The sequence below is a fragment of the Pseudochaenichthys georgianus genome, chromosome 4, assembly GCF_902827115.2.
Source record: "Pseudochaenichthys georgianus chromosome 4, fPseGeo1.2, whole genome shotgun sequence".
NCBI classification, from domain to species: Eukaryota; Metazoa; Chordata; class Actinopteri; order Perciformes; family Channichthyidae; genus Pseudochaenichthys; species Pseudochaenichthys georgianus.
This window is the reverse complement of record NC_047506.1, coordinates 20,176,715-20,298,626: the sequence shown is the minus strand read 5'-3', so window position 1 is coordinate 20,298,626 and position 121,912 is coordinate 20,176,715. Positions and strand designations below refer to the sequence as shown.

The 121,912-nt window shown below is 41.2% G+C and overlaps 7 protein-coding genes across 9 annotated transcripts; 3 read left to right on the top strand and 4 right to left on the bottom strand.

The window, feature by feature from the left end:
* Positions 1-3,466: 3,466 nt before the first annotated feature.
* Positions 3,467-12,440, bottom strand: ushbp1 (Usher syndrome 1C binding protein 1). Of its 2 annotated transcripts, none has more exons than XM_034080904.2 (14): positions 12,043-12,440; positions 10,928-11,151; positions 10,555-10,691; positions 9,445-9,608; positions 9,074-9,229; positions 8,672-8,904; positions 8,011-8,151; positions 7,784-7,872; positions 7,528-7,633; positions 7,032-7,266; positions 6,588-6,749; positions 5,801-5,898; positions 5,093-5,215; positions 3,467-4,670 (listed from the first exon to the last, which is right to left on the bottom strand). In XM_034080904.2, the coding sequence occupies exons 1-14, from the start codon at positions 12,046-12,048 to the stop codon at positions 4,505-4,507; spliced, it is 2,040 nt and encodes a 679-aa protein (XP_033936795.1). In that variant the 5' UTR covers positions 12,049-12,440; the 3' UTR covers positions 3,467-4,504. The 2 variants fall into 2 exon arrangements, with proteins under 2 accessions (XP_033936795.1, XP_033936796.1); XM_034080905.2 differs by having other exon boundaries at positions 8,672-8,901.
* A 139-nt stretch (positions 12,441-12,579) lies between these two features.
* On the top strand, positions 12,580-21,224 carry babam1 (BRISC and BRCA1 A complex member 1). 2 transcript variants are annotated; one of them, XM_034080906.2, is made up of 9 exons: positions 12,580-12,721; positions 14,571-15,022; positions 18,121-18,179; positions 18,267-18,387; positions 18,485-18,563; positions 18,686-18,710; positions 18,816-18,945; positions 19,098-19,184; positions 19,984-21,224. In XM_034080906.2, exons 2-9 carry the CDS (start codon positions 14,585-14,587, stop codon positions 20,182-20,184), a joined length of 1,140 nt encoding a protein of 379 aa, XP_033936797.1. In that variant the 5' UTR covers positions 12,580-12,721; positions 14,571-14,584; the 3' UTR covers positions 20,185-21,224. The 2 variants fall into 2 exon arrangements, with proteins under 2 accessions (XP_033936797.1, XP_033936798.1); XM_034080907.2 differs by lacking the exon at positions 12,580-12,721 and adding an exon at positions 12,771-12,912.
* A 1,472-nt stretch (positions 21,225-22,696) lies between these two features.
* On the top strand, positions 22,697-30,161 carry plvapb (plasmalemma vesicle associated protein b). Its single transcript, XM_034081707.1, has 8 exons — positions 22,697-23,211; positions 23,586-23,762; positions 24,191-24,284; positions 24,770-24,971; positions 25,058-25,277; positions 28,279-28,428; positions 28,598-28,726; positions 29,814-30,161. The coding sequence occupies exons 1-8, from the start codon at positions 23,008-23,010 to the stop codon at positions 29,820-29,822; spliced, it is 1,185 nt and encodes a 394-aa protein (XP_033937598.1). The 5' UTR covers positions 22,697-23,007; the 3' UTR covers positions 29,823-30,161.
* Positions 30,162-43,646: 13,485 nt separating this feature from the next.
* LOC117445898 (uncharacterized) lies at positions 43,647-47,571 on the bottom strand. Its single transcript, XM_034081835.2, has 2 exons — positions 47,138-47,571; positions 43,647-47,012 (listed from the first exon to the last, which is right to left on the bottom strand). Exon 2 carries the CDS (start codon positions 46,723-46,725, stop codon positions 45,328-45,330), a length of 1,398 nt encoding a protein of 465 aa, XP_033937726.1. The 5' UTR covers positions 46,726-47,012; positions 47,138-47,571; the 3' UTR covers positions 43,647-45,327.
* Positions 47,572-48,583: 1,012 nt separating this feature from the next.
* Positions 48,584-70,184, bottom strand: gtpbp3 (GTP binding protein 3, mitochondrial). The gene is made up of 11 exons (XM_034080473.2): positions 69,884-70,184; positions 69,036-69,307; positions 68,401-68,487; positions 67,542-67,624; positions 66,848-66,967; positions 60,268-60,340; positions 59,195-59,338; positions 57,960-58,125; positions 56,564-56,694; positions 56,084-56,270; positions 48,584-51,831 (listed from the first exon to the last, which is right to left on the bottom strand). The coding sequence occupies exons 1-11, from the start codon at positions 69,940-69,942 to the stop codon at positions 51,600-51,602; spliced, it is 1,554 nt and encodes a 517-aa protein (XP_033936364.1). The 5' UTR covers positions 69,943-70,184; the 3' UTR covers positions 48,584-51,599.
* A 6,794-nt stretch (positions 70,185-76,978) lies between these two features.
* On the top strand, positions 76,979-117,596 carry ano8b (anoctamin 8b). Its single transcript, XM_034080637.2, is given in 21 exon segments — positions 76,979-77,381; positions 95,940-96,050; positions 97,583-97,715; positions 100,651-100,789; positions 101,075-101,171; positions 101,406-101,522; positions 101,690-101,817; positions 101,899-102,060; positions 102,156-102,308; positions 102,515-102,641; positions 102,770-102,825; positions 102,945-103,019; positions 103,195-103,329; positions 109,959-110,206; positions 110,572-110,662; positions 110,664-110,732; positions 110,854-111,240; positions 111,933-112,124; positions 112,435-112,566; positions 113,337-113,447; positions 113,898-117,596. Coding segments are annotated over 21 exon segments (3,561 nt in total). The 5' UTR covers positions 76,979-77,206; the 3' UTR covers positions 114,621-117,596.
* Positions 117,597-117,751: 155 nt separating this feature from the next.
* dda1 (DET1 and DDB1 associated 1) lies at positions 117,752-121,284 on the bottom strand. Its single transcript, XM_034080638.2, has 5 exons — positions 120,917-121,284; positions 120,259-120,339; positions 120,010-120,061; positions 119,755-119,816; positions 117,752-119,565 (listed from the first exon to the last, which is right to left on the bottom strand). Exons 1-5 carry the CDS (start codon positions 120,923-120,925, stop codon positions 119,461-119,463), a joined length of 309 nt encoding a protein of 102 aa, XP_033936529.1. The 5' UTR covers positions 120,926-121,284; the 3' UTR covers positions 117,752-119,460.
* Between the last annotated feature and the right edge of the window lie 628 nt (positions 121,285-121,912).

The window sequence follows — 121,912 nt, the reverse complement described above, 5'->3', positions numbered from 1 at the left end:
CATGCAATAGATGCTGTGTGTAAATTGAAAAGATAATACATTTGCAACATAGGTAGTCCAAATGTTTGGAAATGCATGTGTGTATAATAGGAAGATGAATCCATGAGGATATCCATCCAGGACTTATGATCCAGGACCACAACCACGACTCAAGATCCAGGGCACAGGACCGCAGGATCATCCATGACTCCGGATCCCAGCGTATATAGACACCAAAAAGAAAGAAATGTGAGGAAGCTGGGTTAATCGGAACATGAGTGTACACGGGTATAGACAGAGAGAAGGAAGAAGTAAGATGTCCCCCGACAAACTAAGCCTATATCAGCAAAACTAGGGGCTGAATCTAATCAGCCCTAACTATAAGCTTTATCAAAAAGGAAGGTCTTAAGCACACTCTTAAAAACGGATAGGGTGTCTGCCGCCCGAACACAAACTGGAAGCTGATTCCACAAATGTGGAGCTTGATAAGAAAAGGCTCTGGCTCCCATTGTACTTTTAGAGATTCTAGGAACAACCAACAACCCTGCATTCTTGGAACGCAATGCCCTAATAGGACAGTAGGGTATAATGAGTTCTTTAAGGTAAGATGGCGCCTGCCCATTAAGGGCTTTGTAGGCGAGAAGAAGAATTTTAAATTCTATCCTGTGTTCTATAGGGAGCCAGTGTAAGGGTGCCAGAACAGGAGTAATGTGGTCCCTTTTCCTAACTCTGGTTAGTACACGAGCCGCAGCATTTTGAATCCGCTGAAGCGACTTGACTGACTTCTTGGTACTCCCTGATAATAAGGAGTTACAATAATCCAGCCTTGAAGTAACAAATGCATGGACTAGTTTCTCTGCATCGTTTTGAGGCAAGATATGCCTGATTTTTGCAATATTACGTAGATGGAAGTAGGCGGTCCTTGAAATTGATTTTATGTGGGTGTTAAAGGATAAATCCTGATCAAATATAACACCAAGATTCCTTACAGTCTCACTGGAGGCCAAATTAATGCCATCCATAGTTAGTATATCTTTAGATAATTTGTTTCGTAGATTCTTCGGGCCAAGTACAATAACTTCAGATTTGGTCGTGTTTAACATCAAAAAATGTAAGGTCATCCACGTTTTTAAGTCCTTAAGGCAGTCTTGAATTTTATTTAGATGATTATTTTCATCAGGCTTGATTGATAAATATAGTTGAGTATCATCCGCAAAACAATGAAAGTTTACAGAATGATTCCTTATAATATTGCCTAACGGAAGCATATATAATGTGAACAAAATAGGTCCGAGCACTGAGCCCTGTGGCACTCCATGGCTAACTTTGGTTTGCGTGGAAGATTCATCGTTAACACGTACAAACTGAGAGCGTTCAGATAGATAGGACCTAAACCAGCCTAAAGCAGTTCCCTTTATGCCAACTAAGTGCTCTAGTCTTTGCAATAGGATATCATGGTCGATAGTATCAAATGCAGCACTGAGATCGAGCAAAACAAGAATAGAGACAAGTCCCTTGTCTGAGGCTATTAGAATATCATTTGTGACTTTAACCAGAGCTGTCTCTGTGCTATGATGTGTTCTAAAGCCAGACTGAACATCTTCAAATAAATCATTGTTTTTTAAGTAATCACACAGCTGTTTTGCGACTGCTTTCTCAAGAATTTTTGAGAGGAACGGGAGGTTAGAAATAGGTCTATAGTTGGTTAAAACCTCTGGATCGAGGTTGTGCTTTTTAAGAAGAGGTTTTATCACTGCTACTTTGAATGATTGTGGAACATAGCCTGATAATAAAGACATATTCATACTATTTAATAAAGAAGTGCTAATTAATGGAAAAACTTCCTTCAACAGCTTAGTTGGAATTGGGTCTAACATACACGTTGATGGTTTAGAAGAGAGAATCATTGAATGTAATTGTTCAAGGTTAATGGCTGAAAAGCATTCTAGTTTACTATCTAGTGTAATATTAGAACTTACGTTTCCGGGAGCTGTTGATAACACTATACTGGTCAAAGGCAAGAGGTCATTAATTTTGTTTCTAAGAGTAACAATTTTATCGTTAAAAAAGCACATAAAATCATTACTACTGAGTGCTATGGGAATAGAAGGCTCAATCGAGCTGTGGCTCTCTGTCAGCCTGGCTACAGTGCTGAAAATAAATCTTGCATTATTCTTATTCTCATCTATTAATGAAGAGTAGTAGGCTGCTCTCGCTTTACGCAGTGCTTTCTTATATTCATTGAGAGTAATATGCCAAATTAAACGAGATTCTTCAAGTTTAGTGGAACGCCATATCCTTTCAAGTTGTCTCGACTTTTGCTTTACTTTGCGGGTTTCGGCATTATGCCATGGAGCTAATCTATGTTGTTTTATTTTCTTCTTTTTCAAAGGAGCAACAGAGTCTAATTTTATTTGCAGCGCATCTATAGCACTATCAACAACATGATCAATTTGGGGTGGTGTACATTTTGTATAAGTTTCCTCCCCTACATGCAGACATGCTATCGAGTTACGTATTGGTGGAATCTCTTCCTTAAATGTGGCTATAGCACTAACAGATAGGTTTCTGCTGCAAGAGCTTTTGACTAATGCTTTGTAGTCTAGTAACAGTACTTCAAAAGTTACTAAGAAATGGTCGGATAAAGCAGGATTATGCGGTTCGACTAATAGTTGCTCAATTTCAATACCATAAGTCAGAACAAGGTCGAGAGTGTGAATATAGCAGTGGGTTGGTTTATTTACACTCTGACAGAAACCAACAGAATCTAATATAGAGTTAAATGCAACAGTAAGGCTATTTTTATCATCGTCAACATGAATATTAAAGTCACCTACGATAATTACTTTATCTGTTTTAAGAACCAAAGTTGATAAAAACTCAGAGAATTCTGATAAGAATTCTGAATAAGGACCTGGTGCACGGTACACTGTAACAAATAAGATTGGCTGCAAAGTTTTCCAGGTTGGATGCGTAAGACTAAAACGAGACTTTCAAAGGAGGTATAATTTAATTTTGGTTTAGTATTGATAAGTACACTTGAGTCAAAGATTGCTGCAACTCCACCTCCTCGGCCCGTGCCTCGGGCAATATGAGTATTGATATGGCTGGGTGGAGTGGCCTCATTTATGCTGACATATTCTTCATGTCTCAACCAAGTTTCAGTGAGACAGCATATATCAATATTATAATCTGATATTAAATCATTTACCAATATTGCTTTAGATGCTAGAGATCTTATGTTTAAGAGACCACATTTAATATTCCTGTTTTGTTGCACTGTAGTAGTTGTTACATTACTACAGTGCAACATTACGTTACTTTTATTAGGTTATTATGTATGATACCTCTATTAGGTTTTACCTTAAATTGTCCTTGGGCAGACACACACACCGTTAATATGGAAATTACCGTCCTGTTTAACTTGTGAAGATTGGAAACAATTCAAATGAAATGCACGAAGCCAAACCAAGTCTTAGAACTTTTTTTTAATACTTACAAAATCAGATCTTGAAACAATAACATTGACAGTAGCACATTTACAACACAATATGGGCCAAAAAGTGATCAAGTATATTAGTGCTCTTAAAGTTGATGCGACAATAAGGTGGGAACACACTTGTTTGAACATCACTTATTTGCAACGCATTAAGGCGGGCTTAATAACCAGCCTAGCGGCTAATTTTAACAGGGAACGACGTTATGGCACCATTAAGCTTTGTTCAGACACTTTTAAAAAGGGTTTTTGCATTACTTTCCTTTTTCTTTTTTTAAGTACTACTCAAGCACTACAATTAAAGCACATTTTGAATTCTAGATTATATTTATGGACCAGAAGAGTGTATGTGGGATGGACCCAAAAAAAAGTGCTCCTGTTATTTGTAATGAAGAAACAAGGAAAAAAATGTCAACAAGAATATGTTGGTGTTGACAGAAACTAAAAGTATTTGCATGGCTTCTATAAATAAGTATAAAAATAAGCTTTGAGTGTAATTTGTTTCAGAGAAGTGGAAATAGTGAAAGGCAGAGAGAGCAAGATGGCGAGAACTAAGTGCTAAGAAGACAAATGGGCTGGCCGTACATTTTGTGTGCACATCAGCCATTGTCCTGGCCCCCATCCCCCTTCTCTGAGCTTTGTGACAGCACGGCCAGCCGAGAGTTGCTTTATACAGTCGGCTTGTACGGGAAAAAGGACATGTGCGCTCTCGAGGTCAGTCCCGAGGCCCTCAGAGGGTTCAGTCCTTGAATCAGCCTCACACATTCATGACTGCATGACAGCTGTTTCTCTGAAATAAGGAATGTGTCTTGTGATGTGTGAGTCCTGTTAGATGAGTTAAGCTTTGGATTCCGATGCAGTTTATTGGTGACTCTCGTAAGGGTTGAAACGGCAGAACTGACCATGTGCTCCATGTTCTACTGCCCTACATACCATATATATATATCTGTATCAAATGGAATATACTTTAACAATTATAAAAATACATATAATTGGCTTGAATTTAGCAGGGCATTATATACTGAGGAATCATAAAACAGTTTCTTCCCTTCTCCACTCAGGGGCCTCCCCAGCTGCTGTCGCAGCTCCACTCTGATGGTGGTGACTCTCCGTCATGGCCGCCACTTTCTGCTCCAGCCTCCACACCTGCTCCCGGTACTTCCTGCGAATCTGCCGGTACGAACTCAACGCTTTGCTGGAATGGAAGTTACACATGCAGAATTGGTTATTTTAGATTGTATTATACAAAAATAAAATAGCGAAGCAAACCTGAATACTTATAAAGACCTTCCCCTGTTTATAAGTGTTTTTTCCCTAAACTAAATGTAGAAACAACATAATGTAGAACATACAAATCCTAGCTTTCCACCCAAGTTTTGTACTTGTGTACAACTTGATCAAATGATGCTATGAAAACCCAACAAGAACAATTGGATCAGAATAAAACAACATACAAATCCTGTAACGTCTTACTCATAGATTGTAAAAATGGGTCTTACTTGCTAATTTCCCTCACCGACCATCCGTATCATAGCCATTCAATACGTTTTTTTAAATTTCTTTGAGCTTCTTCTTGAAAACATGCATGCTATTAAACACTTTTCCTGTGATGCCTACCTGTGAGCTTGTGTAAGTCGAGCAGTCTGCTCTCCGCTGTCTCTCCTGCGCGACGTGCTGTCTGACAGAGCAGAGTTTAGAGAGTCTTGGACTAAAGCCAGTCTCTTCTTCAGGGCTTGTTCCCTGAAAACAAAAGTAAGATCAGGTCAAATAAAAGGAAAACATAATACCTGCCTGTTCATTTCACTTAAAGTACCTTAGTGTACAGAAACCAAATCATGTTAAGAATCATGAATGTCTTGTCTTTATGGGTCTGTGACTCATTAAATCACAAGAGAGAATGTGTGATTGGATGTGTGATGCAAACAGCAGAGCTTTGTTAAGAAGTATTCAGTACTCGAGGTCAGAAGAGAAAAGGATGCTCTCTGAAGCCCCTGATGGAGAGAACAAGAAGCCCATTAAATCAACGTCTGCATTTCTGCTCGTAGTGTTCCTAAGCAACAGATAAAACCAAGCAACAGATGTCTGAATGATTCATTTTCTACACCAACTTCCCTCCTCAGGTACATTTCCTTGACAAATGAATACATCGATGAATACCAAGATGTAAACACATTACATTTAATAATTTACCAGGTTTTCTTTTTGAGACACTTTAAAAGAGAGAAAACAAATCTTGCATTTGCTATCACTGATAAGTATGTTTTTTCATACTTACAGTGTTATTGCCTTAAACATTGGACTGCAGAGAAATGTCACATGTCTCACCTTTGCAGGACGGCCTGCAGCTCTTTCAGAATGGGTCTGGTTCGAGGATCAGCGATTTCCACATCACTTCCTAGGTGAGCTGTGTTTTCACAGAGCCTCTGAAACATAACATTTAAATATCATTATTTTTGAAAGCTCAAAACCAAATTAAATGATGTATTAATGGGGTCTATGATATGTTACTAAAGGGTTTATTTGACATCCCGTCCATCTTGCAACCCTTAATATTTATTTTTCTTTGTAGGGATCTCTAGGTTTCAACAGAATAATATTTACAATGCTGCAATCAGAAGCCATTGTTATTATGGTTCAAAAATGTCAAGGATATAAGATCAGTTATTGAGTCTGACAAAGTGCATCTAGAAAAAACAATGTTATTTTAAACCATAAATTAAATATTGAGGAAGAAAAAGAACAGTTTTGGAGGCAATGTTAACCTTTGAGTCAAATCCTGTTGTTTCTGATGCCCTATGTCTGCAGTAATTGACAGAAAGGAGAAATCTAAAGTAGCTTTTCAGCTCTTTCTCATCCAACAATGAGAAATGCTATGAATCATTGCTGCAGCACCAGGACAGCCCTGCAGAAGACCTTGTGGAACCAAAATATCCCTCCTGGCCTGAAGGGATTCTGCTTTGGTAGATGTTTGATTTCCCATGTGGGACACCCAGATTTGAATCGGGTCTGCCACAGTAGACCAGCGTCCTGCTCCCTCTTGCTCGTTTCACCTTGACTTTGTATTATTTGAATAAAAAAAAATCTCTGGTGCTGCTGTAGGAGTGTGTCCCACCTGTTGCTCGGTCTTACGATGCTCCACCGCCTCCTCTCTGAGGCTCTCTGGGACGAAAGCTCCAGCTGCTTCCTGGGCCTTCTGGGCCATTAAACCCCACTCCAGACACCGTAACTCTTTCTCCTTCAGGCGGATTAGAGCGCGTAGATCTGACATCTCCTCCTGAAGCAGTTAAACCATAGTATACAAAGAGTTGAACACAGATACAGAATAAGAAAAGCTGTGTGTCTAGTAGTGGCAGATGCACAAGAAGTAAATATTTTATCCACTCCCTTTCTGAGGTTGTTGTGTATACATTTTGCCAGCTGGGGTGATGTTGTATGTGCCTTAGCAATTAGAATATCAGGACGCCAACTCTTTTATCTCAAGATCTCTTTGCATGGAAGGTTTGGCTGTTTTTCATAATTTGTAGGTCTATCATAAATGAAGACACACATCTCTTACCCTGACAGAGATGAGTTCATAGAAGATGGAAGGTTTCTCTTTCTTGGTATCAGGAGTTTTGACAATATCTTGAGTCACTTGTCCTCCTCTCGGTCCAGCTTGTTGACCAGATTCATGGCTCATTTTGCTCTCGACTCCTGGGCTTGGCTTAGGTAGACAAATGGAAGCCCGATCCTTTTTTAGGCGCTCGATTTGCTGACGGAGAACAGTTTCTCGTACCCCCAAATCAGGGGTCCTGTGGGGTTACATATAGTCAGTGACTGAAAATGTGATATTGGAAAGTTCTTTATTAATGTGTCATCTGATTAAGACATACTAGATAGCTACTGAATCATTTAGTTAATAGCATGTACATCTTTAGTTGTGAGATATAATGATATATGCAATATTCTTCTTTTTGCAATTTCCATTTGTCAATGATGACAAAACATGTTTTGCTTTCTACCCATTCCTAATTTTGAGCTTCGATCCACAAAGAGATCTTTAAAAACGTCACCTCTGCCCTGTAGTTCTCTGTGTTTCTGTTTCCTCTGGGACTCCTGCTGTCGAGAAGGAGGTGGACAGCTCCTCAGTGTCGGGCTGCTGCCTGTCCCTGACCGCCTCTGATGAGATAAAAAAAACTGTGAGCACGACTGTGTGTGTGTGTGTGTGTGTGTGTGTGTGTGCGTGTAAATGACACGCATACCTACTGTGTATATAAGTGAATGTGTGCCCTGAGTTGTAAGTACTATTAAAACACAGTATTCAAACACCTGCTGGGTCTGTCTGCTGAGGAATGCTTTGCTGCTTCTTGGCGTCATAAAGTGACAGGAGCTCGCTGTAGGCCTCCTCACACTCCTCACTGTCAATCACAAAAACAAATACGACCTTTACAACATAAGAACCTAGTTTACTGTCAGATAGCTGACCTGTGCACATTTATTTGAATGTCCTTGAATGTCCTTGGCACTTGTGAGTCAGGTTTGCTTTATGTGTGTACCAGTATCTGAGAGCCATCTGCAGGGCAGAGCAGTCCGCCTCCAGTCTGTTTAGTTTCATACTGATCTGCTCCGACTCTCCCTTCCTTCGCTCCAGAGCTGCACTCAGTAGCTCATTTCTGGCCCTCAGCCTCTCAATGCACCTGTAATGAGGAGAGGATGAGGTTAAAAAGCAATAAAACAGCACACACTGTTTCCGTCGAGGAAGAAACTGTTTTACTGCATTTGTTGAGTTACTTAACCCACAATGTGTGCATCAATTACTCTGTGGACGGAACATCAAAGTGTTGATGAATTGAAATAAATTGGATATTGCATATTCGCTGAACCATACTATTTTAAATATTTTCTTATATACAGTCTTAAGGTTTCGAGAAACGTTGTTCCTCGGGTGAGAACTGTTTTATGTTGAAATAGTTTACATATTAAGGTTCAAGCTAAAATGCATGTGTTTGGGAAGAAGTGAGCATACAGTATGAGGGACTTGGATTATACCACCCAAGTTGTAAACAGATGTTTTGATATCGGACAGTTCCGCTGTTGTTAAAAGCTGTCCCAATTTACTTCAATTCATTTAGAATTTCCATATGTCCTTGAAACACCTCACTCAGTAGTTATACGTGTTGACTATGGCTGATGTTTGTTACTTTGACTGATTCTCACCTGTTCAGTCGCTCCGTCTCAGACTCCTGGCTTACAGGGCTTGGACAAGGACTGCATGAGTTCACAGAGCCCGCTGGAGAACCCCCCCCACTCCCAGACAGAGGCGTCCCAGCTCTGGATGTCCGTCTGTGGAGTAACGGTGAACCAGGGAAGGGAGGAGAGGCCCAGTCTGGACTGAGAGTTCCTGCTGGGGGCCGATAGGGAGGAGAGCCGCAGCCTGACCTCCAGGCCTTCTGGAGACCAACCAGCAAGAGAACAGGTGCTACATTTATTTTATTTTTTTAACTCAAATAGTTTTGAACAAACAGGTTTGCATTTACATACCAACACTTCTTGAATTGGTTTATGTTTTTGGCATTTTATGTTTCTCTTTAAGCTCTTTATCAGACAAAACCTGTGTACCTTGTTCTTCTCCTCCTCCACCTGGCTGATGCTGCTGTGAGCCCTCTCCAGCTCCTCCTGACTCTTCTCCAGATCCAGGATGTCCTCCTGATACTGGTCCTTTGGCAGGCCTGGTGGGCATGAGATCCCAAACTCTAGTTCCATCTCCTCCAACATCTGCAAGGAGTGAGAAAAAGTGGTTGATAGTAGTCTAAAGATAGCCTGAACAAAGACAGATCTTTCTGCTGAATTAATCCTTTGATACTGAATTCCAAAAATCTCTTCATGACAAGTTGATTTTGGACAAATGTGTCACATTTCACCCTATATTTGCACATTTAATAATGAACATTTAAATGCAGAATCATGGGAGTTTGTCACAGTTTTGATACCTGTGTGGACCTAGCCCAGCTCTCCTGGGCGGCTCTCAGATGCTCCCTTTGCTTGTTCTGGTCAGCAGTGGTGATGGGGGCCGCCCAGGACCTCTTACAGCTGATGGAGTCCTCCAATGACGTTAAAACCTCCTCCAGTTTAGTCCACACTACACCACCGCCTCCTAGTGGATGCAAAGTATAGGTACAATTAATCATGTTAGTAAAAGTGAAAGTAGCTTGATTATTTTGATAAGAAAAAGGTTATCTAATCTAAATACTTTTGGATCACTTTGTAATTATATATGTTATACAAATATTGAAAACTTTGATTTCACTTTACACCAAAAAAAGCAGACGTAAACATTTAAGTTTATTTAATATTTTGTTCCTTCTATTTAAAGGTGGGGTAGGTACGTTTCAGAAACCGGCTCGAGATACACTTTTTGTTATATTCCATGGAATGCTCTTAACATCCCGATAGCAATGAATATCTTAAGTGCTTTGACAAAAAATCCATACAAAAATGTCATCTGTGGAACCTGTAATACTGTAAAAAGTACAACCAATCCGTTTTGCCGGGCCGGCTAAAAGGATTGGTTGTACTTTTTACAGTACAACCAATCCGTTTAGCCGGCCCGGCAAAACGGATTGGATTGCCGCCCTGTCTGTCAGCCTTCCATCTCGTGCACGCACAAATGTATCTCGTGCCCTCATTGGGCGTGCTGTAATTGGGCGTGTATTGCGCGTGCATGTGTGTTGGAGGAGGTGCTCTGTAAGGAAGTCTGAAGGAAGGGGCGGATTCTTTTCGGCTGTGTACTTTCAAATGTTAGTGCACTCGAGCCGGTTTCTGAAACGTACCTACCCCACCTTTAATAAAACAAAACATTTAAATGCTTTCTATATTGAGCATTTGAGTCAACTCAAATCTCCCCATAGAAAAAAGCACCGGCGCAAACCATATACAGTACACAACATGTGTGATGCATTTATTATGAGTATATACAAAAATATATAAAATTGCCGTATCTTAGATGTACTCAAAAAAGTAATCAAGTAATCCTTGCCAATTCAACACAGATTCCTATTGCCTGAATAAACCCAGAGTTATGTTCGCTGTGTCGATGCTACCTCGGTCGGTCCGTGGAGGTTTGGATGTGGAAGCAGAGGTGATGTTCCTCTCTGGGAAGCCTCTGGACAGCCTGTGGGACAGGAGGTCTGGAACCAGAGGCCTCGAGGGTCCTGGTGGTCTCAGGTCTCCTGGCTCACTGAAGAATACCATCAGCATTAACATTTCTACTAACAAATACCCTTGTGTTTATTTTTGAGACAATCGAGCAGACCAATATATTAGTTATTGATGGGAAAATATGTAAAGACAAACATGGCTCCAACAAAACATTTATTGGGAGTGAAACCAAATCCATTTACTCAGATCAATGTTGTGGCTTTCATACGTGACAAGCCTTCAGAAATTGCATATGTAATTACTCTCTTCACTGACCTTGGTGCCTTTAATGACCCCATCTTCTTGTTCAGTTCTGCAATGATGCTGAGCAGCGTGCCGACTTCTGCCTCACACTGAGCCAATTCAGCTGGGGAAGGGTCTAGGTTTGCTGTGGGGTCAGAGCCCTCAGGGTCAAAGGTCGCATGTTGGTTCAGGGTCAACACCTCCCTGTCACACACTGACCCAGCATCCAGGCTGTAACATCGACGCAGGCAGGAATCCTGCAGACACATGAAGTGGTATTTGGATATAAAATAAAACAACCTTATTTAAGGCATTCATTTAGCTTTTTACTGCAGCAAATGGCTTCCTTTTCCCCTGCAGTTGTACAGTAATGTGTCCCAATATAAAACACATAAAGTGTTTGTTCTTGCTGCAGGTTGACAATCATCATGTGTTATGCTATTGAACAAGAGATTGTTGCTGAACTGTATAGTGGCTATTGTTTCGAGCAGCGGAAAAGGAGGAAACTAAAACATCCTGAGATCAAACTTCCTGTCTAGAAAATATGTGTAGACCAAACCATATTTAGTTTTGCACAAAGAATGTTGGCTAAACTAATCTGCTTTAAAGTATATATGATGCCTATACATCTGTCAACATGGTAAACTTTGTAACACTTGTGTTTTGATTGTGTGCATTTTAACACATATTGTGCAAGTGGTTGTTGGCAACATACTTTAAATTCCTTATCCAGCCAGTAATACATCCACTATACCCACCGCTTCCTATTCACAGTCACAGGAAGGATATCCAAGGATGCACTGGGCAAACAGCAAAGAGGCACCTCAAATAGGCGTCCAGAGAAACACTCACATTTACAATTCAGAGGCTAAAATTCACAATGTAATGTATATGATAAATTGATGCCATGCAGCAATACTATATATACTGCTCCATGAACACAATAGTAGATGGTTAATGCAAACTCCTGCAATTCTGTCTAATTATTCAATTTTGGAGATCTTGTTTAAAGACAAAGTGCACCATCTTAGCAAACCATTTCACAGAAGACAGCTCTGAGGTTCTCTACATCCAATTGTCAAACTAAAAATTCAAAAACCTTTTATCATTAGTGACCTATTTTTCAGAGAAATGTAATCATAAATTACCTCCATTGTGGTAAGCCTGATGTCTGCGGCAGGGATTTTGTTCCTGATGAATTTGTTCACAGCCTGTGTGTTTATTTTCCAGTAGTTAGTTAGTCACTGCTGCAGTCTGCCCTCCGAGTGTCTGCCTAACAGCGTTTAGTGTGATGAATGAAGTAAGTGGAAAACACTCAGAAAAACATCCCCACCCATTCCCCGTCACTTTGTGTCCTTTCCTGTTTTGTCCACGTTTAGCTTCAATACTTCTTTTATAGTCACCAGTGAGTAAACTCTGATACATGCTGTAACTGTTCTGCAAAATGGAGTATGTACTATGATGTTGTGCAATTCGAAAAATGCATGAAGTTATGATCAATTTCGACCATGACACAAACTTAAGTGCACTTAAGACACATTTTGTCTTTTTTTGTTACATTTTATTACTGCTGAAATCGGGGTTTTACGACTTAAATTACCACTATATTGAAAAGGAAAAGAGGAAGATAAGTAGGAAGAAAGCGATAACCTTCACATTAAACTCCATTACCCATTATTCAGTGCTACTTCGCAGTTCCGGATTTGGTCATTTCCGGTAAGGAAGTAGTCCGATCAAAACAAATGTTAGCTCGGCGTTGAAATATTGTACAACTTTCAATGACTTTCACTCTATTTGAATCCTGAACGTTTCACAGTTACCTATCACGTAAGTCTCTCGGAACATCTTAACATGTAGCATTTGATTTGTCTCGACTCGTAATTCTCCTGAAGCTAATGCTAACAGCTCACATTGCTCTGTCACCACACATCACCTGTGTTAGCTTGAATGGACTCACTCTCTCTGGACGCATTCATTGATGCATTTCTAAATAATCTTTCCATCATCTACAGCTAAAAGTATGTATTATTCCGGTTAGCTACACGTTGCACCTTTCGTTCATACCACCAGACTCACAATACTGGCGTGATTTTGAGAGAAGATAGACGACTATAAAGTTATTATTGACAGTGGGGGAAAGTCTCCGATTCATCCAGCTTCCCTTTACCCAGTGTACGACCTGTGTTAAACTTTATACATAGCTCTTGTTTTCATCCTTTAGCATTTAAAGACATTTATAGATTGGACTTTCGATATTGGTAATATATATATATATATATATATATATATATATATTAGGAAGTAGGCATAAGGTGGACCGTGCATTTGAATCGTATCTGTGGATGACAACAATTAACACACATTTTTGGATAATTCTCTTGGTAAATAGTTGCGAATATCATCTTTACATTGTACTGTGAACTTTCGCACACTCTTTGGACTATATTTGAACTGTTTCTGCCTAAAAAAACACATCTTTCTATTTTCTAAGTAGATGTGTTTTACATATTTATTGTAATATTGTAATATATTGACATTTTATTTATGTTTCTTGACTGATGCATTCCCTGTTGATAGTCAAAATAATTTTAATTGGTGCAACAACTAACATAACAATCATACATTAAAACTCCTACCTAAGAACACATGACAATGTTAAAGCATACAGACATGAACACAACACAGTCCAGTGTTGAATCAATCAATCAATCAATCAATCAATCAATCAATGTTTATTTATATAGCCCAATATCACAAATGTTACATTTGTCTCAGTGGTCTTCACAGTGTGTACAGAATATCAGTATGACAATACGACACCCTCTGTCCTTAGACCCTCACATCGTACAAGGAAAAACTTCCAAAGAAAACCCACAGTTTAAAGGGAAAAATGGGAGAAACCTCAGGGAGAGCAACAGAGGAGGGATCCCTCTCCCAGGACGGACAGACGTGCAATAGATGCCGTGTGTAAATTGAAAAGATAATACATTTGCAACATAGGTAGTCCAAATGTTTGGAAATGCATGTGTGTATAATAGGAAGATGAATCCACGAGGATATCCATCCAGGACCACAGCCACGACTCAAGATCCAGAGCTCGCGATCCAGGACACAGGACCGCAGGATCATCCATGACTCCGGATCCCAGCGTATATAGACACCAAAAAGAAAGACATCTGGGGAAGCTGGGTTAATCGGAACATGAGTGTACACGGGTATAGACAGAGAGAAGGAAGAAGTAAGATGACCCCCGACAAACTAAGCCTATATCAGCAAAACTAGGGGCTGAATCTAATCAGCCCTAACTATAAGCTTTATCAAAAAGGAAGGTGTGTGTGTGTGTGTGTGTGTGTGTGTGTGTGTGTGTGTGTGTGTGTGTGTGTGTGTGTGTGTGTGTGTGTGTGTGTGTGTGTGTGTGTGTGTGTGTGTGTGTGTGTGTGTGTGTGTGTGTGTGTGTGTGTGTGTGTGTGTGTGTGTGTGTGTGTGTGTGTGTGTGTGTGTGTGTGTGTGTGTGTGTGTGTGTGTGTGTGTGTGTGTGTGTGTGTGTGTGTGTGTGTGTGTGTGTGTGTGTGTGTGTGTGTGTGTGTGTGACATTTCATATTAGGTGAGATAACAGGTTCTTGTCATGACTGATCAAACCTGCCAACTAATCAAAGTCATTATTTGCATTCCTTAGCAACCTGAGTATCTATGGAGACACCAGAGCCGGGTCCAGCCGATGGAGAGGAGCACGTGGTGGAGCTTCGCCCTCGGACACGCTCCAACCCTGAAGGTGCTGAGGACCGTCGCAGCAGCACGGGCAGCCTGGGGGGGAACAGTAACCCCAACATACCTCAGCCCGCTGTGGGGAGTCGTGTTGAGGGTGAGGGAGAGGCTTCCACCAGCGACAGCCCCCCAAGCTCCACAACCACCACCGTGTCAGCCGCTGTAGCTCAGACAGCAGCTCCTGTTGTAGTTTCAGCAGCAGCAGCCGCAGCGGCTGGTGTCATAGTCCCTCTGTCCACAGCTGCTGTGGCACCCAAAGAGAGGCCGAAGCCCACCCAGCAGCCGCCCACACTGACCACCCCCATCCCTCCCCCAGCAGAGTACCAGCTCAGAGTCCCCCGTGTCAACTGTCCAGAGAAAGTGGTAGGCCTTCATCACAGTTTTACCTTACATTAAGATTTTAAAGTAGGGGTTTATGAGGTACTCATCCATCAATTGGCTGTTTATTGGCAATCATTTGGCAATATCTATTGTGCTATGCTCTATTTGTAAAGCCACCACACTCAAAATGTGTAATTTTACCTTGCAGAACAAGGTCTGCTGCTTTACCACTGATTCGCTCGGATAGCTGTTTTTTGTTATTGTGTGACTTTAGTGGATCTGACCTAACGATAGAAGAAGAAGAAGAACCAGAAGAAGAACCAGAAGAAGCAGAACCAGAAGAAGCAGAACCAGAAGAAGCAGAACCAGAAGCAGAACCAGAAGCAGAACCAGAAGAAGCAGAACCTTTATTTAGCCAGGAAAATCAATTGAGAACAAATTCTTATTTTCAATGATGACCTGACAGGAGGCAAAAGGCTTCCTGAGGGGTTGGGAGGAAGAAAGTAAAAAGACAGACTCCGGGCACTACAGAACCCAGGAGATGACACAGAGCAGAGATGACAGGCATAGCAGTTAAACATATAACATATCTAAAACAATACTGCTGTGGTTCAATCAGTCATTAAAATAAGCAGGATGCTTGTAGCTGACCGGGTGTTGTGCGTCGAGGGTGGGCGGAGTTGCAGTAATTGTGTGAGGTAGAAGGGGGTGAGGCCTAGGAGTGTTTTGCAATCAAACATCAGCCAGTGGATGTTACACCTGGTCTCAAGAGAGGGCCAGTTAGCCAGAGAGTACAGGTCACAGTGGTGTGTCCTGTAGGGGACATTGGTGGCGAAGCAGATGGCGGAGTGATACAGAACGTCCAAATGATCGAGAGCTCCTTTACACGCCGAGCAGTAGATGGTATCGCCGTAGTCGCACAGAGGAAGGACAGTCATCTGGACCAGAGAGAGTTTAACAGATGAAGTGAATGAGGAGCGATTCCTATATAGAAAGCTGAGTCTAGCTGCCCCAGAAGCAGTTGGTGATCTACAGTGTCTAAGGCTTTGGCAAGATCGATGAAAATGGCAGCACAGTATTGTCTGGAGTCAAGGGCATTGATGATATCATTTAGGACTTTGAGAGTCACCGTCTCACACCCATGTCCTGCACGGAACCAAGACTGCATGTCAGATAGTATGTTGTAAGTCTTCAGAAACCATGTTAGCTGTTTGCAAACTAACTTGTCTAACACTTTCGCTATACAGGGTAGAATGGATATTGGACGATAGCAGTTGGGGTCAGCATGGTTTCCCCCTTTAAACAAAGGTTGCACTGAGGCTGCCTTCCAGGCAGAAGGTAGCACTGCTGTCTATATGGACAGATGACAAAGGTGGGAGATAGTTTCTGCAATAATTGGGGCTGCAACTTTAAAAAAGAAGGGGTCTAGCCCATCAAGACCTGCATGTTTGTTGGGGTCAAGTTTACCAAGGACCTCCAGCACATCGTTCTCACTAACTTCCTGCAGGCAGAAGCTGTGACATGGGGCTGCGCTAGAGGGGCTCGGTGGCGGACTGTTGGTGGGGGGCTTAGGAGGCGCTATAGCGTCAAATAGGTTCCCACATTTAACAAAGTGCTGGTTAAAGAGCTCTGCTATGCGTTCATTACCGGTGACTACTGTGTCCTCAATAACGAGGGAGTTAGGGGGATGAGAGGATGGGGGTTTATTCTCCATCTCTTTCACTGTTTTCCAGAATGTCCTTGGATTGGATCCACAGAGGTTGAATTGATTATGGAAGTAACCAACCTTGGCTTTGCGGATAGCCTTTATAGACTTATTTCTGATTTTCCTGAATGATAGCCAATCGTCGTGGGATTTTGAGTGACGAGCCCTGCGCCAGGTGGAGGTCTTGAGGTGAAGCAGTTCAGCTAAATCTCGGTTCAACCATCGGTTTTTTATCCTCATTTTCTTTATGGGAGCGTGTTTATTAATTACCATACCAAAGGAGTCATACAAGAAGGACCATGCAGCATCGATGTCAGGGATCAAGCTAATTCTGTCCCACTTGATAGCAGCCAGGTCGTAGAGGATGGCTTGTTCGTCGAAATGTTTCAGTATTCGTCTGTGAGTGGTAAGGAGTGGCTGTTTAATTGTGCCGCCATTACGAATACAGCCAATAAGACAGTGGTCACAGAGATCGCTACAGAAGACGCCAGTTTTGTACCCGTCAGGGTTATTTGTGAGAATGACATCAAGGAGGGTGGCTTTTTATGGATTTTTTGGTGTCATACCGTGTGGGAGTAAGGATAATCTGCGAGAGATTAAGAGAGTCCCATTGTTTTTGGACCTGCGCAGGAGGGTTGAGTATGTCCCAGTTTAGATCCCCCAGAAGCACAAACTCAGAATGAGTGTGGGGTGCCAGGAGGGTGCTGAGAGCAGGTAGGGTACATGCTGGGGCAGAGGGTGGGCGATAGCAGCCAGCGACTGTCAGTGTAGAGCTATTTGCTAGTTTAATGTTTACGATAAGTAGGTCAAATTGTTTGGGGACAGATTTACTAGTGGCGATAGAACACTGGAGGTGTTCCTTTGTGAATATAACTACTCCACCTGCGTTAGATGATCTATCCTGCCTAAACACATTATAACCAGCGATGCCGATGTCAGAGTCTGGGATATTCTTCTTCAGCCAAGACTCAGTGATGACAAGTACCTCCGGATTTGAGCTGTGAACGAGTACTTTTATCTGGTACATTTTTGGCAGTAAGCTTCTAGCATTTACATGTAGAAAAACACCAACTACTGATGATAGATCAGCAACTCTCGTGTTCTTACTGTTTTTGTCTAAGAAGTCTGGTGGCTTTGGAGGGAGCATAGATAGCGGCTTCAGTTCTCCGTCAGGCACGTGGTGAAAGTGAAGAAAATGATCAAATTTGTTAAAGGTGAGCCTTTTTTTTAAGGCTCAAATACATGTTGAGGCTTTACCTGTCCACAGCAGTACATTCTTCAACTTCTGTGCAGGTACTCCTGTCTCTCTGTCTGAAACTAAGTACGAAAAGTAATACGCTGGCTATGGATAAGTACCTCTTACAACCCCACTGAGAACACCTCCAAATGATCCATCTGAGTCCTGTACTATCTGCTGTTGTCTTCCTCATGGCAGATCATCTGCTTAGACCTTTCGGAAGAGATGGCTTTGTCAAAGTTGGAGTCTTTTAATGGGTAATCTAAAGCAAGATAAACATTTATTCTTCAGAGCTTATTTTTCATTTGTCATCACCCCCTAATGTGACTTCCTTTCCCTTTTAGGTCTAAAATAAATGCCCTGAACACATCCCAGAAGATGATAGAGATGTTTGTCAGAACTAAACACAAGATTGACAAACGCCATGAGTTTGCTCTGGTAGTGGTCAATGATGACGCTCTGTGGGTGAGTTCTGGTTTTAATCTGCTTCAAATATAACACACAGTTCTCTGGAACATTGTCTTCTGTTTTCTGATGTGATGTACTTGTGTATGTGCTTCAGCTGTCGGGCTTCACCTCGGACCCCAGAGAGCTGTGCAGCTGTCTGTACGACCTTGACACCAATGTGTGCGAGACCTTCAGTATCCTTTTATTCAAAACTCAATTCAAACTCTTAAACAATTCAAATAAATGTGAAACTATAACGCAATAGCATTTCAAATAGATTCCAGTTCTTAATTGTAACCTTAACTGTCCTCTGTAGACCTTGAGGATCTTCTTAATGTAATGTAAGTTCTTTCTGACTATAAACCTTTTTGGTTTCCTTCAAAATAAATTAAACGTTACATAGAAGTGTTAACTGAGGTTCATTTCTTCTTCCGTTGTCCTTTTAGACGTCAGAAGATCGAGTTGCCGTCGATGGACAATGTTCAGACCGTCCCTCCGCCGTACGTGGTGCGGACTGTGCTCATCTACAGTCGCCATGCAGGACAGCTGCAGTTCAACCCATCGGAGGCGGTAAATGTGAGTATGACACTCTTTGAGATATCCGGACTGAATTTGAGTAACATTGTTGCTTTTATAGTGAATCTGACAATATCTTCTGTCTCTGGTTTTCTTGATGGTTGCATTTATTTGACATTTAAAGCCTTGCTTGTTCTTGTGTCCTACCACAGAAAATGCTGCAGTCTCCATATTTTTTCTTTGATGTGGTTTACCTCCACAACGGGGTGGACGAGCAGGGGGATGAGACCAGCTGGAGGGTGAGTGAAGAAACGGATGAAAAGACAATTATCCATTTAGATTTAAACCAGAACATAAGTCGTAGTTTGGCTCAGGTTTGTTTGTCAAGGTCATTTTACTTTTTACAGCCAAATATCACAAATCGCAAAGAGTGGTACTCTTTGTCTTTAACATTATCTTAAAAGTAATTTTATGTTTTTTTTGCAATATTAAACATTAACCCACAATGCACTGACTGGACTTTTCTGGGGAACACAAAACCGGTTGAGTGCAAACTTAAAAATAGATCATTACATTACATTACATTGTATTTAGCTGACGCTTTTATCCAAAGCGACTTACAATAAGTACATTCGACCAGGAAGACACAACCTTGAAGAAAACAGAATCATATAAGTACATCAGTTTTAGCTACAATAACTACAGAACAATTATACAGAGTAGAATAACTGAAATAGAGAAGTCTAATTAAACAAGAATAGTACTTACAGTGGTTGCTGCGTCAATAGGTATTGTCGCCACCGGGTCAAAATGCACACTGATCTTCAAAATGTGTAAATAAACAAAAAGGTCAAAGAGTAAAGTAAAAAAAATCCCACCATGACCCATTCAGGGACTCCGTTCATTCCTGTTTTGTTTTTTAAATGAATTCATTCAGGTACTTCTTTCCATCTTACTCAGTCTGAACAGTGTTGAGCGGTCAGAGCCCTCCTTAGACAAACCTAAATATGGCAGATTTTCACTTGATGATGTAATTGGGATATTTCCCTTATGTGCTGCATTTCAACGGTGTGTTATTTTTTCAATTTTTGTCTCCAGGACAACTACACCTCTTTCTGCAACCTGGACTCAAAGGGAATGTGCTATCGCTTCGAGGTTTCCCTGACTGGACCAGCCATCGAGCTGCACAACTGCATGGCCAAACTCCTGGCCCACCCTCTACAAAGACCTTTTCAGAGCCACGCTTCTTACAGCCTGCTGGAGGGGGAAGACCCCCAGGACATTGAGGCAACGGTCTAAAACAGGACACACTAACGCCCTGTTTCTCATGCACACACTGTAGTTGATAACAATTGGGTATATTTTCTTTAAGTCCAATCATTACTGAGGTAACTTCATTAGCTGCTGTAGAAAAATGATTTGTAAGAATATTTGGGAAGCCAGGTGAATTTCTAGAGAAACAAGAGGGTGTCAGCAGTTACTGGAAACACAATCATTGTGTTTCCATTGACAAATTAATGAGTCATTAGTTGTTTTAAGCTGGCGAAGTAACAACATCATCATCCGGTTGTTAGCTGTTGAAGTGCTGGAGGTCTCCTAGGTGACAGGATGAAATACATGTCAGAGAGTCCAGGAGCAGGACACAAGTAGAAGGACAAAAAATAATTTAAAATGAAGATGGTTTAATCATCAGGCTTTGTTAAACTCCCGCCCTTACCATTTGTTTTTTCTTTTTAGTCTCAGACCACACTGATCTGTCTGTAAGTCTTAAAGAGTGAAATCAGTGCGAGCCTGTGACAGTTCTTCATAGCTGGACCTTTGGGACGAACTGTAACATGATGTACTGTATCACAGAGGTCACAACTTCTGTAACATTGCCTTCCCTTTTTGTTTATTTACACGTTTTGAAGCTTGTCTTAATGTATTTTCTATTTTATACAGGGTTGTTTTTAATCTTTAGTTGTTTTGTCACTCTTGTATGTCACAAAGAAAATGAGTGAATGTACAGTAATGTTCAAGCAGCTCCTCTGACAGTTATCTCTTTAGCATTGATGGACTGATTAAGAAAAGGCCCCCCATACTGCGCGTCTAGCTGCACTTGAGAACACATTGTACATACATTTTTGAAGCCCTTTATGGATATTAAAAGAAGGCATAGTGAATCACAAGTCTCATCTTCATGTGCTTTCTGTGTTTCTGTCAGGAGATGGCAGCAAAGTCCCTCCAGAAATCTTGACAAATTCAAAGACCTTCTTCAAAAAGCTGCTAAGGTTCTTGAGGGTAGAGAATAGTATTATCATTTTCACAAGTGTCAGTTTTGATAAATCTTCCTGCTTTAATCAGTGTTTTTCCAGCTTTTTTGATTCATTTGTCTGTGTATAACCTCCAGACATCTCACTGTCAAGCTTCATCATCAGTGTCTAATTTCTGTTTCATGGACCTGTATTCATGATTAAGCAGTTTTTGTAGATTATGTTAAAAAAACACTATCTGTTATCAACCTATGGCACTTGTATCACTTCAATAGAAGATATATATTTTCCTGTCACCCTAAATGTGTCCAGTCAGTTATCTTAAGAGGTGTTTTCATCTCAGTCTTCAACCGTTTGGTTTCCTGTTTTTGTTCAGAAGGTGATCCAAGGCCTGACTCCTGATAGTCACTCATTTTCTGTCACTCTAACATACCTTCATAAATTAGTTATTTTCCGGTGAGGACAGGTTGTCAGGGAGACAATGGGGAGCAGGAAAACCCCGGGCTCAGAGGACCTTTCCCCTTTCACACACTTCCCCAGAAGAGTTGGCTGTTCCTCACGTCATCACTGCTGAAAACAGCGTGGGGGGGGGGGATCTAGTGCGTCTGGGCTCCAGGGAGAATTTGTTATTCCCTCATCCCTGAAGAATGACAGGTCCCTATTGTTTTCATTCTTTCACTCCTTCAATGCTATGACTCCTTTCCGTACCTGGAACAGGATATGGTGGATTTTTTTGGTTGGTTATGTTCTGCTTTTACTCCTTACATGGCTTACATTGTTTATCCACCATCAGGGGAAAAATAATTGGGCTTTCTGTAGCGATATTTAAATATTGTGCAGACAGTGGTGGAAAATTACTGCATTTACTCAAGTTACTAACTACATTTCAGGGGGTAATATTGGACTTTTTACTTCACTACAATTATTTGACAGCTAAAGTCACTTCTTAGGTGGAGATTTTACATATAAAACATGATTATCTAAATAAATACAATGTACGGTCAGTAATAAGTAAGTTAAATAAGCTCTTTCTTGACTATAATAAAAATAGCTTTGGTTACCTTAAGCACTTTCTACACTAAAAGAACATTTTGCTGAGGGTGAAAGGTAACAACATGTTGCAATGCAGGACTATTATTTACAGTGGATAATTTTTACAATGTGATACAATTACTTTTACTTAAGTAAAGGATCTGAATAACTTTTACATTTGTTATGTCCATATTAGGACAACAATAACATGATGCAAAGTTAACACATATTTGGTTACTGGATGTAAATCCTTTCCTAACTTTTAAGTTAAAAAGGGACAAAAGATAGTCCTCACACTTTCAAATGTTCAGATATTATTGAGAAATCTATCAAACTTTTTGTGCAAAGATTATTTCTACACACATGTGTAGAGGGGATTTTTTAAATGTATTAATTCTTCCTGTCACATTAATTCCCTGTTGTCTCAACGACCCGGACGTGTGATAATTCTGGCAGCGGTGTAGCTGGAGGTTGCTACTGCGACAGAGGGAGGGGAGGGGGGGGAGGATGGGTCAGGATGGACTGGAAGTGTGTCTCCAGCAGCATTTATAAACATGGCCCCTTTACACACCTAGTGGTCATTGTTTACATCCATCAATACATGCCATTTCTGCATGTACGTTTCTGTACCCTGGCAGTGTGACAGAGCTATAGAAGACGGACCGTCATCCCACATCTGGCTTTCCTTCCAGTTCTGCTCCACAGAGTCTACTTGATGCCGCAGCACCTGATCTGCAAAGATCACATCTGAACGGAAACCTTGTGGATTTTTTGGCAAAAAATAGTTCCTATTTAGATCTTTCTAGAACCAGCTGCCACCATTTCTCCTCCAGCCGCCATGTACAGCTCCAACTACTCCCGGGCCAAGTTTGGCCTGGAGGCAAGGGAGCCCCTGCACAAACACAAAGGAAAGAGCTGCGGCTACTACATGAGGATCGTCTTCTTCTTCTCCTCTCTGATCCAGTCCCTCATCATCGTCAGCCTGGTGCTCTTCCTCATCTATGGACAGCCAGAGAAGTCAGCCGAGGAGAAGAGAGTTGAGGTCGGTGATTTCTTCTTGTATATTCACCTCAATTTATTTTGTCAGCTATTAATCATCTAATTTAAAACATTACAATACAATTATTAGATTTTAATAATATTTTTGACAAACAACTCTTAAATGTATTTTCAAGTTAAGTAACAATGATCAAAATAGTAGGAATAACTAAAAGAGACCTGATGAGGTTTGAAAAATCTGATTAAATCATTTCTGCAGAAGATTTTGATCAAACTGTTAGTGTTTAAGCAGGCAGCTTGAATCATCACTTTCAATGTTTCTGACATTACAATACTTATTATGTTTATAAATATAATATGTTCAGGGCTGTAAATACAGTCATGATGATGCTGAGTGGTCTGATTGGTATTCTGAAGGACCTGGAGGTGAACTTCAACAGGCTGAGTGAGAACAACATCCAGCTGAGGAAGGAGAAGGGCGAGCTGGGAGCTCAGCTGGGAGCTCGCACTGGAGAGAAAGCTGCTCTGGAGACAGAGCTGGCCAAGCTGAAGACTGACACAAACAAGACAGAGTTTATCCTAAAAGATAAATTAGTAAGTACATGACTTGATTGGTGTAATGCTAAGAGAAGCAGGTCGTTTTGTGCAGCTGTTAAAATTGTTTTCACACATTTTAATCATCTTCAAAATAATTCTCCGAACAGATGAAGCTTAAAATAAAGTTACAATGTACAAATTATACAATATAATAATTTATTTTGGCAGTTTCCAGTTATCCTTTTGTTGACATGTGTTGGTGAAAGTATTCAGACCCTTTTTATTAGGAAAGATTACTAATATCAATCTGTATAAATACTTAATTTGATGTAAATGTTATGCATTGAATGTCATTTGAGTAAAAGTCTTTAAATATAAAATTGGACATGTTACTTAAAATATAAAAAGTAAAAGTTCTCAATGCAAAAATTTTTATATACAATATTATTCCTGCTGTAAATACATATATTTATTTGTATGTATAGGCTACCTGTGAGAGAACGAGTGCATCGACAATCACAAGCATTATGTCACGTCGTATCACCCCTCCGATCCAGACCCCTCCTGTCACTAACAGCGGTATGTAATATATGTACTTCTTCATTTTAATATTTATACTTTGAATATATGTACAATAAAATAAAAGTCTATGTGGTTAATATTAGGCCCGATGGTTGGACGTTTTTTTGTGATATGTTAAATAAGTTAAACATTAAAATAAACAAATAATGGTACCACTTCCTTATACATTATATGTAATGGCTTGAATAATGGTTTCTCTGGCTTCTAGGGTTAGGAAACATCTCACTGGCGCATTATTACTTATTAACATTTATGGCAGTAGAATTGGTGGTTTATTATAAATTATAGCCTCATTCTTATAGACTCAAACAATGTCTCACATCCTGGCAACCCAAACGTTTGTCTTAATTATATCTAATAACTGATCGAAAGAAAATTATTATAAGTAACTTAATATTATCATAAGTAAAACGGTCAATGTTGCTAAAAGTATTTTTTTTAAGCTTTCTTGTGATAATACTGTTTTCCACTGAATCCTCCAGGTGAAATGAAGACTCTTCAGACCCTGAACGCCCAGCAGAAAGCCATGATCAACCTGATTGTGGCGAACTTCACCCAGACGGTGCAGTACCTGAGCCTGGAGAGAGACAACGCCCTCAAAGACAGAGACATTCACCACCAGGACGTCATCGCCCTGCGCAGGGAGAACACCATGCTGAACGAGCAGCTCACTACCTACACCAGGTACTGTCTACCCCCCATCTGCCCTGTGTGTATCTAAAACAATTAAGAATAAACATGATCAAGTTTGGATCTCTTTTTTTAACTAGGAAATGCAAGGAGGACTTTGCCCACTCTTTAGACGGGATCAAAAAGGTGACCAGCGATTTCCTGACCAAGATCAACAACCTGTTTCCCCACCAGCTGACCTTTCACCTCACCTGCGACAGCCAGCAGGAGCAGATGGAGAAGATCAGGAACAAATGCACTAACCTGTCCAAAGATGTGGAGAATAAGTTCCAGCTGTATTTGGACAATGTGGGCAGCAAGGTTAGTGCAACTGCAACACTTTATAATTCTGTAAGGTGTGATGGCTTGATGCCTAAAATGACAGATGGGTGTGCCCTTCTTGGTGTATGCTTAAATTCACAGCCTCGAGACGAGAAGTAAAGCAGAGAGTAAAGCACTTATAGGAACTTAGAGGCGTCATAGTGATTCAAGAGGTAGAAGAGAAGAAAAAGTCATGCTTCACAAACTCCTATTTCATTTTCGGACTTTCCTAAATTGCCCTTTTTGCTGCTATTCTGTCCTGGCAAAGTTATTTTAATTAAAGCGTCTGATCAGTTTACAGTGAAAATCTTTCAAACCACTGGTCTAATCTTAACAATTAATTGTATGTAAGCTTATCCTTTGTTTTTTTATGTGAGATCTTAAGATAAAAAAAATGAACCGGTAATGAGCTGGAGTAAAAAGTAGAAGAATGAAGTATCATGAAATGGTTCTACAAAAAACATGTCCCTTGAAATTGTAGTCAGTTGTTAGAGGTTGTTCTCACTTCTTGCCAACCTTTCTTTAATCTTTGCCTAAACTGTGATGGAATATTCCAAACAACAAATTGAAAAGGAAACCAGGTTCTCTGGGGAGGAAGTCTCTCCGCTGTGTCATTCGTGATAAATCTACAGCTAAAGAGACACACGTCCTCCGAGGCCAACTCAGGGTCAAAGCCGAGGTGAAAAGAGTGTCTCTGCTGATACAGCAGCACAGTGTGGGACAACTAAATCAGAGCCTCAGCAAATACCTGTTTCCAGGGGTTAAGTTGGGATTTGATATCTGGGGGGGCTCTGTGTGGAGATGCGAGAGGGGGATGGAGGTCGAGGATCTCATTATTTGACCTTAAGGGATATACACTGTGGCCCTAAAGCAACTGCTCCATTATCTGTATCAAATGCACACATTGATGCCACCAAATGTCACAATAAAAATAGAAAGTACTACAAATAAACTGGAATTCATTTACATCTTAAATTATTAATTTATATACACAAAAAAAGGTTTACAAATATCCAACCATCACATTTCTTTTTTATATCAACACTGCTCTGCACACTTGCTAAAGAACATTTGTCTGGAAATCTCAATTCATTTGTAGGGCTACGTGAGTATGGCCAAAAGTATGGGAGTAAATCTCACTGTAAACTATTTAATCATCACCAAATTCTGTGTTATTATGCAGACATACATTTAGCATGGTGTAGAGGGCCGGTTTTTGGCAGTCCTAGCCGGTCGCCTAGGGCGCCAGATCTGGGGGGGCTCTGCGCTGGCAGCTCTGGGAGGGAAAAAAACATTTTTGACCGTTGGGGCTCATCCTAATTTTCAGCCTTGATGTAACAACATTCATAATTAAGTAAATGTAACAGCCTTTTCACCCCGGTTACACGTTTCATTTGCCCTGTACGATGGGCGCTGTAAGTGATGAAAGTGGGGGGTGTTGGCTTATCAGGCGTCCGCAGCTCACAGCCAAAGTGGGCGTGGGATTGAGCAAGAGAGATAAATGCAATGTATGTAAACAAATATTTCCAAGGCACTCCTTTATAATTATTGGGATAAACAGGTTTGAAATCATTTCAATGTATACTATAGGACAGTAAACCAAAAATATTGTTTAAAACTTGAGCGATAAAACATTTGCATAAATAAATGTTAATAAAATTAACTAATGTTAATAAGATATAAATGAACAACAAAACAAAAAAAAGTTACATTTATTTGTTATTGGCTATGGTAGGTTATTGGTTATGTTCACATACATATTTGGTTATTAAAATGTAAACCGATCTTTTTCATATGGGTGTTTAGAGTTGTACCCCCTAGATCTAGTCTCTAGTAATGTGTGCTTAAAGTGCACCAGATTGAAGCATTTTACTTTACATTTTCAAACATTTCTTGGGCATACCCCCGGACCCCCCTAGAGGATGTGACGTCCACACCCCAATTAAAACATGTTCATACAATACTGAATACATTTGAAGTCTTTTTGATGTATATAACCAACATGTCAATAAGTTTCTGTTTTTGTAGTGTATTGGTCTTTTGTAGAGATTTTTCATTTATTTTTTATATAATCTATTATGTATTCCTTGGATACAGCTAAAATCTCGCCTAGGCAGCAAATTGGTTAGAACCGGTCCTGATGGTGTAGGAAACACAAACACACACACACACACACACACACACACACACACACACACACACACACACACACACACACACACACACACACACACACACACACACACACACACACACACACACACACACACACACACACACCGCTGCAGACTCTCTGCACACACACACACCCCGCTGCAGACTCTGCACGAAGGAGCCGCGGTGCTGCAGCTCCTGATAGGAGCAGAGATACACGTTCACTAAGCGGAAAAACTATATCCTGTCACAGAGATCTGCTATTTTAAAGTAAAGTCAACACATCAACCCTAAATAAAGTCTATATTAAGAACGAGAGATGTTTTAACATATGGCTTAAACAAATGACAAATGAGCAAGGGTGATGGCGTCACAGCATCGAACTATGTGCTGGGGCTGAACCCCCGAACAGCCCCGGCCCAATTTAACCCCTGCCTGTTTCATTCTGTAGCAGTTCCTTAATGTGCTGTCTCCATCTTTGTCATAAATCTGGGGGTAATTGTGTTTTTGGAACCTTTTCATTACTTTTTTTCTCCATGTTAACCCAATTCTGAGCCAATGTTATTCTAGTCATGGTTGTGTTTTTTGGGATGAGAGAAGACGCTACATCTCACAGCATTTGGCTACATTTATGGCACATTTTTATTTCCTATTTTTATATAAATATTTACTTTATTTTATGGTTGTGCAAGTTTCACTAAACTATGTGCTGTGTCTCTCAGGGAGATTTTGTTCATACTCCATTGTACATAATGGAAAACAAATTATGTACTGTAAAGGTATCATCTGGAAATCAGATGAACATATTTAACGTTTTATTAAAAGTACAATTATTTTCTTCTTCCAGGTGGCTGAGATCCAAGCCTTTTCCAGTCGTCTGGAGGTGCAAAACTCACATGCGAGCTCTGAACTGAAGCAGTGTGAACACACTCGCAAAGAGGCGGCCGCGGAGTCAGCCAATCAGCTGCAGCTCAAACAGAAGACTCACGATACCCAGGTACATTATATATCTGTGGTTAGGAATGTGTGTATGCATGTGTGGGTGGAAACAAGGCACATCCCCGGAACAAGCTGTTTCACTCTGTACCTGGATATAAAAGTGGGACTGCCATCTTAATGTAAGATCATTATATAATATGTTATTTAAATATGCATTTTTCTTTAAGGTGGAGAAGTTACTGATTGAGCAGAACCAGCTGAGGGATCAGAAGAAGCTGCTGGAAGACACTTTGGCCCTGAGAGACAGAGAGCTTCAGAACCTCCAGCGAACGATCTCTGCTCAGCCCAATACCAAGGTAAAGCAAAAACAGAGGACAAGACATTTTGTTCTCTCCAAACACATGTCAGGAAAAGGCAGCTGTGAGGCAATGATTTAGAACCCTCATTCAGTCAGCACAGATTGTTGTGATTATGTAATGCATTAACTTAAGCTAGTTCAAAAGAAGCCGTGTTGTATTTGGTGTTCTGAGTGTATGGAACCCTCTGTTTTCGAATAATAATATTCACTCCACCTATTACTTGGACAGCCGTGCAGAGGTAAGATCATGTGTGAGAACTGAGCAGAAAAGAAGAATTTAAGGGCGGCAGGAAGGATGGACAGGCAAGATAACAAAGGGAAACTATTTTCAAGAAGTCATAAGTTCACAAAATGGCCCATTTTCTTTACGAGTGTGAGTAGTATTTATCCATGCACAGTCAGTAAAAGCTGCACAGATATAAAACAGTGTGTAATGTTAAACTATACTGAGATCATTTTTCATTTGTTTTTCAGGCTGTTGTCCCCAAAGCTTCCATTGGAGCATTTGCTGGCATCAGCAAACCCCCAACTGTAAACTTTATATTAAAATAAATACCATCATTAGATTACTTTAATAACAGTAATTACTTTACAGTTAGTGTTATCATATTTTGTGTTTTAGTTGACTATACAGATCATGTGATAACATTTAAGCATAATAATAATTGGATAGTTTACAGTTTGATGTGAGGGTGGCGGTAGATGAAAAGTGAAAGTAATTGTGAATATAATTAATCCTTAATTACAGTTGAAGATAATCAAATTCAGTAGTTTTAGTCCTGTATGGTCTACGAACATTTCAATTTAGTGGGAATCCGTGTAGTATTTATTTGGATAATTCGGTCTGAATCCAATTGTTGGATGACAAAAGAAGTTATGATCCCTGCTGCTATGTGGCAAATGTTGCTAATAGCATCAAATAGACAAACTTCAGCTGTAGTTATCATAGCTTGCACCTTATATTATGTGTTTCTAGATATTTTATAAAGTATTACTGCAAACATCTCTGCATCAACATTTATTTATTTTTCAAAAATCCCCTGCTGCTATTGATATTTCATTCTAATCAATATTTTGTCTTACAGGGGAAATGAACTTGCAGACTGAAGAAACATTTGTCAACATTTTGCCTTTAAATCTTCAAAAGATTACATGTATATTTTCTGTATACAACAAACATTAATTTGTACATAATAAAGAGTCCATATTAATGACTTGCTGTTGTTGGACTGTGCATGCTTTGTTTAGCTCTACTTGGATTATAATATGAATTTGTGTTTAAGTTTAAACATTGGTTGAAATGCCTTGGTACCAACCAAGGTAAATGTAAAAATGTCAATTACACTGGTGTAAATATTCGTCTGGTTATGTTTGTTGTACTGTAAATCTTTTGTTTGGAAATAAAATGAAGCAGAAACTGACTCACTCCTGAACTGTATTGTCCTCAGTGTTGTTCGTCTCTATACGTCATTATGTTATTAAAAGCAAAGACTCAGGCAGGACTTTGGCCGGCAACTGCTCACTGTCTGCAATAAACAGAATAGTCCTAAAATAGCATCCACTAGCACAGCATTTAATGTTTGAATTTCTTCCGCAGACCGGACGACAATACATACAGAGACAAAGTCATAAATACATCATCACATCAGGGACTCGCGAGCAGTCGTAAAGATGTAGGGGCCAGAAATCGGAAGGAAGAGATTTAGCATGAATAGGTTAGTTAGTTTTCAACTTCTTACTCAGTAAAATTGAGTAATAAATGAATTAATAGCAATTTTACAAGGAATTTAATGAGTTCACTACAGTAGATGTTATAGGAACTGTTCTAAAGCTTTACTACTTCCTTTTCCTTTCATAAGAACGATGAGCCGTGTGACTCCCTGCTGTTTCTGCATCCGTTTCCCCTCCTCAATCCTCCCTATGAACGATTGGCTTACCTGCTGAAACCCAGAGCAACAGTTACATTTTGTCATCATGTCAAATTCTATACGTTCTTTGATTACTTTTTTTCTTTTTCTATATTTTATGAATATGAAACGTCTAGACTAATTGACCCAGTGCCTACAAATCTAAGTAGATTGTTAAAACTACACTTGACATGTAGGGAACACATCTTTGAATGTTCCTTCTTTTTTGAATTACAAAATTATATAAATACTCATATTCAGCTCTGTTCTTATTGAAAGTCAATCATTTATTTTCAATAATTGTCCAACTCAAAGCTGGATGATTAGGACAAACCTATTTTAATAGCATTTCAGAGGTTTTGTTATTTAATAGGAATATATTGTTGAAAATGTATATATTTTCCATTGAAAAGGCAAATCTTTTCACGTTTTCAAAATAGCTTTCATGTCATGTGAACAAGTGACTCCAAATAAATGCATCACATCGCTGGACGGGTTAGACACACCATTTTAATTTAATTTGGTTCTTTTTTTTCTTCATTTTGAACAAATATTTTACACACTATGAAATGTGATGCAGAAACAGCAGGGAGTCACACGGGTTTAAACCAAGCGGCAAACTCTGGGGAACAGCCGGGAAGCCAATACGGAAGTGCCACACACTGCAGTTCATACATGGGCCGCTAGGGACTGGCTGCAGAAAGGAGCAATTTCCATAGACCCCCATGTTAAAATGCCCAACTTTACAGCAGAAAAAAACATGTTTCTATCCCTGGCTCCATACATTTTTATTATCGATATAGTTAGATTCCACCTTTATGATTATGGATCTGTGAGTGAATTGTTTTCTAACACAACCCTTTTATTTATATTAGGTCTTAAAGTGTTTGCATGAATTAGGGCGTGGTCACGTTGATGGACACGTACATGCCTCACTGTCAGCTAACAGCAACTTGTCCACTCTGCTAGGCTACAACGTTAGTTAGTCGTAGTTACTGTACTTGACCCTTTAGCTTTAGCCGTGTTCGTGGTGATATACTAGACAATTAAGATGTCGTGCTGTGCGCTTGAATGTACTAACAGAACTTCCAAGAAGTCTACTCTCAGCTTTTTTCGGTGAGTAAAATGATAATATTATACATGTTAACCCCGTTAGCAGGTGTTTGTGTGCTTGTTAGCTTAGCTTGGTATGTAGCTTATTAGCCAGCTAAGGACGTAACCCTTTATACATGTGTATATATATATATATATATATACAGTTTAGTTTATGATTCAGCCTTGGGTAAGACTTTTATAGTCTATGGCTATGACGCCCATAATGCTAAATGGGAGCAAATGTTAAAAGGGGACCCAATTATCCCAGTGGTGGCCGCCGGAGTCCGCCGCCGAAGCTAACCGGAGCCGTAGCTAGCCCTTTGCGGATCAAGGAATGCAGCGAAACGCGGACTTGGTTCGCCTGCAGCCCGCTATAGTATTAGCCAGCGCCAGAGCCATAGAGAGATAAGAGTTACGACACTCTTTGATGTCGCCGCCAGCCGGTCACGTGGTTTATGTATGCCGGGATAGTTCAAAACGCACTTCCGTGGCAATGCTTCTCTATGGCAAAAACAGCACAAACATGGTCAAAATAGTCATAGATTAAACCAACGCTGTTATTTTTTAAAGATTGCTTTCATATTTACATGATGTGGTTACACTTTGTATGGATTGGCACTATTTACAAGTTTCGTTATTTAACGATATTTTGAGGGGAAAGTGTGGCAGCACAAGCAGGCTATGTTGCTGTTGCTGTCACTGTCACGTCAGTCACGTCCGTAGTATAGTTGCGCTGCGCTGTCATGTTCTTATATGGGACAGACAGACAGCAGCGATTGCGTTATTGAATGGTAAATATATATATATTAAAAAAACACACACACCCAAGTACTTTTTCAGCTGTAATTGCATTATTGCATACCTTTTATTGACAGTTTTGCATTTGGAGAGGCAGGGTGACAACGGAAAGCTTGGTAGCCTATTACTTATTAAGAACAGTGTATGGAAAAAGTGATGTGTGTTAGAACAAAACAAAGTCAAATGAATGAGAATGAGAACAAAGAGGGTTAGGGTTCAACAGAAAAAGATTAATTCAGCCAAAAAACACAATTTTGATTAATCTAAAGTGTAAAACAATCTTCAACACAGACCAAATGAGTGCCCTTGGACAACAAAATATATGGTGGGGCAAAGAAACGATAAATTAAATTGAGAGAGTGGGAGACTGAAAATGATTACTATGATAAATATTCAAACTATTTACAAAACTATTTACAGAAGCTCCTGTTGAACCATGGTTCAACAGAGCAACAAAAACAGGTTTGTCAACAATAACAATTAAAATGACGAGGCCACTTTGCCAGGGGGAGGTGATCCAGCGACGAGACAATAAAGCAATTCATATTAAGTTCTGTTGAGACACCACAGGATATAAAAGCTTCCAAGCGATGACCTCTCCTCACCTTTCACCTGTATTTCCTCAGGAGACTCAGGTCCTTCAACATCTGCAGCACAATAAGCACCCACCCACAATTGTTGTTCGCACAAGCATAATTGTGTGAACAACAATTGTGGGTGGGGGCATTTTACAAATATTTACAAACAACTATTTACAAAAAAGCAACTATTTACAAAAAAGCAATACAGAACTCTAGTCTAGGGAATCCAGGGGCCTAATCATTTTGAAAAAAACAAGAAGGTTCCTTTGTGAAAGGGACATCCTCTTCATCTGTTTCCTGGGCCCTAAAAAGCAGAGCAAGAATAGGAACAGTGGTGAATAATGGGAGAGAATACAGTTGGGAGCAGACTGAACAGAGGACATAGCAATATTCATGTTAAAATGTTTGCACAATAAATATTATGGCACTTTCGTTTATATTGCATTTTAATAGATCAGTTGTCATACATACTGTAGCATTTGGGTGCTCTAATCGATCCGAGAAGGGGTTCCGGATGTATGGCTTCCCTAAGGACGTAGAGCGAAGGAAGAGATGGATGGCAATGGTCAACAGACAAAACCTGTGTCTGAAAGAGGACAACAACAGCAGAAAACTCTGTCATGTAAGTAATGTTCACAGAGGTGACATGACTTATTAACATTTTAAAGGGCATCATATTTCCAAGTGTAGAGAATTATGACTCTTCAATGACATTTGAAGTGTGCAGGGGAAACTGATCAAACCTACCTACCCACAGGTACACTTTGAAGACGACCAATATATTGGCAACAAATCAGGAGGAAATTTGAGGTTGAGGCCAGATGCTGTTCCAACAGTATTTATACATCGGCCTAAACCGAAAAGGAGAAAATTCACGTCAAGGAGTATGCCTCCAGCTGTCAGGAATAATGACCACACCTATTACTGCACATCAAACATTGGTATGATATATGAAGCTAACAATGTTTCCCATGTTATATAATTCAAGGATAGACTACACTCCTAATGCAACTTTCAGATTATACAGCTTCAAAGCTACCAGGGTTCAGGGATTCTCTGAAGACTCATATACCACATGTACATAATCTACAGATTTCTTCATACTGTAACATTGCCAATAGGCGAACTTAGATGAATGTCACTATACTGTAGGAGTATAGTGTACCCTTAAATGACAATAGGTGCACATGTAAAGGCAGCATACACCCCGGGCGCCGTTCAAAATGGCAGCACACTGCTCCTAACACTAGGATGGGTCAAATGCAGAGAAATAATTTCCCCACGAGGGATTAATAAAAGTCCATCTTACACATATAACAGCAATTGCCTTGTTATTGTTACAGAGATTCAGGGAGATATTGAGGTGGAGTTCCAAGGGAATGAAAGGGACATCACAGACAGAGAGAGTGAGACAGATGTCAGCAGACTGCCAGGGGCCAGTATGTCAGGGGCCGACAATCAAGAGGCCACCTTACCAGAGATCAGTGTGCCAGGAACCAGTCAGTCAGGGGTCAGCTATGAAGAGGCCAGTTTGCCAGGGTCAGGTGCTCCAGGGACCAGACTGCCAAGGGCCAGTTGTGTACCGGGCTCACGTGGAGGATCTAATGAGGCAACTGAGAAGGGAGAGATTACTAAGAAAGAGAGCCGAGAGGGCTCTGGTAAACCAGAAGAGGATTCATTCGGCATTAAAAAAAAAACACAATTTGATTAATCTAAAATTTCAAAAAATCTTCAACACAGACCAAATTAGAGCACTTGGGCAATCAAAAAAAGGTGGGATACGGTGGGGGAAAGACACCGTGAAAAAAGCAATACAACTAAGGTTCTGTTGTGGCACTACAGGATATAAATGAGAGAGCTGGTCTGCTGGTATTAAAATAATTTAAAAGGGGTGCACTTTACCATCCATCAGATGAGGTTTTCACCCTTGTTCAGAACGTGGAGCAGCTGTTCCGTGTGAGGATGAGCGATTCCCTCATGGAGTCCTCAAATGCAGTGTCACAGCTGGAACAAGAAGCCATGTTGCTGGACAGCAACCTTCCCTCATGCCATGACCTGAAGAAAAAAAATCCTCTCAACATACATCAGGCTGAGGTTAAGGATTGCATCACCTGCACCGAAGGTCATAACATCTAGGCCACTGCCAAACACCTTACTCGTTGCCATCGATGTACTTGGCATCTCCATTCCCGGTCCTCCGTCAGCAGCCTCCAGCAGCAGCCCCCTCCTTCAGCAGCAGCAACAGCCATATGAGGCTGACATATGAGGCTGAATTAAAAAAAAGTGCTAATTTTTTTTTTTTTTAAAGTGTTTATTTTGTTTAAAAATAAACATTTTGGATGCATGACCATGTTTTAGGCTCATCCTTCATTCACTGCTGTAGAGTAGCCTATTCAGTAGGCTATTATATTTTCAAGACTGAATAATACCTTTGAAGAACAATCATTAAATTAGTGTGTATATTACAATACAAAGGAATCTATCCTAGCATGCCATCAAGCATTAAAAAGTAGCGCTAGGCTAGTTGTACAGTACAGATAAGTTAACACGGAACAGTACAAAAAAAAAACTAAGTACAGTCAACATGTCACATAATGAAATGTTAGTATATCCCAAAATGCAATGAAATATTTATCACAAACGCCACGGATGGCTGACACGGTCAAGTTCAGCAGATAAAAACCAAAATAACAATAAAAACACATAATCAATCTAAATCCTGCTTGTTAGTTACCCAGCATCATTGATATATAAGCTGCTAGCATTCATTACTGAAATCTTACCTTCAAATCAAAAAGCTGACGAAGTCGCGCTAGCTAACTAGCAGGCAATGCTAGCAAAATTGGTTGTAATAACCAAGATAAAATATAGATAATTACGCTATGCATATACAAATGAAGACCAGTATAAGCATCATAAAGGGCCTCTGATACAATATAGACAGTTGACAATTCAAAAGAGTTCGATATTTCAGCAACTTACCTCTGGAACTAATCGACGCGCCGTAATGTGAATGAGGTCCAACGCCCCAAATGACAATATTTTGAACTATTTCGATGTCCATACCCCGGAAGTAGGCGCCGCCATTTTTTACAACGGAGGTCTGTGGGAGTGTCGTAACTCTTAGTATCTCTAGGGCTCTGGCCAGCGCCATATAGATAGAAGAGTTACGACAACGGAGGTCCAAAAACGGTTATCGTCACGTGGTTCATGTAGACGAGGATCGTTCCCCGGAAGTTCATGGCGGGCAATGTGAATGCATTGATAACAGGAGATAGAACTACGATTTTTGGTAATTATTAGTGAATAAAGGTTTTGATTTGCAATATTTATACAACAAATCGATATGTGTATGTATTTACATCAATATGTTTTAAAAAATAAAATCGAATTTGCTAATATTAAGTGATAATATTAGGATTAGTGTGAACAACTAGTTTACATGTTAGGCTAACAGTGCCTTGGTTAAAGAGCCTGTTGCTGTTTATGTATAGCTTTGAATTCTTTAAAACCAATATTATCTTCTTAAACTTGTATGGTAGTCAGGAGCATCACTTTCTAATGTTTATTGATACATTTAGAGGGAGGGGACCTAAAGTAATGCTTTAAAATTCAGATTGGATTCATTTCTACCATTTTCTTAAATTCATGGTAGTTTCAGTAATCCCCTGGTAATTGAGGACACAAGTTATCTAAATGACTAATGTCATCTTTATGGCTTTCAGAAAGGACAGGAGACCGACAGGTGACTATCAAAGGACTAGCAGCAGCAGCAGCACTAGCAGCATATGATGATGATGATGATGATGATGATGATGATGATGATGATGATGATGATGATGATGATGATGTTAAATGTGTTGCTTTAGGAACATCCATTGCAAATACATGGAATTCAATAAACATTGAATAGCATATCATGCAGTTTGTCGGTGCCTTTTCCTCCGTGTTGTCCTGGTTTTCTGTGCTGCCTCCTAGTCGCCACCATGGTTTGCTGTGCTGCCTGGGGATGCTCCAATCGCTCCGAGAAAGGAGTACGAATGTACGGCTTCCACACTGACACAGAGCGGAGGAAGCAGGAGCAATTTCACGACCAACAGCAACAAAATATGTGATGTAATTATATACAAACACTGCATTTGCACTTTTTCACAAAACAAAAAACCACACCATTGGGAAAGCTTAATGTTTTGTTTAATACAAAAAAACAGGGAAAGGCTTGAAAAACACTGAGAGTTGAGACTCGGGGTGCAGGGTGAGAGTCTCAGTGCAGGTATTCAGGCTCCATTGAATCCCCCTCTGGTTCTTGTGCTGAAAGAGGGAGTAACAGGCAGGAGAAAGGATTATACACACCTATATAGCACACCTATTGGATGGGAAATTGCCTTGGGGAGATAAGGTGTTTACTTATATAAAACAGTAATATTAAACTTACCTTGTGTTTTCACTCTCACTTAAGTCCCTCTCCCTTTGCCATCGATCCAAAATCAGCTGAGCTGCAACATTATACAGACAGGTAATAATCAACAGAATCACAAGGACACAATATGGCTCTGCTAAAAACACTCACTCTTACACGCACCAAAGTTATATTTATCTAATATTTAACTCCCTCCACCCCCGCATACAATCCCGTTTAGAAGCCCCTCTTCTCTAATTCAACATGTTGGACGAAATGACATTAAGAGAACGGAATGTACAATTAAAAGGCTGTTCAACGTGTGTTGCTAACTTGCTTCGGTATGCTAGCTTAATCTGTTATCTGTAAACGTTCCCTAAATCTACTAATTTAGGGATAATCCACTGACATCCTTTAATACACATGTTCATTTGAATCAGATGTAATGATAATATCCGCAATATAAATCTTTAAACTTCTTCTTACCTTTAAAAGTCCGTCACGAACGGTGTATTATGCTGCAACTCTACAGCTCTGCTAGCCTTGGCGCTAACTTCCGGGGAACGATTGAGAGGCTCCACGATCCGCCATTGCTGTAAAAAAGTGGTCCATTGGAGTGAACGGAGATGTCGTAACTCTTCTATTAAATGGCTCTGGTATTAGCTAAATAAATGATGTTGAACAAGGCTTATTAAGCTGAACATCGCCACAATTGTTCTGCTATGTATCGGTACTTATTTTATTTTCTTAACGTGTGAATGACAAGCATTAAGAATAACAACAAATAGCTATTTATCTTGCATATTATCTCGTTTGATTATGAATGTAACGCTTATATAGTGGAACTACACTGTTTTATCAAAACCAAAGTGCCACGCAGTAACTTGGTAGGCCCATGCATGTATTTCAGCAGGAAATGTGCAACCTAGATTACATTTACCAACACAGACTATATAGAAATATTTGTAAAAGTTGTTCATGCGTTATTAAGTGAATATGGCATTAACCCTCCTGTTGTCTTTGGGTCGGTTTTCATGTATTTTTGAATAAAGGTTTCCTTTCGGTGATCCAGACAGGCTGGACCAGTGGGTGCTGAACATCCAGAGGAATAAATGGACCCCCAACGTTTCTTCTCGCCTGTGCAGTGAACACTTTGAGAGTCATCCCTTCAGCACGGACTCATGGGTACAGATCCTTTTTTTTTTAAATAACTTGGTTCCATTTGTGAGTGTAAATTGTTGTTACTAATTAAATACATGTTATACATCATACAATGCTAAATAATTGTTATGGTACAGCTTGCACATCAGTGATGAGTAATGTTCTTTTGATTAAAAGCTAAATTAAGATTTTGCCAGTTAAGTAAAGAAACATAGAAATCGATTTTTTTGCAAACCATCACATTTCTCTTCAATTTATGCAAAGACTCTTTATCATAGATAGAGAATTGCCATTTCCCCCCACATACTCTATGTTAAAAACAGATGAATTATATTACCTTTTTTTTTACATTATTTTAATAGCAACATTCATTCATCTGTTGTCATCTTATAACTTATTTATCTTAACAGCCATCACTGTAAAAAAAAAATGATTTAATTTAATTTTACTATACAATATTTATCTTTACATTCTGTTCTTGCATATGTCTTATTATATTTACGTGTATATAGATTTCTGCCTGCACTAATTTATTATTCTTAATTTAATTTTGAATTTCTTTTATTGTTTTATGTCTTATATAACTATGTTGCATTGTTGGAGGAGCTCGGGACAGATGATTTGCATTGCCATTCCTACACTGTAGCCTATGTGCTATGACATAAATCCTTTGAATCTGAATCTTGGAAACACGTAATTGTTGAATAGATTAACTGCATAGTTAACATGTTGGCCCTCTATTGTCTTTTATAATGCATTCTTACATTTAAAACAACATTATTCAAAAGAAAGTTGAATATCTACAGACCTCAAAAAGTTATTTTATGTGTTTTTGTTTATTATTTTTATTAGGGAAGGAGATGCCTGAAAAACACTGCAGTGCCCACCATTTTCTATTTCACCAAAGAACAACAGCCTAGAAGGAAAAGCAGGTGAGTAGCAATGACGAGGTAAGTGACACTCCTAGTTCGACTGTTAACAGCAATGAGGAGGTTGCAGATGTCGACCATGGTAGTGGTGAAAACAGTCTTGCTGCTGATCAGAGCAATATCATTATGATACAAGGCACACCTGAAGAAGCCTTTGTTGTTCCACATGTGGAGCGTAATGACATTTCAACAGTCAATGCTTGTGAGGAGGATGTTGGTTTGGGTAGCAGCAGCCAACAAACAAAACAAATTGGAAAACAGACAGACTCCGCCTCTGTTCACTCTTACACTTTGGCTTTAAACCAAGACGGGTCATACTGAATAGTTTGTGCACACATTTCTAACATGTGATCTTTCTTTCATGTAGGACGCTTGAGGGAAGTTGCAACGCCTCGGCCAATTTGATGTCTTCTCCACGTGAAAGACATTGAAGGCATAATTTATAACTTGAGACAATTTTCCAAAAGTTATGACTTGTATTGGCTTAGATAGTAATGGATTACATCTAACACGAATCAAGATCGTATAGAAAAAAATGAAAGTGTAATCCTTAGTTACATAGGAAAAGATGTAATCGGATTAGTTTTACTTTTTTTAATAATAGGGAAACTCAGGATTACAATCTTATTCAAAACCTAAAAAGAGCATATATATGTAAAATGATCAAATGGTATCTCTTCTCTGGAAGCGGTACTGTTCTGTAGGCTAATACTAATACTAATTGTGAATCTATACACCTACTGCCTGAATCTGCTTTATGGTATTATATTATACATTTTAAGTAAAAAAATCATATTAATAGTTCTTCTCTCCTGTGTTTATTTGCATTGCATTTGATATTGAGGTAATCCAAAACAAAAATAAAGTTATCACGTTACATTACTTTTATATCTTGATACTCACATTAAGTTACTGGTTGTGTTTTTGGCAAGTAGCCCTCCCAACCCTGTACATAAGTTATATCATTTTAATTACTGATACAGTTGTTGCACATCTTTAATTTATTTTCTAGTGTACTTAAGTCATACAATGATTCGAAACCTTTACTTTTCATAAAATGCAAGATGTAACTTTCAATGTGAAATAGATCTGATTAAATAAAGAGTAAAAGCACAATCTTAAATGTTGACAGTTATCATTTTCCTATGCTTATTGTTAATGTAGTGGTGTTATAAACAAAATGTTATCCTAAAGGAAATTAAGATGTTTTTTATTTGTTGACAAAAGATTTAAAGTTGATGCTCACATGTGGGAACATTTATGGAGAAAAATGTTTCTATTGTAAAACAAATATTTATCTGCATACTGAACAATTTAGAAACTCTCTAAAAGGTATCTTCTGTGACGTTACGACCCTGTAGGGATTGTGGGTATTGCACTTCATAATTACATTCTATGGTATGCTTATGACATTCATGCCAAAATACATGGGATTAGGGGAGACCTTCCTGTTGTTTGCATTGTCATTGATAAATGACGGCGTAGTATTCATTGTCAAGATTTTGTGTTTTTAAACTTGGGACTCTTTTCAGAGGTTGTGAATACATTGACAAAAAAAAAAGATTTATACATTTTAAATAACAGAATCTATAACTTTCATGAAGCGATTCATTTGCCATTGTTATATTTAAAAATCGTTATTTAATTTTGTTACTCAAGGTATTTCATAATACCCTGCTGTTCTCTTTCTGGCAAGCTTAAATCGCTCAGTGAGACTGACTGCGCTGATGGATGAGAGTGTTACAGGTGAGTCAGTCTGCCTCTTGTTCTCAGGAAATCCTTTGTTTAACAAGTGTTTTGCCATGTATAGACCTGAACACACAGGCACAGTGACTCTACGTCAAATGGGTCCAGGGTGGACCTGACTGTACACGACATTGCTACGTCAACCTCACTTATCAGGACAGCCATTAATCATAACTACAGGAAGCTGACAGACAGAAAGCTTACAATACCGCTGCTGAGTGGGCTGTGAACCAGGTCATGACATAAACATTTCCACAATAAGAAAAGAGTGGAATAAGTCATTAGCGTCAATACAAATGTTGTCCAATTATTTAACTCACTTCAGTTGCATTATATAATTAACCAATTTACACTGTCATTTTTTACTTTTGCCTGTGGTCTGTCTATTCACCATTGGTCTAGACCTGAAATATCCCAACAACTATTACAAGGAATTCTATGTAATGGTGGTTTTAAGTTAAAGGTTTTAACAACTAATGCATGAAATTTGTTACAAACATGAACCCTAATCACTCTTCTGATTTCTCCTTTAGCGCCATTCCAACCCAGTCTCACGGCATTTCGTGTTCAGCAACACGATTTTTAATCTATTGATTCGTGTTCACCAACACGATTTGCCCCTTTTTTTCGTGTTGCACAGCACGATTTTAAAAGCAATGCATTTCTACTGCCAGCAGCACGTGTCACTACCCGATCCGTCCCCCTGCCCGATCGGTACTGCGCATGTGCGAGGTGGTCCGGAAGTCCGGACGGCAACCCAAGATGGACACTTGACACAGTGGCTTTTAGCAAAGCTCAAAAAGAAAAACCGAGAGAGATGAGTTATTGTTATTACAACGTGACTTCACTATTATTTAACAACTCTTTTTATTGGGTTCTTTTATTTTGGGTTAAGTACATTGTCAGAATAAGTGAGAAGTTAATGTAACTTCTGTTAGACAGCTATCATACTGAATACATATTTACTGTGAATGTATGGAAAAATGTATGGCATATGGCTATCTAACAGAAGTTAAATTCATTTCTCACTTATTCTGACAATGTACTTAACCCTAAATAAAAGAACCCCATAAAAAGAGTTGTTAAATAATAGTGAAGTCACGTTGTAATAACAATAACTCATCTTTCTCGAGTTTTCTTTTTGAGCTTTGCTAAAAGCCACTGTGTCAAGTGTCCATCTTGTGTTGCCGTCCGGAGTTGTCCAATATGGCGGACCACCTCGCACATGCGCAGTACCGATCGGGCAGGGGGACGGATCGGGTAGTGACAGCACGTCTTTTTCTCCGGTCGGGTCGTGGGAGACCAGAAGCTGTGTGGTTCATAAAAACATGTTCTTACTCAATATCTAGCCACAATTATTGCTTTTATTTTAAATCGTATAATTTCGGACTTTTGTTGCCGTCTGTGAGGAAAATAAATGGGGCTCAGACAATAAATGGGGCTCAGAGCCTCAGAATATGGAAATCTGTATTTTTAAATATTTTTTTCCTTCTAATTCGTTATTCTTTTCAAAATAACACCGTGTTATTTACTCACCAATAACACACAATTATCCTTGCTTTTATTTATTGGTTTAATTCCATAATCTCGGGCTTTTTTGGTGTCCGTCAGGAACTGAATTTCAAAATAAAAATAACCGGAAACAGACGTAGGCCTATAAGGGACATTTCGAGCATCATTGCGATTGTCAAGATTTCTGAATTTAGGATGGCCGAAGACACTACACTACCCATAATCCCCAGCTATCGTTTAGGACTACAGTCCCCGTAAGGTTACGCAGAGTGTCAAACAGCTGTGTGAAATGGAACGAAACCACGCCAGACTATCCAAAACTGGCATCGAACACCCCCCCAGAACTACACATGCTGGCTATTGTGTTTCGCAAAATATTCTATGGTACGTCTCTACTGAACGTTTTCCCCACAATTAGAAGTTGCCAGTATTAAACACATTGGTGTTATCAAATGTAAAACATATAATTAATAAATGGGTGAAAATCGCTTGTGTCCATAATGCGCAGCATTAATATATACCCACATGACAGCTCATTGTTACTTTGTAATTCTACTCCACGACAATTCAGAGGTTAACCTGGTATTTTTACTCCACTGCATTTATTTGAGTTACTTTGCAGATTCTGATTAATTATGTGAAATATAAACAACCCTTAAATCAGACTTTAGTTACACGTGACCTGAGTAAAATTCAGGTAAGGTGATTGTCAAGTGCCAACAATCAGGAGAGATATTTGATAGTTGGTGAAGAAACACACTCCTCAATGTCAGTCTTGGTACTTTAATGACAAAGATGACGACACCCTGAAACAGAGCAATGCCGCAGGATAAGCTGACAAAGTATTACATACATGCATGTCATGACCAATACACATATTCAATTACATATATTAAAGACACACTAAACAGCAAAATGGTAAATGATGGTAAATGAACTGTACTTATATAGCGCTTTATCCAGTCTTTACGACCCCTCAAAGCACTTTACATTAGTGCTGGGGGGAAACGATTATTTCGAAAACGATTAATCGGGCGATTATTTGATCGATTAGTCGACTAATCTAACGATTATTTTTCTGTTGTTCAATTCATAAAAAACGTAATGTAAAAAAAAAAAATTCACGATACTGTGTCTCAGGGGATCTTAATATTTAAGAACCTATTAATGTGTTATACCAGATTAACGGAAATAATCTCAGCTAACTGACGATACAAACGATGTTTACCAAAACAAAACACAAGTCTCATAAGAAGCATCTAAATGACCCATGAGCGAAAAATGCTAACGGGCATTGGCACAGAACTCAAGATAAAAGTACCCTTATTACTCATCGTAGCTGCACATACAAGATATCCGATTAAAGCTGAGACTCCACAGATTATGTAGGTATATAGTATCATCACTGAGTGATCCGGACTCACGACAGGGGAAGCAAATACAGTCATCACAACACGTACCTTTACAGAACTTTTAGGGAGATCGTCTCACCACCGTAGCTGTCAATCTGATCAAAAGACGTGTTCAATGGCATTAAAATGAGAAAAAACGCGGCTGAATCAGTTAATCCATAGGTTTTTAACGTCTATGTATAAAAAAATGATTGAATTTATAATCCATAATTCCATTTTTATGTAAAAATCGGAGAGCAAATGCTAGCTGCTAATGGTAGCCACCACAGCTAGCTGCCGCTTTAAATGTTCCAACATAGCCGTTGTGCTTGTGTGATATGCCAACTCCATTTGGCAAAGACTGCAAATGACAATATCTTTGCGTTTTGGACTAACTTTAAAATATTCCCATGCTTTTGAAGACCTAGGGCGAGATGTTTTCGTTTGAGGGCTTCGTAAGGCAATCCTGTGAGGAGGAGGTGGTAGCCGTTTCAGTCTCCATTGTGTTTGAAGTGCGATTGCGAACTACTTGTTGCTTTGGGTGACCATCGTGTGTGTAGCGACGCGTCGACGCGGAAATATGTCGTCGACGATATTTTGAAGTCGACGTCGAGGCGTCGCTATAGCACTACTTTACATACTACATGTCATTCACCCATTCACACCCATTCATACAGAGCAGTACCACTTGCTCTAGGACCTAACATTCACACACATTCACACACCGTTGGCCATGCCATCGGGAGCAACTCAAGTTTAAGTATCTTGCCCAAGGATACATCGACATGTTGACTGCATGGGCTGGGATCGAACCCACAACCTTCTGGTTGAAAGACGACCGCACTCCCTCGCAGCCACAGTCGCCCTGTGGAAACAGTCTTACATGAGTGAGTGGATGAACGTCTCAACTCGAGGCGGAGTGAATGAACAACATGTGAACTAAAATGGCCGCTAGGCACTACCGGGTCAAAGCACGGCATATCCGGGAAGTGACAGCAGTGACGCTGCCCTCTAGTGGCCGGCGATAAACACTTCATCCCCCCCAGACCGGAAAACTATGGGACGAAATAGGTTAACGGTCTAAATCCAGCTGCCGGACTCGGGCTCGTAACGTGCAGGCGGCCTCCTCACGCGGCCTGGCCGAGTAGGCTGGGGCAGCATCGGCGGCGACTGTGGCACCGGTGCACCCAGGAAGGCACCCGTAGGAACGGTGAGGTCAGAGGACGCCTCACCAGCAGGTGCCGGTGGGGAAGCGCCCATAGCCGAGTCGCAGGGTCCAACAGCCGGCCGCTGAGCGATCCCCTGGGGCGTCGCCCAGCCCGGGTGGATAGGTGGGGGCTGATGGTCCAGAGCAGCGGGCGGCGGCAAGGGCGCAGCCGGCTGCTCACGGGCACAGGTTGTGGCCGGCGTATAGGCACGGAGGAAGCGCCGGTTGCGCAGTGTCAAACGTCCCGAACCGTCAACCCTGATCCGATACTGGTCGTGGCCCGGCGACTCCACCACGATCCCTGACCTGTCCCATTTATGGGGGCCTTGCTGGTTCTGGAGGAATACCCTTTCGCCGAGTGCCAATGGGCGGAGCGGTCTTGAGTGAGTCCCCAGGGACTCGGTGGTACGGGACATACGGGTCCGAAGGGCATCCTCCTTCGCCACCCATGCCTCGCGCCATAGCAGGCGGATGTGCGGGTTCGAGAACTTCTCGAGGCGGTTCACGAAGGAGAGCGAGCCACGAAGGGGGCGGCCGAAGATGATCTGCGCTGGCGAGAGGTTGCAGTCGGGGTCAGGCATGTTTCGCAGCTGCAGCATAGCACGCAGGAAGCGGTCCTGATCAAGGCCGCCCGACGGGCCGGTGTTGGACATCAGGAGGCGCTTAGCGGTCTTAACTGCAACTTCTGCCCTCCCATTCGACTGCGGGAAGCTAACGGACGACACACGGTGTTTGACGTGCCATAAGCAGAGGAAGTCCTCAGTGTGGCTCGTCTTGAATTCCGGACCACCATTGCTCGAGAGCTCCTCCGGTACGCCGAAGGTGGCGAAGAATGAACGGAGGTGTTGGACCAGGCCAGCTGAGCCCACCAGGGCAGTACCCGCCGTAGAGCTCAGGACCTCTACCCAGCCCGAGAGACGGTCCCCGACAACTAGGTAGTGGCGGCCCCCATAGTCGAAGAAGTCAGCAAACACCGCCTCAAATGGCGTGGACGGGGGTGAGGACGGCAGGGGGGGTGTAGCCGCCTGTGACGGAGCATTGCGGTTGCAGTCTGCACATCCGTCCCTGGTGTCCTGAATGTCCCCGGACATCCCGGGCCAGTAAACTATGGCTCGGGCATGCTGAGGTTCCCTGGTGGGCGGCATGGAGATGCTGAAGGACTCTCCCACGGAGGGATGGGGGGACCACGATGCGGTCCCGATAGAGCAGGACGCCGTCCTGTGTGTAGATGGACTCACAGACCGATGACAGACTCGCCAGGGCAGGGTCATTTACGTCAATCCCACCCTCCTGCTCGATGAGTTGGAGGAGGTGGCCGAGGCATCCGTCAGCCGCTGTCTGGGGCCTGGGCTGGCGCTGCCATGACAGGCGCTGCGTGCTGGTGGCTAAATCCATGAATCGTCAATATAGCAATGACGAGTGCTTCAGACAAGTCTTGGGATTCGAACTCGCAGCCGGGGACAGGGCATCCAACAACGACCATGGTGTCGTCATAAAGAAACACACTCCTCAATGTCAGTCTTGGTACTTTAATGACAAAGATGACGACCCTGAAACCCTGAAACAGAGCAATGCCGCAGGATAAGCTGACAAAGTATTACATACATGCATGTCATGACCAATACATATATATTCAATTACATATATTAAAGACACACTAAACAGTAGTGGAAACAGTCTTACATGAGTGAGTGGATCAACGTCTCAACTCGAGGCGGAGTGAATGAACAACATGTGAACTAAAATGGCCGCTAGGCACTACCGGGTCAAAGCACGGCATATCCGGGCAGCGACAGCAGTGATGCTGCCCTCTAGTGGCCGGCGATAAACTCTTCAGTTGGTGCTTGAGAAGACTAAATATATATCTGCAATTGACATGAATGGAAACGAGTAATAAAGTATATTCATTACTCGTTATTCTCTACTAATAGTTAATTAAAGACTGTATATTATGGCTATTTTGCACATCCCTTTCAAGATTTTCAAAGGTTTATTGACATATCAGATACACAACTACGGTGTAGTTATGCAATGAATGAAACACTTGGGTCACAGGTTCCTCAACAGTGCATTACAAGACATCTATCAATATGTGTGTACCTCCACCATTAAACATATTCATATTCTGCACATTTCTTATTCTATCTACATACATAAGAGTATAATTCATATGTATAATATCAGTTAAAATAAGTGCTTCAACATAGTTAACATTGCAGGAAAGCAATATATTAGACGTTAAGTACTTTGTCAGGCTTAATATTTATCTGTAGATAGATACCCCCAAAGTTTTTTTCTTATTTAAAAGAATACCTTAATCTGTTATTTAATGTTTAAATAAAGGTTAATTCGTTTTTCTGTTTTGCACCTCCTCCTATTAATATCTTTGTACATCCTGCGCTAAACTGTTTTATTGTAGAGATCACTTATAGTATCTTCTTGATTTTTTATATTCTATATTTCTATCACAGACCTTCTACTTTCCCCCTATGAAAGTATGTACTCTTCATATTTTTATTCAAATATTCAAATAATATTTGATGAAAAAAATATTAAGAGTACATTATTGTTTTTATGTGTTATATTATAAGTTAACACATAAAAACAATAATTCAATAACGTGGTTTAACCACTAGGCGGTGTACACAAGGTACACACAGCCATAATAACTTTGTATTATTAGTGTAGGACACGTTTTATTCATGCTTTCACATAATTTTACAGCATATTGCTATACTATTTCAGACTCAGTATTTACATTCTTACATTCAAAGAAAATCAGTAATATCTTTAAAAACTACAGTCCTTTTATATCAGCTGTGCACCGTTATGGTGTAAATATAACCTATCTGTGAATTAGATCAAATGTAAAAGTCAGCCGAATTAGTGTTGATACTGCAAGGAGACGTATTGTGTGAAGAGAAATTGAAGATGTTGTTTAATTGTTGAATATATTTATGATTCACGTCAAGTATTCAGTTTCGGCGGCATTTTCTCAGTTTTTCCAAAGGTCTTCTCATCAGGGCTCTATAAATAAAGAACTACGGCAGATCTGTAATATACAATGCAGCCGAACCGTGTATTACAATGCCGTTATGTGATGACTTTCAAAGAGAAAAGCAAGAACACTCGGAATTAAGTATTATTTTATTCTTTTAAAATGTTTTCCGGATTTCATATCATATAAACACCAAATCCCAGCATGCATTCCGGATAAAACATCCAATAAGCGAGCTTAAAACCATAGCTGAGGATCTTGGGTAATCGCTCGAAATGCCTACGTCTGTTTCCGGTTATTTTTATTTTGAAATTCAGTTCCTGACGGACGCCAAAAAAGCTAGAGATTATGGAATTAAACCAATAAATAAAAGCAAGGATAATTGATTGTTATTGGTGAGTAAATAACAGTGTGTTATTTTGAAAAGAATAACAAATTAGAAGGAAAAAAAGATTTAAAAAATACAGATTTCAGTATCCTGAGGCTCTGAGCCCCATTTATTTCCCTCACAGACGGCAACAAAAGTCCGAAATTATACGATTTCAAATAAAAGCAATAACTGTGGATTGATATTGAGTAAGAACATGTTTTTATGAACCACACAGCTTCCGGTCTTCCTCGACCCGACCGGAGAAAAAGACGTGCTGCAGGCAGTAGAAATACATTGCTTTTAAAACCGTGCTGTGCAACACGAAAAAAAGGGGCAAATCGTGTTGGTGAACACGAATCAAGATTAAAAATCGTGTTGGTGAACACGAAATGCCGTGAGACTGGGTTGGCCATTCAGTATCCAGTAAAGAATATTAATATGTATTAGATGTTAAATCTTACTCAAGATATGTTTTCATTTGAGTTATCTTAATTCTTTTAATTATGTGTTTTATATTGGTTTGTGTTTATATTTTCTTCCCTCAACATCTTTTTACATATGGTAAGCCAAATGGCTGCTTGTGTTAAGATGATTCTTACATGCTGATGTTAAGCAGGTTTAATATTTATATCCATATGTTAACTTAAAGGGGACCTATCATGCAAAATGCACTTTTGTACGTCTTTTATAATTGAATATGTGTCCCCGTTGTGTCAGGGAACTCACCAAGTGTCAGAAAACACAACCGTCTCTCTTTTCCTCCATACCCAAATCTCTAAAAACGGGGCTGCAACGGATCTGATACAGATTTGAAAATAGTCTGACGTCAGTGACGAGGAGCTCCGCCTATATGGCCAACTCTACACCTATCAGGGGAATGAGAGGTTGCCGTGGTATGGTAATAGCATGGTAACATGACGCTCATAACTCGGCCCCCTCCTTTGCAGGGGGGCGTGGTCAGCTGCAGCGCATGCAAAGACAAGGTGGAGGAGAGGAAAATAGAGCAAAATGAGGCATGGCTAAAATGCATGATCTGTTTGGTATTTTGAAAAAATACATATAAATATACCTTATATAGGTATGGCCCTACAATATATTATTCAAATATAGCATGGCAATTAACATTTTCTGAGTAACTCTATACACAAAGTAGAGTTGAGGCGGGTCCTTATTGTCGGAGTGTCATTAGGTTTGTAGTATTGGACAACTGGACGGTTGTGATGTGCATATCATCATCCGTAGTAAATATAATGGCAACCCGTTCAATACTTATAAATCATAAATTTGACTCACCAAAGCCTTTAGGAGACATCCTCTGGGGACCATGACTGTTAAAAAAAACTTCCTGGCAGTCCATATAATATTGTTAATACATTTCAAAACTTAAAGTTGTAGACCAATCACAATCATTTTCTGAAAATAAGGTATCAAAATAAGTATTGTTTTGGTATGGAAATACAGTAGAAACCCAAGGCATTGGTAAACACATTTTTTCACATCTGTGGTAAAGAAATGTCACACAGGCACGACTTCAAAGACAAACCAAGCTCCACAATTTACTGCCTCTAATTTGTACGACAGCAAATCCTGCTTTTAGCTTCAACTCCCCCGGTGTGGTGATTAATCAGGGGGAACATGAAAGAGGACCAAAAGGCTGACAGGACAGTGCGGTAAGAGGAAAGGTCAGGTAGTCGAGACAAAGTGGAGAGAGACAAAAAAGTAGCAAGACGGGCAGCCATGCTGAAGTACAGCAGGGCAACTGTCGTCAGAGAAGAAACCGCCTGGGGAAGAAGGGTGGGAAGTTCAACGAGGAAACATAAATATTTGATGGGGCTCAGATTGACAGGGGAACAAAGGGCACCAAAAGCATTGCCTCCAAAAACGTCCCCTTCCCACAGAGTAGAGAGGGGAGCGGGGCCACACCGACCCAAATGCTGTATACATTATGATGTGCTTTATGTAGGATTTAGACCTCACCAAATCAATTAGTTGTTACACTACATGTGTCAAAATTCTGAAATGAATGCAGGTTTAAAGATAATCGTATGTATTTATTATAAGATTTTTTCTATTTCTCTTTTTGATTTATGAAATCAAATTTGATTTATTATTATTCCCCTACTACACATCAAGACCCAATGTGACATGTGTTTATTTTTGTATTAAATAACTGCTGTCCAAATCTTAAATAGCCTTACTAATTTCTTTGAAAATGAAATAAACTTTAAAAAGTAAATAAATAACAAACAGTACATTTTAATTGTTAGAATGCCTCCCCCCACCCCACCCAAAAGAAAAATAAATGCATTGTCTTGCAGTTCAAGTAAACATCCACAGTTTGAGTCCATGACCTCTCACAGGTCTGCAGCGGGCTTGTTTTACTGAAAGAATCTTGGCTGTAATGTTGCGGCCCAAGAGCCCAATGTTCACCTATCAAAGGCTTTCAAGAACTAATTTTACATTATGACTCAAGACTTGCCAAACACTTGGCCAGCACATGGGGCCTCAGAGGCACCTGTCATCACGTTAAAACTATTTCAGTCTTTTGCAGAGCATTAACATAAAACAAAGATTTCTGTGTCTTGGGAGCAAAATGACCCTGCAGCCAAGAAGGCTAATTTGACTCGTTTGACACGTTTACTTTGTCTCAAAGCCTGGCAAAATGCTGCTGCTCTTTTTTATCTTGTTTTCTTTACTGTTACTCTGGGACTAGGCAAGAATGCAGCCTTCCTCTCTGAGGAGGCTCATACTTCATGTTTTCGCTGACACTCGTCTGCTCATTTTCCAATGCAGAAGTCTTTGAAGATGATATCTAGGATCTCTTCTGCCCCGACACGTCCAGTGATCCGGCCCAGGCTGGTGAGAGCCAGGCGGACACCTTCGGCTGCTAGAGCCAGGTCCAGGTCCCGGTACCGCTGGTACTGAGCCATGGCCGAAAAACACTGCTGCAGGTGGGCCCTGTGGCGGGCCTGGGTCAGGGTGGGGGCACCAGACAGAGGGTCGCCACACCTACAGAGGAAGTCAGAATCAAAATGATACAGACACTTATTTTTTTGTATTTCAGAAAGGAAGTAAACCATTTGCAGCACAAATATTCCGCATTTTTTGACTTGTCTGACTGAATTTATGACAAGAGCCTAGGGACCCTTGTGGTAGTTTCAAGATACACTGCAGCTGAAGCAGTTTAAACCTATATTCTTCACAAAACTAGTTGTTGCTCGCAATTAAACCTTTAAAACTGTAAACAATCAATGCTTAAAACATACATACGTATACATACATACATTGTCTTGGTGGTGCCCAGCAAACAATGTGGGCTTCGTAAATAATTGGACAGCCTTCTGGGGAAAACCAGGTCTGATTAAGAGAGACGGCAGGTGCAAATCTAATTTCGGCAAACATTTCAGGGCTTTGTGGACTTAATCCATGACAAACTGGAGTTGAGACCAGGAGGCGGAGTCGCAGTCTTACACGCTTCTCTGCGCTCTCTCCTAGGCAGTCATCCATAGGAATCCCGAACCCAAGGACAATTTAAGGTAAAACCTAATAGAGGTGTCATACATAATAACCTAATAAAAGTAAATGTAACAACTACTACAGTGCAACAAAACAAGAAGATTAAATGTGGTCTCTTAAACATAAGATCTCTAGCATCTAAAGCAATATTGGTAAATGATTTAATATCAGATTATAATATTGATATATGCTGTCTCACTGAAACTTGGTTGAGACATGAAGAATATGTCAGCATAAATGAGGCCACTCCACCCAGCCATATCAATACTCATATTGCCCGAGGCACGGGCCGAGGAGGTGGAGTTGCAGCAATCTTTGACTCAAGTTTACTTATCAATACTAAACCAAAATTAAATTATACCTCCTTTGAAAGTCTCGTTTTAGTCTTGCGCATCCGACCTGGAAAACTTTGCAGCCAATCTTATTTGTTACAGTGTACCGTGCACCAGGTCCTTATTCAGAATTCTTATCAGAATTCTCTGAGTTTTTATCAACTTTGGTTCTTAAAACAGATAAAGTAATTATCGTAGGTGACTTTAATATTCATGTTGACGATGATAAAAATAGCCTTACTGTTGCATTTAACTCTATATTAGATTCTGTTGGTTTTTGTCAGAGTGTAAATAAACTAACCCACTGCTATAATCACACTCTCGACCTTGTTCTGACTTATGGTATTGAAATTGAGCAACTATTAGTCGAACCGCATAATCCTGCTTTATCCGACCATTTCTTAGTAACTTTTGAAGTACTGTTACTAGACTACAAAGCATTAGTCAAAAGCTCCTGCAGCAGAAACCTATCTGTTAGTGCTATAGCCAAATTTAAGGAAGAGATTCCACCAATACGTAACTCGATAGCATGTCTGCATGTAGGGGAGGAAACTTATACAAAATGTACACCACCCCAAATTGATCATGTTGTTGATAGTGCTATAGATGCGCTGCGAATAAAATTAGACTCTGTTGCTCCTTTGAAAAAGAAGAAAATAAAACAACATAGGCATAATGCCGAATTAATGCATAATGCCGAAACCCGCAAAAGACGAGACAACTTGAAAGGATATGGCGTTCCACTAAACTTGAAGAATCTCGTTTAATTTGGCATATTACTCTCAATGAATATAAGAAAGCACTGCGTAAAGCGAGAGCAGCCTACTACTCTTCATTAATAGAATAATGCAAGATTTCTTTTCAGCACTGTAGCCAGGCTGACAGAGAGCCATAGCTCGATTGAGCCTTCTATTCCCATAGCACTCAGTAGTAATGATTTGATGTGCTTTTTTAACGATAAAATTGTTACTCTTAGAAACAAAATTAATGACCTCTTGCCTTTGACCAGTATAGTGTTATCAACAGCTCCCGGAAACGTAAGTTCTAATATTACACTAGATAGTAAACTAGAATGCTTTTCAGCCATTAACCTTGAACAATTAAATTCAATGATTCTCTCTTCTAAACCATCAACGTGTATGTTAGACCCAATTCCAACTAAGCTGTTGAAGGAAGTTTTTCCATTAATTAGCACTTTTTTATTAAATATTATGAATATGTCTTTATTATCAGGCTATGTTCCACAATCATTCAAAGTAGCAGTGATAAAACCGCTTCTTAAAAAGCACAACCTCAATCCAGAGGTTTTAGCCAACTATAGACCTATTTCTAATCTTCCGTTCCTCTCAAAAATTCTTGAGAAAAAGTCGCAAAACAGCTGTGTGATTACTTAAAAAACAATGATTTATTTGAAGATTTTCAGTCTGGCTTTAGAACACATCATAGCACAGAGACAGCTCTGGTTAAAATCACAAATGACATTCTAATAGCCTCAGACAAGGGACTTGTCTCTATTCTTGTTTTGCTCGATCTCAGTGCTGCATTTGATACTATCGACCATGATATCCTATTGCAAAGACTAGAGCACTTAGTTGGCATAAAGGGAACTGCTTTAGGCTGGTTTAGGTCCTATCTATCTGAACGCTCTCAGTTTGTACGTGTCAACGATGAATCTTCCACGCAAACCAAAGTTAGCCATGGAGTGCCACAGGGCTCAGTGCTCGGACCTATTTTGTTCACATCATATATGCTTCCGTTAGGCAATATTATAAGGAATCATTCTGTAAACTTTCATTGTTATGCGGATGATACTCAACTATATTTATCAATCAAGCCTGATGAAAATAATCATCTAAATAAAATTCAAGACTGCCTCAAGGACTTAAAAACGTGGATGACCTTACATTTTGTTATGTTAAACACGACCCAAACTGAAGTTATTGTACTTGGCCCGAAGAATCTACGAAACAAATTATCTAAAGATATACTAACTATGGATGGCATTAATTTGGCCTCCAGTGATACTGTAAGGAATCTTGGTGTTATCCTTTAACGCCCACATAAAATCAATTTCAAGGGCCGCCTACTTCCACCTACGTAACATTACAAAAATCAGGCATATCTTGCCTCAAAACGATGCAGAGAAACTAGTCCATGCATTTGTTACTTCAAGGCTGGATTATTGTAACTCTTTATTATCAGGGTGTACCAAGAAGTCAGTTAAGTCGCTTCAGCTGATTCAAAATGCTGCAGCTCGTGTACTAACCAGAGTTAGGAAAAGGGACCACATTACTCCTATTCTGGCTGCCTTACACTGGCTCCCTATAGAAAATTCTTCTTCTCGCCTACAAAGCCCTTAATGGGCAGGCGCCATCTTACCTTAAATAACTCATTATACCCTACTGTCCTACTAGGGCATTGCGTTCCAAGAATGCAGGGTTGTTGGTTGTTCCTAGAGTCTCTAAAAGTACAATGGGAGCCAGAGCCTTTTCTTATCAAGCTCCACATTTGTGGAATCAGCTTCCAGTTTGTGTTCGGGCGGCAGACACCCTATCCGTTTATAAGAGTGCGCTTAAGACCTTCCTTTTTGATAAAGCTTATAGTTAGGGCTGATTAGATTCAGCCCCTAGTTTTGCTGATATAGGCTTAGTTTGTCGGGGGACATCTTACTTCTTCCTTCTCTCTGTCTATACCTGTGTACTCTCATGTTCCGATTAACCCAGCTTCCCCAAATGTCTTTCTTTTTGGTGTCTATATACACCGGGATCCGGAGTCATGGATGATCCTGCGGTCCTGTGCCCTGGATCTTGAGTTGTGGCTGTGGTCCTGGATCATAAGTCCTGGATGGATATCCTTGTGGATTCATCTTCCTATTATACACACATGCATTTCCAAATATTTGGACTACCTATGTTGCAAATGTATTATCTTTTCAATTTACACACAGCATCTATTGCACGTTTGTCCGTCCTGGGAGAGGGATCCCTCCTCTGTTGCTCTCCCTGAGGTTTCTCCCATTTTCCCCTTTAAACTGTGGGTTTTCTCCGGAAGTTTGTCCTTGTACGATGTGAGGGTCTAAGGACAGAGGGTGTTGTATTGTCATACTGATATTCTGTACGAACTGTGAAGTCCACTGAGACAAATGTAACATTTGTGATATTGGGCTATATAAATAAACATTGATTGATTGATACAAACTGTGCAAAACACATGTGAGTTAGATGCAATCCTTTTCACAACTGGACAAAAGTAATTTGAGGTTGAATAAAGATAGTTTTGGAAGCTTGTCAAAATCAATAACATGTACAAGTTCTGTACAATACAGTACATTTTGATATGCATAAGATAAACAATATTAAAACGAGACATCCTGACTTTGCTCTGCCAACATATTATAAATTGAAGCTACTCACAGAGTTTTAACACTGCTGTGCAGCACTGTGAGGAAGTCGTGCACTCCTTCCTTAGTGTGGCAGGAGATCAGACAGACAGGAGGGAATCCAGAGACTCGTCTCAGCTCCCCGTCGAGCTCAAGCCTCTGCTCCTCAGGCAGCAGGTCCATTTTGTTCAGCACCAGGAGCAACCTGTCTGCAGGAAACACTGTGGCAAGAAAGGAAGGAAGAAAAAATGTTGATCAATCACCATTGACTCAAGGCATAGAGACTTATATTTGATCACTCTTGATGACACAAAACTCTCCTTCCAGCCAGTACTCCCTGGAATACTGTAAGTAAGTAGTCCTTGAATCAACCGCTAGTATCATTTAATAATGCAAGATGGACCTGTTAGCGAGCAACTTGTGTCACAATACATTACATTCTGTACAATACTGATTTGAAGAGCAAACACCCTATGATGTTTGATGGGGAACATTTGTGTTCCAGATATCTTACCCGTCTCAGGCTGCTCCTGGGGGGGCAGGACACTCCTGAGGTGCTCCTGGAGGAAGGCTGCAGCCTGCTGAGCATCAGAGGGGAGATCAGCACAGTCCGCTACCACCAGCGTCAGATCGGCCTGCTCCACTCTGGTGGAAAGAAAGCAACCTCAACATTTGACCTTGAAACACAACTAGTAACTGCACTTTTCCAGAGACTGAAATGATAAGATAAGATATTAGACCAAATAAGAGAACATTACAGTATGTCCCACGAAGACTGTGATTTGGCAGTTTTGTAATGGTATTTGGTTGACCCTCCTGCACTTGGTCCCACTGTGAGGTCAGCAGCACCAGCGGATGCTGTTCTTACCCCTTCCTTCCTGTAGTGACCCGGGTCCCGAGCCTCTGACCTGCTCCTTACACCAGAAGTTCCCCCGTAGAACACAAACTGCCCACCCTTCCTACCGAGCCACCAGCTCGCCCAAATAACTTGACAAACAGTCAAGTGATTACGCAATATTTGACCTGAAGATTTTTTGTTATGCAGTCACATCAGAATTTTCTTTGGATATGAGTCCCCAAACAATCTTTGGATTTGGAAAATACATTATTTGATGGAATGTATGTTTAAGAGTATTTTCTTATATTGAAAAGGTGTGGCAAATCCCATTAAAATTAGCAACATACTTAATTGATATTCGTCACATGAGGTGATAATAATACTATAAAGTCTGTGAATAAAAGCTGAATTATTAATCTTTTTTTGTGCCAGTGTTCCCGTTTGTGTGCGTGTCTGTTTGCATGTTTGTATTTGATGAAGCAGTGATGACGAGTGTTATAAGTACTGCTATTCTTCGCTGGTGTAAACAGTGGAAGCGGCCGTTAGCAAAATGCCATATATGTGCATTCTCTACACCGTGCATAAAGAACCTGTTGATGGTGAATACTCCTAGAAAAGGAAAGGAGCCTCTTCATTACGCAACCTCCTGAGAGTGTTTTTCCTATGTATTTATATCTGTGGCTCTGCAATAATATAAACTATGGATGTGACAAATGTAGACAAAAGGTACACATTACGAAAATATAGCATGATGTACAGAGGAAAAGCAATGACTTATTTCTTCCTCTCTTTGTTTTCAAGGACATATTCCATTGGTCCTCAGGCCAATCTTGATTGAGTATTATGCAAACATGAGCAGTTGCTGAAGCAGCAATCTACTGTACGATTACACCCGACATACTCTCAGTTAAATCACTTTTTGGGATATTTAAAATAAAAGGGCTTTGTCCTCTAACTGCTCCTGGTACTAGGATGGGTTAAAAGCAGAGAACACATTTCACTGTGTGTACTGTGTGCTCTGCATGTGTGACCATTAAAGAGGGTTTTATCCCTCCAATTATATTCTATATACCTCTCTCGAGCTCGGCGGACCCCCTCCCTCTCCACCAGGTCGGGGCTCTCCCTGAGGCCGGCGGTGTCACTCAAGAGGACCGGGAATCCCCCGATGTCCAGGGCCGTCTCCACTATGTCCCTGGTGGTGCCAGCGATGGGAGACACAATTGCTGCAGGTCTCTGGCCTGGATAAAAGAACATTAAAGGATAAGGTTGGCAATGTTATATATGTATCATATTGTCAACAAATCCCATGAAAAAACACCAAAAATAACAATGTGATTATCAAAACTGTCTGATTTCCTAACAACCCCAAGTCAATTTTGTTATGCTAAAAAATTATAAATAATTCCCTTAAACAGGTGGCCACTATCGCCTCTTATAATCAATATGTAATCTGGAGTATATAATGGTTGGCCTTTTGCCCATGTATTGTTCATTTTGGTCATTTTGTGAGGCTTTTTGACAAATCTCTATATACAGTAGTCTATTCACAAGTTCTGTGCAAACAAGAATATATGTTGTCATCCTTTCTTTATTCGTCATTCAAGAACTTTGCTAGCATCAGCCATGTCAAATTACGCTGCCAGCTCATCAATATGTGTCTGTGCTGACTGGGTCTAGGTCACAGGAAGACTAATTAGAAGAGGAAATTATAACAGGAATCTATCTGAAGTTTGATAAATACGTCTATTATTCTGGTAGGAAGCTGTGAGGAGACCCTGCCAAGCCTCCTCTCTGGATAGTGTATGATTGTGATTTAAAATGATTTAAGGATACAATATCATAAACAAACATAACCTTAGACTATAAACAAGGGGCTCATTAGGTTGAAAACAAATGAGGATAAACAACCAAAGACCTGATCTAGAATGAGAAAACTGACATACTACTAATTACGTTTGCTTTTATATTATTTTCCATATTCCTTTATGAGCATTGCAACACAATCTGTTGCAATTGAAAGCAGACTGATAACACATGACGCACGGCCAGAATCTAATGTTTTCCGAAAAATCATACTGTAATTCATTTTGCAAAGAGCAAGGTCTACTGTTCACAGATGGTGTGGTCTTTAAAAGTAAGTCTACGCTGCTTATGGTATGACAGATGTTGCCTTCTTGCCCTCTCAAATCATGGCTGACCGCAGTGTGATTTATAAGTTAGGTTAGTATTTCTAAGATAGTGAGACATATTTAATGGTAATCCAACCACAAGTTGTGTTTGTATGTGTGTGTGCACTGATTTTCTTACAGAGTGTGTTCAGAAGGCTACTTTTCCCTGCATTGGTGGCTCCTGCGATGACCACCTGGACTCCGCTGCGTAACCGCTCGCCCCTCCTCTCGTCCTTTAGGTGGCGCTCCATCTCTGCCTGCAGATCACACACCCATCGGTCCACTGTGGGGTTGACAGTGAGATAAAAACAAATGAGGGAACGGCCAGTGACGAAGGCTTCTCTACAATTTCACTTTCATGGCCTTGTGGTGAGAACTTCTGTCCTTTGAAGAAAAAAAGGCTGTCCGGTGTCTGACACCGTTTGTCTGGACGATAAAAATGGGTCATGGACCGATCCCTTTCCGCCTGTGACTAAGGCGTAAAAATGCTTTTGACAAACCAATATATCAACAACAGTTGCTCCTAAACAGGAAAATCTAGACTGACCACACTTTAATTCATCCAACTTGGCATTTCAATAAAATGTAAAAAAACATCAGATATAACATTAAATGGGATGTGAATGAGAGTGTTTTCTATGTTTTCTATTTTTGGGGAAAGAGTATTATTTTTATAGTAATTTTTTTTAGGCGTGAAGTGAACCCACATTTCTTTCCTCCAGAATAAACAATCATTCCTTCCCACACACACACACACACACACACACACACACACACACACACACACACACACACACACACACACACACACACACACACACACACACACACACACACACACACACACACACACACACACACACACACACACAATAAGCATGGGAAACCTGGGCACAGAGAGAACAGTACTTTGCTGTCTGCATTATTCCTGTGAGCAACATGTCAGGTTAGCTTTGAAGGCAAGACTAATGCCTCTACTGTCCCCCTGGCCTTCTCTCCACACTTCCTCAAAGGAAATCGTCTTCTAAACAGTTTGATGTCTATGGCTTCTCCCCACAGTGCAGCAAACACCCACGATGGCCAGCTGAAGATCCAAACAGGAAAGCCAGTCAAACTCCAATCTCCTTAGAGAGAAACAGAGCCCTCTAAAAGCCTAAGGAAATGATTGTTCTGTCATGTTTTTCCAGTAAAGAGCACAAAGTGTACACATACCTTGGTTTAAGACCCCGTCCTCAATTAGCTCGTCTTCACTGAAGTCTATGAAGGCCTCAACGTGAGCCAGACACTGGGTGACACACAAAGCAGACAAGAGAGAGAGGAAGAGGATTGAATCAGATTATAGAATTAACACATTCAACTCTAAAACAGTTATATCATTATTTTCATACTTTAACCGCATGTTGAAATGTTGCAGCAGAGAAAATGTGAGTGACAGGTAACAGGCAGTACAGTTTATCAGCAGTAGGCAGCAGCTCCCACCCAGGCTCTTAATGCAGAGCTGTTCACTGCTATCAAGGTTGGTAAAATGCAAAGTCTAAATTTCACTGTGTGTTCTGTGTACATTCATGACAATGAAAAGTTGAGGAGAAGACGACAGCCTCCACGTGGCCTCCTCTGCAAGTAACAAGAAATGGTGCAAGACCAACTTGTGAAACTAATGTCGCCAACCAAACGTCGAGCTGGCAGGCTTAGGACCGGCGGACGGGCAATCATCCCGACCGTCGAAAACCGAGGCCTGTTAGTGCTTCAACTCAATGTCGAGGGCCTAACAACCGCCACACTCGAAGTCCTGCGTCACCTGGCTGATTCCAATGGGGCAGCGGTTCTGCTCCTGCAGGAGACACACTGCACATCAGACAACATCCTCAAGATCCCTGGGTTCCATCTCGCTGGGTCCATCTACAGCAAGCAACACGGTGTAGCAACGTTCGTCCGGACTGAAATAAGCTGGTCAGCCAGTAGCCAATCCCCACCAGGCTTTAACATCGAGTGGCTGGTTACAAAAATCCAGGAAACATCAGTCGTCAACGTATATAAGCCCCCACCATCAGAGCTGTCCACGACGTCACTCCCACCAATAACTGCACCCGCCATCTATGCAGGTGACTTCAACTGTCAGCACACAGACTGGGGTTACAACTACACAACACCTAATGGAGTGGCGCTGAGTGAATGGGCCTCCAACACTGATGCGCTGCTGCTGTATGACCCCAAGGAGCCTCCAACCTTCTTCTCTGCACGCTGGAACACCTCCACCAACCTGGACCTGGCCTTCGCCATATGCCACAGTATCGGCCCGATACCGGTGAGACGCGTCCTGGACAGGTTTCTCCGCTCACATCACCGACCATCCATCATTAAAGTCCCATCACTGGTGGAACCGGTACCAGGGAAACCCGTCAAGCGATGGAACTTCCGAAAGGCCAACTGGGAGTCGTATGCTGAGGAGACTGAAAGAAGGTCAGCTGGCCTGCCAGACCCAGCCGACCTGGATGCGGCCTATGCAGCATACTGCCAGGTCCTCCTGGGTGCGGCAAAGAAGTCCATCCCACGTGGCTATAACAGGAATTACATCCCGGATTGGGACGAGGAATGCAGCCACCTTCTGTGTGACCACCAGAGGGCTAGCTCCAGAGAGGTGGATGTGACTGCAGCAGCACTGCTCAAGAAGCTGGATATCACCCGCAGGGCCAGATGGACAGAGGTCGTTGAATCAATCGACTTCACCCATTCTAGTCGCAAGGCGTGGCAGACCATCAACCAGCTCACAGGCAGAAATACAACACCCCACAGCTGCCCAGTCACAGAAAACGCCATCGCATCCCAGCTCCTGAAGAACGGCCGCTTCCCGGATGCTGACAAAGCCTTTGCCCGACTGACATCGCGTAAGGTGTCTTGCATCTCGGGAGCGGCCAGTGTCGATTCCAACCTCTCGGGAGAATTCACAGCAGAGGATCTCAGTGAGGCCATGAGCAAGCTCAAGCCAGGCAAATCCCCTGGCCGTGACAACATCCACCCGGAGTTCGTCATCCACCAGAGCACAACAACAACTGGCTGGCTCTGTGCTTTCTATACATCATGCTACCAGAGATTAAAGCTCCCAAAGACTTGGCGCCGTGCCTCTGTCATAGCTCTGCCGGAGCCAAATAAATCTGCAGAAGACCCCAAGTCATACAGACCAATCTCGTTGCTCTGTGTCCCATTTAAGATCTTGGAGAGGATGATCCATAGCCGCATCGAGCCAGTGGTGGACTCACAGCTCCCACGGGAACAAGCTGGTTTCCATCGTGGAAGATCAACAGCAGACCAGGTAACACTACTCTGTCAGGACATCGAGGACAGCTTCCAGGACAATGAGAAAGCTGGGGTAGTGTACCTGGATCTGACTGCTGCATATGACACCGTGTGGCTCCGGGGACTCCACCTGAAGCTGCTGAGAACAATACCGGACCGCCACATGGTGAAGTTCATCATGGAGACACTTTCCAACCGTAGCTTCATCCTCCAGATCAGCAGTGGCCAGTGCAGTAGGCTCAGAAGACTAAAGAACGGGGTACCGCAGGGGTCTGTTCTCTCGCCGATGTATGGCTACGCAGACGATCTTGCCATCATGCTGAGCCGACCAACGTGGAAGGCGATGGAAGAGGGTCTTAACGAAGACATGGGCACACTAGTAGCATACCTCCGAAGGTGGCGTCTACAGCTCAGCGTCGGAAAAACAGTCGCAGCGGCATACCACCTTAGCACCAGAGAAGCCAGGAGGGAACTTGAGGTGCGTGTCAACAACAAATGTCTGGAGGTCCAGCAAGCCCCGAAGTATCTTGGAGTGCGTCTGGATCGGACATTATCCTTTAAAAAACACCTGGAAGAAGTCAAGGCCAAGGTGACATCCAGGGTCATGCTGATCCGCCGCCTCGCTGGAACAACCTGGGGAGCCTCCGCTAAGACGCTGCGAATATCCACTCAAGCCCTGGTCTTCTCTGTAGCGGAATACTGCGCCCCAGTCTGGAGCAGAAGCCCTCATGCGAGAAAGGTCGACGTGGCTATCAATACCTCCCTCCGAATAATAACTGGATGCTTAAAGCCTACCCCTGTGTCCCTCTTGCCAGTCCTCGCGGGAATAGCACCGGCCGGCCTCCGACGGGAGGCTGCCACCCTCGCCCTGGCCAGGAAGGCACAAAAGTATGACAGGCACATCCTGCACAACACCATAATAACACCAGCACCTCCAAGCAGACTCAAGTCCCGCTACCCCTACAACAAAGCAGCTCAAGAGATGCTCAACTTCACCTCTGAGGACATCTCCAGAGATGCATGGTTGGCAGCAGCTTGGAAGCAGGAGTGGGCGTCAGCCGGGCCCTCCCGAATCCACCGTTACATCTGGGAACCAGGAGATGGCGCCATTGGAGGAGACGACCTACCGCGCCGGCAGTGGACCACTCGGAACCGTCTACGAACTGGGGTCGGTCGCTTTAAAACATCGATGAAGACGAGGGGCTTGGCGGACAGTGCGGCATGCGAGTGCGGTGACCCTGAGCAGACCGCTGTCCATATAATCACCATCTGCCCCTTATATAGACCACCCTCGGAAGCCAGCCTCTTCGACCTAGGACCAGAGATGCGGGCATGGCTACACGACACCGAGTTGGACCGCTAACGTTACACGAAAGAAGAAGAAGAAAAGTTGATTCGATTAATCCTGCTGGTGTCACAGCTCACATCTACTCCTGGGGCACGTGTGATACAAGGACAGTGATGAAGAAAAGCTACTTTGATTAGGGTATCGTTACATCTAACAATTAAGTTCAATAATGGTTGACCTTTTGTCAATTTTTTTGATTATTGTTTAATTATTCATTCATTACAATTTGTAAAAAATGGCAACCATTTATATCCCAGAATCCTAGGTGACAATATACCTAAATGCAAAGTGCTCCCATACATTCATACTTTGCATGTAAACAAACATTTGAAATTCCTTCAAAATACTAAGAATACAAACAAGGGAAAGTTCCAGTTTTTCCTCCACAGCACAGATCACTATCTTGATTGACATGCGGAACCTAAAGACAATAGCAGTATAGCTGCACAAAAACAGGAAGCATCATATTCCCATACTTTAATCCATTTAAAAAGTGGGAAGCCAACAGTTTAAAAAAAACTACATTGTTTGGGGGGTTTGAACCCGCACCCTACAGATGGTATAAGTCTCATTACCAAGATTCCCAGAAATGTGAGCCCAAAATACAGGGACGTTCAAATAGCTTTTAGGGAACATCCTGAGATAAGGAACTTTACAGAGTTTCTCAAGGGAGACCACCTGGACCGGTTATTCAGATCTGGTGCCAAATCGTTGAAAGATCCCTGGTCTGATTCTTCCAAACAGTTCACACAAGAAAGAGGGTTTGGCCTGCATCCACTGTGTTGAAATGTTCATCAGCAGTCAGTGACCTGCTGCTCTGAACCGCCTCAAAGGACGTATGAGGAAAACTGATACTCTGATTAGAAGTAAACAAGACAGACATAAGAACATATGCCACATTATCAGGGGAACAGGCTTTTTGGAAAAAACAACAATACAAGTGTTGTTACAAACAAGTAAAGAGGTCTAAGGTTTTACAGTAGACGACTGCAAAGCAAAAATGTTGCTATATTCTCCCACAGAAAAGTGAAGTTTCAACTGCACAAAGTTTCTTAACTTTTTGGAAAGTTGGCTTGAATATAAATTGGTGTCGGACAACCATGTGTAATAGTGGGACTCACAAAACACTTTACTGACACATCACTTACCTACTCACTAACATTGTACTAAAAATCCCCAAAACATAAACCTAGGCACAAAAAAACCAACTGAATATTGTTAGGTACATTTAAAGATTTATGAATAGGATTCATTTAAATGTGTACTGAACACCTCTAACCATGTCTTCATATCTGATTAAAAATAAAACAAAAGCTTTATAGATTATTCTCCATCAGCTATGTCACTAACCCCTAATTTGAATTATACATCCACCTTAATTTCTCCACTCTAATCATACTGTAATTTATCTTAACTTCCAGACTGACTCAGCCTTCTGACCCTTATCTATACTAACAGTATACACTTCAGGATACTGCATTGATAAGAAACACATACTGCTGCTCAGAATATATAAATGTTTGGATTGTGTGCCTGTCCTAAAACACACAGCTGCATTGTCTGGAATCATTCATCTTTAATCCATCCAAAACAAAACCAGTTATCCTGCAATGGAAACTACAGGAAATGGGTGGCACTTAAGGGAAGATGGATCTGCACCATATCACAATAAATAAGGTTATTTGAAAAGTTCCGTTCTTAGAAAGTCAACATTGAAAAGTAGGTATCTGGACTTGAACTCTTATTAGTGGCTGTCGACGGGAAACAACGTAATGAGATCTGAGTCAGTTCTGGTGCCAAAACAGAGCGGAGGACCTGATCCCTTCAGGCCCTTTGGCCACCATAAAGTAAGAATAACAATAACAACGGAATATGAGTTGTGTTTATACAATGGGGAATGGATCCTTCAGTAAACTATTCATACTTTTCTGTTAATCAGATATTATGGTCTTAGAAAAACGAAATATACTTTTCTTAGGTTTGCTAAGAAGGGTGATGGATATTATAGTATTATTATAAATTGTATTACAATTTCAACTGATTTCCTTATTACATAGGGTAATCCTTTACACATTATACTTTAATATTATTATCTTTTCTGTTTCTCAAATATTTTAATAATAACTATCATTAATTGCTATACCTGCTTAAAAATGTATTGCTTTTCTTGCATAAAAAAAAGTGTAAATTATTAAGCAATGTGTTATCTTAACTCCACGGATTGCTTCCCCCTCCCTGAAGTTACACTTAACCCAATCCATCCTATTTAATTAATTCACATATTTTTCCTGTTTATTCGCAATCCTGTTTTCAATGAAAAATACATTTATACATGTACTAGTACAAATAGTGCTTTTGGTTTTCAATAATGTCCTGCAGCAACATGGAAACAGGAAGAGTGAGAGCCCAATGAATGAATCCATCAACACTGTGTTGGAAAAGCAGCTGTTTGGGTGTGTAACTAACTACTGAGGCCTGACCTGCAGCACGGTACACAGGTTCTTTCCTCAAAACTGTTTTAAAAGAAATGTAAGACATGAACATGGACAAAATCTCTCCAGGGAGAACTCCAGCAGGACGGCTTGTTCCTGCTACCAAAACGTCTCAGCATTGGATACAACAACAGAATGTCCAAAGAGGCTATGTTCATTTGTCATTTAAAAACAAGGTACTGTTGGGTTTGAGTCAACATGAAGTACAGCACATAAGCACAGCACATCAAGTCAACATTCAGGCCAAGAGACAAAAAGAAAGCACTTGGTGTGAGAAACAGAGATTTTAAGACTTTTCCAACATCCAAACTGATCTTTCTTTCGAAAATGGAGTGTATGGTTTCTGTAGTAAAGATGAATTCAGTTCATATAACACTCCAAACATCTAGAAATCTATATTTTTGTTTTAAACAGTATGTACGTAATAGGAAGAAAACCTCAACTTCAGGCCTTGTAGCATTGGAGACTAAGATTAATCCAAAATGTTACAATATTGTTCAAGTCGGATTAAAAGCAAACTGCAACTGCAGTTACTGCCACAAATGCTACACCTACACCCTCAAGCCCAGAGATCCAGACATTTTGCACACCACCCTGCCTCAGTGGGATGTTGGAAACCACTGTCTAACCCACCACCGTTGTCCATCGGACCACCTACCCGTTTCAGTCTGTGGGTCCAGTCCTGATAGAGGTGTCCCAGCTCTCCTGACATCTGCCTCAGAGCCTGTCGTCTCTGAGCCTCCGTCTCAGCATGGATCAGATCGCCGAGCCCCTCCACCTGCACATAGCATTATAATAGTTATAACTGCTATACAGTTTTCATTTATCTATAGCACGACTGTTTTAATTCTGACTAACTGTGAGAATTAGGAATGTTTCCATTACTTATTTTGAAGGAAGAGATTCATTTGATTATATAAGTCAGTCTTTTTATTAAATCAACTTTACAGTCTTGGCTAGAACTTGTAATTGTTAACTTTCTGTGCGGCAAGCACATCATTTTTTGACTACAGTACAATTGTTGAAAGGCCTGTGTCAATAAATATAGATTGAATAAATAATAAACTGTATTCAAAAGTTAAAAAGTTAAAAACTGTAAACATATTGTCCAGAGCTCACAGTATAGCTGTATACTTAGAGAATAGAACTTCACCATCTACAGAATCCATTATTAGATAGCCAATTGAAAAACTGAATATTTTCATTGTTGATATGCTTACACTTGAAATCCCTGTTCATTGTTTACCCTCTTTCTTCCACATTAATTTACCTTTTAAAATACTCTGAAAGGCTCTTGGTATGCCATCTGCAGAGACCTGTCTCTTTGTTTTTACATTCTCTTCTTGACCTACCTCTGTTAAATCCAGTTTCCCTGCTTGAAAGGCCCGCCGTGTGAACTCTCCAGCTTCAGCAGGCCTCATGCCAGGCACGCTTCCTGAGAAACACACACACACACGCACACAAACAAACAAAGACAAACACACAAACACACACAGCAAACAGAAATGGAGAAATGCATGATGCACGGGTCGGGCATGAATGATGCACACACACACATGCCCAAACAAGGGGGGGTTAACCGCAGGGTCTATGTGTCACTCAGGGTTCAATTGGAATGAAAACAGGCACAACTGTGCAGGTTAAAAAGGTTACGTTTTCATTGTTTTCACAACCATTGTTCAAACCTCATCAGGAGGAGACTGCGTAGAACCCAAATCGTTTTGGCAAAATCAAGGTCATCATGGCCAACATTGTCACTACTTTTTTTTTTTAATGGTTATGATATCAACTTCAAGTAAAACACTAATGTATTCCTGATAATTGAAAATCTTGCAAGGAAAGAATATTTCATTTAAATGTCTAATTTATACAATACTGCCACCTTAAAGGCCATTTGGAGAACTGCAGTAAAATATTACTTTTCAGTCATAGAGGGATTGTCACGCTTGTCAAGACACATATTATAAGTATCTTAGAAATAGGAAATCATGTTTCAGTTTTCCCTTTTAAGTCAAAGTGATGGACAGTCACATGAGTCAACCAGTTATTGGGTTAATACTTCTTGTAAAACTCACAGCTTGGAAAGTCAGGACTGTGAGGACAACCATACCTTTTACACATTGCTAAGAAACAGTGCATCATATGGCACTGTACGTGTTATAAAGCATTATATGAAGTTGAATAATATTATGTTATACTCATAAGGGTTACCTAGAGCCTGTAGGACAGCAGTAATCACAGCAGGGCCGCCATGGATGTGGAACTCCACACTGTCCTCTCCTGTAAAACTATGAGGACCTGATGACATAAAAAGAGGGAGAAAACAACACAGTCTTTGCTCATTTAAAAAAACAAGATGAGCAAATGTTATGAACACTTTCTTTAAACTCAGGCTGCTACAAGTGGGTGATATGACTGATATTCCAAGACTCAATACTGCTCTGAGGTTATAACAAGGGATCGGACTTGACATCAATACTTAGCAATCAAGCTGGTCTGTCATCACTTTGCACCAAAAGATACTTCATTCAATACAAGACAGACAAAATATCTCACAAATATTTTTAATTGACCAGTCAGTCACACAGTGCTGTTGAAAATAATTTAAATAATATTTTGCCGAATTTGTTTTTCTATTTTTTAGCCCATTTTTAAATCATTATTTTTCCATTACTGTTACATTTAGAGTGGTATAAAAAGACCACTCTGCATTAGCATTACCATACATTGTACTGTATTATATTTATTTGATGGGAAAGCAATCCATGGTGTGTAAAGTAGACTATATCCAAAATACAAATAGCAGAAATGTAGTTAAAAGTAATTAAATGTGTGTTTTATCATACCTGGGAACCAGAAGACAAGTCCACGGTCCAGAACTTCTTTTGATATGGGGTCTCTGATGCTGCGTAACAGAGCGGTGCGTGGAGGAGGAGGGCTGCGTGAGACCCCCGCCATACATCTCAGAGCTGTGGCTGAGGCGGGACCACTGGCTCGAACCACAGCCACCCCACACCTGCCATGGCCCGATGATAAGGCAAATATGCTCTCAGCATCTGCCAGTCCAAACGGGATTCCCTCGCAGGTGGATAAGAATCTGCAAGGTGGAGTTCCTATGCTGTAGATAAGTAGATGGTACATTTAGATTAAAGAGTGTGGTCTAATCTGCTTTTTATGTCTAGACAGAACAGAAAGGTTTAGTTTGCATTATGTAGAGAAAAAAACGTGTATATTCTGAAGCCCAATAACTGACATACAGTAAAATAAATAAACAACTTTAAACTTGACAGCAAACAACTGAATTAATAGAGAAAAATATTCATTTGAAAAATGTAAGGAGTTGAAGAATAATATGAGTTAATAAAATATAAATATAGAAGACCAACATTTATTATATCTGGATGCATTTAATCAAGAGGTAAAGGGAACAATAACAAACAATACTATCTTATTTACCAACTGATTTAAAGATGTGAACAAAGTTTAATATGTGCTTTGAGTATAGATCTGATCTGAAAATCTATTGTTTTACTTAGGTTGTATAATCACTGGGCTGAGTGGGCACTAGTGGGTACGGAATGAATTATATTTAAAGCAAATAATATATCAATATTTAAGGAAAAAACATGCAGTATGTCAACTTCTGTAAAAGTGGCAATAATACAAAAATGGAAGGTGAATTTTGGTAACAAACCTTGTCCTTAGTGTGTGGACAGCAGCTCCCCATATCCCACGATAAATGGATGGAAGCATAACTTTAAGATGCTGTTAATAAACGTTTCATGTGCTGTTTCATGAGGCTGGTTTAAGAATCTGACAGCAGAACATGCTCTGCCCTTGACAACATCATTGTGTTTACCTTTATGCTATTCACATAAAATGTCGGTGTATCCTGTACATTTAACGTTAGCTGGTAAATGCAATACATTTGCTGTAAAAGGCTCACTTACAAACTCTAACCTACAAACTCAACCGTTTACATTTACCACGATGAGTCTGTTGCGCCCTCTGTTGATTGTGATTGGTCGATGTTTTCCATAACATCAGCAGATTCTAACGTCCTATTCGTTCAGCACCTGTCAATCTTCAATAAACCCCGCCTACTGTGCGCCATTCAATTTGGTCCGTGTAGCTGCAGGTGCTCGTCAATGGACATCGCTAACAGTCCTACTGCTGTGTATCTGCTTGTGGAAAAGGGTGTTATTTGTTCATCTCAAACTTTCACAGTAATTGGCAAAGTTGAAGTATGTAGCTGTTTGGTATAATTTAATATACCTTAACATACATTTATTTTGACTATAAACTAAAAATGTGTGCATACATCCTAACGTATTATGAAGAGTTGTTTGGTAAGTCCCCTATTTATTTATTTATTTTTATTGACTTTAAATCCACATTTTTTTGTTTAATTTGTTCTTTTTATTTAAGCTTATATACTGCGACTGTCACTGACTCTTTGGTGTTTCTGACTTTTTCCACAACATGGTTTGATAACATTGATAAGGTGAATTTATTATTACGAAAACACTTCACAGTTTACTGAAAATTCAGAAATGGCCATAAGAGACCCAGAGCCTTTTTAAAACTGTTTCAACAGAAACTCAACATTGTCACCTTTATGTTTTTGAAGGTAAAATTAATTGCAGGGCTGTTGTAATAGGTTGCATTCGTTTTCTAACAACTTAACTCATATTCTCTGTCATCGTATGCCATTTTCAGAGTCCATTATCAACCAGTGTTGCTGTGTTTTGGATATAATCCGTTGTTGTGTTATGTAGTGAAATCGTTGGTGTACATTGTGTATATCACAGAATATAAACACAGAATAAAAGCGTTATGTGCGCTGTGCTTGTGTGTGTGTGTGTGTGTGTGTGTGTGTGTGTGTGTGTGTGTGTGTGTGTGTGTGTGTGTGTGTGTGTGTGTGTGTGTGTGTGTGTGTGTGTGTGTGTGTGTGTGTGTGTGTGTGTGTGTGTGTGTGTGTGTGTGTGTGTGTGTGTGTGTGTGTGTGTGTGTGCAACTGCAGCTCCTTGCAGCTGTCAGCTCCAGAGGGTGGTGAGTAAGCAGAATTTCTGCTCGAAGAGGAGGTACTTCTGAGCTCTAAGCCATATGAGGGGGAGGGCTGCCTATCGGCCTGCATGCTCAAAACAGAGCATCCAGGTGGGCTGGCCAAGGAGATACATGTACACACCGAAAAGTCTTGATCTGAGGCACGGGGAGCATCTTTAAAGTGAGGTCTCAATCATTTATAGGCTGCTCTATAGTGCACAAAGCATGACAGCTGCCACCCCATCTGTTTTGCAGGATCAATACAGTACAAACATCTCTGACCAAGAAAATAATGTAAATAGACCATGGATCTTATAAAGACACAATTGACTTCCACCTTCATTAAACATACACACAAACATGCAGTCTAACAACTCCTTTACTGGTCATAAAACTGTGCACACTGATGCCTTTAAGGAAAGAAAGATAGTGCCAGTACCAACTGATTGACTCCCTCAGTGTTTGGGTGTGCTTGCTTTGGCATAGGCTGACTATTGATTATCAATTTTATAAGACATCTGCAAGCAGACCTGACAACACAACATGCTTTGTAAAATAGGATGTGATGCTTTTCAATTAGCTTGAGGTCATACACATGACATACAGCTGACACTAAAGTACTGAAGTGAAGAGATGTTACTTGTCCCTACACCTGAGTGTTAGTTTATTCTATAAAGATATGTTTTGCATAAATAAGTAATTGAATAAACTTACAGGACAGGGAAGTGCATTCACGGTAACAAAGGAGCAATAGTGCTGGACTGCAGAAACTACACTGAACAAAAATATAAATGCAACACTTTTGTGTTTGCTCCCATTTTTCATGAGATGAACTCAAAGATCTAAAACATTTTCTATATACACAAAATAACCATTTCTCTCAAATATTGTTCACAAATCTGAAAAAATCTGTGATAGTGAGCACTTCTCTTTTGCCGAGATAATCCATCCCACCTCACAGGTGTGTCATATCAAGATGCTGATTAGACAGCATGATTATTGCACAGGTGTGCCTTAGGCTGGCCACAATAAAAGGCCACTCTAAAAATGTTTAGTTTTATCACACAGCACAATGCCACAGATGTCGCAAGTTTTGAAGGAGCGTGCAATTGGCATGCTGACAGCAGGAATGTCCACCAGAGCAACACACTCTCACTCCCTAAGCGTCCAATAGCGACGTTTGGTCAGTGTCCGTGGCGTCCAATTGTGACGCTCCTAGGCTCCTTCAGCGTCATAAAGGGACGCAAATAGCTTTCAACTGATTGCAATGTATTCCCATCTGCGTCGGGATTTGACGCTCATGGAAGCACGGCATTCGTTTATGTCGGCTGCCCTTAAAGGTAATGTGAGCGTCCATTCCCAGGAGTAAAGGATGGCAGAAGACACTACACTACCCAGAATCCCCAGCTATCGTTTGGACTACACCATGTGCTCTTGACAAACCCCGTGATAGTCCTCAAGCTCTGTGATTGGAGAGTGTGCTCCGAGGGTTAAGCCGATTCTCGAACAGCACTTGAAATGGGATGGAACCACGGCAGACTGTCCAAAACTGGATTTGAACGGGTCCACCGCGTCCCCCCTCCCCCACCCCGTCCCCAGAACTACACATGCTGGCTATTCTGTTTCGCAACATGTTCTCTATGGCACGTCTCTACTGGGAGTTGTAGTTTTAAAAGACGTTTTCGTATTTCCCATAATAAGAAGTTGCCAGTATTAAACTGTGTACATCCCTGGAGGTTTAGGGGACAGGAAACACTCACATTTAAAACATATAATTAATAAATGGGTGAAAATTGCTTGTGCCCAATATGGGCAGTATTAATATATATACCCACATGCCAGCTAAGGTCAGAAGAGCTTTATTTAACAGCTGGTCTTATGTGTGTGACCCCTGTGATAACATTACGTTACATTAATTGATAAGCCTGAAACATGCACTTGTCAAGGTTCAGAGGCACATTTTGCAAATATGGCAGTAGCCATCGATCAGCTTAAGATAAGATATACTTTATTGATCCCAAGTTGGAACATTTGCGTTACATCAGCATGTGTAACAGTTAAATATGCAGTTGTGTTTATTTGAAAATCATTTAGTATAATCACATAAATTCTGTGTTTTATATTCAACAATTCTGTGTTCTTTATTTATTGATTGTTCAATACCTGACAAGGCCGGAGATGAAATATCTACATACATCTTATAAGAGTAATACATTATGTATAATATCAGTTAAAATAAGTGCTTCAACATAGTTAACATTGCTGGAGGTATGCACAAATATTGATAGACGTCTTGTAATGCACTATTGAGGAACCTGCAACCCAAGTTTTTCATTCAGTGCAGAACTACACCACAGTTGTTTAGGCCTATATGATATGTCAATAAACCTTAGAAAATCTTGAAATCTTGAACGGGATGTGCAAAATAGTCATTACATACAGTCTTTAATTAACAATTAGTAGAGAATAACGAGTAATGAATATACTTTATAGGGATCGTATTAATATCTAATAATAAAAATATTGAAATTCAATAACATGCTTTAACCACCAGGTGTCCCTTGATATCAGCTGTGCACCTTTATGGTGTAAATACAGCCTATCTACCAATTGGATCAAATATAAAAGTGAGCCGAATTAGTGTTGATACTGCAAGGAGACGTATTGTGTGAAAAGAAATGTAAGATGTTGTTTAATGGCTGATATATTTATGATCCACGTCACGTTTTCAGTTCCTCATGTTTGTCTTCTCATCAGGGCTCTATAAATACAGAACTACGGCAGATATGTAATATGTAATGCCGCCGAACCGTGTATTACAATGCCGTTATGTGATGACTTTCAAAGAGAAAAGCAAGCACACTCCGAATAAGGTATTATTATTATTTTGGTCTGTTTCCGGTATTTGTTAATGACGATGTGCTCTGAGGTGTGAGACTGGAATTGCACAGGGGGGGAAATAACGTAGGCTATCTTTAGATGCGGATTTTGTTAAACTAATATGTTTAGGCTGTGGACCAACACTATACATTGACGGGGAAGGGGGTAGCAATAAAGATAACACCATTAAATAGTTACACAACATAACAGAAATAATATCGATAGCAGCGTCCCTAGCAACCACCTTGGTAACAATGAAAACGTCGCGATTTCCTGAAGTAATCTTCGTAATAACTAGCAAACTAAAGATCATGTACATCCACTGCACACATAATCTGAAGTAACAACTCATATTTCTCGCATCAAATGACATCAAAACGCATTTTAATGGCCAAACTAACTTTAAAATAGCCATTTTCCACCTAGAATAAAACGAATTTCGGCCCTGTTTTCTTTTTCTGCAGGGAGAAATTTGAAGATCACGTGACATAGACGCCAGCCATCGGAATGAATGGTGAAAAAAACGGGGTTTGTCAAACAGAGCACATGGTGTAGGCCAAACGATAGCTGGGGATTCTGGGTAGTGTAGTGTCTTCTGCCATCCTTTACTCAGAAAACATATTTGTTTCTCCGAATCGAAGGGGAAAAATACAAAAGCATTGCACACAATTTAAACCAATCAATGTTGTGTAATTAACAAGGATAATCTGGTGTTTTTTAGTCGATGAGTAGTGCAGATATCACTGTAAAATCAATCGACAGTAAGAGGAGTACTTACTTCCGGGTGTAAAATTCTCCGTTATCCAATGGGAATGGATGCTCACATTGCCTTTAAGGGCAGCCGGCATAAACGAATGCCGTGCTTCCATGAGCGTCAAATCCCGACGCAGATGGGAATACATTGCAATCAGTTGAAAGCTATTTGCGTCCCTTTATGACGCTGAAGGAGACTAGGAGCGTCAAAATTGGACGCCACGGACACTGACCATACGTCGCTATTGGACGCTTAGGGAGTGAGAGTGTGTTGACCAGAGCTGTTGTCCGTGAATTGAATGTTCATTTCTCTACCATAAGCCGTCTCCAAAGGCGTTTCAGAGAATTTGGCAGTACATCCAACCGGCCTCACAACCGCAGACCACGTGTAACCACACCAGCCCAGGACCTCCACATCCAGCATGTTCACCTCCAAGATGGTCTGAGACCAGCCACTCGGACAGCTGCTGCAACAACCGTTTTGTATAACCAAAGAATTTCTGCACCAACTGTCAAAAACCGTCTCAGGGAAGCTCATCTGCATGCTCGTCGTCCTCATCGGGGTCTCGACCTGACTCCGGTTCGTCGTCGTAACCGACTTGAGTGGGCAAATTCGATGGCGTCTGGCACGTTGGAGAGGTGTTCTCTTCACGGATGAATCCCGGTTTTCACTGTTCAGGGCAGATGGCAGTGTGTGTGTGGCGTCGTGTGGGTGAGCGGTTTTCTGATGTCAATGTTGTGAATCGAGTGGCCCATGGTGGTGGTGGGGTTATGGTATGGGCAGGCGTATGTTATGGACGACAAACACAGGTGCATTTTATTGATGGCATTGTGAATGCACAGAGATACCGTGACGAGATCCTGAGGCCCATTGTTGTGCCATTCATCCACGACCATCACCTCATGTTGCAGCATGATAATGCACGGCCCCATGTTGCAAGGATCTGTACACAATTCCTGGAGGCTGAAAACATCCCAGTTCTTGCATGGCCAGCATAGTCACCGGACATGTCACCCATTGAGCATGTTTGGGATGCTCTGGATCGGCGTATACGACAGCGTGTTCCAGTTCCTGCCAATATCCAGCAACTTCGCACAGCCATTGAAGAGGAGTGGACCAACATTCCACAGGCCACAATCAACAACCTGATCAACTCTATGCGAAGGAGATGTGTTGCACTGCGTGAGGCAAATGGTGGTCACACCAGATACTGACTGGTTTTCGGACCCCCCCAGACCCCCCCAATAAAGCAAAACTGCACGTTTCAGAGTGGCCTTTTATTGTGGCCATCCTAAGGCACACCTGTGCAATAATCATGCTGTCTAATCAGCATCTTGATATGCCACACCTGTGAGGTGGGATGGATTATCTCTGCAAAGGAGAAGTGCTCACTATCACAGATTTTTTCAGATTTGTGAACAATATTTGAGAGAAATGGTTATTTTGTGTATATAGAAAATGTTTTAGATCTTTGAGTTCATCTCATGAAAAATGGGAGCAAAAACAAAAGTGTTGTATTTATATTTGTGTTCAGTGTACCTGCTGAAAGAATTATTATGTTTAACTTTAAAGGTGATACATCTCCAGAAATAAATGTCGTGATCAAATAAGAAATGTTATCCGCATCCGCATGTATTTTGTTTGTCTGAGTTGTGCCTTGATGAAGCCAAGCATATTCTATTTCTGGCACCAAATGAAAGTCTGGCTGCTGGCAGGGGTCACTATAGGTGATAAATATAGATGTCTCTTGGAGACGGTAAGAATACATGAACATTATACAGAAAAAAATAACTATCATGCTCCCAAATTATTTCTGTAAAATCTTAAAATCTGGATGGATAGATATTCATCCCAAATTGGAAAAGTATTTGGTCACAGCAGCAGTGTTGTTAAGCATTACACATGAGTAAAACATTTGAAAAGATACAATGAGATATGATAAAAAGAAATATTTATATTAAAAGCAAATGTAAATCTCGCTCACGCAATCTGGGACAATATACATGAAATCATGAGGCTACCAAATAGTTGCAAGGTGTGTGTCACCGTCACCCAGCCACCTCCCCCATCCCTCCGCCCCCCTCTCTTTGTCCCTCCTCTAGTCGTCGGAGGAGCGCTCTCCGTCTAGCCGCGCATCCTGCTCCAGAGTACCACCGGGATGACCGGCTGCTGCACCGACAACCTTCACTTCACTTTCACACTCCTTTAACCCTTCATTCGGACACCAACCGGCCGCCGCGCTACACCCATGCTTTGCCTTCCTCCTGAGATGCGATACCATTGTACAATTTCCCGGAGAATATCTTCCTCTTCCGTCGCTCCTCGCTGATAGAGAGCATGCCCGACGCGGGGACGGCGGCGTCAGGCGCTGCAGCTGCGGCGGCCGCCAGTGGTGCAGCCGCCGCGGGCGAAGGAACCGAGAGCTCCCGGCACCGACACCGAGCTCAGCAGGGAGAAGCGGAGAGGCCGGACCCGGGCGTTGCCCCGTCACAAAGCTCCTCCGGAGTGCTGGGTGAGTCCGGTGTGCGTGTAGCTTTGAATGATGCGGTTTTAGAAGCGCATAAAGGAACGACAGGTGGACGTGATATTTGGAAACGAGACGAGCACCGCACCAACACCTCGAGGCACCGTTCTTTTGTCTCGACGAGGGCGTCCCAAAATGACTAGCCTACTTTATTGTACTGCAGGCCTATAAATACTGTCTTTAACTTGTTTTAGGAGATACTTTTCAAATAAGCCATTGATATGTTATCTTCTCCTGAGGAAAATGGGTATGCTCGCACATCCTGTCTGTTTTGACCTTATTCTAGGTTACCTCCTGTCATGTCAAGCCTTGTGCTTAAGTTATTTACCCACAGTATATGTAGGCTACTTAGGCTATTATTTGCAGCTAGTTGTTTTTTATTTATTGGATTTCTGATCAGTTATGTATAATCTGCCAGGTAACCAACGGTGTATTAACTTAATGATGTCATCCAGGGATGTATAGAAGCCTGACTAGACCACCAATGTCTATTTCCACGTTATTGTCTCAGTGTCAGTTGCCATGCTATTGGATGGGGCAGGTGTATTTTTACATTGTAATGAGGGTTCAGCCATACAAGCTACCATTATTATAAGAATATTCCCAAAATGTGGTACCATTATATGTTTGGTTGTGCTCTCCCTAAATTGTCCCTAAATTGTTATTTTCAGGAAGTCGTATTACATTTAAAACAAAAGCTTAAAATATATAGCTTTCTGTTTACTTGACACTGATAGCGGATCTAAAGGCCAGATCATAACTCTCTGGTTGCAAGAATTGTAAACAATGTTATTTTTGGAACGGAGCACAACATTAGCCTGGCTAGAGAGCCTCACTGCCCAGCCAGGGTGCAGAGCCTCCTCTGTGCGCCCAGCGAGTATACTGCTGCAGAGTGATGCAGTGTAGCAGTGGGCTGTCAGCCGATGAGCGCTGCTTTCCACGCTTGGTAGAGGTAACCTGAGCTACTGACTGGAGCAGCCCGATGCACCCAGCAGTGCCACTTCTGGTTCTTGAATGGGTTATATAGGGGGTCAGAAATGTGATGATTAGTTACCTCATTAGATTGAAGCAGTATTTGATGTAAAGAGGCTGACTAGTCTAAACAAGTAGAGACAAAAAGCAAACATCTGCTCGTGGAAGAGTTAATAATGGTTCTTGAATCTGGCATCGGATGGCTTGTCATTTTGGTCATCTTGTCTACATTTGTAATCATGCTAATGCTCCTGATTTGAAATCAAAGATTTGTGAACATTATGAGAAATGTTAAATTATATTCAAACCTACAGAGACTGTGCAATGTAATGCTTGAGCCCACTAAGCACTAAGGAGTATTATGTCCACAAGAGAGGGAATTAATCCCCCTTGAAAAATAAAGGCATTTGTACTGTGTTAAAGAACAACAGTGGAAACAACCTCTGTTACTGTATAGTGGCTTATTAAAAAAAAAAGACTAATGCACTTTGACTGCAGAGTCTAACAATCAAACACAAGTGAATAGTGTAATGCATACGCTTCAAACACTCATGTGAACATTTTTACAGCTACCTGCTGCTCCCTTATTACACCTGTCATCATGCCATGAATAAGCGCTAATAGCTCACAGATAACATTGTGAATACAAATAGGTTTTCAGTACAGAACTAATGCAACTAACAAAACAATAACTTATATTATATATATATATATATATATATCATATATAACAGGATTAACAAAATGATGTAACCCACTTTGGGAACACCTTTCTTGTTTGGTGGACAGAATGTTCCTTCCAGTTCAGTAGGACCACCTGCTTTGTGTTAAATACTGTCAAATAATACAACTAAAGCCTCCACTCGTTTTGTTTTGTTTTTGGGGAATATTATGTCTGATCATGAAATCATAAATGACAATCACAGTTTGCTGTTGATAAGTATCAAAGGTTGGATGTTAATCAGAAATGTTGACTTTTTTTTTACCATCTTAAAACCTATTGCCCCCACTTTCCTGTATCTCCTCGCATGGGTCATGAGGCTGATGTAATGGGTTATGGGTCTGCAGTGGGATTACCATGATATCACATAACCGCCCTCACACGTGTCTGTGTCAGTCAGCTAGCACAGCGGCAAGTCAGGCTGATTTCTCCAGTTGAGATTTCGGTTTCTGCCTGGAAGGATTTTCCTCACTGGAGGCTTGGATGCTCGATTGTCTCCATGCCCCCACCACATTTTCCTAATCCCTCCAGACTGGAATGACTTTGATCCTGTCAGCCATCTCCCTTTGTAGCTCAAACACTCACAAGCCGGCATTTCAAGGATTAATCAAGCGACCATCATTAGAAAATGCGAAGTAAAAGTCGCGCCAATTAGTTTGTGTTCCCTCTGAGGCCAGTGTTGATCAGATTCTGTGTTATGGAAATCAGGTCATGTAATTTGTGGTCTTCCAATCAGAGAGCGCGGTAGTTCAGGATTTAGGACATTTGTTAGAATATATTCTCACTTAGGAAAAAGTGAGAATTTAGTGATGAGGAGGATGAGTTTCATCTTGAAATTCCATATCTCGAATACCCCAAAAATTTGATTTGAACTCACTTTAGTGTACTATAAATACTTAGTTTTTAACTATTCATTTTCTATTTTTATCTTTTACTCATACTAAGTGACTGTTGTCGGCCGTTTTTATTTAATAAGCGTATGGAGATAATAACTGACTAGTTGATTTCACCAGGACAACAATACCCTAGTGATTAATTGAAGATGCATGCATGGGTATCTTTCACAATCACTGTGACACCCTGAATTGCCCATTAGAAAATACGTATGAATTGTTACACAATAACAGGACAGTCTTAACCAGTAACATATTTTTATTTCCCAAGTGCTACACTATACAAAATATGTTTTACTGTAGGTATTTAAAAAACCATTGTGCATGTTCAGCAAATAAAGTTGTTCTAAAATAGTTTCAAAACCCTTTTTTCACCCGGGTTCTAGTATGATAGCGGTCTTCTCTGAGGCAGTGGTGAGATCTGAAGGGTCCATTTTCTTCCATGTTAACCTGTTTAACACCATCCTTGATGCTTGGCATTAATATGCACACTTTCAGTCTGCAAAATATATGAGAAAAATGTATTAAGCATGGATCTGCACTCATCTATACTCTTAGTCAGGGCTGTGCTCTCCCCCCCTCGCTGCAGAGAGAAGAATACTTCAGCTTTTCCTCCGACAGATTTAGTCAGGTTCAGTGTCACACAGGTAGCTTTAAATACATCAGTGCAGGGCAGTGTTGAGAGGAAAAAGCCTCATGCTGAACTTCCCAAAAGAAGCTCTGTTTTCCACAGCTGCAGATGTTCTCCCACAGCTTCATTAATGGAGAAGCTGAGGAATGTAATGCAGTATGATATAATGACAGCAGTGTGTTGTGCCTAATGACTCTGAACTTAATGCCTCTCTCTCTGCCCATCTCACTCTCACTCATTGCTCCACGGAGATATATTTCCTGTTCTCCTTCTCCTCTCCTCTTGGAGAATAAGCACTGAGCTGCACATTAGCTGCATTATCCAGTGTGGTAAATGACCTTGCTGCTACTATATTTCGGGCTTTATATCATGTCGATCAATCAATCAATCAATCAATCACACCACTAAAAGATTACTTTGGGAGACCATCTCTTGATGTGCAGGAAACATCTCATGAAGAATTAAGCAGACCATCAGACATACTGTAAACATGAATTTGCTGGCTTTTAGCGATAACACATATTTATTATGAGCAGTTGCCTTATAATTAAGATCATTACAGAATAAGGTGCCGGTTAAAAGAAGATAAACACTGCAGTTAGTGCCTCTATTATTTCAATTGATGATCATTTGTATGGCTGTTAATTGTTTCATTGGCTATTTCCAGGCTCACAAGATTCAGCACCTCATGTTCTTGTAACGTTTAGGGATGCACCAATCCAACACTGACATTATTTAGCAGATCATGGATAAGTCATGAAGTAATAATTCCACATTTAATAGAGTTTCTTCATCAATGTCAAATGTCACCGCTATTAGTTCAAATAATCCGTCTTGGTGGGCATCTAACTCAGTTTATACTATAGGGTCACATACAAATGAGTTCAATGAGTACCAAGTTGTTTGGTTTTTCAAATGAATTGTTGTTTAACTATTTTTTAAAAGACAGAATAGTATCACTGCATATACTCTGAGTTAAAGTATCAGACTCAATATCTGTAACCTATCCATGTTGAGGGACTTCCTGTTTTGGAGATGATTGCTGTATTTCACAGTTGCCATCATGTGTTAAAACAATAAAGTAGTTATTGCATCAAATTAATTCTTAAACAAACCAAGAGCATCGCACTCTGTTGACTTTATATCCGTCTAGAAGCGGATCTGTGTGGCCGCACCCTCTGACCAACAGCTCAGTGATCCTTGTGTTACCTGACTCTGATAGACTTGGTTTTCATTTAGTGATGATAGTACCACCTCAACTATCAGACACCTTCAGGTTACAGCTTCCCCCTGTTACTGCTATGTACTGTATGCACCTGTATCCAGAGCCATTTAATGTGGTGTGTTTGAGGACGTTTCTGTCCCATAGTGGGGAGAAATAATTTGTCTTGCCAGTGGTGATTCGCTTGCCCTAGATTCTCAAGTATTAAATGGCTTAATCATATCACCCATAATGCATCTTTGCTTCTAGCCAACCAACTTCTAAATCCCCATTCATGCTCTCCGGAAATGTATACTTTTCCATTTATAGCCATGAAGAATATCAAACTGTAAGCGGAAAATGATAATGCCCACTCCAGAGCTTAATGCTGCTGGTGTCGCCTGTCTCCTGCATTGTGTGGAAGCAGTGATACATCACAGAGACCTTATCTGTGAGTTTACGCTCCCTTCTGATCAAAGTCAATAAACAGACCCTCCTGAGTGTAACTGATATTACATTCCTGAGGGCAAACTAATTGAGTTGGTCACCCTGTCCTTTATGCTCATTGACTGTACTGATAGGTGTGGATTCTATTCCTTTTTTGGGAAGTAGATATGATGACCATATTGAAGAATGCTACCTTATTCAAGGGGAATTGCTCTACATGAGCCACCCTGCAGCCTCTAGGGAAAGATGGTGATAGTATAAACTTCAACACATGGGGGAAAGGTGTCTAACTAGAAATGTTATCCATATCAGAGTTAGCGCTTAGTCATTCAATGGCTTAGTTAGTCTGTATTCTAGGGTTTTGTCCTCTCTATTATTGGTAAGTCCCTCCTGTGACTTCTTTTATTTAGCAGGTATATTTTGTCTATGTCAGTAAGTTGAGATGTGCAATCAATCTTCATCATCTGAACCTCACCGTCATGAAATGTTTGCTCCAAATGAATGCACACACTGGTTTACTCTGAAGCTACTCTCCCATTGCATTTTTTTTGCTGCTAATATCCATCCTTTTTCCCTCTGTGGCTCTGTGTTTTTATCTTGTTTGGCAATTGTATAAGACAGGAAGCGAGCTTGATAATATGATTAACAGAATCAGTGCCCTTCATTCTCTTCTTTGTTTTCGTCCCTACCATTTCCAGTATCTCCTACTGAAGTGTACAGAGACAGTACCTTATGCACAGCTCTGTAAATGGAGACGCAACACTTTTCGCTCAGACATTAGCATAGAGCACAGCACAGCTGTAGATTACAGATACAGTATGATCTTGGCACAGAGCTCTTCCCTGAGATTTCACCTCGATAAATCTCCTTTTTAATCAATTTTCTTTGTTGATGTATAGGTTCCTACAATGTTCATTTGTATGCCTGCCACAAGCAACATCTGTCATCAAGGCACTGCATTGTTTTTGTAAGCCCTTGTTGAACTTTCCATAATCATGCCAGTGCCATTAACCTTCAAAATGGCTTTCACACCAAGGACCAAGTTTCCTTTTGTTTGAGATTAATTGTCAAATACAACCTAAAATAAAGTACCATACAAATTAGAGATGATCCGATCACGTGATCGGGGATCGGAGGCGATCACGTGATTTTCAAAAAATCGGGGATCGGGATTATTATTATTTTTTTTATAAAATATATTTTTTAATTTAATGTTACAAAACAAAAATGACCATGTTCACGTCTTAAAGTCATCCTGAGGACTTAGTTTTGGTTTAAAATTACACAACATCATGTATGTGTTGCTTCTTTTGGGCTTGTTTTCAGACCTGGTTGCTTATTCCTCTCAAATCTGGCAACAGAGTGGGCAGGGCGCAGTGTCTAATAGTACAGTAAGCTAACGAGAGGCTACGTTCAGCTGGTGACTCGGGAGTCGGGACAGAGAAAATGTCAGGAGTTTGGAAGTATTATAAAATTGAAAGCGAAGGCAGTAACAGCCAGATGCAATGTTTGCAAGGCGGAGGTTCCGTGTGGTGGAAAGAACAGAGCTACGTTCAACACGACCAATCTAATACGCTACCTGAGAAACAAACACCAACAACAACACGGCGAGTACACAGCGGCCACTCAGGTAACGGCACTGAAACAACCAACACTTTCAGAGACTTTTAAAAGGAAAGAGAAACTGCCCCAGAACAGTGAAAAGGCCAAACAAATAACTAGATAGCTGAATTCATCGCATTGGATGACCAGCCGTTATCTGTTACATTTTTTTTCTCTTAATGCATTGCATAAAGATCGGATCGGGAAAAATCGGTATCGGCAGATTGGCAAAATCAAATGATCGGAATCGGATCGGGAGCAAAAAAAGGTGATCGGGACATCCCTAATACAAATGCAAGTCTAATATTCACCTCCCTTTAAATTATGTTTTTGATCATCTCCTGATGAAATGCAGGAATCTTAAGCTTCTAAATGCCAACTTATTTTTGCAGTATTGGTTGTGTACAATGAGTTTTATTTTTGCCCCAAAAAAGCCTGATGCAGCTGAAAACTAGACAATTAGAGGGTGGGGTGTAAAGCAAACAGTAAAGTTGCAGCCATACGCTAAACAAGGAGCTGAAACAAGCTATTGCTCAGTACAGCCGAAAGGAGCTGCAGATTTAGGGATAATTCTTTTTAGATTCACCACTACGAGCGACCCCTTTCACATTGTCAAGTTTTACATATTACATTTTTATTAAATTGACCTTCTTGCTAAAAGATTAAAGAAACATCTTAAACAAGATGACTTTCAGATTTTCTTTTACATTAAGTAGCTTTCAGGTTGTCCACTTGAAAGTTACACTTAATGAAGTATTTATATTATTATATACACAGTTAACAATAATTATGTAGGAGCTTTGGGAGCTCAGCTAGAGTTTAATAATAAAGTTGTATTGGTTGAGTTTGTGGGGTTGAAGGAAAGTCTTGGTTTTCACTCGTCCCCCTTTTGTTTAGTTTGGATCTTTTGTCCTTGTCTGAAAAGTCCCGTCACATTCTGGCCCCTGCCTTTTAATACAAATCTGAATGTGGTCTTTCCACAACTAAGGGGGGAACATGCTGTTCCAGCTCATCTATTTGCACACTGTCTGTCAATGTTGACTGGGAAACACCTTATACAGTAAAGTGCAGGATGTTTTGCAGCTTCTTTCTCATCTATTTTTTTGGCCTTTACCTTTTTCTGTTCTCCTTGTTTTCTATTCAGTCCACAACATCACGCATACAATAACAAACATTCTGTGCCAACTGCAAAAACATACCTGTGTTGTTGGGTTAAAACTTTTTGTTATGTGGTCGCAGAACCATGATTCTGGTGCAGTGTTGTGCTTGCTGCATCTTTTACTCCTATCATTTCCCTTGGAGGCTGCGATTGTGCCGTGTCTCTCATCATTCCAGAATAAAAGGGCTGTCAAGAAAATTAAACTGCACTGCCACTGCCGTATAGGTTTTTTTATTTGAGAGGGAAATATATCCAGCTTTTCATTTCTTTCTGACCATTGTGTAAGCATATGAGACCAAAGCATCGTTTGTGTGAAGTTATTTGAGCCTGACTGTCTTCATTCTCATAGAGAAGATTACTTATTTTAGAAAACTGAAGAGGCTTGATCAACTTAAAGAAAACCTATAAAATCAGTTGCTCCAATCCATTCAATCAGTTGAATAAGTGCAATCTATTCAATCATACATTTTTAAGAAACAACCATGTCACACAGTATGCTGCTTCTATACAGTTCTAGTTTGCTAGATGAGTCAAAACTGAAATGCTGCATTGATCTTCCTCAGGCTCCTTTTCGAAAGGCACGAGAAATCAAAGCCTGCAAAGTCATTAAAGATGTCTTCCTGTTTGTCATTGAGTGAGAAAGGAAATGGGAGGATTGGTGTAGTAATGTACAATAATCACTGGTTCCTCTATTGATCGCACTCGGAGCCTCCCTCACATCTTTCCTGTCCAATAGATACTTGTACCATCCTACCGATCAGTTAACCCACCAGTATCAGACTGACTGACTAAATACTACGGTATTTCTTCTCTTAATTCCTTATATTATTACCCTTCCTTCTCCAATTTTGACAGTCCCAAAAAAATACCCAGTCTGCCCAACATCCATTGGACAGTTTCACTGCACTAAGTGCTTAATTATCTAATGACTATAATTATGAATGACCTCCTGAGATACTTGCACAAACTGAATCCCCTCAATTTTGATATCTTGCCATAATTCAATTAAACTCCACTAAAAACTCTTGAAAAAAAGGTTGCTAGGTTTGAGTTTGGCACAGTTAGTCAGGTGTACAGTAACTGGCCTACATTAGACACTCATGCCCTCTGTTACAGATTTAAAAAATGTATGAGTCTGTTTTCTATGAATGCCTGAGTTGTTAAGTCCTCCGTATGACCCTCTGTGTGCTGAAAAATAAATGTTTGTGTCATAGTGACTCGATTGCTTCCCTCTTTGCCTTCTAGGTAAACCTATAGCATATAAAGGAATAGTAGCACATGTAGCGTATTTATTTGTTTTCTTGTCCTAAATTAGATGAAGAGGTCAGTGCCGCGCTCAATTATGTTTTTTAACATGAAGCTACAGACAGCCAATTTTAGCATAAAGAACAAAAACAGGGATACATGCTAACATGCTAGCAATACATTTGAGGCCAATTTTTTTTACTCGTTATACTTGGCTTGTTCTATCTATGCCAAGCCTTTATACTAAGCTAAGCTAACCTGCTGCTAGATCCAACTTCATATTGAATTCACAGATATCAAGAGCAATTCAGATGTTTTGATCTTGGCAAGTAAGACATAAGCATATTTTTTTTTACATTATCAATACCATCTCCATTTGACTTTTTTCAAAGTACTGTGCCACGCTGTATCTGGGTATCTAACCTGGTATCATCCAAAATGCCACAGTGCTGCCTTGACTCTTTGCTTGCTCTACGCAACACAGAAATGACCAAAAGCATGTGTTTGCATTGTGTGTCTTTGTTCTGTGTGTTTATCAGAAACCCCTCCTCCACTTTGGCAGTTGCCTACCGATTCTCAACAAGGAGGTCTGTTTGCTCAACAAAGGCTGCCATTCACACGACTATATTCCTCATCACCACTCGCTTATTCATAATTCGTAATCCTCCTCTTGACAATGCTCAATTCTGCCAGTTAGATATCCAGTCGGTGGTTGTCTGCAGGAGTAGTCTGGGCCTGAAAAAGATGAAGCAGTGCCTCCTGTTCATGATTGTTACCTGACTGAATAGTAGACTGCATCATTTCTTCATTTAACCCTACAGCACAATCGTCTTTGCTTTTTCGCTGAGGAACATTAGCTCGCCTAAATTACCCAGCTAACTCCTAATGACCACCTGATTAGCCGACTTGGCAGAAAGAGAGAAACAAAAAACCAGTACAAAATAAAGGAGTTGTTGAAATTAGAGGCTGAGACAAAAAGTGATTGAGAGAAATAAGGTTGGATGGTGGAAAAGTGATACTTCTGACCATTCTCCTGTGAGCACTGTGGCTCTATTCTTCCTACATGGTCTTGCCTTGTCCTTCTCTTGGCAGACAGCCACAGGGGGCTCCAGTATCACATGTATCATTGTTATTTTGAGGCCAAGGACGAGTCCCTATTATCCTCTGTGCGCCTGTTAATGAGGAAACCAGAGTTCTGACATCCACTAGCACTGACATTTTCATCACAAAGGTGGAACAGACACCTTTTATATCCCTCCTGAACAAAGAGGGTGCTAATCTCAATAACATCATATACAAATACTTTTATCCCTCTTGTGAATTACGAGAATTTTAGGGCATAAAACATCCATGCCAGGCATCACATTTCTGACCTCTGCAACATATCCAATGTGGCGACAAGAACTATAGCAAATCAGAAAAACAAATAAAAGATGCATTACACCGCTGATGTTGGCCTAGCTGGTTGTTGCTTGTCTTTGTATGGAAACATTTAATGATTTTCTTAATGTACCTTCATTCAGTAATGACAGATGGGTGTTTGTAATGCTACTGCAAATGTCAGAATTAAAGCTTCTCCAAAAACACTTATGTTTGCCACTTAAGCATCTGCACTTTGTCAATTCAGGTTTATTTGTATCACTATCGAGTCTTGCCCCTCTTCTTTCCCTCTGCCTCCTTTGAAGGCATCATCTGTGGGAGCTCTGTGTACACGATGATGACAAATACCTCTTGAGACAGCATGAGTGAGAGGGAAGGCAGGAGAGCTGAGAGAGCTAGAGATTTAAAGAAAAAAAAGCACAGAGAGAAGGAAGGACTGAGAGAATCTGCCCAGGGGGGCTAAGAGAGAGGTTTTGAATGAGAGAAAGAGCCAGGGATGGTAGCAACACAAATATATAACCAGGAGTGAGAGAGACTGAGCTGAAAGACTAAGGTGAAAGAAAGCGAAAAGGAGAAATGTGGAGTGCTCTGCTGCAACGGGAAGAAGGGGCTTTCATATCATCCAAAACACATCTGTGTGTGCAGCTGCCAGTGGAAAAGAGAGATTCAATATGGAACTGGGACTGTTTGTTGATTTGATGCAAAAATGTATGCAGACTGTGTACCTTGCACTGAGAGGGTGCAGTAAGGCGGCCATTGCGACAACCAATAAAGTGAGTTTGAGAGTAGAAGAATGAAGGAGGGAGGGAGAAGTGGGAGGAAAAGAAAGAGACAGATAAGAGGAGAGGTGGGTTATGGTTCACCTCTCCTCTTATCCCTTTTTTTTTTCTTCCCTCAAGGCATGTAGGCTGCATTTGCAGAATCCGCAGCTTGATTCCCATAATCTTCACAGGTGGAACGGTCTGATTTGGTATTTAATTCAGACATTTCAGCTGCATGATGTGATGACTCAGTATGCATGCCCTTGTTTCTCTCTTTCTTTCAAGTCGGCTAATCAGCTAATCTCAATAACATCATATACAAATACAGGTTATAATAGGCGCTGTCTGTCAGTACGGTTGCTGTGGCTGTGTGTAAACTTGACTGTTTACAGGGACGTACATAGTTGGGAATGGAAATTGTTGTGTGTTTGAACCTGATTAGTCTCTCTGTCTCACTTTCTGCAGTAATCGTTCTAATAGGGTAATTTGTTCCATTAACAAACTCAGTGGATGTGACATTTGAAATGTTTTTTTTTTTCCTATTTTGTTTGCTACTCTCTCTCATTGTCTCTCGGGAGTTATGTCAGTGTCTGTACCTTTCATTACATTATGTCTGTGATTAACTGCCTGTCTTAGACTGGCTAAATAAGAGACAACATTCAAAATGACTTGCTGCTGAGAAGATAAATCCTGCTTTATGTCTCAGGCATCTTAGGAAATACACACTGTTGCCAGGTATATTTAAAAAAAGGCATCTTTTTCTAGAGGTGCTTTTGAAAGTATAAATCCTCAGCATCAAACCAGTGTGCTAAATCTGCACTGCAGGCCTCAGAAAGTTAGGAAAGGAGAAAATGTTGTCTCCTAAATAATGCTAACTATTTAAAGGCATTAAGGGGCCAATGTTAAGAAAAGCATTTTAGCATTTTGTTTATTTGTATGCATTTTAAACTGTAAAAATTAATTCCATATTTGCTGTTATACACATACTGCCTTTGTGTTATCCTTGTGTTTCCATTAGGGCTGTCAAACGATTACAATTTTAATCAGATTAATCACAGCTTAAAAATTAATTAATCATGATTAATCACCATTCGAACTATGTCCAAAATATGCCATTTATTTATGTATATTGTTGGGAATGGAAAGATAAATGAAAGAAGGCGGATATATCCATTTAACATACAGTATCTATGTTTATTATAACATTTTTCTGCATGTCAAAATGAAAGACAACCCACACACCTATCAATCATCAAACCGTGGGGTCTTAATTCATTACGTGTTGATTTATATCAACGGGGGAGTACTTCAGAGGGGGACCACAGAGTGTGAACGTTGTGATCAGCTGTTTTAGCGCAGTTCTCCAGTGATGGGGGGAGTCTCCCTCCGCAGCCGGTTGACGTAGTTTTGGCACAGTTCCGTTGTACAGACCGACGTTAACAGCAGCCCTGTCTGTGCACACGGAGACCGACTCTGTCGTCCGGTGATCTAACCGCCTTCTGGAAAAGCTTCACAAGTACGTCGGTACGCAAATGCGCTTTGTGACACAAGTGACTGTACGCATTTCAGATTACGCACATAACCTGCGTACCAGTTATGTGCACCCCTGTACCAGAGCCATATTATTACTATTATATGGCTCTGCCCTGTACTACAGCAAAAGTATTCTGCGTCGGGACTTCCTGCAACAACACCACGCCGTTATCAAATATGTTCTATTGAGAAGACGATCACTACGTGACAAAAGTTTTCAAAACCGTGGCTACTGAAATCAATCTTACTAACTGCTGTCTGTGCAATTTACTCCGCGCGAGTTGGCAGACTTTATTTTGCTTACTTTAACATCATGTCTCATGGTGGGGCTAAGCCATTTCTTGGTATGGGTGTAGCCTACCCCAGCCATACCCTGGCGCTGCCACTGGTGGCACGTATGGGGCGAGCCATTCTGCACATGCGTTAAATGCGTTAAATATTTTAACGCAATTAATTCAAAAAATTAATTACCGCCGTTAACGCGATAATTTTGACAGCACTAGTTTCCATATATATATATATATATATATATATAGGGTTATATATTAGGGCTGTGTATACAAAAAAAGGCTATCAACTGGTAAAGTGATCCCCTGATCACACATCTAATTATAGACCATTGGCGGTCACTCAGCAAACATGTTGCCTTTTCATTCTTGGTTAAACAAACAAGGGACAATATGAAAAAAGGGTTCCTTCAACATCACTTAATACCATTTGTTGTTCCAGGGACATTTATGTTCTTAAAAGTTTTACATCTACTGAAGCAAAAACAGCTGCTTGTTCAAAGAACAACGCACATTAGAAAGCTACAGTGAGTGTCAATGGGGGGCCTCTATATGCAAAACCCTAAAGCAATTACTGGTAATCGCCTAAGAAGTGATTCCCAGGAAAAACACTTCTTCTTACTGATCACATTTTCTCTCTGTTAGGCACTTTATTTTATAGTCTACCTGTGTTGCCACCACTTTCTTCAGAAATTAGATTTTAATTTATGAACTGAATTTAGAAAATAGTCTATTTAGTTAATTATTGTATGTTTGCAGTACAAAGTAAATGTTATAATCTACTTGCAGAAATTGTTCATTAAGTTGTTTTGTATATTTCTGCTGCCCTCTACCAAAGAAATAGCTGCATTATACAAAGGAAGTGGGAAGTTTATATTTATAATGGAAAGGAAAAGTCAATGCCTAATTTCTTGCTTTATTGCAGAATCAAATTAATCGTTTAATCTTTAACGTTTCTATCCAAGTTATTGCTCAAATACCTGATTCTTTAATCATAGATGCCTTACTAATCACACATTAAAATCCGTTTACAGTTCATCATTTGATTTAGGTTTACATTACAGGATAAAATATGTTAACTGCAATGATTTCATAAATTATCTCAATGACTCAGAAACCTGTGTTCTCTATATATCAAGCTAAATTAGCAAATCTCTCTCGTTCCAAACTATAATATATTCTTTTGACCCGATCCAAACTTTGTTCCAGCTGCTTAAACATGGACCCCAACATTTAAAATAACCCTTACTTGACTGACTAAAGTCTTAAAAGTTGACCTCCAGCCAAGGCATTAAATGCATCATATTTTCTTTAGTGGCTGTGACCTTCATCTCAGCGCTTCGCGTGAGTTTCATAACAGATTTACACCCTATTAATCTTGGTACTTTATATTTCAAGAGCACACACACACACACACACACACACACACACACACACACACACACACACACACACACACACACACACACACACACACACACACACACACACACACACACACACACACACACACACACACACACACACACACACACACACACACACACACACACACACACACACACACACACACACACACACACACACACACACACACACACACACACACACACACTTAATAGAGCAACTCACAGAAAGACACTCTGCTTGTTGCGCCTGCCTGGCTGCTCTCTGATAAGCGTTGCCCTGAAACAGTTGTCTCGGTGTGACGGCCGTGAGTAATACAGCTTTATCTGTATCATTGCTCGCCCTGGGCCAACCTGCTCCACGGTGCCCTGGTTTCTGATACAGGGCCACATGGGTCTCTAAAACTCAGAACATTTCTCTTATTTTGCCAGTATAAATTACATTTTGGAAGAGTTTTCTAATTGCAAATATTTATTTTTAAAGAGATTAACTAACTGGGCTGTACTTACATGAGATATCCCGAAAATAATGTTTAAGCATTTAAAAGCTTCTTCTTAACTTCTCTAACCATTCAAACTTAAAATATTAAGTATGTCTTTTATTGAGAAATTAGTCATACATCCCATATACATTCAGGAAGGGGGGATAATAATCAAATACGTAAAATAATAATGGGCTGTGACAATCAAAAACGCGGGTGCCGTGATATCTTTTTATAATCAATGTCCTTTGTGTAGGTCAGCTCTCTGGAGCTATTTAACTCATTGTTTTGGTGTTTGGGGGCACAACTTGCAGTTTTGGTTTAATGTTATCTCACTTGCATCATTTTTAGTCATAGCAGGCTTCTTTTTTAACCAGAACATCTTTGCAAACTACATACCCAGCACCAAACAGCCTTTACCAACTAGCTAATGGAGCATTTCACATCTAAAGAATGCGATATATTCTTTCAAGACTTGATTGAGACCAAAAATAGAGCTAAATGAATTGTATACATTAAAGATTTGTGATACAAAAACAGAAAAATCAGCTGTGCCTCATTTAACTTATTACATCTTATGGGTTGTAGAGTTGTTACTTAATGGTGACGCTGAAAAGCTTCGATGATGTTCTGCTGATAAACAGACTTATACTATTTATCAGCTCAGCTGGCCGTGGTCTCAGGTGTGCTGCTTTGAGGGAACTACGTCATTGAGAGGTTGTGTGATTGTGTAGTGTGAAAACACACTCTTACGCATGCAGACTGGCCCAGTCCGTGCAGTGAACCCTTGACGTGTGTATGAATCAGTCCTCGTTCAACCAAGTAATTACTACACAAATAAATGCAAACCATCAGAAATACATGCTCAGTATTGGGGCTTTTGAACTGAAGCATTGTTGAATGGTAAAACTAATCTTCTGGCTGTCCAGGAGTGTGTGTGTGTGTGTGTGTGTGTGTGTGTGTGTGTGTGTGTGTGTGTGTGTGTGTGTGTGTGTGTGTGTGTGTGTGTGTGTGTGTGTGTGTGTGTGTGTGTGTGTGTGTGTGTGTGTGTGTGTGTGTGTGTGTGTGTGTGTGTGTGTGTGTGTGTGTGTGTGTGTGTGTGTGTGTGTGTGTGTGTGTGTGTGTGTGTGTGTGTGTGTGTGTGTGTGTGTGTGTGTGTGTGTGTGTGTGTGTGTGTGTGTGTGTGTGTTGCCCTCAGCGATGAATACAGGACTCATTAGAATTGCTGTCATGTCGCAGCACTGCCTGCAGCCTTTTTTCTTAAACCCAGTGGAGCGGTTGGTCAGATTTTACTATCCCGGAGTACCACTCGAGATTAAAACATCTAAAATACCTCGCTCTGTTTCCTGTTCGGCCCGTTTCAATGTTTGAAACTGTTCTTCAGAGGGGAAGAGATGTGTGGAAACACATTACGTTTTCAGAACCTCTTTGTAAGTACTTGGGAAGGATCCTTTAAATAGTAATGCTACTCTAATTCAAGATCTGTTTGCAGGTACAATTATGGAATAACACTGTTTTGATTTATCTTTACAAGGATTACCATCCCTAAATATGTTTTGAGGAATTTTAAGAAAAGGTCAACCTTGGATTAACTAAACATTTGTGTCTATAATGGCTCTATTTATTTATTTTTTGCCAGTTTACTCATCAAACAGGCATAGAGAAACATAAGTATTTTTTGCGAGACCTGCTTCTTGCCAATGTTCAATTTCACTTTTGTGTAGCTCTGGTTTGATCACCAATATATGCTGAGGAACATATCTGTATTTTAAACTGCTAGATGCTCCACTGTATTCACCAGCTATCACTTAATTGTTCAGTCTGTTGTTGGTGATCAATGGGTAGCATACTGTCTTGTAGCTTATTGGCAAAGAAATCTACAAACAGCATATACAGCGGGTTTGTCAGAGCTTTTTCTAAAGATCATTTTCTTAGTACAGTAAGTAGTACAGCAGTGACAAATGCAGCAAAGCCACAAGTCAGAGACGAACACAGGCCAAGTGCTCAATGTATACTAAGTACCCTAGTCCATTGAAAGTAGAGATTATATAAAAAACACGATAAAAGTGTTTGTATACCTGAAGGTTACTGCAGTGTTGTGTGATTATTGTGGTGACCATTGCATGTATGAGATGTGTAATGTGTATTTGTAAAGCGCTTTGAGCATCTGGAAAAGCGCTATAATAAATGTAAGGAATTATTATTATTATTATTATTATACTCTATACTACTAACCCTTTTCAATGACACCTTCTGCTTCATGATGTCAAAATGATTGATTAGTGCATCTTTAAAAATCTGCCTACAGACCAATTTTCTGAAGAGCTCCAGTGAAAAAACATTGAACCTACTCCAAGCTGTTAGAAATGGCATAATGACTCTGTTTGTCCAGCAGCTTTCTATTGCATGTTGGTGCAGTGCGTGTGCAAATACATACTGTACAGTACTATATACATGGAGAACAAATTATCCGGAAAGACCATCCGGTTTATTTCTGGGAAGCCCTGGCCTCTCTGTCGCCCCTCTCTTCCAGGAAGTAGAGGGACACACTTAGCAGCAGCACAATTATGTTTTTATGTGACAGGTGTTTATGGGATCCACAGAACACGCAGACATACTGTGTGATTAATAGCATCATGCTAGTGGTGGTGAGATCTTGGTTCAATTTATAGCCTGCCATGAGAAATGACCTTGGCCTTTTTTGAGTGGACACTCACTTTCAAAAGCAAACGTAAACCAGTTATATGATGTACATTACTGTAACTTCATGTGGAGGATGACATGGTGCTTTTAATTTTAAGGTATATTTTTCCTTTACTGCATAAACAAATAGTATACTCTGGGATGAATTCTGAGATACTAAATGTGCATGTGTGTGTGATCTCTGGAAAGTGCCCCACTTTCCGCCTCCTCTGATGCTCCATGCCTCAGTGATCACAGAGCTGTTGTGGGACGGGCATTCTCTCCAGGCGGCTGTCATTATTATTCAGGACCCGGGAAATGATTTTCACAAACTGTCCTCTGACAGCTGAGCAGAGGCTGGGGTTACATTGGCTACAGACTCACTTGGCGCTGCTGCCCTTCTGAAGAACATATCAGTAGGAGAAACTAGTAGCTCAATGACAGATAAATGAGGTGTCAAAGAAAAAGTAAATTTTAGCCCGCACACTGTACAACAATTTCCAATGACGTAACAGCATATCCACCCAGGAAGAAATATATACCATGCTTTATTTTCTTTCAGACTGCTGCATTACGATTGCCTATGTTATAATGTGACATTACTGTGGCTACATTAGAGCTGCTATTGGTGTGCTGTTGACTTCGGGAATAGAGCCAAGTTCATTTTACACATGAGGATAAGGTTATAGCGCTATATTTGGCATAGACAACATTTTACATATACATACAGTATGTTTGCATATTAGCATATGCTAAACTGAAAAATAGCTGCATTTAGATGTGTTGATTTGATTGAGCTGAGAACGTTTGTGACAATTCAGAGACTGTGGACAATGTGTGGCCCCTGGTCTTGGCAGGGCAGGATAAGCTCTGTCAGTCTCATGTTGTGAGGCGAAGGGCTGTGACATTTAAATCTGTCCCGCTGAGAAGGATGAGTTTGTGTGTGTCTTGCTGTGTGTGTCACTGTTTCTTTTTTAGGACAGCAGGGGTAAGAGTTTTGGAGAGGGGCTTGCAGAAAATGTTCAAAATGTCATGGCTTTTTACACTGTTTCACTCTGAAAAGGTGACTCTCTCTTTCTCTCCCCCCTTTGTCTCTACTGGCTCTGTCTATCTTCCTGTCCGTCTCTCTGTCTCTGTCTCTCAGATAAGTTGTTTGGAAAGCGGCTGCTGCAGGCTGGGAGACACATCATGTCTCATAAGTCTTGGATGAAGACGGTGCCCACGGAGAATTGTGATGTCCTCATGACATTTGCAGGTCAGGCACTTATAAATGTTCACAAATTTGTATTTCTATATACTAATTTCATATCCTGTTAAACCTGGCCAAAATTATTTTGTGATTACGACTTGATGGCCCAATCCCAAACCACACCCTACACCCTACCCATACTACCCCTCCGTTTGTGCATTAGTGCGGAGGGTCTGCCACATTAAGTGCTGTTCCAAACCAACGAGTGTGGAGCGGTGTGGAGGGGGAGTGGGCTATCAAGCCCTCAAACAGCGAGTCTGCATCGATGCTGACTGGAGACCGGTCTCTACCTGACCGGTCTCAACGCTGTGTCCGTCCGTCAGGAAACACGCTGTTTACAAGTAGTTCCAGCAAACATCCACTGATAAACTGCGATGTTAACAACCTCATGATAACCTCATATTTTTTAACTTAGGATCAAACCTGTGTTTAGTCTAGAAAAAGGTAAATGTGTGCATTTTATTATAAAGTTGTGTGTATTTACAGACTGTTGCAAAAATTACATGTAAGAAGCTTATAAAAATCAGGTTTAAAACTAAAAGAGCTTTACAAAAAAGTTACAGTGCAATTAAAGATGTTTGGAGTTATTCATTTACATTTTTTGTCTAAGAGATGCTGATTTGAAACCGTTGTTACATACAGTTACGTCATTTCCTGTTTCTGCCGGAGAGAGAGTTTGTCCCAAAGCTTGCCGCTGTATTTACTCCCTCCATCTGACAGGAGGGAGCCTCGTTGAGCTGCGAGTGTCACTCCACGGAGTTCACTCCGTCACGGAGGGGGAGTGTGTAGGGGTAGGGTGTAGGGCATGGTTTGGGATTGGGCCGATATTAATCAAGATATGCTAAATAATTACTTTACCCTGAATGTTGTTCAGAAACAGACAATGTATTGTATCACAGAAAGCACACACATTGTTCAGTAAACATATTTTTAGTGAAAAATAATAATAATAATAAAACTCAAAATAAGGTAGACATTTATCACAAGGTCCTTACAGATCTTTCTCACATGATAATTTCAGTATTTTGAAATAAATTGCGCTCTAATTCTTGTTTCTCTACCAAAAGAGCAAGCTAGGCAGCTTTTTCAAATCACTCGCGAGGATGTTCGTGATAATTGGATATTTTCATTATTTTCTAGAACCCCAATTAATAATTTCTAATTGTTGCTGAAAACTTAATTTAAGCTCAAATGTATATTAGGTTTTTATTTTTCCACTAAAGAACAGCCTGAACGCTGAACATAATGTTATATAATGTGGATAATAAAGATAAGGATCATGACCGTATTGATCGTACTTCTTCATTTCATTTCCTTCGCCATAGCATGAAGGTTGCAGAAGCTTTTTATGGCCAGATTGAATCTCTGCAGCAGCTAAGAAAGCAGAGAAGAAGTCATTCTGTATTGTTTGTTATTACGACTCTTAACCTCCAGCTGCTGCTCAGCAATAAATGGTACAGGTCAGACTGTGGGAGTACTCCCTGCAGCTCGTGTTTACGATGATGCGTGGGCCTAATCATTTTTATTTCCTGCTACAGACTCTATAGATGACCACACGTTGCTATGGCTACTAAACCACATCCGGCTGGGAATCCCAGAGCTCATCATCCAAATCCGACATCACAAGCACACGCGAGTCTATGCGTTCTTCGTCACCGCTACGTATGAAAAGTAAGCACTCTCTTCAAATGTTGGCTATTGTGAGTCACACATTTTTCAAGGTTGTTTTTAGTCATTAATATCTTATGGCTTAATCTTGACAGTATAACTGCAACTAAGTGAACATTTATTAATCCCCCTTTTTATTGAGTACTTGTTTTATTTGTTTATTGAAAACAAAATATATAGCCATCTAATAGGGAAAATCAACCAGCTTCTGAAAACGGTATAGTTTATAAGAGTACATACAGTAGAGTCAAGATTGAAACGTTTAACCTTCTCATATTTTTTCCCTTTGTGTATTTATGTCATCTTGATCTACAGTAAGCAAGAAAGTAGATAGATATCGAAACCATTAATTAAAAATGTATTAAACACAAAACATACTGTAAAGATACTTTTTTAAGCTTCAGCTGGAAAATATTAACCACTGTCTGGTTGCAGGTATAATGTTGATATTGCTGGTTAAACTGTAGTTGTCTATTAAATACCCTATCAGCCTGAAATACAGGCAAGAAGCCACAGCAGCAGCTTTTGAAAATGAAATGGTAGTTTGTTGTTTAGTTATGTTTTAGCTACCACTGGAGTCGGGATGTCAAAGCCAAAGATATGCGTAATGTTTAAGACCTTTATAAAAATTGGCATGATATTTGGCTGCAGCTACCATATACAGTAGCATGCAGAGTTGTTAAGCTCATACACAGTGTATAACTACTGTAGTCAGGCTCCCTCAATGGGATGCCTGGTTTTACTGTATAAGCACCACCGCTAATAGCTGCAGGTTATTTAAACTGTGCAGAAGGTTAGTCAGCCTGAACAGTATAGATTGCATTTTATTTGATTACAGTGCCCACACACTCACTCTTGTTTTGAAAATATCTCCAGGGGAATTGGGGATGAGCCCAGGGTCATTTTAATCTCAGCATTGACTTTGATATATAAATACTGAGAAATACAATCCAGGGGATCAGGGTGGCACTTACTGTGCTATACTGCGTTTCATCTCTTGGTGAATGTAGAGTCCTCTCTGCTGACTGTGCATTTAACAATGGGCCACTTGAAAAAAACAGAATGCCTCAAACAAACCTATTACCAATGAATGTAACAGGAATAGACAGATGGCTGGAAGAAATGAAGAAAGAAAGGCAGATCGAGGCAGATGCTAAGAGAACAAGAGAGAAAGAGATCGGAGTAAACCAGAAAGACAAAGGGAAAAACAACAGGGAGGGTAATGTGGTAGGAGGGTGGAGAGAGTGCTTTCTGGAAGTGTGCCAGTGGGTTTTTAGATGAAATCCTCAAGTAAAATCATTTCTGTGTGACAAAAAGCACAGCCTCCTCTTTTGCAAACACAGACACCTGCTGTTGGAAAAGTTGACCTACATTTCATGAGATAGAAGAGATAAAGTATTTCATCCTTCCAATTTCATCTTGAATAGTCATTTTCTAAGCATTCTAGAGAAGTGAGAATTTTCCTTTCAACCCCTACAATGTGAGGATACCAGCTTTTCTTTGCCGTTAACTGTGTGCTTTGTTTGTATTATGCGGACAACTTTAATGTCTTTATTTTCCTTTGTGTCTTTTTATTTTTAAAAAGGAAGAGGGTATAAGTATAAAAAAACAAGGTATTAGCTAAAAAGCTGTGTTATTGCTCTGAAAAGAGTATACAAGTATATTGTATAATTTCATTGTAGCAATTACCATACTCTATGCAAATATAAAATATGAAAATAGCTCCTCTTCATTTTTGCCTAGCTGACATACCATACATTAGTCCTTCCGCAGCTCTGACTGGGCAGCATCCTGTTTCTGCTGATGCTCCACATTATGTCTGAGAGATATTTGCTATATTAGCATAACCTTACGTGCAGTGCCTAAACAATATTCTGCTCTTTTACAAGGTTAGTTTTGTCCACACATGCCCTTTGACTGTGTCTCCAAGTTAAGACTCCTAGTATTTGGGGAATTGTAATTGGGGAGTTTTTAATTAAATAACAAAAAGGTGGAAACTCATCTGAAAGCCTTGCAGTTATTGGCTTAAATGGCTAAACAGTTGGTTTAAATAGATACAGCCTTTTTTCTCCCCTCAGTCAAGGACCTCTGTAGAGATGTTGCGCACTAAGCAGTATTCAGCGGTGATACAAAAGCTTACACCTCACATTTCTGCTGTAATCAATCATGGTGCTGGACGTACTTCACTGTACGGCCTGAAGCTGCATGATGGATGGATGTTACAGGCCCACCTGGGCTTTGCTCCTGCATGTGTGTGTATAAACTATATATACATGAACATGTGACAGAGAAAGGTGAGCAGTTTGCCTGGAGGGAACTGTGGGCGTGGTGCTGCATTATTAGTGCGATTTCAGCACAAAGCCTGTGGCAAGGACAGAATGAGAGGAGAAAGGGCTGATGGGATAAAGAAAGAGGAGGGGGAGAAGGAGACAAAGGACGGGACTCTGAGAAATAACAGGGTAAAGAGAAGGGGAGAGTAGACAGAGGGGCTGTATAAGGGAGGAGGAGGGAGGGGGGGGGGGAGGGAGGGAGAGATGAGAAACATAGAGGAAGGGCTGATGGGAAAGCAGATGATGAGAGAGAGTGATGAGGTTGAAGCATTAAGAGGAGGAGAGTTCAAATGACTTTAACACTATGAAGGTCTCTGCTAATGGTATTGTTTGCTGTTGGTTTTGATAATTCCATAAAAAACGGACCCAGTGCACTGTGGTCATTTCCAGTGAACTGTTTGCTACGCATCTAGAATTTGATTTCTAGAATCTATTCAGCCATCCACTTGACTGCAACTGTTTTCATTATTGATAAATCAGATTTTTGACAAATGTATTGCAAATATAAAAAAAATGCTCAAAGCAAGAGCTTCAAATTGCAGAACACCTACAGTATTTCTGTAAAAGTATAAAAACTAGTAAATAATTCTCTCCATGTTGTCCTGCAGTTTGTTGCGAGGTGCTGAGGAGATGGGACTGAGGAAAGCTGTGAAGCACGAGTTTGGAGGAGGAACCCGAAACTTTTCCTGTGAGGAGGACTACATCTACGAGAACATCGAGAGTGAGCTGTGTTTCTTTACCTCACAAGTAAGTGTCAGCGCACACGCACGCACGCACGCACGCACGCACGCACACACACACACACACACACACACACACACACACACACACACACACACACACACACACACACACACACACACACACACACACACACACCCATACCCTGTTTTTATCTTACCTTGTTGCTGTTAAACTATTGAATTTCCCCACAGGGATTAATAAAGGTCCATCTCATCTTATCTAAAGTTAATATGCTGATATGTCAAGACATCACCTGATTTGACTCTCTCCTTGTCTTGGTTGCTGCAGGAGAGGCAGAGCATCATTAAATATTGGATGGACAATTTACGTGCCAAACATGGGGAGGTGCTGCATAATATCAACTTCCTGGAGGGTCAGCCAATCAGTAAGTGTTATTCCTTTATAGTAAAGCTCTGTGATATGTGTGTTTACTATCAATATCGATTATAAATCCCTCAGTTGGTTTTAAAAATAGTTTGAGGCATCATTTTGATTGATTTCATATTATATTTTAGCTGATAGTTTTATCTTTATATATCGAATCATATCTACTCTTCTTTTGTTAATGCATCTAATTAAATGCACAGTCATTTCTAACTTACCTTATTATTCCCGACAGTCCCGGAGCTGAGTGCGCGAGGTGTAATCCAGCAGGTGTTTCCTCTTCATGAGCAGAGGATCCTCAGTCAGCTGATGAAGTCCTGGGTCCAGGCTGTTTGTGAGAAACAGCCTTTAGGTCAGTAGAACAAATGGACAAATGCGCTTTTACATATACAGTTCATAACACTTAGTACAACCACAACAATTGAGAAACCAAGCTCATGCTTCCCTGTTATATATTTTAGCAGTCACGTCGTGTCATAGCATCCTTTGCAATATGTACTTTTACATTTGTTTTTACAGATGATATCTGTGACTATTTTGGGGTGAAGATTGCCATGTATTTTGCCTGGCTGGGATTTTACACCACTTCCATGTTGTATCCTGCTGTGATCGGATTTGTGTTGTGGATGCTCACTGAGTCTGATCAGGTGAGAAGAGAAGCTATAATAGCCTTAAAAAACTGCAATCACCAAACAAAAAAGGTCACCTGAGTGTTTGTGTTGTTTCAGACGAGTCGTGACATCTGCTGCGTGGTGTTTGCACTGTTCAACGTGGTGTGGGCTACTCTGTTTCTGGAGCGGTGGAAGAGGAGGGGGGCTGAGCTGGCATTCAAGTGGGGAACACTGGATACGCCGTCCGAATCGCTGGAGGAACCACGGCCTCAGTTCCGGGTGAGAGAAAGAAAACCTCTGACTCCTTCTTCCATCTCCATATCCTCTTCGCTCTCAGGCCCAATCTAAATTCTCTCTCTCCCTCTTTCTGTCAGGGAGTCAAGCGCTGCAGTCCCATAACAGGATGTGAGGAGTTCTACTATCCTCCATGGCGGAGGCGTGTGTTCAGGTGGCTGGTCAGCCTGCCCATCTGTATCCTCTGTCTCTGCTTTGTCTTCCTGGTCATGCTCATCTGCTTTGAGCTGCAGGTCGGTCATGCTGCTGTCAGCATCTGTTTTTTACGTGTCCTGCTTGTTAAAATGTAGCATACATGTCTTAGCTTAAGCCTGCATCTGTCCTTGTTTATGTTTGGTAAGATTATTTGCATGGGTGAATGTAATGAAGCCTGTTGAACACCTATATTTTTGTTTTTCTCGGATGTGATGGGTAAAAAGCTGTAATTGTGTCTCTGCAGGAGTTTGTGATGGGGATCAAGGAAATGCCCCGGCTAGCTCGCTTTATCCCAAAGATCATGCTAGCTATCACTGTGACTGCATGTGACGAGGTGTACAGGAAAATCGCCTGCTGGCTCAATGACATGGGTGAGAGAGAAGTTATCAGATTCCTCCAGATCTACATACACGTCAGAGCAGATCATTTCTTATAGAAGTTCATCTTAATAAAATTGCTTTCATCTGAGATTCATTGATTTTATTTATTTTTTTCCCAGAAAACTATAGACTCCAGAGTGCCTATGAGAAAAATCTCATCATCAAAATGGTTCTTGTGAGTAGCTTTGATCTAATATCTAAAACTACCCATGAGATTTAGAAACATGTTTATTTTCAAATTCCTTTTCACATAACGCTCTTCTTAATGACACCTGATATTTCTTTCTCTTGCAGTTTCAGTTTGTAAATTCTTATCTCAGCCTTTTTTACATTGGATTCTACCTCAAAGACATGGAGCGCCTGAAAGAGGTAAGAAACATCCAAAGCTCAAATGTTCCTCTGTCGCACATTAGCTTCAGGGAATTCATTTGGCCTCAACATCTGTCATTCTCCCATCCTTAAATGCTTTGCTTTCTCTGCTTACATCCATTTATTTCCATAACCTTCCATCCCCATTTCCTATCCCTTTTCCCATCTGTGGAAGATGCTGGTGGTGTTGTCTCTGTTAAAGAGTCTGCAGCGGCAGATCTACGACAATATGCTGCCTTTCATGTTCTTCAAGATCCAGATGCTTATGATTTCTGATCCCTGGTTCTTCAGCTCTTTTATCAAGTCCAAAGTATGCTCCCTGTACATCCTCTGTCTGGTCTAGAGGTCTATGGTCCCTCTCTGACCACCTCGCCCCCCACCTTGCATGCTCCATGTCGATCTGGACTTGAACTTGAAGCACAAACCTGCTTTTCATAAAGTTATAAAGTGTGTGTTCTGTCTGTATCTGTCTTGTGAAACCTTGCTAGATTCAAAAAAAGATTTATCAATACAAAGTGTCTTGCGTCGGAAAATGATTCAATTTTTTGTAAACACACTTTTACCAGACAGAATGATGATGGATGAGCGGTTTGATGAGGGAGATAATTGCATATGTAGCTGTCAGAGATAGTGTCTGATTCCTACCGATGATTCGTTTTGTTTTTTACTGGTCTTGTCACAAATTGTGTCTCCTCATCTGCATATATAAGCAACAGCAGTTTTTTAAGAAACAACACCCAGCCTTCATACTAACATCATTTCTAAGTCTGAGTGTCTGTTTTAGATACACCCTCAGAGGGCCACCGCATTGAGCTTATTCTAACAAGTACAGCCCAGTTTCTAGTATTTGTCAAAGTATATTTACTTTGTATAAACAGGATTTAATATTGTAGTTAAATCAATAGAAACCTATAGGTTACTTACGTAACCCCAGACCTCTGAGTAACATGAAGTGAGATGTCTCACTATGGGATGCGCCTCATCGCGGAGCAAACAGAAGCATCAATCTCATTACGCCAATCCTGATTGGCTGGTGATCTTGACGTCAGCGTCAGGGGAAATCACCCCCTATAAGTAGCTTGCGCCACGACGCATGCGTCATTCAAAATAAGCACCTCTTCTCGCTTCACCATAGCAAGGAGGGCTGTCTGGTGAGACATCTCACTTCATGTTACTCTGAGTGCTGGGGTTACGTAAGTAACCTATAGTTCTCATTCATAACACTCCGTTCGATATCTCACTATGGGATATTGTAGCTCCCGTATTGCCAGACGAGCTTATCTCGAAGATCACCGATCAACCAGAATTTAACAGGTGGAGTCCCGACTCAACAAGATGCCCAGCACTGCTCGGGCCACGCTTGGAGCGGAGACGTCTAGCCTGTAAAAGCGGACAAAAGTGAGCGGCGAAGACCAGCTTGCCGCTGCACAGATATCCTGGATGGAAACACCCTTGAACAAAGTCCAGGATGTAGCCAGGCCCCGAGTCGAGTGAGCCCGCAGACCCGAAGGTGCTTGCAGATTCGGACTCGTATAGGCCAAAGCAATCGCCTCCACGATCCAGTGGGATAGTCGTTGCTTAGTAACAGGCTTACCCTTGTGAGGTTTAGCCCAGGACACGAAGAGTTGGTCATTAAGACGAAGCTCTTTTGATCTGTCCATATATGTGTGTAAAGCCCGGACTGGACACAACAGATCCTGCTGCTGCTCCCCGGAGGAAACCAGCGGCGGAGGAAATGCCTCAATGTCAATTGGGGTACATGAACCAACCACCTTTGGTGTAAAGGCAGGGTTGGGTTTCAACAACACTCTCGTTTGCCCTGGGGCGAACTGAGTGCATGAGGGATTCATGTGCATGAATATCACTGACCCGCTTGGCGGATGCCAGGGCCAGTAACAGCACTGTCTTCAGTGACAGATGTTTCATGTCAGCTCCTTCCAGGGGTTCAAATGGGGTCATTTTGAGCCCATTTAAAACCACTGCCAGGTCCCATAAGGGCACCAGCGACCTGGAGACAGGGAGGAGCCTGCGAGCTCCCTTCATAAAACGGCAAACCAAAGGATGTTGGCTAGCCGTCTTACCCTCAAAGCCCACATGGCATGCAGCAATAGCAGCCAGGTACACTTTGATCGTGGAGAAAGCTCTGTGTTTATCGATCAAGTCCTGTAGGAATGATAAAATCACCCCGACAGGACATTGAAAAGAGATGTGTCCTTCTTGAAGGCACCACTCCTCAAATACCCTCCTCTTACAGTCGTAACTTTTAGACCTGGTGGAGGAAGCTCTCGCACTCTGAATAGTGTTTATCACCTTCTGAGGGAGTCCCACTGTATTCAGATTGTACCACTCACGGGTCAGGCCCATAGTGCCCCGCGCTCTGGGCGTGGGTAAAGGATCGCCCCCCCCGCCTGAGACAATCTGTCCCTGCGTGGTGGGGGCTGCCATGACTGCCCGCACAACAGCTGATATATCCCCGCCAGCCCGTATATTGCGGGCTAGGGTGGAAACATCAGAGTAAGTGTGTGGCGTTGCTCCTTCACTCTGGCCAGAGTTGGGGGTAACAGAGCCAGGGGTGGGAACGCGTACAGAGGACCCGGAGGTCAATCGTCCCCGCCTAACAGTGCGTTTAAATCGTGCATTAAAGAGAACAGCTGTCATTGAGCATTTTTTCCTCTTGCGAACAGATTTTACGCGGCTCCGCCGTAACGCACCCACAGCGGACTCCCGATCCTTGGATGAGGAGTCCAGTCTGCATAGAGTGGTGCACCTCTGGACAGTAATTCTGTCCCTAGGTGCATAACTCCCGGTACCTGTGTCGTTCTCAGAGAGAGGAGACGTCTGCCGCTCCAAGGGATCAGTTTGTGTGCCAGTGTGTGTGACTGGAGACAACGCAAACTCCCCTGGCGGTTCATACACTATATCGTGTTGTCTGTCCTCACGAGGACATGATGTCCTCTGAGAGAAGGCAGGAAGCGTTTTTGGGTGGGGAACACCGCTAAAAGCTCCGGGTAGTTTACGTGTGCCCGCTGGAAGTCTGCTCTAGGGACCTCTCACCGGGCGACCTTCGTAAATCCCCTATCAGCCTGTCTGACCTGCGTCCGTGGTGACCACCTTCCGTGAAAGGACGGCACCCGTAGGCGCGTCCCGCACTGGAAAAGTCGGGTGTAGTGCCACTACGCATTACATAATAACCAACACTCTCCGTACGCCGTGGCGTTCGGGGTTTAGTTTTATTATGAGGCCCATGTTGAGCGGGTGCTTTACGAGGACATTTCCCTCCGTAATCTGACTCCGCTCGGTGGGCATTAGAGATAAAACCCTTCTTTCTAGGAGAGAGAGAACCTCTCTCTCCAGAATATGGGTTGACTCTCTCTGGGTTTGTGAAAACAGATAAAGTATAACTGTTTTGAGAAGCCCAGGCAGATGTCGTGAGTATCTCCTGCTGTATGCTCCTTAGAGCCAGCTGGGATGTCACGCTTACGGCTCCGGCCGGCACTGCGCATGCGCGTGACGGAGGTGCCTTTACAGCTCCAGCCGGCACTGCGCATGCGTGTGACGGTGGTGCCTTCATGGCTCCAGTCGGCACTGCGCCTGCCGGTGGTGCCCTTAAAGCCCCAGTCGGCACTGGGCATGCGTGTGGCGGTGGCTTCACGGACCCGTCAATAATCCGTCTTTTGAGAGATGCCGTAGCTGCTCTCAAAAGGGGAAGAATTGGCGGGCTGTCCATTACAGCTCTAGCCGGCACTGCGCATGCGCGTGGCGGTGGTGCCTTCACAGACCCGTTTATTATCCGCCTTTTGAGAGAGGCCGTAGCTGCTCTCAGAAGGGGATTTATAGTTAACGGACTGTTTATTGTCTTTCTTTTCATTTTTTTGAGCTGCGCCCTTGGCCGAAGCCTGGATGCGTCAGCGGAAAATGGTTTATTCAAACAAGAAAGATGTGACATGTGTTTTATGCGGACTTGAGGATGACGTTGAGGCATCTCTCGAGGCGGCGGGGACACATTTAGAGCCGGGGAAAGAACTTCCAGCTCTGTCACGGAGGGGAGAAGGAGGGGCTGTCAGGCCGCTCGCTTCTTCTTCGACTGCTGGCCGAAATTCTGGGTTGGCTGCGCCTGGGCTGCAGCCGGAACCGGAGATTTTCTAGGCCAACTCGCCCTCGTCTCCTGCCTGGGCTGGGGACTCGGGGCGGGCTGCGCCCTCTGCTGTCCTGGTACTTTGAACCCAGCAGAGTTCGGTGCAGCTTGGGCGAAGGGCCGCTGTTGCGAAGTCAGCGGCTGGACCCTTCGAGGGAAACAGAGGTGGAGGGCCTCGTCTTCCTTCTTTTTCGACTCGCACTTCCTCTGCATGGAAGCGAGAGCGGAGCCGAAAATCCCCTCGGGAACGATGGGCATGTCAAGCACATCTTCCTTTTCCCGGTCTGGGAGGTTGGTGAGGTTGAGCCATCTAGCTCTTTCCTGCACCACCATGATCCCCATTACCTTGCCCGTGGCCTGGATGGCGCAGCGTTGGACACGGAGACAAATGTCTGTGACCGCGGCTATCTCGTCCAGAGTGGCCGGTCCAGGATTGCTCGACATATCCTCACAGAGCTCCGCTTGGTACGCGGTTAGCATCGAGGAAACGTTCAGAGCCCTGGCGGACAATGCTGCGGCTCTGTAGGCCCGTTCAGTCATGGTCGACTGGAATCGGTCCGATTTTGCTGGCAGCGTGGGGTTCCTGCTTGGCGGCTGGCCCATCCTCGGTAGGAGGTGGGCTGCCACCAGCGGTTCCATAGGCGGTATGTGGAGCAGTCCGAGCCTCTCCATACCGTCACAGTCAAGGGAGTAGGCACCCTGGATTGGGGCCTTGTTGCTAAAGGGCCGGTCTCTCCACGAGACCGACACCTCATCCAACATCTCCGGGAAGACCGGAAGGAGTTGCCTCTTTGTCCTCGTTGTTTGGGAAAAAAGTTTCCCCTCGTAACGGGACCTGGAGGTCTCCTTGGCCATTTCGGGCCACGGGATGTCTAGCCTGGACGCGGCGCGCTGACACACGGCCTGCAGGTCCATGCTTAGACAGGGCGAAGCTGGTGTGCTATCGCCTGGGAGAGCAGCCATCGCTCCCGGCTTTGCAGCCTGAGCCGATGACATGAAGATGTCGTCTTCCTGCTCATCCGAGTCAGACAGGAGGAACTCAGAGGTATCCTCTTCGTCCTCCATGTAGTCTAACTCTAGGACATCTTCCGCGGGTGAAACCATGGTGAGGTCCAGCCGGGAGCCCCAGCTTGGTATAGCGTGGGGCCCCATTCCCGCGTCTCTTGCCGCCACCGGGTCTCGGCCTGATATGGCGCGGGATTCCGGTTCTGCGGGTGCCGCTGTCGATGAGCCCCAGACCGACCCAGTGAGGGGCTCCATCTCTGCGGCGGACGCCCCCGTGTCTTGATTGCCGGTCGGCAGATCAGTGGACATGAGGGAGTCGCATCCCGACAGGCTAGCTTGTTGTGCTAACCTTCGGTGGAGGCTCTTCATAGTGAAGCGGGCACAATGCCCGCACGAGCCGGGGTTGTCAATGGCCTCCTGGGCGTGTTCCAGCCCGAGGCAGGACGAACAGATCTAGTGTGAGTCTGTGCCTGACACTTTCAACCCGCAGCCGCAGCGCCGAGCCTCCGAGTCCCTGACACTAAAAGTGTTACCAATCTGTCTTTAATCCGGGGAAAAAAGGACAGTGTGGGTCTTTTTTCTCAAAGGATATTACCTGGTGTCGTAATATTCCTGTAATCCTTTTCTCCTCCGTGAGAAGAGAGAAGAAAAATGCGTCCTCGCTACCGTGGTGTCGGCAGTGAGGGGAAAAACACAAGCTAGCAACGGGTGTGTTGCTAACTTGAAAGTCAAAACCTTACCTTAACTCCAGAGGAAGAACGGCGAGGTTGACTATAATACTAACTGGTGTGTTAGTACCATACTCTTCTGCGAGGCAGAATAGGGTAGCCGGCTAACACCCGTCGACCGAAAATTTGCTTTGGTTCAGTCTGTGGACAGTGAAGCTTGCCCGGCTACTATTAGAGATGTGCTCTGAAGCGAGAAGAGGTGTTTGAATGACGCATGCGTCGTGGCGCAGGCTACTTATAGGGGGTGATTTCCCCTGACGTTGACGTCAAGATCACCAGCCAATCAGGATTGGCGTAATGAGATTGATACTTCTGTTTGCTCCGCGATGAGGCGCATCCCATAGTGAGACATCGAACGGAGTGTTATGAATGAGAACAATAGCTATCCAGTACCAGTACAGTAGGAAAACACAGTGTAGTCCTTAAAGTATCTGAAATGGAAAACATCTGTTGTTCATGTTTTATTCTCAGGAAGACGTTGTGTTTTTTGTTTGCATTTTGTGCTTTTAACTTGGAAACTTTGTGATGCTGCAATTCGTAGTATTTGTATTTTTAGTTGTATATTCAAGGACTGAAGACGTAATCACTGCTCGGTTTTGAGTGTTAGAAAAGCATAATTCTGGGTTATAACAACATGTTATAAACATCAATAGGTTTAACACAAATTAACTTTATTTCAAGGTAAAAAAAAAAACCCTGTATGAAGGTCTGATAACTTTTGTTACTTTCTTTGTCAGACTTCTCTTTTTAATGTCAATATGATCTGCAATCAACTTTTTTATTCGTACACTTTTAATACACATAGCACTGAAGCTTCAACTCTTTAAATATACTCAAGTTGTTGTAAGCCTGAATTATCCTAAAAGTTAAGATTTGTTTTACATCCTGTTGTGTGTGATTTGGATTTGTTCAGCAAGGAATAAGTATTGAATGTCCATGTTCATGTCCTCGGCCTCAATGCACCATATGCCAATGAAATGTTTGCTTGTGGATAATCTCTGCATACATATTTGTCTTTAGGTTTATTTGTTAGCAACTCATTTTGTGTATGTTTCTCACTGTCTTTGTCAGATGCTGGCCACTCTGCTCATAATACGGCAGTTTCTCCAAAATGTGAAGGAGGTGCTGCAGCCTTACCTGTATGAGCGCCACAAGCTGGGCGAGCTCACACTGCGAGCGCTGTGGGACCTGCTGATCTCAGTGCTGCTGAAATACGCCCGCCTAGCAGCTGGAAAAGCCCAGGTCTCTCCCACCGACCACGCCATGCCAGGACCTGGACTGAGGGGCACCAGGCCTGGGTTTAGGCATCTAGATAGAAGGTGAAACACAATATTTGATATCTTATTAGATTAATAAATCCATACACTTCAATAAAATGCACGTGTCAAATTTGGGGTCAAACCTTTTTAAGAAAATCCTTTACTATTTCATTTGAAGCATGCAATAAGGTAGACACTTTCTCATAAGATCATTACAATGAAGCGTTTACAGTCATTCACACCAACACTCAAAGTATTAGTCCCAACAAACAGACCTGCTCTGCCACTTTATCTACTCTTGACATTGTATGTGCGCTGCCTGCAGTTATGAGTCACTCCAGTTGCACACTGAGGAAATAGACAGCGCTGTGAGTGGTTAAAACACACACTCGTTTTTTCTGATGTGTCTCTTCAATTTCTCTCAGGGAAAAGAAGTGTTTAAATGGAGGATGCGGGGTGCTTGATGAAGAAGAGGGAGGTGAGAAGGACGAGGCAGACAGCGGGAGGTTCAGTGAAGGGAGAGACGGAGGAAGAAAGTCTGCTCGACTGCGGTTTGAAGCTGAGGAAAGTCAGCTTCATAGAGAAGGTATACTATTTGTGATAAAATCGATTTAGGAAGTGTTGATGTTTTTATGCTCTGGCAATTTGCCCAACTGTTAAGAAATGTGCAAAGTAAATATAGTACATGTGTTGTTGTTGTTGTTAAGGTGGACAGAAGGCCAGTCTGCAGTGGGCCCCCCATAGACCACAGTTACATGGACGAGGGGAGCCCCACTATGGTGGAGAAAGGAATGGACCCTTCCTCTGTATTTGAGATGTGTGACGATGACGATGATAATGGCATCCACGATGTGAAGGAGTCGGGTGGCGGAGCTAGAGGTGTGGCTGAGAGAAATAATGCTGCTGCTGCCAGCGCCGCCCCGCTGCATTCTGGGTCTGAGAGCAGCACATCAGTGCGACATAGAAGAAGAGGCAGGAGCATAGAGAGACTTGAGCCTAAGACAAAAAGGGAATCATGGATCGACCCCCCTGAAATGAGAGAGAGCAACACGCTTACTCAGGCTGAGATGGAGAGCTGCATGCAGAACTATTCTGTAAGGACTTCACACTGACCTTATGTTTTAAACTTTGCTCAGTTTTAAAGTATGTCAATCTTATTTTTTTGTAATTGTTATTATTCTCACTACGACCAATTGTCAAGATAGAGGTTTACACACCACCTCTGTTTTAGATATTTGGGAAGCACACATTCTTAGGGTTAAGGTTTAGGATGCTTTTACAGCTTACAGAAAAAAAAAGAAAAATTGCACTAATTTCTCTAGAAGTCTTTACATTAAACTCACATAAATGAACCCATCCTTATTTACAGTTTGAATTGGTTTATTTTAAGTTATAAAAGTTTGAGAAAGACTGCAACATGTTGTGCAATAGTAAACAAGTCAGCCATATAATTTATGTTGCCAGCTGGGTCAACACTTCACTGTCATTCTCCTTATGATTACTGTAGCTTAGTTCAGGTTTCATACATGTTGTAAACCAGCACTGCAACATGAATCCAGCAGTCACACCTCAGACATGTCTTGAGTGTGATGTGAATAACATTTGGTTGTAAACAAAAATATCATTGCTGACTATATTACAGCTAAATAAAGGGTTAACACATAATTTTTTGTTATTTGGTACCACAGCACAACGATTTAATTTGTCATCTTTTTGCTAAATAGTAGCTTTGAGATTGTACTAACTTGTAGAGCTGTGATTTAATGGTCCACTCTGCCCCTCTCAGGACACCTTTCAGGACTACCAAGAGATGTTTGTCCAGTTTGGCTACGTGGTGCTCTTCTCCTCGGCCTTCCCTCTGGCTGCCATGTGCGCTCTCATCAACAACATCATTGAGATCCGAAGTGATGCCTTTAAGCTCTGCACCGGTCTGCAGCGGCCGTTTGGACTCAGAGTGGAGAGCATCGGCCAGTGGCAGGTCAGAAACTCACTCTCTGAGAGTTAACAGTCAAAAGGTTTTTACTGTCACCCAAAGACAGGAACAGTTCGATTTCTTATAGTAATGCCGTCTTATTTAAAAAATCAACTGAAATGATAATCATCATGAAATTATCATAACATAACAGTTGATGATCATGTACCTGTGTGACTGTGTAGCAGTCATTACGTTATCATAAGTGTCAATAATTGTCTGGAATTACTGAATAGAACTAAACTGAGATATAGGTATAGATATATTTGTCCCTTTAAGAAAACCGAATTGTTAAACTTCTTTTTTTCCTTCACAGACTGTGATGGAAGCCATGGGCTTGATTGCCATCATAGTGAACTGTTACTTGATTGGTCAGTGTGGTCAGCTACAGCGTCTGTTTCCATGGCTCAGCCCCGAGATGGCCATAATCTCCATCGTCATCCTCGAGGTACCGCAGCTTGTTCTTGAAAGTCTGGATGAAATGCTTAGGGCAGTGCTTTTACAAACTTTTATTTGAAGGTGCAAGCATTTTGTAAGCCAGCACAAAATGTATAGCTATCAGAAAATGTTCCAGGTATTAAACGTGCAAAGTTTTACTACTTTTTGTATTTCCACCTTCCTCTACTGGCTTCATTAGAAAACTACAGATGTTTTCTTTCATTGAAACAGGTGTATCTCTGATAACTACACATTGTCATCATCTAGGGACCCAGGAGATATACAAATTCGATATCAAGTTTTAGCTTCAATATTACCTAAAAGGTGTCTTGCAATAACTATTTATTTTTCTATCCAAGGTACTGACAGAGTACCACATCAATTCTGTTCACACTTATGAATAGTAATGCATGAATTGGGTTTCCAATGTTCCAATCTTTATATAAAGCATGAACACATGAACTTAAGATGTCTTCATGTTTCTCCTCTTACTTGTAATATATTTAGACACAGGTTCCGTTAGCGCTGCACTCTGTGCCTGCCTATATTTGGAAAAAGGTAAACAGCCTGCAGCTCTGTCTTGTCCTGATAAAGAAGTCAGGCCTATCAGGAGGAAGATTTCACGGCCTAGTTGATGATGTGCAAAAATGTGTTCAAGTAACATACCCCTGAACGCTTTTCTGAAGCACTGTGGCCTACATTTGATTTGTGATTGTGCTTTCAATAATTGTTTTTGTTATGTCCCAAACCTCCTCTTTCTACCTGCCTGTTTAACTGCAGCACTTTGCCATCCTCCTGAAGTATGTCATCCATGTGGCCATCCCTGACATTCCTACATGGGTCACAGAAGAGATGGCTAAACTGGATTATCAGCGCAGGGAAGCCTTCAAGGTAAATATGTGACAGCATTAGAACCAAAAATGTTAATTTGTCGTGAAAAAGTTGCAAGAAATGGAAGGAATCCACTAATAATACAGGCTGTTTGAATAAATGCTCAAAGTTGACTTTATTATGTGCATAGTTCTGTAATGTAATAGAATATATTGCAGTAACCACCAGAGGTGCCCACCTTTCTGCTGCATACCAGCTGTACTGCAACACTGCAGCTTTTTTTGGACATATTTGTTTACTTTAAACTGATATTTTAGCAATGATATTTTAGAGAAAAACAATGTGTAGAACAATGAGAAGAGATTAGGATATAGTGGAGCTATACAGTAGTAATGCAGAATTCTTAGTAAGGGATTTGTTCTAATGGTAGCACTGCAGTATTGTAATGTGTCGCTAGGTTAGTGCTGAATCTGGTAAATACATTATGGCACTGTTTCCCTTCCTCTGCAGAAGCATGAGCGACAGGCGCAGCAGCATTACCAGCAGCTGCAGAGGAGGAAGAGGGAGGAGGAGGAGAGGCAAAGGCAGGCAGAACATATGGCCCGCAGGGAAAAGGAGAGGGATGAGAGCAAGGGCGACTCCTCTGGGGATCACCACCACGATAAAAGTCACAGCAGTAAATCACGCTCTGGAGGAGGGTCCGGCAGCGGCTCGGACAAACCCAAGAGGCCCAGCTCTCTGTTGGCCAACAACAACGTGATGAAGCTGAAACAGATCATCCCGCTGCAGAGCAAGTTCTCCTCGAGTGGCGCCCGCTCACCTCAGTCACCCACTGGAACTGAGCCCAAGCTGCCCGGGTTCCTGAGTTTCAAATTCCTCAAATCACCTGAGAGTAAGAAGGAAGTCGCCGCTGCTTCTGCCGCTGCAACCACAGCAGCAAATGCCACAGCATCATCTTCATCATCAGGTAGCAGCTCTCAGGAGCGTTCTCAGTCACCCAGCAAAGCCTTCAACCCTGGGAAACTGTTTAACTTTGGGAAATCTGAGGGGGGGACCTGTGTGAACGGGGCTGTGCTGCTCAGACCCGGGGAAGGATCATCCTCACAGGCGTCAGACAGACAGCCATCCAGGTCTGACTTGAACGGTGTTCCAGACGAGATCCCCTCGCCTGGGGGGGAAGGGTCAGAGAACGGACATGCCACAGACTTGGACCCCAGCAGCTCTAAAGTCTAGTAGCTCCGGAGAGAACAGACCTGGTCGCTGGTTACATCTCCACAGCAGAAGTGATGGGTTCACTGTGAGGAGACGCCTGACCTACCTTCTATGCTCTCACACACTATGTGTAGAGGTACTTGAAGCAGAGAGAGGACACAATGAAACGAATGATAGGTGACTTGTTTAGGTTTTCTTTTTTGAGGAGGAAAAAAAGACAGGCTTTATAGAAAGACATAAGCCCTCTTATCATGATTAAATAAACACACACACAAACACACACACCCTACACAGACATACAAATCCTTCCTTGTCTGCAATACATAAAGAAATGCATGTGCTGCGTTTCTAATATTTTTAAGCCTTTAAAGCGAGGAGCTGTGTTTCTTGATTTCTTCTAGTCATGAATTGTAAAGATGTCGTTGACCTCTCACTAGGACATAATAGCCCGTTGAAGGAAAAAAGATATAAAAATATCAACAGTGGTACGAAAGGATTACAGATTGTACTTCAAATAACTTCTGAGAGTGTTTGTAGCCGTTACAACACAAGTGACCATTAGCTTTTGTCTGATTTTTAACTGTGAGGAATTCTTGGGCCCTTCACTTTTATATTGAAGTGAAAAAAATGGAAAAGCAATATTGGTCACTTATAAATATTATCATCAATTATCACGCGACTCCTCCATTAATTACATCCCTGATGCATCACCAGCTTTATTTTCAAAGCAGAAGTGATGTCTGAGCTCTGAACATTTCTTCCCATCCTGTGACAGTGAGCTGATTTTTTCATAAAAAGAAAAAACGTTGTCAAGCTGTCACATACCAGTATTTTACCATGAGACCATTGGGAAAAGAGAAAAAAAGAATGTGCAAAATGGCTGTTGAGGGCTGTTCTCCATCCAAGCCCATGGAGAGCGTTGTAAACACAGATGGGGCTCCATTGCAATCAGTCTACCCCAGACTTGGCTAGCGAGCGTAGAGGTAAAGAAGTCACTTTTGCACTGAACCTGCATTAAAACAACGTGTTCTGCAGGAGAGTGGACTGACACCAGCCTGCCTCATAACATTATGCAAAAGCTGGATTTTTTTAAATTCCTCCTTTCACACGGTACATGTTATCTAATTACCTGGCCCTGGTTTTTTTCTACAGTTGTTAATATTATTTATGTTGAGCTCCATATCTCTTTTTATACACACCATTTGCTGGATTCTTTCAGCATTGCAGTGCTGACGATGGGAGTTTTAATTTTTGAACAAAGGCGGTATTTTTCAGTCTATACTGTTAACCCAAGCTGTATGCGTACTGTATGTTCTGTTAAACATGTACTTAAACACTGTTCCATCATCTACCATTAACAGGTATTTCACTTCTGCTGGGTCAACAGAAGGTGGCGCCAGAGCTTATTTGTATAGCAAAACATTTTTGTTAGGCAGCTTCTGATGTACTATTGACCCCTAACACCAGTGTCTAGTCATCAGTATACATCGGTCAACAACATTAGGCTGCAGATTAGGGAAGTCTTTGCAAGGAAGATGTATCAGGGTTACATTTGATTAGGTACGCACTGATACACGTTTAGAGGCCATCAGACTGTAGGTTGAGACAGAAACATTAACTATGCATTTCCACACCATCACCTCTGGCTAGGATTTTGGCAATAACACTGAGTTGTAAGAGACTTACTTGTACTCCAAGTCTAGACTCCCTCACCTGCAGCACATATCCTGCAGCACTCATCCTCTATGCATTGTTTCTTTCTGTCCCTGCAATGTCCACTGTCAGCTCTCTCAGTTTTGCTCTTTCTCAGATTTTATAAGAAATCTTCCATGACTCAAGGTAATAAGCATAATCTCATCCTTCGTTTACAGTATCTGTCTAGTCTAGGAGCAAAGTTGACATTGAGCATCAAACAGTTTGTGTATATTTTTATGTTGATGCTTTTCATGCGTCTGTCATTTCTCGAGGAGTATAGTCCAGCTTTAAGTCAAATGCCTAAAAGTACTTCCACATAGCTTACTGACTTGCAATGCAATAAGGAAATAGAAAGGGCATCAATTTTGTGTTCACAGCATCACTTCACTGTCAATCTACAGCATGTTCCTTGTTTATATTTGGAAGTCATGGCTCATTATAGATGTAACATGAGAGGTGCAAGGCTGAGAGATATGTGATATCTTCTATCAAAGACAGGTCATTGTTAAAGGGACGCATGGTAGAGAACAGGATGGGGTAGTAGTCTCATCCAAACCTTTATTCCTGCAGCATTTGGATTTCAGGGCTGAGTGACATTATGATGCAGTAGAGTCCATTTATTGTTGTTTCAAAGTTTGTGAACTTCTGTATTGAAAATAACAAGACAATTTATAAGCAGAGGTGACTCAAATGAGAAAGCGGAGAAAAGAGCAACAGTTTAGGTCCTTCCTCGATGTTTGTAGTTCCTTCTTATTCAGGGAAATCTTACAATTCAACGTCATACACTACATACTTCCTCCAGGTCGGTTAATGCTATCTATTCATATCTGATTTCATCTTTGCATTCTTAACAGCAGCAACTGCAAATTGTTAACACGGAGGTTCTTAAATACGCATTGAAAGCTTGACAGACAGCACTGGGCCAAGCACAGGCTTCTCTTACATAAAGACACTAGCTCAGACAGGCCAAACTTATAAACTGTCTGTAATTCACTTTCAATGCAACAGCGTTTTTTGTAGGATTTCGGTTTATGTAGACTGTCTAATGTGAAACCAGTAGGAAAAGACTGAATGTAGTCATTGTACTTCTTGTGCTTGGGAACGGATGGGTTTATCATTAAAAAACATTAAAAACCTGACCCGAACATCTTCATGAAAGCCTCACTTACTGAACACCGTTTATTCTTCCAATGAACCACTGTAAAATAAATATCTTTTAAGAAAAATACTGGGAAATGGGATTATTTATTTCTTTTAATTTATTTTGTCATATTTTTGTAAGACCTGAACAATAGTTAATAAAACTATTTCAAATGCATTTCATGTGTGTTGTGACCAAGTTATTTCAAAATCCCAACTGCACATTCTTCATTCACAACACATTTTAGGTATCAGAACATCCTTTAAAACCAGCATTTAAGACGTGTGATCACAAAGTACCACATGACGAGAAAAACCCAATTTCAATCCAGTTTTATTTCAGCAAGGTTTAAAGAACATATGTGATCTAACACATGAGAATGGGGCAATGTCAGGGTTTTAGACAGTCTATTTGAGTACAAGCATAATGTGGGTTTTGCTTCAGAAACGGACTGCTAAAGATGACTGACCACACTGTTAAACCAACATTGCAGCACTGACCGATAAAAGTACAGGAAGGACAGGAGGCTTTGATACGAGTCTGCCAGGCAGTGATGTGTTTTTGTTCAGTGTTGTATAGTATATGATACCAATACAAACTGAAGCTCGGGAACAAGGCAGGATGGCGACTGCACTTTGCTGTGCATTCTATGACTGAACATATAATCCACCCCCTGGTTTCATCTAAGCAAGCTCTCAGACAAAAAAACATCCAGAGCTGTCACAAAGACAGGGCGACGAGTACAGCTATCCCATGTTGAAATGTTGTAAGGCCTCTAGGCTAACACCTTCTACAGTCACGCAAGATAACACCACAGCCCCTTTTATTACTGATCCAGAAGTATAATACCCAGCTGTGAAAACATCAACATGCAAGGCCAGGTAACATCCATTGGGCACCGGGGCGCTTTACTTTCAAATCGGTAATTTTCTATTGTGTCCGAGCATGTTTTATTTTACAAAAAGGCCAAGACATACATATTTCATTGGATACTGTCAACTGGAACTGACACTTATTTACACACATCATTTTTTATTATTTTATCCCTTTTCCAGACATTGCTTTCCATAGTTTTTAAATCACTGTCTGAGCTGTTACCTCGTTGTGCAACTAAGAAAAACAAACATTAGAAATTGTACAACTATATATTGAAGATCGTTTTAAGGTTTTTCTTCTTTTGATGAAAGAGAAGCTGAAACTCACAGAAAAACCTATTCCTACTAGGCTCGAATAGCCAGAAGGTGGTGCTAGATGTAAACATATTTCACCAACACAACATTTACTCGACGAGCACGTCCCGGAATAGAATGAAGATATGAATGTTTCACCATGAACACACATGTACAGGGATTCTGGAAGAGTTGCTTCTACTTTGTGCTGATCTTCACAGTGAAGTCTTGGTTCTGTTGAATCAAACAGTGTGGAGAAACCTCGCAATGCCCCCATGTGGTCGCAGAGTGGGCAGTGAAACTGAGAGGGTGGGCACTGTGGCTGGCAGGAAGCTCATTGCCATACATAAACAATTATAGGTATAACAGATTAAAACGTTTTCTTTGCACAAATCAGGACTCTTCAGGTGACAGAAGGCTACACAAGTCATGTACCAGTTTTGAGACTGTTTTTAAGGGTAGTGTCTGACTTGATCTGTCCAGTCCCTCTCTGATCTTAAATCTACTCGGACACTTTTCATTCACTTCACACATACTGTACACACTCACAGCTCAGCATGCATACAAACATTTCATAACCTACACAGAGAATAGCCAACATAAATAAAAGAAATGCCAGTATTTAGTTTCCAACTGACAGACGCTTTCCAATCTTTTCTGGTTACATCGTTTTCACACATGCAATCTTTACACCATAAATGGCTCCTTTGTTGAAAGATGGGAGATTCGAATTCAGGCAAGGAAAGAAATCCTACCATAATGCAGAACAACTAGAAGTATTTCATTCACTGGGAACACTGTTTGGTTGGTTTATACTGGCTATACTCTGTGTATGCAAACACACACTCACACAGTCTTATGAGTCTTCGTTCATCTCTTGACTATCTGTCCTGGCGATTTTCCTTGGGGGTGCCGGACTGTCCCCCTCACCTTGTTCCTGTTCCCTTTTCTTTGCTGCATTCTGTGTGACACAAAGGATTACACAGCAGTCAATAAGACCATTAAAAAAAATGTTTACCTGTCAACAAGCTACCCGACTAGTCTAAAGACCAAACATGACGAGGCTCTTGATGAACTGAGTTCTAAAAGAGACTGTTAGTGAGTGAAGCTACTTTCATAAAATGAACTCCAAGGGACTACACATGCTCACCTTTTTGTCCCACTGCTGATGGAGGTAACGCAGGAGAATGTTGGTTTTCTCTGTTACAATAACTGTAGAACAAACAAAGTCAGCATGTTACCGAAAGAGGTATGTGCAAAGCTATTTTAGATTGCAGCTTCCACAAATATTGCATGTAATGAAACAACATCACTGATCAACTACTGATAAACAAACAGCCTTAATGTGAAAAGAGAACCAGACTTTTCCTCACAGTTTTGACTTAGCTGCGAGTTTGGTACTTACTCTGTTCAGAGGGGTATTCTCGTGTTGGGAGGTACACAGAAGGCCTTCGATTCTGTGAGACAAAACAGAAAAAGGTTATAAATTACAGTTGTGGGGTAAAATTATAAATGTTTGTGTATTATTTAATTAAGGTGTTTTGACAGTGTATGGGCTCACTTTTAGACAATTCCTAGCTTGTTATCCATACAAAACATTCATAGCATTACTATTGACAGTCTGAGGATATACATATTACCACAGGCTACTTACAGATGCTTTACAAACGGAGTCTGCATGAAACCTGCTGAAGTTGCTCTTATTGTAGACCGGAAGTCCTTTCAAGAAATCAGCCTGTGGGAAGAGGGTGAGGTGATGATGATTATACCCTGTGTTTCCATCATCTTGAATTTCATTTAACCTTAAAGACTGCTTGCCTCAGTTTTGAGGACACATTCTACATTTAGAAAACAGGCTGTGGCCATTCATAACAACAATCCAAATGATCGATTGGCATTAGTGACAAGAGTTTTCTAATACAAGTGTGAGAAAGGCGGAGGGTGGTAAGAAACACAGATGAGGAGCACATGAATGTAGACAGAGGATTACTATCAGTGAGTCGGGGTTGGGCGTTCCCTCATCTGAGGAGCCCATGCACGCTCAAGGGCCTACTGCCTTCCCTGTGCCCAGCAGGAGGTGGTGATATCAGAGTACATGCAGCAAGTGGTTTCAAATGAGCAAGTCAGAGCTGAGCCGCTCAGGGAACAACAAGAAGCCGGCTTGTCCTCGGTGAATGAATGCCAACAGTAGAAGCAGGTGTAGCTAGCAGCTATCTGTTACCTACAGTTAGCTAGCTCGATATTACCATATAGCCTTTGAGAGCTGTACGCTTAAGAGAATGTAACAAGGCTGGCGTATCTGGACAAAATACCTTCTCCATGATGATGGTAGAAATTTCCAACGTCGAAACGCCGACTTTTGGTCTTGAGTGGCTGCCTGATGGCAGGCAGTGTGAGTGTGTTACGATTAGCCGCGCTAGCTTACAGGCTAGTTATCTGAGACAGCTGTCCAGATAGGGTGCTCTCGGCAAAGAAAACAACAACCTTCACACACCAGTGGATGTTTCCATCTTAAATCATAGTGTCCATGACAAACTTAAACAACACACAGAGAACGTAACCCGGAATGTAATTTCATGAGTTAGCAAAGCTTAATGCAAAGGACTTCTTCAGCTAACATGATGGCTGGATGGTAGCGATGCATCATTGGTCACGCCCTGAAAGTTCCGATTGGTCTATCCCAATATATCCCACGTGGTAAGAGCTTGACCTGACAGCCAATCATTGAACACAATATATTTGAGCCCCTCCCTAAAACATTTACTCGGAAATACTGGTTCCCCACATGATAAGCCTTATTATAAAAATAATACAAGAACAAGAACTATTACTTCAGTGCTGTACTCAAATGTGAGGTACTTACTGGAGTGTTTCCATGTCATGTTACTTATACTTCAACTCCACTACTTTAACAGTAAATCCTCTAGCATACTTATGCAGCATTAGTTACCATATCTTTGTTTTCCAGTGATCTGCAAATTACTTCATTTTGACTTTGAATATTTCTGATAAACTGAAGGATGACATGTTCCTTTTAAGGATTACATTTCCCTCTTGATTAGATGCAAAATGCTTTGATCTTTCTCTCTGCAAAACCCTTGGCAAAGTTAACACGGTTCTAAAACTGCAATTTGGCTTATATCCTTTTTATTTTAAGTAGGCCTAATATGTTTTTTATTCCTTTTTTTATGTAAATTGTGGCATAGGCTATTTTTAGACATCTCTCTCAAAACTACAGTATTACAGTGTCAATGTCAACGGATACTGTTTTTACGACCATCACATTATACAAAAGGTACACTTTAAAT

Excerpts from the sequence above, each read along its gene's own strand:
- plvapb (XM_034081707.1), top strand. The coding sequence starts at position 23,008 with ATGTACAGCTCCAACTACTCCCGGGCCAAGTTTGGCCTGGAGGCAAGG. Across the intron at positions 23,763-24,190 it reads TTATCCTAAAAGATAAATTA|GCTACCTGTGAGAGAACGAG; the intron begins GTAAGTACATGA and ends TTGTATGTATAG. Across the intron at positions 24,285-24,769 it reads CCCTCCTGTCACTAACAGCG|GTGAAATGAAGACTCTTCAG; the intron begins GTATGTAATATA and ends TGAATCCTCCAG.
- LOC117445898 (XM_034081835.2), bottom strand. The coding sequence starts at position 46,725 with ATGACCCTGCCCTGGCGAGTCTGTCATCGGTCTGTGAGTCCATCTACA.
- gtpbp3 (XM_034080473.2), bottom strand. The coding sequence starts at position 69,942 with ATGCTTCCATCCATTTATCGTGGGATATGGGGAGCTGCTGTCCACACA. Across the intron at positions 56,695-57,959 it reads GTCCGCCGAGCTCGAGAGAG|AGTGGAGCAGGCCGATCTGA; the intron begins GTATATAGAATA and ends TCTTTCCACCAG. Across the intron at positions 56,271-56,563 it reads CCAGGAGCAGCCTGAGACGG|TGTTTCCTGCAGACAGGTTG; the intron begins GTAAGATATCTG and ends TTCTTGCCACAG.
- babam1 (XM_034080906.2), top strand. The coding sequence starts at position 14,585 with ATGGAGACACCAGAGCCGGGTCCAGCCGATGGAGAGGAGCACGTGGTG. Across the intron at positions 18,711-18,815 it reads GAGGATCTTCTTAATGTAAT|ACGTCAGAAGATCGAGTTGC; the intron begins GTAAGTTCTTTC and ends TTGTCCTTTTAG. Across the intron at positions 19,185-19,983 it reads GGGATGAGACCAGCTGGAGG|GACAACTACACCTCTTTCTG; the intron begins GTGAGTGAAGAA and ends TTTTGTCTCCAG.
- dda1 (XM_034080638.2), bottom strand. Across the intron at positions 120,062-120,258 it reads ACTCCGTTTGTAAAGCATCT|AATCGAAGGCCTTCTGTGTA; the intron begins GTAAGTAGCCTG and ends TTTGTCTCACAG. Across the intron at positions 119,566-119,754 it reads ATCAGCAGTGGGACAAAAAG|AATGCAGCAAAGAAAAGGGA; the intron begins GTGAGCATGTGT and ends TGTGTCACACAG.
- ushbp1 (XM_034080904.2), bottom strand. Across the intron at positions 10,692-10,927 it reads GGGTCATTAAAGGCACCAAG|TGAGCCAGGAGACCTGAGAC; the intron begins GTCAGTGAAGAG and ends GGTATTCTTCAG. Across the intron at positions 4,671-5,092 it reads CGACTTACACAAGCTCACAG|CAAAGCGTTGAGTTCGTACC; the intron begins GTAGGCATCACA and ends CTTCCATTCCAG.